Raw genomic sequence first — 144,179 nt, 5'->3', positions numbered from 1 at the left:
GATGGGAAGGTCCTGCCCACATTTGTGCCATTTTACTTGCCTCAGTCCCTGCAGTTGCTATCATACCATCAACACCAGAGGGCTTTTCCCAATATTTAAAAAAATCAGTAAATGAGATGTCTCTCTAGTGTTATAATACTATAACAATCTATCCATGTATTCTATAAATTTCTAGCTTTCCGTTTTTTAAACGTTTCTAGCACTTTTTGTTGCTGAGACATACATTTTCTCTTATCTCTCTCCACTGAAAAGGGCTTTCCGCTTTATAAAAAATGAAAGCTGGCCAGGGAAACTAGTAGATAGACGCTGGGGTGTGTGGAAAGGTAAATGTGGAGTGAAACTGCTGTGTGGAGGCGCCATTGCCACTGTGAATGCCTCTGCATTACTACATGATCATCACCATGTGGAAGCATCCTACCTTGCTAATGAAATGAAGTGTAGTGTATGTAAAGATTGCAGGGGACTCGAATGCATTTGAAAGTATTTTGATTTGTTCTAGAACAAAGCAGGAGAGAAGCAAAATTTGGGGCATAGGTCATTGGATGGGGAGAGAAAACTGGCTGTTTCCTGAAATGGGAGAGTTTACTGATTTGTAACTATCTCTTCACCATGTTTTCTATTTGCTATGGTTCCATCTGCTGTTGGCAGATGGTGCGACTTATAGTAGCCCAGCAGCTACAAAATTAAGGATGCAAAGAGGGAAAACAATAGAGTTATCAGTGAATGTGAAACAGATTTGGTTTCAGGAAACCTGAGATCTGACTAGATGTCACACTAGGAAAACACAACATCTGCACAGAACAATTTAGATATGCTTTATACAGTACTTCAATCTTAGGTTGCAGAGAAGGGAAAATAGAAGGAAAGAAGATTTAAGAATATGTTAGTTATAAGTTATTTCTTGCCCTAACCTGGATGGCCTGGACTAGCCTGATCTTGTTAGATCTCAGAAGCTAAGCAGGGTCAGCCCTGGTTAGTACTTGGTTGGGAGACCACCAAGGAATACCAGGTAGGGTTGCCAACTGCCAGGTAGTAGCAGGAGATCTCCTGCTAATTCCACTGATCTCCAGCTGATACAGATCAGATCACCTGGAGAAAAATGGCCGCTTTGGCAATTGAACTCTATGGCATGAAGTCCCTCCCCTCCCCAAACCCCGCCCTCCTCAGGCGCCGCCCAAAAAACCCCCCGCCAGTGGCGAAGAGGGACCTGGCAAGCCTAATACCAGGGTTGCTATGCAGAGCAAGGCAATGGCAAACCACCTCTGTTATTCTATTGCCTTGAAAACCCTGCTGGGTTGCCATAAGTTGGTTGTGACTTAACAGAAGTATACACACAGTTATTCCTTTCTTTAGCAAACACATTTAAGAAAAAATAACTATAGCTACCACATTCTTAAGTCTTCTTTCCTTCTACTGTTCCTTCTTTGCAACCTAAGACTGAAGTACTGTATAAAGCATATTTATCCATTTGTTTTTAATTTGTGGATGTGTTGTTTGCTCTGTATACTGATTCTAATTATGTCATGTTGCATTATAATAAATAAATTTTAAAAGAATGTTTGCATTGTACCTTTTACTGACTGCAGTTTATTTAAAAAACACTTACCAGCCATGACAACAGTAGTTGAATCTATGGCTTTAAAAAATCTTTGGTCTTATGCTAATTCACCATTTCACATACGTGTAATTGGGTCTGTGCTGCTGCTGCTATCAGGAGCCCCGTGGTGAAGAGTGGTAAGCTGCAGTACTGCAGTCCAAAGCTCTGCTCACGACCTGAGTTCAGTCCCGACGGAAGTTGGTTTCAGGTAGCCGGCTCAAGGCTGACTCAGCCTTCCATCCTTCCGAGGTCGGTAAAATGAGTACCCAGCTTGCTGGGGGTAAAGGGAAGATAACTGGGGAAGGCACTGGCAAACCACCCCATAAACAAAGTCTGCCTAGTAAACATTGGGATGTGATGTCACCCCATGGGTCAGGAATGACCCAGTGCTTGCAAAGGGGACCTTTACCTTTTACCTTTACTGCTGCTATACATGAGAGGAGAAAATGATGGGTATGTATCTGGTCATGGGAGAAGGCCATCACCATATGGTGGCATCTGTGTAAAAGAAGGATCCATATGATGGAATCCTATGCCATTTTTTTTCAGCCATGTATCTATCCACTGGATCCAACCAGACAATTCATGGATTCAGCTGGACTGGAATTACTGTATCCAGTGGGAGAGAAAGTATAAAAACAGTAGTCAGTATAGAACACTGAGACATGTGTGTAGAAGTAAAGCAACTATATGCTTGATGCAGTTCACAGCTGAGCGCTCCTTGTGTGTATTATTTCAGTTAAACAACTCAGCTATCTGTACCATTTAATGCATGAGTGGCTAATTAATGAAGAATTAATGTTTTCCCCATCATCGGGGGGGGTCCTATTCATAGTTTAGCAGACTAATGAAATCTCTTTCACAGAATAATGCTTAATAAATAAATAAATAAAGGATTTATTCATGATTAAGCCCTTTGACTCAATATTTCGGTTGAGAAGTCAAATATGCTACCTAATTTGAAAGAAAGGTTCATATAGGTTAAATGCAAAATTTAAGATGCAAAGTTAAAAATGCAATTAATAATCAAGGGATTTTTTTCCTGGCATAGGTAAGGAGAAGAATGATTGTATTAGCCTTCAAATGCAACATTACTTTAGCATAACATCGTTCTGTTGAACAAGAAACACTAAAACTGAATTTCACCATGATGCTTGACTCATAAAAGCATCAAGATCACATTTCAAAGTTCACGATCTCTCATCCCGTTAAATATTCAATCAAAAGCAGGTGGTTCTTTTTAGTTCTACCATTGCCATGGTAACAGATAGCTATACTTACTCTTAAGGAGAAATCAGTAGGAATTGGAAATGTCAATCAGCAGACTGATTGTTACTCAAATTGACTTGTGTGGCTAACTGAACGTATGACACTTTTCTACGCTAGGACTATCTTGACACAGCAAGCTACTGATGCTACTTGAAAAGTAAGTGATAGTGGAAACTGTAATACACAAAGACAGCAATCCCAAGCAGATCTGCTCAGAATTCTATGTAAGGCTATTCAATGGGGCTGACTCCCAGGAAAGTGTTGATAGAATTACACTGTTATTCTTCTGCAACAGTTTTTCTCCAGATATGTAAGACTGCTGTATGGCTTTGGATGTGATAAAAAAAAAAAAACATGTTTAACTTTTGTATAAATGTTGCGTTCTATTATAATTCAATTTGGATTGTTGTAGAGGAGATGTTTGCTATAAACCAGCACACAGTAATATCTGTGCAGCCAGTTTCCATGCTGCTGGGTCAGTACTTATGTTTAAAGCCAAAATCACATGACAGTACAGTGATTCCCCAACATGGCACACATGGGCAGCATGGTGTCCACTAAGGCGAGTCCTGGTGCCCGTTTGATTCTTTCCCAAAGCAAATAATTAATCCTGGGTTTTCTTCACCTCATTGGAACAAGAAGCAGGTCAGAAAATCCTAGGAAGAATCAGGTTTGGGTCTGCAGGGTGTCCCCATCTGAAAACCGCATGCCTGTTGAGGGACTTTCCAATCTTTTGCAGTTGTTCTAGGGTTGCCAACCTCCAGGTGCTAGAGGGAGATCTCCTGCTATTACAACTGATCTCCAGCCGATAGAGATCAGTTCACCTGGAGAAAATGGCTGCTTTGGCAATTGGGCTCTATGGTATTGAGGTCCCTCCCCTCCCCAAACCGCGCCCTCCTCAGGCTCCAACCCAAACACCTCCTGCCAGGGCGAAGAGGGACCTGGCAACCCTAAATTGCCCCATGCCAGTCATTTTGTGGTGGTGCTCACTGCCCTTTCTGAAAACCCTGAAAGTGCTCCCAGGTTCAACACGTTTGTGAACCCTTGCATGTGGATTCTTTGAAAAAGGGAAGTAACATTTTTGTGATCCATAAGAATACCTTCTACTGTGCAGACTACATAGTTTGCATTAGTTCTGCAATTGCTGCCATGTGAAGCATGGATTGACGGGGTGAGGCTTTCAAAAAATAGTAGTGACTTAAATACAAACTGCCCTGTTTGAGACTAAACATGTTTTAAATAGAAGGCTGAAATAGATTTCTTGAATACATCCACAACACCTAAGCTGGTTTTCCTAGTTTTCCAGGATGAATGACTCTGCTGTTCATGTGGCAGAGGTCAAGTTTAAAAGGATCATTCAACACTGCTCGGAACCTCCCTTCGTGACTACCGTCTGATTCATATACGTGGATGAACAATAATCTTCCTGAAATGCTTCCCTAAGTACTTCCTGCCCTTCTCTATAAAAGGATGATAAATATAGGATGCACCTGTGGTGCATATTTGCCCTTACTAGGCACACAGAGTACACCCCTGGGTGGAACGATGTTCCAAACTGTACACATGGGAATCTACATCTAGTTTCAGTTACAGCATATTAACCAATTTTAAGCCCCACTCATTTCAGTGGGAGAGTTATGCCAATGCTTAGGTCTCTCCCAACTAAATCAATGAAATTTGGTAAGACTTTTACGAGATTACACCCTAGTTTGTTTATTTATATTGTAAAATTCATTTACCTATCCAACGAGACTTTAACAAGTTTATGAGATACACCTAACATTCTGGTTGGCACTTTTTGCAGTACATAAAATGCTCTTATTATTACTAAAGCTACTAATAAATTTGTTATTGTAAAGCAGTCTCTGGGGTTCTGGAATGCTTAGGTAAAACTCCAACTGAACTAATGGCATGTCTACGTTAATTACTCCATTAACAAGTTGCCCAAGAAGCAAAAATAACTCAAAAAAGAAATGTTAATTTATACAGCATCGTGTACTACAAAAATAGCCTGATAATCCAAAACACATGCAGAATTATGCTAATGGCATATGACCATCAAAATTTCAGCCAAACATACTGGAAATAGAGATTCTGTGTCTTCAGCCACTGCAGATTCACTGTTCAAAACAACTGTGACAGAGATCTGATCTAACATGTTGTTCTGGATTCTGAGTAATACCATTTACTAATCCAGTACAATGAAGAATGATCTGATAACCTTCTGTTCATAATTAGTCTCTAGTTATCATTCTTGTATCATCTCTTTGCATTCTATTTAGTAAATGTGAATAAATATGCATATGAATAACCCAATACCGCTAAAGAAAACAGGATTCGGGTTTTTAGGTGATACGCATGAAGTTTTGCTGCTGCCTCAGAAGACACATTCTTTCTTGTGTGAAAGTTGGAATAACTCTTCTGAGTTGGTGCCTGTTCCCTACAATAATTGTAAGTTCTTGTATGCAAATAATTGTCTTTAATTAAAAAAACCCTGCTACCTAATTAATCAGGAGCACCTTTTATCAATGAAAAGTTTTAAAATCAATTTAAATAACTAATCAAGGTTGCAGCCCTTCTTATTTACTAAGATTTCTCTTTACTAGCAATCAAGAGCTGATTTCTTGAAAAATGTCCTGATAGACTGACCCCCCCCCCTTCTTTTTGGTTCTTTTTACTTGCTGGGTGCTTCAGTCCCTAACGGGGATCCAAGGTGACTTACCTCTTCCTTATTTTATCCTCACAACAGCCCTGTGAGGTAATGTAACTTGCCCAGGTCACCCAGCAAGTTTCCATGGCAGAGTGGGGATTCAAACCTTTGTATCCCAGATCCTAGCCCAACGCTCTCAGCACTACACCACACTTTTTCCTAGCAGTGCCGTTTTCAGTGTAGAGCCTGTTGAAGTGATTTCTCACGTACACCCAAGACTAGGGGAAGTTGCAGATGTCTCCCCCCCCCACACACACCCGGGACCTACTCAGTGAGCTTTGTGGCCCGTGGAGGTTTGGACCTAGGTCTCCCTAGGTGACCCTCCTTCATGTGTATGTGTTTGGTGTATGAACTGTGTAGACATTTTAATTGTTGTTTTTAAAGCTTTATTTTAACGGTTTTGATTGTTCACCATCTCAGAGACCCTAAGCTGGTTGGAAAGGGGGCATAGACATGTTTGAAATGAATAACTAGTCCAACACTGTAATCACTATGCTTGCTCTCAGAAATAATCTTTAATGTGCTGTAAGATTCCTGTTTATTTCTGCTGACCACCCCTCTGAAATTATCCCTGCCTGATGTTTTGGATTGTACATACTTTCCAGAAATTGGCAGCTTCCTCCTCTCCACCTGACACGTGTTTGCGTTGTATGTGCATACCTACATGCTAGGGTTGCCAGGTCCCTTTTTGCCACTGGTGGGAGGGGGTGGAGCCTGAGGAGGGTTGGGTTTGATGAGGGGAGGGACTTCAATGCCATAGAGTCCAATTGACAAAGTGGCCATTTTCTCCAGGTGAACTGATTTCTGTTGGCTGGAGATCAGTTGTAATAGCAGATCTCCAGCTAGTACCTGGAGGTTAGGAGATAAGGAATTCAGTACAGAGGCAACATATTATGCAAAAGTGAAAATAGTATTTATATAGTGATAACTTATACAATTGAAATACAAAATGACTATACAAAGAGGATGGTATTCCAATGATTACAAAGTTCATAAATTAGTTGAAAATCTCATAAGAGTAAAGCCAGTCTTGTCACAATTGAAGACTGGCTTTACTCTTATGAGATTTTCAACTAATTTATGTAATCATTGGAATACCATCCTCTTTGTATAGTCATTTTGTATTTCAATTGTATAAGTTATCACTATATAAATACTATTTTCACTTTTGCATAATATGTTGCCTCTGTACTGAATTCCTTATCTCCTTGATAGTAGTACAGTGGTGCCTTTTTCTCCCCCCAGGACCTGGAGGTTGGCAACCCTACTAGACGCAACTTCAACTAATTCTATTCTGCAATGCTTTCTGTCAAAAAGCAAGATAAAAAGTAGCTTATGTGTCTTGTCAATACCTGAAATGCGAGTCCTACTTCTTCAAATCATCTTTCAAGGGCCCAAATCAGAGGATGGTTTCTAATGTATAATTATGCTTACACGTTTCCCGTCATTGTTCTCTTTGGCTTTCAGCGCGTGGGGTGAAATTCCTATGGCCACAGTGTTGATCTGGTGTTAGCATGATATATTGTGATATCATATGCTCGTGTTGCTATGGTGATACTGTGAACTGTGAGATGCTTCTGTGGCAATTTGATCCCATGGCATGTGAAAATGGCTTATTGGGCTGCAGCTCTGGCAGCGTGATGTCATTGCTATGGCATTGCAGCAGTGGTTCTATGGCACTTTGAGGGGGCAGATGTTACTATGCCAACCAACAGAGACGAAGCTGTGGCAATGTGAGGGGGTGGTTGCTGTAGTGAAGAGAGAAGTTACAATTGTAGACTGTAGTCAATTTGCAGCATCTTATTGGGATGAAGATGCCCGATAGGGACACCACAACAGGATCATAGGGGCCAACTCCGTACGGATGTTTCCAGGTTTACAGTGTTTGAACATAATTAGCATGAGCGAAGATCAGCATGATAACAGGATGTCAATGTAATATCTGCGTCTGATTCCCTGTTTTGGAGGATGCCCTTCGGCAGCTCAGCAGTGTTTCCTGGAGTTAGAATGACAAACAGCAACAGGGACAGAAGTGATAGAATAGCAGGGGAAGCTCCAGGATAAGGAAGGGCTAAGGCGATAAACGATATTATAAACGGTGTGAGCCAGCAACAAGAAATTACAAAAATATGATGCAGTGGAGAGGAAAGTCTGCCTCAGTCAGTTTTCTCACCATCCTTCCCCCAACCATATACCCTAAATAGCTATAAATATTCTACAACAATTTACTGTAGTAACAAAGGGTTTACTGGAAAGTATCGCATCTTCTTAGCCAATAATTTTAATCATGCCTTCACAGTTCAAATTCGATTTAACTCCATTTTAAGTTTAGCTTTATACATCTCCTTAGCCTGACTCCCACAGTAAACACATACCACAGTCCTATTTTTTAAATTTATCATTATGATATTTACAATTTACTGCTGATTGTGTCAACAGCCTCTGCCATTCCGCTGCTGTGTCCGTCTCATGCTTCTGCATCATCACAAAATGCTGCAAGATTGCTCATGGTGCTACTTATATGTACTTTTAAAACAAGAGCAAATTAAAAGTTGCTTCCAAATCTCAACTTTTATAATGCTAAGAAGGCTAAACATACCAGCTAAAGTACTTAACATGTAGCGAGATGTGGACAAACCTGTACTTACCTTTGTTATTCAGCTGAAGTAGTCAGTTGCTGAATAATTAAGGTGATGCTGAAAAGTCATGTTATTTCTTAGAACACTTTGTTCATAAGCTATTCAGTCTAACCAATGGGCAGAAAGTACAGAGCTAGAAGCTGGATAGCTGGTTTCACTAACATTCATATACACTGTACCAGTTTGAAGTCAACTCTTCTATATTATAAAGATAATAGTTGAAATATCTATTTTCCCTTTATTTTAAACAAGAACTACGTCATTTAACATAATGTAGGCCACATTTCTCCCATAAAGGACTCAAACTAGATTACAATTATTTTTGAAATACACCAGAACAAAACATACAATTAAATCGCAGAGCAAAACAACTTCAGATAACTGGAAAAAATTCAATTTATTGGAAGGTCCACCTAAATAATTTGCTGTCAAAATGCTGATAATCTGGGTGCTTTGCGGGGGGGGGGGGGGTACCTGATCTGCACAGGAAGGTCGTTGTACCATGTAGGAGCCATTGCTAAAAAAGCTCTGGAGCTGGCAGATGCTAATCTAATCTTCTTGCATGATGGCACTCTACACAGGTCTTGCTCTGATGAGTGAACCCGTTGCCCAGGGATATGGAGAGAGAGGTGGGTCCTGAAGATATGGTGGCCGTAGGCCATGAGGTCAGAAAGACCTCTTTGAGTTAGAACTGGAAACAAATAGGCAGCCAAGGCTGGTGTAGTATATGAATTTTGGCTAACTGCAGATAGTACATTAGTAGCAGCATTTTACACAAGCTGAAGTTTCCAGATCATCTTTAAGGGCAGCCCCATATAAAGTGTGTTATAGTAGGCCATCTTGGAACAGCATGTTGGGTACTCATTTTACCGCAAGGGAAGGTAGAAGGCTGAGTAAACCTTGAGCAGGCTAACTGAAACCGACTTCCGTCGGGATTGCACTCAGGTCATGAATAGAGCTTTTGACTGCAGTACTGCTGTTTGCCACTCTGTGCCATGGGGCTGTCTATTCTTATCTCTAACATAGATCAATTTGGCCACTTTTTTACACTGATCTACAGAAAAAGAGAAAAGGTCCTCCACCTTCAGATTTACAAGTGATAACTTCAGTTCAAAAAGCTGGAGCCAGGGAGCCTTAGAAGAGTCCCTGAGGGTTAAGCTTACCATGCTACCCTCAGGGGCCTAAAAAAATAGATGATTCAGAAATTATAGGTACATACCCAAGAACAAGCTTCTATTGAGCTAAGACCAAACTCATAATGAAGTGCCAATGATGAAATGCACCTCCAACTGCTTGAAGGAATGAGGACTGCACTCCATTTATAGAATTGTCCACATCAGAAATCCATTAAGGGGCACCATACAAAAGTTGTGAAATCACCATTGAGTTAATTGCTGCTGGAATATAATCTGCCCCATTAGAAGAAAACCCCCACAAAATTGCCTTCGTAGTAGCCGTAGACTTCTAAGTGGCCAATTCTTTATGACATCTCCAAGACAAGGTGGAATGAAATAAGAAACCCTAAACAAAGAAACCTGGGAAGCAAGTGCAATCAACAATTCACTATAGGTTCCCCCAAATAAAAGACTCAAATGAAATGTTACTGCCATAGTTCATGCTCCAAACTCCAGAGAAAACGAGGTGGCCTCCAGCCTCAACAGAGCTGCTGGCTCACATCTAAGAACACTAAAAACGGACCTTAAAAAAATATTGCAAATTCTCTGTGTGACTGTGCTTCAAACCTATGGATGCTCTCCCCCAAAAGTTTCACATAGATACTAAAAAGCGTTGGGAGTTGATATAGAACACTGAGGAGTAACACTGTCTATTACTCCTAAAATATTCTTATCCCATACCTACCCAGGGTTTCTGCTTGGGGAACCAAAATCCCATACAATATTTTGGAATTCAACAGGATCTTTGGGACAGATAATCTCAATAAGCCTATAGTTCCCTGCACGGAGGAGGCCTCACAATTGCTTATGCCAGGGGTCCCCAGCCTTTTAGACCCTGTGGGCACCTTTGAAATTCTGACACAGGGTTGTGGGTAGTTATAACATGTCTGCCATAGGAGGTGGAGCCAACCACACAATTGCTGCCATGGGAGGTAGAGCCAATCACCACATGTCAGACTAGGGTTGCCAGCCTCCAGGTACTAGCTGGAGATCTCCTGCTATTACAACTGACCTCCAGCCGATAGAGATCAGTTCCCCTGGAGAAAATGGCCTCTTTGGCAATTGGACTCTATGGCATTGAAGTCCCTCCCCTCTCCATACCCCGCCCTCCTCAGGCTCCGCCCCAAAAACCTCCCGCCGGTGGCAAAGAGGGACCTGGCAATCCTATATCAGACAGTGAGGTTATGCATAACTCGAACAGTAACTTCAACATGAGTCTGGTTAACAAGATGCCTTTTAAATGAACATACTGTTTAAAATATTTTCTTGCATACACACAGCTTACCTTCAGTGGTGCAGTGCTGTGGTGGCGGCTACTGCAAAGCAATGTTTTAAAAAATCTGCACAGCCAATCAGATCTCCAATGGCCAATCAGAGGCCTTTCTGGCAGGGCCGGATTTCGGCTTGATGAGGCCCTAAGCTATTGAAGGTAATGGGGCCCTTTATATGTCCAGCTGTCCTTTGTCAACAACAAATTGTCGCTGTTTTTTGTGTTGAATATATGCTATATGGTAATTTATGGACCTAATAGGTATCTAAAGCCATTTGCACATAACAAAATATGTATTTTATCAAAGTAATTGTTGAACTGAAATACAATTAAGTATATTAATAGTGAAATAATTATTATTTTCTTTAAATTTTTTGGGGGGGCCAAGAGAGTGGGCCCCTAAGCTATAGCTTGCTTAGCTTATACGTAAATCCGGCACTGCTTTCTGGCCAAAAGCTCCACCTGCTTCCTAAAAAACACCTGACAGGCAACAGGAAAGGTGTCAGCAGGCGCCATGGCACCCATGGGCACCAAGCTGGGGACCCCCCAGCCTATGCCCTCAACAGTTTCTGGCCATGGCACATGTTGGATAGCCAACCCCTTCCCCATGCCACCAGTTTCCTGCAAGGTGTTAAGAACATTCCTTAAGGGGCAAATATTTTAATCAGAGACCATCCTATAATGAGCAATTAAAAAGGAATTTGTCATCAGTAAGGGAAAGGTTCAGCAACAGATTGAATAGATAGAAGTAAATGAATAGAAAACATGCCAGCTGACAGTTTTTTCCAGTAGAGAATAACAGTTTTGATTTGGCAACATGCATCTGGTGGAAATATCAGCTGGATACTTGATGCACATGTCAATAGAGTATGACATTCAGAGGAACATTAGAACAGGAAAATGTAAATGCCGTGTTCAGTGATTCATAAACAGCAGCACTAAATCATAAGCAGTATTTTGTATAAGCATTTTGCCAACAAAGTGACATTAATTGAAAGTACACTTAAAGCGCATTCCTGAGGGGGGGGACTCCATAGGAGCCAGTGTGACCCCACGTTAAAGCATCTGTTTAACCCAACATAATGGGCACTTATGCCATCCCAGGTGGTACACACCCTGGTGCCTGGGCGCCCTGGTGTGCAGCAGGCTTCTGCAGCCGCCATGCCAGGACCTAAATCCTGGAAGCAGCAGGCCGCTCCAGCGTCAGGGAGGCATTCCCAGGGGTTTTCAAGGGGCGTTCCTAGCCCCTTTCATCCCAGGAAACCCCCTTGAGCAACGGCGGGGCTGCGCCACCTTTTCTGGTGGTGCACCCTTACTGCTCACTATGAATTTTTCCCTTTTTTCATACTTTACTTTTTAAAAGGGCTTTTTTTTCCTCCACGGCGTCCAAGAAGCCTCTGAGGAGACGGGCGTGGCTGTGCTACTCCTGGCTGCTGCGGATCCACCCCTCTTCAGGAATGGGCTGCCCATTGGGACATTCTATGCAATTAACATGGGAGTGAGAGGCCAAAGAAAGGAGTCTATTTCATAAAATATTCTTTGCAAACTTTATCAAACTTAGTCAAATTAATAGGGTTGCCAGGTCCCTGTTTGTCACCGATGGGAGGTTTTTAGGGCAGAGCCCAAGGAGGGCAGGGTTGGGGAGGGAGTTCAATCCCATAAAGTCCAATTGCCAAAGCAGCCATTTTCTCCAGGTGAACTGATCTCCATCAACTGGAGATCAGTTGTAATAGCACCACAAAAATCCTGCACCCACTGGTTCATGGCACCATGAGGGCGCAAACACAAACTCCAAACCATGAATCCCCAGGATTTTTGCATCGGACCACCCCAAGTTCACCATCAAATCACATATTGTAGCCATAGCCACAGACTGCACCACAAAAATCACAGATCCACTACTTTGTGCTGTAGCACATTGTATGTAAACTGATTTAAAGTGTGTTTTTGTAAGTCTCTTCGGAGCACACTTGGGTAGAAAAGTGGGATAAAAATATATTAAATAAATAATGCAATCTATCCCCCCCTTAAATGAAGTAACTGCTGGTATTTAGCCCACTTGCCCTTTTAGAGAGCCAGTGGGGTGGTTCCCTGCTCTGCCATGGAAGCTTGCTGGGTGATCTTAGGCCAGTCACACACCCTCTGCCTGACCTACCTCACAGAGTTGTTGTGAGGATAAAATGGAGAGGCATTCAATGTAAGCTGCTTTGGAGAATGGCAAACCCAAGACAAAACCTCCCGTGCATAAATGGCCTTAGACTCACTGGAAAACATTATCCTACAGCTCCAAAGGTTTTGCATTGGATTTGCCGCTCTCAGTCTAGATGCACATTGTCCCCATCCAAATTCTCAAAACTCTGCATGGGGGGGGGGCGCTTATTGTTGAGTTCTGAGAATACAGATGGGAAAAAATGTGCATCTGGAGAGTGGCAAACCCAAGGCAAAACCTCCCGTGCATAAACGGCCTAATCCTGTAACACCTCCCCCACTCCACCTCGAACACGGAAGGGATTAATGCACAATCTGAAACAGGATGGTCCTGTATGAGCCTGTTTGGAGCAGAAGAGGACACGCCAGGCTTCTCTCCCAGGCAGGAAGTAAAAGGCTGCCCTCCGTTTGGCCCCCCTACAGCCTGCAACGGCTGCGCCCCACGCTTGTCAGCGGCTAATCCTCCGCCCCGAGAGGCAGCAAAGCAGGGACGGGCGGCGAACGCCCGGCCGCGCGAGCCGAGTGAAAAAAAACAGACGCCGGCGTTCCCAAGCAGCCATTGGCTGCCTCGTTCTGACGTCGGCACAGCGCGCGGGGAGAGGCTCCGCGCAGCAGCCAAGGCCGTATCCGGGTCCCACCCGGCCTCAACGAGCCGCTTACGCAACCGTCAACAGGAGCAACAACAGCCGGCCGCGCGCGAGAGAGAGAGCGAGAGAGAGAGAGAGAGCGCGCGCAATTCTCCACGCTCCGGCCCCTCCCCCAAGTTACAGCCTTTAAGCGGGAGAGAGCGAGCGCGCGACGGCAACCCCATCCCCGACTCGTTCAGGCTTTAGCCGGGCCGGGATTGGCTCGCGCGGGGGAAGGAGGGCCGCGGCGGGTGCGATTGGCCCGCCGCCGCGCGGGGCTGTCCTGCGATTGGCCGGGAGGCGGGCCGGGCCTTGGCGCGGGGGGAGAAGCCATTGGCTGGAAAGTAGGTTAGTGGTGCGACGTTCAGTGGCAAGCCAGGCGGAAAGTAGGTCAGGTACAGGGGCTGCTTGCGCCGGGCGTTGCTGCCGTCGTTATACGGCGTGCCGCTGTGGGGGCCGCCAACCGTCAGCCCACCCCCCCCGCCTGCCCTTCCGGACACGGTGAGGAATTGGGGGGTGGCGGAAGGATCCCTGCCAGGATTCGAAAGGGAAAGAAGGGCGGCGGCGAGGGGGAGGGAGGGATGGTGGAGGAGATTCCTGTTTAATGACCAAGTGCGGGGAAGGGGGGGGGATCCCTGATGGGAAGTGGATGCTCCCGGGGAGGATGAGGGAAGGAGACACAGTTGGTCCCTGCCTGGTTTTCAAAGGGGGCTTATTCCCCCCCAGGGCTTCACATGGGCTGTCATTTGCTCATGCACAAGTGGGTGGAGAGAGCTCAGGGGTTTGCATGACAGATCTAGACATTGTGTCTTTGCACACGTGATTAGTAACCCACGCACACAAACCTGAGAGACGTTTCCTCTCTTGGGTCTGCAGGTCGTGTCGTTGGGGGCATTTCACTCAGGAGAGGTAAGGAGACCGAAGGGGCAGGCGTGTGTGTGTAGTAGAAAAGGGCAAGAGTCCAGTAGCACCTTAAAGACTAACAAAAATATTTTCTCAGTGGGTAGCCGTGTTAGTCTGTTTGCAGTAGTCAAAAAGGGCAAGAGTCCAGTAGCACCTTAAAGACTAACAAAAATATTTTCTGGCAGGGTGTGAGCTTTCGTGAGCCTTTAGTCTGTCTGCAGTAGTAGAAAATAGCAAGAGTCCAGTTGCACCCTAAAGACTAACAAAAATATTTTCTGGCAGGGTGTGAGCTTTCGTGAGCCACAGCTCACTTCTTCACATACAGCTAGAATGTGAACCCGTCTGTCTTTAAGTAGAGGAAGTGTGTGTGTTGTTATGTGCATATGGTATGACATGGAGGAGAGTGTTACGGATGCCTTGGACTGCCAAAAAAAAAAAAAAAACCCCACAAACTAGTGGGTTGTAGATCAAATCAAGCCTGAACTGACCCTAGAAGCTAAAATGACTAAACGGAGGCTGTCGTATTTTTGTCCCATTGTGAGAAGACAATAATAAATACAGCTGAACATCAAGAAAACAAAAGTAATGACTACAGGAGAATTACACAACTTTAAGGTTGACAATGAGGAAACTGAAATTGTTCAAGACTTTCTATTCCTTGGCTCCACCATCAACCAAAAGGGAGACTGCAGCCAAGAAATTAGAAGGAGATTGAAACTGGGAAGGGCAGCCATGAAGGAGCTAGAAAAGATTTTGAAGTGTAAGGATGTGTCTCTGGCCACCAAGACTAGATTAATTCATGCCATCGTATTCCCTATTACTATGTATGGGTGTGAAAGCTGGACAGTGAAGAAAGCTGATAGGAAGAAAATAGATTCCTTTGAAATGTGGTGTTGGAGGAGAGTGTTACGGATACCGTGGACTGCCAAAAAAACAAATCAGTGGGTTATAGATCAAATCAAACCTGAACTGACCCTAGAAGCTAAAATGACTAAACGGAGGCTGTCGTATTTTTGTCCCATTGTGAGAAGACAAGAGTCACTGGAGAAGACGATCATGCTAGGAAAAGTTGAGGGCAGCAGGAAAAGAGGAAGACCCAACAAGAGATGGATTGACTCCATAAAGGAAGCCACAGCCCTTAGTTTGTAAGATCTGAGCAAGGCTGTCAAAGATAGGACGTTTTGGAGGACTTTGATTCATAGGGTTGCCATGAGTCAGAAGCAACTTGACAGCACTGAACACACACACATAACATGCATACACAGTCCCTTCGTTTGTTTCCAGGTTATATTGCAGGAGCATTTGCTTATGAAAGATAAGGAAATCGAATGAGATTTTTGCTCAGGAAAGATAAGGGAATCAAATACGACTCTCTCCCTCATGACCAGAGAGCAAAGAGTCTAGTATATTTGCTCAAGGTTGTCCTTAAAATAAAATAAAACTGTGGATTTAACATTGTCATTTCTGTGGCGTTTGGTCAGGATTCGTTTCAACCAAGATTCTGTCCAAAATGCTATGGAATTTACAAACCCATAGTTCTTTCTCTAGCTTGATAGCAATTCATAATTTAGGAAGCAAACAATAGTATGAACAGTAGTTGACCTTTTTTTTTTTTTTTTAAGCGTCTTCATTTATGGGTACAGGAACACTTGTGGTACATACAATATAATTGTGAATTGTGGGAACCTAATAATTCATAAAATCAAAAGATGAATGAGTGGTGGTGCCTTTTGAAAAAGAATACTTAAACTTGGTTCCTTGGTTCCAGGGGTTTGTCTTCTTGAGGATGGAAAATGATGTGGACTTTTTGAATGTGTTCTTCTCTGAATTCATTGGCCAAAATCATTTTGCCTTGCTCATAAATCTGCAGTAGATGTTGTGATTGTTTATTGAAGGAAGCATTTATGAATGCATTTTCTAGTACATCATTGAGGGATTATCCATCAAGTGTATTTAAAAGGCTTGTCATGCTTTGGCCCATTTTAACCAATGTCAATTTTATCTTTGCTACCCCTCTTAATGCCTAGCATATTTTATGGCAGTCCTGAGTACTGGAGGATTATCCAGCCTCATACATAAATAAAATAATGTTTTTTAAAAAAGTTGGAAGAACTCGATTGTTTGAAAGAGGTCATTAAGATATATGGTTTGGAAGAATGTCAGGTAAATAGTTGTGTTGCTGATAGGTTATGTAGTTGTTATGCAGCTTATATTGCAATGTCTGAATATTCATACATGTTAACCTATTGACTGCAAATCAAACTGTATATGCTACTGTTTGTGTGTAGTCAGCATCCTATATTATCCACCAAACAGGATATAGTCCTATGACTTCAGCATGATGTTTCTGGGCTTACCTAGTAATTTAGTATACAGGTGGTAAATTAGGAGTTAAATGTTAGGCAAAGACTGGTGTTCATTCTGGATTTTCAGTCTGGTGGTTTGCTTTAGATTTTTCTGTGCAAAGTGACATACTTTAACCAGGGATTTACTTATATAATAAAAGTGAACAGCTGTATAGAATTTCACAAGCTATGGCATACATATTAAGCAGATAGCCTTTTAAATATTTTAGAATGTTATTTGCCATGCCTTAATTTCTGCTGTTTTTTCTGAATTGTTTTTTTCAGGGACTGAGAAAGTAATGCCAGATATAATTTTTTTTATTTAAATAGTAATTCCCTGTTTTTCTGTGCAGTGGGGATCCAAAGAAGCTTTTAGCATCATTCTCCCCTGTGCTAGTTTATCCTCACAACAACAACCATGTGAGTTAGGCTATGTTGAGAGAGAGTGACTGGCCCAGGTTTACCAAGTTATCTTCCATGGCAGAGGGATGGGTTCAAAACTGGGTCTCCCACTAACCACTACACCACACTAGCTATCTGTTATTCATATAACGTTTCAGGGTTCAGAGCACTTGACAGACATAAATCCATAAGGAAAATGTTTATGGAAGATCAGTGTTATTTCCATACTGTCGGGGGAGGGGGGCTGAGGCTGCAAGACACCAATGGCCAATTCATGGTCAATTTTGATGCTCCCTCACAGCTCTTTTTTAAAATATGACTTTAAAAATGCCTAAATGATGCAAAAGGAGAAATTCCACACACACCCTCACCTGCTCCTTCGTTCCTGTTTGCATAGTCATTAGCATGTGCATAGCTAAAGCACCGCTATTGTTTTGCATGGTTCCTTCAGGGGATTCTTCTCTGCTGCAGCGGAGCAAAACACAAAAGGTTGCATTGTAAGGGCTCTTATGTAATGCGAAGCAGGTATGCACAGGCTTCGCAGTGACTTCACTTCCGGAATGACGATCCAGCGTGAAAAATTCAAAAAAAAAAATATGTGGGGCAATTCAGCCTGGAACGCACTGCTGATTTCCATGCAAAAATGGCCAAAGAGTTTATCACAGAAAGAGGACTTTATGGTTCATAGGACTTGACCACTATGTTGCACCTCGTCCCATCTTTTTAGATTGGGGCAGGGGAGATTTGCATATGTTTTGATCTTTTTAAAATATGTTTATGGTGCCCTAACTCTAGGGTATATGCATATACATGAAAATGTCAGTGTTGTATCAAACATTATTCTTGATTTTAAACTAGATTGTTGATGACCTGTCATGTTGTCTATAAACACAGCTGGCTGAGCTGTAACTGCTCTTCCATTTTGCGTTCCTTATGTTTTCTTTCACAAACTGTGTCTTCTTGAAAGCAGCTGTTGAAGGTCAATAAAAGGAAGGGCAAATTGCTTGTACTGGAAGAAGCAGGAACACAATTTTTACATTCCCAGTACATTTTGATGTGTGTTCCCTTCTTAGTGTGGTTTCATTCCTGTGGATGTTAAGGGCCAGGAAGTTCTTCTGATTGGTTATTGTGTGAATGGAGGGTATTGATCAGTGGGTACATCTGAAGTCCCTTAGCTTACAGAATAGACTTGAGATGAAGGACCAGCAAAAAATATAGGGAATTATGTATATGGTCAAATGTTTTTGTCTCTCTTGGTCCCTGACATTTTATTTGTCCATAGACACAAAAAGTGGTTGCCAATTGAGGCCACACAAGAGGCCAAAAAATAATTTCATTTTCTTGAATGATACAATTGATTTACGTATTTGTCCTAGGTGTAGTGTGACTACTGAGTAGATGTAGTTGTGTTTGACTAATTGTAGTTTATTCAGGCTGCACTGCTATCCATAATTTCTTGGATGCACATCCTGTTGAACTCGGTGGCTTATATCAGAACAAATATGTTTAGAAGTATAGACTTACTTGGTAGTTAAGGGCTTTTCTAAGTAATTTAAAAAATATATCTTTAGCAGGGTACTCCTACTAGCTCCAGTCTAGTGCCATTACTATGATTTGCAGTCTTTATATGAGCGTCTGCTTTCCCAAGGTTGCATTTTTAATGTTTTCATTCACATACATATGAGTTCATAAAGCAAGCTCAGTTCCTAAGTATAGGGGGAGCACAAGGCATATAACCATGCTTCTGGGGAATAGGTTGTAAATAAGGCTGGTTTAAATTATGGGGTGCGCTTTGGGGGGGAGAAAAACATGCTCCTAGCAGGATGTTACAGCTGTGTGTCTAAGCACTCTTGATTGTCCCAGTGAACTCAGTGGGACTTACTTCTGAGTAAACATGCATAAGGTTGTGTTAGGAAAGAAGTTTAGATTTTTAGGGCAGTGTGAGGAGAAGGGGGATATTGGGTTGCTGCTTTTTGAACTTGAAACAATTTTTTTTTTGAAAAAGTGCTAGATCCGCCATCTTTGGTAGCATAGAGGGAAATACAAATCTACCAGGGAACCTTCTTGTTTTTAAACAAACACACACACAGCACCATTGTCACATTCCAAAAATAGCATGGGAGGGGATATTATGTGAGAGGCATCTCCATTTGTAGTCTGCCACACTCATGCAACTACATCCCATACAGCAGTTGCAATAACAGTGGATATGCCTGTGGGGAAGAAGAAGAGCACATAGCCCTACATCACATTGAGGTCTGAGTGCTCAGAAATTAACAGTATTCCTGCGATATTACCTTGAGGGAAGTGCCTGGATCTGATATGACAAATGAGCTGCAGGTGTATTGTGCTGAATTCACTGAAATAAGTGGCAAAGGGTTTCAGGGAAACATGGCTAGGACTGCAGTTCAAATGCAAGAGGGCATTTCTGAAAGGGACAGCCCATTCCTGAAGGGGGGGGGGCAGTTAGGCAGCAGCCGGGAGTGGCTCAGCCATGCTGCCTCCACAGAGACTTCCCGGCCAGAAAAAAGAAACTCCCTGAAAATAACAAAGGCGAAAAAATGCCCCATAGACTTCAGTGAGGCTACGCCAGCCATTTTGCTGGCATAGCCCCACTGCAGTTTGGAGGGGCATTCCCAGGACAAAAGGGGTTAGGAAGCTGCCTAATGGCAGCTCCACCCCCAGGAACGCCTCCCAGAATGCCAGTGTGGGGAGATACGCCAGGGAAATGCTGGCGTCCGAGAGCCGCACTCCCACCACAGTCCAAGGAGGCCAGCATAAGTTGCCCTCTGCCAGCGTCCATGCCAGTTTGCACAGTGGAAGTGGCATGGATGCTGGCATAGGGGTCAGGCCAGCTCCTATGGGCATTCGGTTCCCCCTTTCAGGTTTGCACGATAAGTCTACAGAATGCTAGTTAATGTTGCTGTATGGGTCCTAAAACGTGCATTGATTTGATTTCTGAGCCTGCTCCAGCTCAGTAATTCTGACATGATAACCATAAATTAAACTGAAAAATGTATGTCATTGAAATAAAATCCAGTAAAGCAAGTAAAAATATTATATTTGCAAAATTGCCAGGATCTCTCTTCAAAGGACTTGAGTTCCTAAGGGCTAGCTCAAATGGGAGAAATTTCAGTGGCTCAAGTTGATGGTCACGCTTTTGGAGAATTTTGTTGTGTATCCTGTTGTGTGATAAAAAAGAGCAAGAGTCCAGGAGCACCTTTAAAGACTTAACACAATTTCTGGCAGGGTATGAGCTTTCGTGAGTCACATCTCACTTCTGTTGTATGATTTTTGAAGAAGATAAGATGTTATGATGATGCTGTGGACAGCTTTAGCAATTGCACTGGGATATGAGCAGCAGACAGTTTCTTTGCATATTGGTCCTTTTTGTTTCTGCTCAAGGTGCAGCCTGAACACGTGATGCCACAGAGGCAGACACTTGATGCTCTGTTTTGCAAAGGGTTGTTAAAAACTACTCCTGTGGAGTATAAACTGTATTTAATTTCCACAGACATTAAGGCACAACCCCATTTACTTTATAAAAATGCTCTCCTGAAAATTCCGTTTTATAAACTGCAGAATGATAGGAGCCCCGGGGGCTTTCCTGATCTCGTTGGTCAGGCCATTTCACCAAGCAGGAGCCAGAATAGAGAATGTTCAGGTATGGGCATCTTGTTGATCCTTAGCCATTTGCAGAGTAGTACCTTCAAAAATCAAGATAAAGAGTAGTACCTTCAAAAATCAAGATAAAGCTTAAGAAAAACACCAAAACATTCATAGAAACAAAATACAATCTAAGCAATATTCCGGAAGAGTTTAAAGACCATGTAAGGAACAGATTTGCATTACTGAGTTCAAGTGAATGTAAACCTAAAGAACTATGGGTGGAAACTAGAGATATTATCAAGGAAGAATGTGCAAAGACTATTCCTGTAGCCAAAAGAAAAGAAAAACCTTGATGGATTTCTGAGGAGACTCTTAAAATTGCCAGAGATAGACGAGAAGCAAAAGTAGAAGATGACAGAAATAGAATCAAAAGTCTAAGTGCAACGTTCCAGCGACTCGCACGTAGTGTAAAGAAATAGAGAACAACAAAAAAGGAAGAACAAGAGCTCTGTTCCACAAGATCCAAGAAATCAAAGGGAAATTTTAAGCACGGTTAGGCATGCTGAAAGATCAGCATGGAAATACATTAACTGGACAGGACAGAATAAAGAAAAGAAGAACTATACAGAAGAGATGAAAGGATAAAAGATTCTTTCCAAGAAGAATCTTTTGAAGAAGAACCTACAGTTTTAGAAAGTGAAGTGAAAGCTGCATTGAGAGCAATCGGGAGAAACAAGTCACCAGGAGCAGATGGGATATCAATAGAGCTATTCCAAGCCACAGAAATGGAGTCCATCAAAACCTTGACAAGAATATGCCAACAGATACGGAAAACAAAACAATGGCCCACAGACTGGAAACGATCCATTTACATTCCAATTCCCAAGAAAGGAGACATCAAAGATTGCAGCAACTATCGGACCATCGCATTAATTTCTCATGCAAGTAAAGTGATGCTCAAAATCTTACAGCAAAGGCTGTTACCATATATGGAACGAGAAATGCCTGATGTTCAAGCTGGTTTCAGAAAAGGAAGAGGCACTAGAGATCATATTGCCAATACATGCTGGTTACTGGAGCATACGAGAGAATTTCAGAAGAAAACAAGCTTGTGTTTCATAGATTACAGCAAAGCTTTTGACTGTGGATCATGAAAAGTTATGGCTGGTTTTAAAGGAAATGGGTGTGCCACTACATCTGATCGTTTTGATGCGCAACCTGTACTCTGGACAAGAGGCCACAGTTAGAACAGAATATGGAGAAATGGAATGGTTTCCAATTGGCAAAGGTGTCAGACAAGGATGTTTTTTATCTCTTCAATCTATATGCAGAACATATAATTAGGAAAGCTGGATTAGATTTAGATGAAGGTGGAGTGAAAATTGGAGGGAGGAACATTAATAATTTGAGATATGCTGATGACACTACATTATTGACAGAAAATAGTGAAGATTTGAAACAACTACTGCTGAAAGTTAAAAGAGAAAGTGCCAAAGCAGGACTACAGCTGAACATCAAGAAAACAAAAGTAATGACTACAAGAGAATTACACAACTTTAAGGTTGACAATGAGGAAACTGAAATTGTTCAAGACTTTCTATTCCTTGGCTCCACCATCAACCAAAAGGGAGACTGCAGCCAAGAAATCAGAAGGCGATTGAAACTGGGAAGGGCAGCCATGAAGGAGCTAGAAAAGATTTTGAAGTGTAAGGATGTGTCACTGGCCACCAAGACTAGATTAATTCATGCCATCATATTCCCTATTACTACGTATGGGTGTGAAAGCTGGACAGTGAAGAAAGCTGATAGGAAGAAAATAGATTCCTTTGAAATGTGGTGTTGGAGGAGAGTGTTACAGATGCCGTGGACTGCCAAAAAAACAAATTAGTGGGTTATAGATCAAATCAAGCCTGAACTGACCCTAGAAGCTAAAATGTCTAAACGGAGGCTGTCGTATTTTTGTCCCATTGTGAGAAGACAAGAGTCACTGGAGAAGACGATCATGCTAGGAAAGGTTGAGGGCAGCAGGAAAAGAGGAAGACCCAACAAGAGATGGATTGACTCCATAAAGGAAGCCACAGCACTTAGTTTGCAAGATCTGAGCAAGGCTGTCAAAGATAGGACATTTGGAGGACTTTCATTCATAGGGTCGCCATGAGTCGGAAGCGACTTGACGGCACTTAACACACACACACACACACACACACACCTTCAAAGGACATTGCTCAGATGATGTGTGCAGATGTTCCATACCATTCTATTATTCTAAGACAAACATACTGTATAGTAATGCACTTTTAAGTTTGAGGGTCTGCATGCATACCTCTTAGAGACCCTCACTTTCTGTATTTACATCTGTCACACTCTCCTATCATAGATTATGTCATGAGCTGGTGTATAGAGACAGCAGGAAGAAGTCTCTTACTTCCCCCTGTGAATGCTCTAGTGAACTCTTCCTGTTGCATAAAGGTTAATTGTTCTAGAGGGAGCAGTTTAAAGCAGCCTCTAGCATAGGTTGAGGACCTGATGTTCCACAAGAGATGCATAAATAGCATGCTTCAAGGTTTTGGTTTTTTTTACATAAAATGGTACAAAAAGCTCACACAGATGTGGAAAAAATTAGCATTATTCTCATTCTCAGCCATTGATTGTATATGGGTGTACTCTTGACATGGTTATATTGCTACTGATATCTATTCCTGCTTCATGTATAGACTTCCCAAAAATAGGTTTGTTTTTGTTTTTCAATTCCAACTCTTCTGCAGCTCTTGCTGTGAGATTATACGATGTGTTTCCTGGTTCTGTGCTTTGTCCCTCCTTGCTGCAATGTGTATCTTGGTTAGATAGCCTAAGCTGGAGGACCATCAATGATGGTAGCACAGTGTAGTGCACACAAACCTACTAAGAAAGGCAGAATTATAGCAAGTTCGTTTCTGTCTGACACAGTGATTATTAGGCAATTCTACAAAGATAATTGTAGTTGAAGAACAACTGTTGGATTAATTGTTGAGGTATATTGGGCGGGTTGACTTTATAGAGCGACTTGAGCTAACAAGCCTCAGGGAGCTAAATTGGGACCTTTTCACATCATATGGCATTTATGCAGGCTCTGATCTATAGCTCAGTGGCTGAGCACACACTTTGCATGCAAAAGGTCTTGAGTTTAGTTCATAGTATATCCCATAAAAAAATAAAATAAGGATGTTAGATAAAAGAAGTGGAAAAGGTCTCTACCCTGATAACTGCTTCTAGTTAGAGCAGAACAAACTGACTCTGAAGTCTGGCTCACAGCTTCTCATGTGACGGATTCATCGTGCCATCTCAGCTGCATTCTTCTAAAAAAGTTAATTGCACTTGCAGGAGAAATGGGAAATGCATGTGATGATGTTTTCTCTTCGGAAACGGATCAGTTCATAAGAAAAAAAGGAAAGAACTTTGTATAATTATCATCAGAACTCAATAACTTGATACCCGCGATTGACGAATGCATGAAGCTGCCTTATACTGAATCAGACCCTTGGTCCATCTAAGTCACTATTGTCTACCCAGACCGGCAGCGGCACTCCAGGGTCTCAGGCAGGGGTCTTTCACATCACCTACTTGTCTGGTCCCTTTAACTGGAGATGCCGGGGATTGAACCTGGGACCTTCTGCATGCCAAGCAGATGCTCTACCACTGAGCCACAGCCCCTCCCAAGAGGAGAGCCAAGCATTTGCAACCTTTGCTGTAAGTCTAAAGGAGAGGCTCGTCCCCCTTTCCACTGCTTTGGGCAATAAGTAATACCTAAAACTAGCTTTGAACTCTATTAACACTGTCAAACTCTTGGCAGCCCTTCAACAATGGAGACTAAACTGCAGGACAGTAGCAAGAACAGTTGTTAAATTCTCTCTCACTCATTTCTATAAATGAGATGAAGGCTGTGTCTGAGTCAATTACACCAGAAAGGTCATTTTTTAAAAAATCATCTACTTCCAGACTATCTTTTCTCACATACAACTGCAATGAGTGTTAGTTGGCGCGCACAGACTCGGTAACCTTTTGAGCCTCGTGTTATTTGAGAAGCTTGGTATTAAGCTTCTTAACATCAGAGATGTTTCCAAGTCAGCTGAGGAAGCTGGAACAACTTGTAAAATTGGACTGATGCCACACTGTAGGATACTAGGTTAAATTCGAATAGGAATGATGCCAGTGAGCTGCTCTGAGAGTGAACACTGTCATTCATAGACATTTTAGTGGTGAATGTCATACCCTGTTTTGAAGCTCTCGTCACCCCATTCATGGTGCCTTCAAAACTATTTGCACCTTAGCCTTAAAAACATGTTAACTGCTGAATCTTGTTAGTCCTACTAGGGTTAATATTATATAGTCTCAGATTTGTGTGAATAGGATGCTAGCCTCAAAGAATGAGTATTCACTGGACTACTTTCTAATGGTTGCTAGGGCTGCAGCCTATGCATTATTGGCTTTTTTCTTATTTGTGCTTCATTATGGTGGTAGCAGTAATAGACTGATTAACGTACATATGAAGATAGATCACGATGGGTAGCCGTGTTAGTCTGTCAATAGCAGTAGAATAGAGCAGGAGTCCAGTAGCACCTTAAAGACTAACAAAATTTCTGTCAGGGTATCAGTTTTTGTGAGCCACAGCTCACTTCTTCAGATACTGTAGCTCACGAAAGCTCATACCCTGCCAGAAATTTTGTCAGTCTTTAAGGTGCTACTGAACTCTTGCTCTTTTCTACAACGTACACGTGCAAATTGTTGCTTGCTGAGCTTGCAATTCTATGCACATGGAGAACAAACTAGATATGACATGTAGACAGACATGTAGATCTGTGTGGTCTTTCTTTTCTACCTTCTACCGAAAGCAATCCTGGACGGTTGCAAATGTGATTGGAAGAAAGGGGTGGTGGGGTGTGCACTTAACCTTTTCCTCGCTAGCGGCTTTTTGCATTCATAATTTCCCCCTTCCTGTTGCTTTTTCTGCCCTGAGGCAAAGTCATGGGAATTTATTTTTTATTCTGTCAGGAGAAAGATGCAGTTTGGGTGTGCTTGATGGATCTCAGAAGGAAAAACTAGTGGGGAAAGGATTTTGCACCTTCTCCCCACTCCCCTTTCCTTGCTTAAGACTGTAGCCTCTTGAGGCTGTCTTGGTGAATTATTTTTAACTGGAAAAAAGTTGCACACAGCTGTAGTTAACATCTAGTTTTGTTCTGGAATTAAATCCCACTGACATACTTAGTACTTCTTTCTGAGTAAAATGTGCTACTAAATTCCAGGCCAGTGACACATCTCTTAAGGGCCTGAGTTACTGTGGTTCACTGTTCATTCTCTGTAGCAAACCTATCAAGCTCCTGATTTTCACATTTTGGTACACACACAAGATGGTGGGCATTTAACTTGGTTACAGCACTCCCCTCTTCAACTATGACTTCCTTCTCTTCCATCTCCTTCCCCATGAAGCAAATCAATGCAGCTTGTATTCTCTGGGTTGGATCCTGTAATCCATCAGTAAAAGACACCAATGGTGATGGATCTTTCCCACATTCCTCTCCTCCTAGCAGTCCTTTCTGGCCCCAGGAAAGTTTATTCCCAGGGACATGGGAGCCACATGAGCTTAAGGCTGCAGTGGGGAAGAGGAAGAGGACAAACTGCCCTTTCTGCCTCTTCCATCAGTGCAGCTCTGCAGATGGTCGAGGAAGAAGGCCTTCTCCCGACTTGGGTGGCCATTAGTCTATGTGTGTCCCATAACCATGGTTTGTTCAGCACATGTTGATGGTTCATGCTGTCATTTGTAGGCTATTGGATGTGCTGAAATCTCGACTTGTACTTCGGGGAACATCTTTTTAAATGCCATATTGAAACTTAGCTGATATTGCTCTAGATTTCTAGTTAAGCACCATGTGTTTTAATGTATTGACTTTTTTGTGTGATCCAGCAGACACTATTAAATCAAACTATGTGCTAGTGTGGTTACTGCTGTTGCTGTTCTCATCAACACCATATTTGAGTACAGTGTGCTGTTGTAGAAGCTGTTGAAAAAATCACAATTTCAGGAACAATAGTGGCAAGTATGCTGGAACTTCCTGATTCTGCAGTCTTTGAAGAAAATGAAAGGGCTAAATTTGAATACATGTCGCCGCCTTTTGCGTGAGACTAGTAGAAAGAGGGTTGTATGGTCTTATGACGAGATCGGGGCTTTTATTGACATTTGGAGAACTCACGAAGTAAGTGTTCAGCCAACAATACTGTAATATAAGGCTTTTAAAAAATCTCTGAACACTTTTGTGAGAGGGGTAATTACAGGGATTCAGAATAATGTCTTGCTTTGTCCAAAGACCTTAGAAGGTCAACGATTAACAGTACTCGATATATCCACAAAAGTTATGGAATTCCTGAAAAATGCATGATGGAAAAATAAGCCCACAATGGCAGCAGTGATATGAAAGGAGTGGTCTTTCTGCCATGTGCTAAAAACTGATCACATAGTTATCGCTAACACAAATGGAAACAGTTAAGATGCATTGGCATTTTCAACACAGAATAGTAAATCATTGAGACTATGAGGATCAAGAATCTATATTGTGGGATCCTGCATGGCGGGGGGAGGGTTGGGGTCACTGGGGATGTGGGGGGAGGTAGTTGTTAATTTCCTGCATTGTACAGGGGGTTGGACTAGATGACCCTGGTGGTCCCTTCCAACTCTATGATTCTATTCTATGATTCTAAATGTACCAAGTGGTAAGACAGGTGAGTAGAGCAATTTAGAAATGTTTGTTCCTTCTCTGTTTCAGCAACGTGGAATTTATTCCTCAAAAGTGTACTTATCTACCCAGCTCCCTAGCTTTAAAGATTGAGAAATTATTATATGCTGGTGCTTTTAAAACTGTGGGTCACAACCAAAAGTTAGCTATGATTCTTTTGCTGGGGGTGGTGGTGGTGAGAGGCAAGAACTGAGGAAGAAGAACAGGGTGAGCTGGGTAAGGAGGAAGAACAGGGTGAGCTGGGTAAGGAGGATCTAAGAGGCTCGACAAACTGGGGTTTGCCTTTGCATATGTGCAAAATAGCCATGAATACAGCCTATTGCTCAGTAATGCTGTAAATTTATGAACACTAAGCTTGAGAAATAGAACATAAACTTGCTCAGTGTTAATTGATACAAGGTTCCCGCGCCTTATGTTGGGGTGGGAGGTAAGTAGTATGTAGTTACTTTACCAGTGGGTCCCAAACAGTGCAGTAAGCTTAGAAGTGGGTCCTACTTCAAAAGGTTTCTGAACTACTGTTGCAAAGAGTAAAGTGGGCCTACGTACTAGGTGTCTGCGCCTAAGGTGCAAGTCCCTTTGTCGAAATAAGGCAACTGACTTATGATCACAAAGGTAGTTATTAATATAAGGAATTAAAAAGTAACCACAACAAATGTATTTACAATATATTGCCCTTTTTGAAGTTCAGTCTGGAATATGATCATAAGGGGCCTTCAGACTTTTTTGTCCATCTTACTTCTGTCCAACAGAATTTGGGGGGGGGTTGCCTCATCAGTCAGAACTGAACATATCATCCCTGCCTGCGGGGGGTGGGGGGAATCGCAGAATCCACAGAGGGAAGAGAACAAACTACAGGCACTCCAAGACAGAACTTCAGAGTGGCTGGTAGGAGAAAATCCATGATTTTACGTTGATGTTAAAAAGTATGGGACAGTCCCCACAGGGAAGAGCAGTAGTCTTCTAGCGCCACCCACCAGAAAGGAACAAAACAGTATACCTCGTTCAGAAAGAGGTTCAGAAAGATTCCATGGTGTTGAAAACCACCAGAGGACCAGGATATTTCTGTATATATTGACATAATATGGTACTTAATACATGAATTACAATAACAGTCTATATTTCTAAAGTAATTATGATTTGATGTACAATATCAATCACAGCTGTTAAGTTATTGTAGACAAACTTGTATGCTTCAATCTAAAATGTGAAGATTAGCTAGGATCTGAGATGGCTTCTCGTACATTAAGAAAGTAAAATTTACTGATCCATCCATTTAGTTGGCAAGGGAGAGATGAAATAGAAATGATCTTCTGTGTGGAACGGACTGCACCCCAAATGTTCCTTACTGTATTATTTATTCAGGGAGGATTGACAGAAATAGGATCAGGTGTGCCCTTTAGATAGGGCAGGGAGAGGCAATCATCCCCCACACACATTGTATTTCAGCCATGATCAAACTCCCACAGTGCCTATATCTCAGGGCTACACATTTGCTCAACATGCTGTGTGGATGATGAGCATCCTTTCCTGTGTGTTTGTGTTATTGGAAAAGGCTGAGAGACAATGCCTTGCCTAAGATAATTGGACCTATTGAGTCTGTGGGTCTCTCAAATCACAGCTTGACTTCTTAGTCACTGCACTACACCAGAACCCATTATCTCACTATCCTGAAACATCGTAGAAAAAGTACTGTATAAATCTTTTAAATAAATCAGAGACAAATGTATGAGTTTGTTACACTTTTTGATGGAGAAATGCATTCCTCATTGCATTTCATATGCGATATGAAATCATATTCTCATTTATTGCTAAGAATTCCATTTATTGGTTAGAGTTCTGAAACTATGCTCCACTGCAGCATGTCAGTCTGATATTCCAGTTTTCCTAGTCCAGACCTCCCTTCAGTAGTTTTGCTCAGTAGAGAGGATGGAAATCTTTTCCCCCTCATTCAGTATGTATTGCTGGAGGTTTGCATTTGGAGAAAGGGGTTTATTATAATATTTCATTGCAATAAGTTCTTTGTGATGTTCCCTGAAATAAAATTGAATGTGTGATGTATCCCTTATTCTCTCCCCCTCTCTTTGCTATCCTGACAGTAGTATAAATATTTATCCTGGTGCAGATGGTCTGTATGTTCAGAAGCAGTATATATCAGATTATCTAGGGGATGGCTACCTCTGCCGTGCACTGCTTGTGAGTTTCTGAGGGGTATCTGGAAGTCTGCCATTAGAGAAAAGTGTTGGGATAGGTGGACCTATGGTCTGATCCAGCAAGATAGTGCTTTTGGCATTAGTAATGGGCTCTTGTCCCTTGTTTTGATGCTGTTGTTTCCTTCTATAATTATGTAGTTGGGTAGAGTGCAACTTTTTTTGGAACACTAGAATTAGAGGATGTGGCCATAAGCAAACAAGGGCAAATGGCAACTTTTAAAGTACCGTACAGATTGTGCTTGCCTCTTTGAAGAGGTATAGAAAGGTACCTCCTGGCATTTTGAAAGGATTGTGAAACATTGGTAAGTAGTCGCTGATGGCTATCTTACTTTATAGACACTGCACATTCACTACTTTTCTTAGCATGTTTCTTATGTACGTTCACTGGTTTTTAACTGAGATTTTATGGAGCTTTTGTAAATGGATATGAGCTTGGGGAAAGTGGTATATATGTGTTAATTCACATGACGACCGTATGACATTCTTGCCAATAGGCACTGCTGGTAGTTCCTTCTACCTACCAAGTGTCATATATTGCTGCCTGGTTTAGGGTATTTATGAAGATGGCTTTGGAATTGGCTTCCAGATGAAGGAAGAACAGCCATTACTTACTGAATTTTGCAAACGCTGAAAGGCCTTTCTTTTCCATGTTGCTTTTGATTGATAACAGTGATAACACTGGGCTAAATTTAATTGTGCTTTTAGTGTAGTCTTACTGTAGTTTATTGTAGTTTGGATACTGTTTTAATAATGATTTTGTGGCTCTTATAATGAGATGTGTTATCAGTGGTTTTGCTAGCCATTTTTGTAAACCATCTTGATTAAAGGAACATATGTGTTATATCTTATTTAAATAAAAAAACATTTACACGTTGTCACCTGTGGAATATGTCCTTCAGCTAAATGATTTGTTTTTAATTATTCTTATGATAAGTAATAGATTACCATTTATCACATAGTCACTTGCAATTGGAAAACAGGAAACTTGAAGCAGTAGGAAAAGAGAAAGAGCCCACATGAGATGGCCTTCAGTTTGCAAGACCTGAGCAAAGCTGTTAATTAGATGTTCTGGAGGTCTTTAATACATAGGGTTACCATAAGGCAGAAGCGACTTGATTGTGCATGACACATACAACTTGCACCACCGGGAATGTGAAGTCCTTTACAGACTGGGACCCGAATATCTGCAGGACCACCTCTTCCAATATGTTCCTTTGCAACAGCTTTGTTCATTTGAGCAAATGTTCTTGAAGATGGCACCCTGCAAACCAGTAAAATCAGAAGATGGCTGTACCCAAACATTCTCTGTCATTGTCCACACTTGACCTACGTAGTCCCCGCTTGGCCTGCCTGAGGAGTTCAGGAAGGCTCCCACATGACTATAGGTTTTTAAGGCAAGAGACGTTCGGAGGTGGTTTGCCATTGCCGGCCTCTGTGTGGGCTGAGAGAGTTCTGAGAGAACTGTGACTGTCCCAAGGTCAACCAGAAAGCTTCATGTGGAGGAGTCCAACCCCTTGCACAATGCAGAAAATTCATAGCTACCCCCTGCTCCCAAGTGACCCCTGCTCTATGCCCAGAAGAAATAAAAAACCCTCCAGGTTCCCTGGCCAATCTAGCCTGGAGGGAAATTCCTTCCTGACTCCAAAGGGGTGATTGGCATTACTCTGGGCATGATTGGAATTACCCTGGGCATGTAAGAAAGGGCCACGGAAACTGAGCTCTGACTCGTCCCTTCCTACCCTTCCTCTCATAATCTGCCTAAATTCACAGAATCAGCATTGCTGTCAGATGACCATCTATCCTCTGCTTAAAAAAAAAAAAAAGGAGAGCCCACCACCTCCCGAGAAAACCTGTTCCACTGAGGAACCGCTCTGTCAGGAAGTTCTTCTTAATGTTTAGCCGCAGACTCTTTTGATTTAATTTCAACCCGCTGGTTCTGGCCTGACCTTCTGGGACAACAGAAAACAACTCCACACCATCCTTCATATGAAAGCATTCAAATACCTGAAGATAGCTGTCATATCACTTCTCAGTCATCTCCTCTCCAGTCTAAGCATACCCAGCTCCTTCAGCCTTTCCTCATAGGACTTGGTCTCTAGACCCCTCGCTATCTTCGTTGCTCTCCTCAGCTTAATCTGAGGTTGTTCAACTAGCCCAAAGTTACCCAGCAGCCTTCCATGACTGAGCAAGGATTTGAACCTGGGTCTACCAGATCGTAGTCTGACATTCTAACCACTACACCATGCATAGAGCCCTTCTGTGCTTCTGATCTGAACCACCTCCCTTTCCATATTTGCACTTAGCATAGTTTTGTAAATAAGTTCATTGGTGAAAAATAGCACTGCTTGCTACATGCTGCACTAAACCCAGTGTGGTGTGTAGTGGTTTAAGTCTTGGACCTGGCAGAAATTTTTCAGATCGCCACTAAGCCATCAAACTAATTGTGTGACCTTGGGCCAGGTTTTCTCTCAGCCTAACCTAACCTCACGGGTTTGTTATTGGGGCAAAATGGAAGGAGGGAAAGCCATGTACATCACCGGGAGCCTACATGGATAAAAAATATGGTAAGAGAGAGATGTTGCACCCAGCCAGAAACAAAATAAACCCATCCTTCCAATTTAGAAGAACTTTCTCCTTAGTTACCAGGAGGAGATTCTTTCTTATATTTTTATGCTGCCGTTTTGCCTGACAACAGGCATCCCAAACAGATCACAATGACAGAGTAAAATACAAAATAGCATAAGGTTTTTGAAGGCAGTAGTGACCAACAAAAGCATAGGAGAATGATGTGAAATGTCTTCTCCCTTGACCTTACGTCTTCTGCCGCTTCAACTGCTGCTCTTCAGAGTTCCACATAAGAACACAGAAGAGCCTTGCTGGATCAAACCAGTGGTCCATCTAGTCCAGCGCTTTACCTCACACAGTGGCCAAAAGGTTACTCTGGAAGTCCAACAACAGGGCACAGAGACCTTCCCCTGATGTTGCCTCCTTGCACTGGTATTCAGAGGTTCACTGCCTCTGAATGTGGAGGTTTCCTTCAGTCACCATGGATTCATTCATGAATCTGTCTGATCCTTTTTTAAAGCTATGGTGCCTGTGGCCGTCACTACATCCTCTGGCAATGAATTCCACATTTTAATCACTTGTTGAGTAAAGACGTGGTTTCATTTTTCCCTTCCTGAATCTACTGCCCATCAACTCATCCCCCCTTCCAAGTCATTTATGAACAAATTAAATAGCACCAGCCCTGATAACTATCCTTGTAGGATTCCACTGCTCACTTCCCTCCATTGTGAGAACTATCAATTTATTCCTACATTCTACTTCCTGCCATTTAACCAATTTTCAGTCCATAAAAGGACCAGTCCTCTTATCCCACAAGTGTTAACCTTTCTCGGGAGTCTTTGGTGAGGTATCTTATCAAAAGCCTTTTGAAAGTCCAGGTTTATAATGTCTTCCGGGTCACTGTTACTTACATGTTTGTTCACCTTCTCAAAGAACGCCAAAAGGTTAATGAGGCAGGACTTCTTTTTGCAGAAGCCATGCTGATTTTCCCTCAGCTGGCTTTGTTCCTCTATGTGCCAAGTAATTATATCTTTGATTTTAATTACTACTAATTTGGCCAGGACAGGTTTATTCTAACTGGCCTGTAATTTCCTGGTTCCACTTTGAACCCCTTTTTAAAAATCAGTGTAACACTTCCTAATTTGCAGTCCTCTGGTGCAATGGCTGATTTTAGTTATTAGATCAACAATTTTATATTTGTGCCACAAGGGTTGTAAGGGAAATAGCCCTACCCCAAGCAATCAGGGCCAGGAAGGCTTTAATGTTTTTGACCTTATGGGCTTTTCTGTCAGTACCATCTTACGGTACTCTGTTAAATGTGCATAGTATTGCAGTCTGAGTGACCTGGTTATTCCTGACAGTATTAAGACTCTGACCTTAAAATTCGTTTCGATTATGATGGTTCTCTGAAATTCTCCATGCTCCAATTTGGTGTGATTAATAGAAGAATTTGCTGCCTCTTTTGATGTAGCATAAACATGGAGGAGTGGAAGGTAATGCCGTTGGGCTAATGGCAACTTGATAAACTATGTTATTTGGGAATTGTAATACTAAAAGATTTAACATATCAAGTTTAATTAAAAATGAATGTCGGTTGGGGACATCTCAACTGATCTGGAATGATGGCAGTCACAAATCCCAGGGCTTTGGATTTACACTGACATGATTAAAATTTATGCTTATTCATGTCTGATTTATGTCTGATTTATGTCTGACAGTTCCAGTTATTTACTTTAAAACGTTAAATGAATGTTTCATTTAAGATTCAAGCGGGCCACGTTTTAGGGTGAGTAAAATTTGACTACCTACAAAGAAAATGTGGCTTTAAACGTGACATTTATTATAGAGGCTTTTTCATGGCATAGGTGTGCCGGTGATGAATGTTCATAATGATTTGAGTCTGGACTGGACAGTCCTAAAATCCATTATTTTGTGCTGTCTTTTTTCAGTAGGAAAAAAGTATACATATGCTCATGTACATTATTCAATAAGGAAATGGAATAAAGTAAAATAGCTGCAGATTGAGTCATTTGTGATGGTTTTTAAATCTTCAAATCAGTAAGTAAACATAATTGTGTTGTATTTTTGTGTTGTATATGTAACCTCTACAAAAATGTTTACGAAACTTCCACTCTCTGACAGTCTATCTAGGAGAACAGTTGCTACCGTTCCACTATATTACTATTTTGTTTCCACCATTTTGAGCCCTGGTATAGGTGGGCAAGCGTTAGGAGGCAAGTATATGTCCTGTGCTAAAATGGTCACCCCTTTAGTAGCTACTAGGTTATACTGGCTCAGACTGGAACCTTTTAATGATTCATTTAATCATACTAAATGTGCCCTCTGGGCCAATACAGACCTAGATATGGAAGGTAAATCCATTATATGGAAAGCATGGGCCTCTAGTAGAATTGCTACTGTGAACCAATTATTTGGGCCAGATGAACAATTCTTAGAATTTACAGAACTACAACAACAATATGGCCTTCTGTTGACAGGTCACAAATAGTACATTCAGGTCACATATTTGCTTTCTTTCTGGTTTGTATATGATGCCTAACAAACCCAGCATGACGTAGTGGTTAAGAATGACAGATTCTAGTCTGGAGAACCGGGTTTGAACCCGCTCCTCCACATGAGTGGTGGACTCTAATCTGGAGAACCAGACTGGATTCCCCACTCCTCCACATGAAGCCTGCTGGGTGACCTTGGGCCAGTCACAGTCTCATAAGGTTGTTGTGAGGATAAAATGGAGGAGAAGCAAATGATGTAAGCTGCACACATTCCCCATTGGGGACAAAGGTGGGGAGAGTAAGTGAAGCAAATAAGCAAATTTATAAGACATAAAAATGGAGTAGTGGCAGGTTCCTCCAGTATTGCAGAAAGCTGTTTTGTTGGTGGAAGGTTCTTTGTTCTGGAGAAACATTATGCTGCCAGTGGAATGGAGTGGTAGGATCTACATCAATGGAAGAAAGAGCTGGCGGTAGCATGGTCTAAGTCCCAGGGAATGCTTAGAGGGCTTATGGTACAGCAACTTTGCTGAAGCTAAGTCAGAGCCAGAATGTGAGACCTGATGGAAACATATATTTTGGGTTGAGTTCAGTGCAGGAAGAAAGGTGGGTGTGAGCTTTTCAGAAAGTGAGCAGGCTGTTGGGGTGGCACTTACTACTCAGTCTGATAATTCTGAAGGTACCCACAGGCTCAAAAAGATTGGGGACCCCTGCTGTAGATAATTTATTGGCTCTTATTCAGATTAAATAAAAAGGATATGAGAATGAGTCACATCTGTTGGAAGTTTGGCAAATTCATAATAGGTAGGCATTTTCACTGATATGTTCTGACTGTGTCTGGTAATACAACCATTATAGTTAGAGGCCTACTGAAATTTAAACATGATATTGAACACCTTTTTTCCCCTCTACAACATCTTATTTGATTTTGAGATTTGTTTCCAAACTGTGAAAACGAAATGATAGCGATATTAACCTCATCAAGTATACCTCAGCGGTTAACTAGAGACAAACACTGGAAGACACATCTGCTCCCAAATGTAAGTTATGGACTCAGGAGATGTCTATTCTTTTTTTGTTCACTTAAAATGGTAGAATGAAGCCAAATACTTATCTTTCCACTGGGTCAAGACATGGAGAAACCTTCCCACAATAATTAACTTGGATTGTATCTGGTGCAGATTCCTGATGGAAAGAATTTCCATCAGCTGAGTGGCATTTCTTGTGTCCCCCATTACTGCATCCCAAAAGCATCCAAGAAATGCTGCTCCTGGGGTGCAGGAAACCCAAATGAACACCATGAGGGGGAATAGTAGGTCTGACGCAGGAAGGGGGAAATCAGTGAAAATCAGTACAAGTTTTCCTCTGAATCCAACCACATATATAATATTGTATGCTGCCTACAAAGAAAGGTATCTTAGAACAGAGACTGACAGAAGGATGATTCCTTACACTTGGTTTCCTTGCCCCCCCCCATTCTCCTCCTGTGCCCTTTTAATTTTTCTCTCACTTCACCACTATTCACGCCACACCACACAAGCCTTTATTGGCATATAAAAAGGAAGAACATACATTAGGATAAATCCGAGTACAAATAAATAAAATTGGATGAAACCATCCCAAATCAGCCATTAAAGAAAGCTACACACCATTCATGGTACCTGGTTGCTAACTGTAAGAACCCTGCAACTGATTCAATTATTTTTGATTTCGTGTGGTCATAAGATTAAAAAAAGGTAAAGGTCCCCTGTGCAAGCACCGGGTCATTCCTGACCCATGGGGTGACATCTCATCCCGACGTTTCCTAGGCAGACTTTGTTTACGGGGTGGTTTGCCAGTGCCTTCCCCAGTCACCTTCCCTTTACCCCCAGCAAGCTGGGTACTCATTTTACCGACCTCGGAAGGATGGAAGGCTGAGTCAAGCTTGAGCCGGCTACCTTAAACTGACTTCCGTTGGGATCAAACTCAGGTTGTGAGCAGAGCTTGGACAACAGTACTGCAGCTTACCACTCTGCGCCACGGGGCTCTTATTATCCAACGAATAAGTGCCAATTACAGAATAATTTACTTTAGTAGAAGCAATTTCTGTTTTACCTCTTTCATCAACTGTAGTAACATTAGTAAAGGCTGGTTCCCACATACCTTTCTGTAAGAGTATGGGTGTAAGGCCTTAAACTGACTTCCGTTGTGATCGAACTCAGGTCGTGAGCAGAGCTTGGACTGCAGATTACCACTCTGCGCCACGGGGCTCCGTCCATAAGACAGGATGTCCTTATTTCATCAGAGAGCCATTCCCTGTTTACAAACAGTGGGTCAATGAATTGGGATCGGCGGCAAGCACAAAAATTCACCACTATTCTCTCTCCCTGATTTTCTTCTTCCTTCATTCATATGAAAAAAAACCTTCCAATGTTTTCTCAGTTTTTTTAAGTGTACCTGTACATTAAAGAAGCTGTAACGAAATAACTTATTTCATGAGACTTTAGGAAGCAAAATTCCCTGTTGTATAGGTTCAGTTATGTTCATTTGCACGTAATGCAAATATAAGCATCTCTCATTGCCATCACGAAAAGCCCTACCGCTTTGCTGGCAATAACAGAGAGGTAATACCTTTATGTGTGATGTGCTTGTGATTCACCCAGTGAAGAGGGATGCTTCGTTGGAAAGAAGCAGGCGTTGTTTGATGGTGACACTGAATTGTCCTGCAGGCTGTGTGGGAGCTGGCAGCTCTTCTTTGCATGTCGAGGCCTCGCCTCCCAGATGGGTGCCTCAGCGAGGCGTCTAAAGTTGACCTACTTTTGAAATGTGTGCGCTGACCTTGATTTGCTCGCTGAGGTGTTTATGTGCCCGATCCGATTGGCTTAATCACGCTGCGGATCATGCAACGACCGGCAGCCCGAAAAGCGAAGCCCCAAATCAAAATGCAGGGGGTTGCTTTTTTTAAAGTCTCTCTCTCTCCTTCTCGCTTGCTCGTTCCTGGTTTTCCCCCCTTATATTTATAACTCAAACAAAACAACTTACTGCTTAAGAAGAAATACCGAAAGGAGAGTGGCAGAAACAGTGTGACAGCATCTACACACTTCAGTTCTTTTGTACCAGGGCTCTAATCAGGAAGTGGCCTAGATACCATTCTTTCAGAGAAGTCCTTGAAGTCACTTGGCAACAGGCTTTGGGGGGGGGGGTGTCACAGTATGAAGAACTCGAATGTGTTTGTGGCTGTGTGGATGTTCAGAGTGCGGTGTAGCAGGGCAGGATTGCTTTATTTATAGAATACTTTGCGCGGTGCAGAGGGAAAAATTATTGCCGGTGTTCCCTTTCATGGCATTATAATGAAATGAATTGCTGTCTCCTGACAGTTAAAAAAAAAAAAAAGCTTGTTCCTGAAGAGCTTACAAATAACACCCTTACCTTTCAATGCAATTTCAGCGTGAGGGACTTCATAAGGTGGCTATTGTTTTCAGCCGCGGGCGAATGAATGTGCACATTGTGTTCTGTTGAACTTTTTTTTTTATAAGCCAAACTAGAGTCTGCACCATAAATGACGCGTGAATTGAATGTTGATATTACAGTATGTTCAGCTACTCTTGCCTTAAGGAATAAACAGGAGTCCAATGGCAATTTGAAGACCCAAAGTTTTTTCCTGCATAACTTTTCACAAGTCAGAGTTCGCTTATCAGATGCATGAGGTATATGTCATGCAGGCAGCCAATTTATATACATAACAGAAGGAGGGGATACTACAAGTTCAAAACAAGATCCAACCCCAAGACGTATCGGTTCACTCAGAGTGGGTGTTGGATACTCCCAACTGATAGGCAAAACTGTTGTTTAGGTAGGCGCTAGGTTTTAGATTTTGCCTATCAAATAACAGCTGGGAGCACCTTTCACACTCTCCGAGTGAACTGATTGCTGCTTGGATTGGATCTTGTTTTGAACTGGCCTCTCTTTGTAAAATCTACTTTCCCAGCTCTTTCTTTTGTATAAATCATCCTCGTGCATCTGATGAAATAAGCTCTAACATGTAAAAGCTTATGATAGAATAAATAAGTGCCACTTATCTCATCTTTTCTGCAGCAACGGACGAAAACAGTAGCCTATCCGGAATTATCTTCATGGAATGCTTTAGGGAAGGATTTAGTTCTTTGACCTTGTCTGCTGCATATGTCTTAGGTTCTCATATGGTGGACAGGACCCTTAGGGTGATCACGAGACACTGTGGAGTTGGGACTTGGGAAATAATGTTCTGCATGCACACCGGGAGTGGTGGAAGGAGAAGTTCTTGGGCTCTAAGACTCTAAGCAAGAATTCCGCAACTAGCAGCTAGAGAAGGGAGCTTTTCCATTTCTGAAGTTAGGGCAATGCCTAGAACTGTCCTTATGGTGGAGATTGAGGTGGGTGCATTCCAATTCTGCTAAAATGACCTTTAAAATGCATCTACTTTTTACGCGTGTGTTCGACAGTAGGGTGTGTGCTGTGGCACTTAAAGATCTTATGGTGTCCAAATTCAAGAAGTTTGAAAGCAGTTATGTATGTCCACTGTTCTGTGATTAAGTCTTTTTGTTTGAGATGAGGAAGACATCCTCTTCCCATCAGCCTAGGAGCAGGGTTGCCACCCTCCAGGTAGTACCTTGAGATCTCCCACTATTACAACTGATCTCCAGCCGATAGAGATCAGTTCACCTGGAGAAAAAGGCTGCTTTGGAATTGGACTCGATGGCATTGAAGTCCCTCCTTTCCCCAAACCCTGCCCCCTCTGGCTCCGCCCCAAAAATTTCCAGGTACTTTTCAACCTGGAGCTGGCAACCCTACCTAGGAGGCAGGAACTAGATTGCTCTTTCCACCACCACCCCATGGAGAGGGGAGTGACTGCCCTTTTCAGTTCTTTTCCTGCCTCCTCAGAGAGTACACCGATACTTTGGTCTCTGTGGGACATCAGTTCTCTCAGAGTGGCTAGACTGCAAAATTCCCTGACTTGAACAAGAAGATCTAACCTACCTTCATAGGCTGGAGAGAGCAGCCGCCTTCATGGCTGATGCCAGCCAGGACTTACTTCATGAAATTCTCAGGAAGTCTACGGCATCCAGTGTGGCGCTGTGTAGGCGCCTCTGGCTGAAGTCCTGGGCAGTGGATACTCTCCCTAATTTAAGTGTGGCCACATGGCCATTCCTCAGAGCCAAGCTCTTTGGGGACAGCTCAGATGACATCGTCATAGAAACAAAAGGCAAGCAAAATGCTATGCCTTTCTCCTACAAATGAGATGACAAATGCTCCAAAGGGTACGGACCTCATCCCTTTCAGTCCAATGGAACTCTTCCTAGGTTCAGAGGAAACTTCAGAAGAAATTCCTGGACCAAGTCAAGACAACCTAATCACTCCAGTCGCCAGTCCAGATCTGCTGGACAGTCAGCTGGAATCAACAAGAATGCAAAGCAACAAAACCAATGATCCTGGTGCCAGGACAGTTCTGGAGGGGGGAAGATTCCAGCAATTTCAGGTAACTTGGCTGAGATCTACCTTCGACATGAGGATGAAAGAAACAAACCCAAACGGCTACCTCATAGATTTTTTTCTGCTCCACTCAATTGCTTCCTGAACTCCCCAAACTGCCCACTAAAATGACAGCATACCCTCAATGCAATAAATTACCCTCTGGGCATAGACGCAATAGAGCTAGTACAATTGTCACAAAGGTTCTCCGGAATTTACTCAGTTTTTTTTCACAATTCCAAAGAAAAATGGAGGCTGGGGAGCTGTTTTGTATCAAAACCTCTTGAACAAATTTGTGAGGTACCGATGCTTCAAGATGGAAACATTGAGGACTATCGCAGAGTCTCTACAGAAAGGAGAGTTTATGACATTAATAGACTTGACAGAGGCATATCTCCATGTACTGATTTTTCCAGCACACCGTTGCTTCCTCAGGTTCACCTTTGGAAAGTGTCATTTCCAATCCACCAGTGATTCCAAGATTCCCAACATAGAGACCTCACGTAGTGCTGCAGGCTCTGACTAACCACCATTTGAGTCAGTGCAAGAGGTGTCTCTCAGATTTCTGACACTTAAAGTACTGTTCCTAGTGGCATTTACTGTTCCTAGTGGCATTTACTTCAGCAAGAAGAATATCCGAATTGGGAGCACAGTCTATCGCCAGTGGACTGTGCATCTTCCACAAAGACATGGTGGTCCTATGTCCAGATGCTATATTTGTGCCTGAAGTGAATTCAGTCTTCTACAGGGCACAGGATCTATTCTTACCATCCTTACCATCCTAGTCCATTGCATCCAAAAGAAGAAGAAAACTGGCATTCACTGGATCTGAGCAGGGCCTTGCATATGTACACTAGAAAAACTAAACCAACCGGAAAGGCATAGGCCTTGTCTGTAGCATATTGCCCAGAAGTGTGGGGCAAAAAGGTTTCTAGAGCTACTGTTAGCAGGTGGCTGAAAGAGTGCATATCAATAGCCTACTCATCACAAGGCCTCGTCCTGCCTGAAGGAATCGTGGTGCATTCTACCATAAGTACATCTACCACAGCAGCCTTCCATACAAACACCTCTGTGGAAGAAAGCAAAGCAACAACTTGGGCATCCAAGTCAATGTTTGTCAGGCATTACAAAATGGACACCACGGCGGCGGCAGATGCATCCTTCGGCTGAAGGATGCTTCAACAGGTGGTATAGAGAGGCCTGTGTCTGTGGTTGGCAGTTTGGGACCCTCCCATTGGACTTTGTAACATCCCAAACGTGCCAGGATGTCCTCCTTGTCTCAAACGATAATGGAGCATTGGTCTTACCGTGAAGGTTCCTTTAGTTTGAGAACGAGGAGGACATCCTGGACCCAACCAAGCTTTTTGGGATTTTTTTTTTTGTCTGCAGTGGTGGGGGAACCATCTGCCAACAGGGAAGCTAGTTTGTGAAACTATTAGCGTTTGTACCTCTCTGTTTCCTACAGTATTCCTTGTTCCTGTTAAGGTTTAAGTTTTGCTTTCCTAACCAAGCTGTTTCAGAAGGTTGGGATGGAGGAAGGCTCAAGGAACACAGAGTAGTCTTTCTAGGAGCAGTGGAAGCCCCAGTTTGAAGAGGGTGGGCTCTCCCTTCACCATCAGGGGTGGAACGAACTGTCTAGTTCCTGCCTCCTATGATGATGGAAAGAAGTGTATCCAAACGTGCCAGGATGTCCACCTCATACTTAAACTTCACAGCAAGTCCAATGTTCCATTGCCATGAATTTCATTGAAAAGCAGATTTCTTGGGATTCTTCCCTATATTTAAATAGTAGGTTCATCCCGTTTGGTCATGATAACCAAGTCATTTTCCCGCTGCTTTCACTGCATAGTGGGATGGCCAGATTAAAATGGGAAGAGTACGGTGACTATCGAATGTTTTTGTTCTACGAAGTTATTAGGAGCTGTGGAATACTTTCATTCAGTGCACACCCAGCCTCTTAACAGGTGGAATATGACACACCTGGGGACGTTTTGGCTTGGGAAAGCCGCGCAGGAGGGAGAAGGCGGGAACTTTTGCAGCCTTGAGCTAAATTGGCTCCCTGTGGTGCTTTAAAAAAAAAAAACGAGTTCTCCGCAGCTGCTGTGGGGGACGCGAGTTGTGTCTGGGAAACATAAGGCTCTGCTTATCTAAAAAACATTATGTCTAGTTTGGCCTTTACTGTGGGCAATATTATTTTACTGGTTTAATGTTTTTATGTGATGCAGTTTCTGTTTTTGTAAGCCACTCGGTGTATTTTTCAATTAGAAAGGCAAGATATAAATTTTCTGAATAAAATTTTGAAGTATCCGCTCTGGCTATTTTGCTCACAACTTCCTGTTACTCATGCAGTTGGTGATCCCTCCCTTTTTGAAAACGGTAGTGATTTCAAACCTTTGTTTTCCTATCTAAAGAAAGCAGTGGGCGGAAACCTTTTTGCTCCTAGAGAGGAGCCTTACTTGTTCTTAATCAAACAAGATTATATTTTTATATTATTTTTTTGCTTCGTTTATACTCTGCTTTTCTCCCAAATGGGAACCCAACGTGATTTACATCCTTCTCCTCTCCTCCATTTTATCTTCACAACAACCCTGGGAGGTAGGTTAGGCTGAGAGTGTGTGACTGGCCCAGGGTCACCCATCACGTTTCCATGGCAGAGTGGGGACTCAAATCTGGGTCTCTGAGATACTAGTCCAACACTAACCACTAGGCCCCACTGGCTCTCAATAGGCATACTTTATAATACTGCATAACTCGAAAGATTTCTTGGCTACAAACCTACAGCCTGGTCTTCAGGCTGTGTTAGATACTTATTTTTGAGGTGATCAGAAAGTAGGCATCTTGCCAGACCATTCCATTTCAAGAGGTGTGCCTCCATGCCTTAAATAACCAGCACTGGGCATCTGTAAGCAAGCATGGTTGCAAGAAATTTTGCAGACTTGCACAAGGCCATTTTCACATTCATAGAAGATCCCTCTATCATTCCGCTTCGTTTAAATTAATGGAAAGGCTTATGCAGGCTAGGGAGCTATAGGTGCACATCTGATCTCCTGTGTTTGTATAGTGTTTCAGGCTGGGCCAGTCAGCTTCGGTCTGATTTTAATTCTTTATTTGAGCTTGAATCACTGATAGCCATCTTCAGGATGACATTGTTGAAGTCGTGAGGGACTCGTTTGGGTAAGAAGCTATAAACAGGTAGCTCTCTGCTATAGCACTGATTTAATTATTCCTTATTTTCTCGGAGAGAAGTGGTATTGGGGATTCAGGATAGGCAGAAAGGCATGAATATTTTAGACTACATTCTAAACTAATAGAAATAGTATGAGTCCAAATAGATAAAGATTAAATTTTAGATTGGGCTGTACAGTCTGTTACTCTGTTATCCTTGATCACATGCATTGTGCTAATTCAGGTATGTCAAAGTTCTACTAAAAAATAATAAAGGTCAACTAGTTTGTAGTGGTTTGGTAGAATACAACTGACAATTGGACATTTCCCTCCCCCCTCAGACTTTTGAAGGCGTTTCAATGACGAGGCTGGAGGACATGAAAAGAGGGTTAAGGTGACTGGCTGCTCTGGTGTTAGCGGCAGGTACCAGCTGTTCTTTTCAGAGTGGATCTAGAATTCCAGAGATCAAGCTTTCAGGTAAGGACAGGTATTGTGGCTTAGAAGCTTTTCTGCTGCGTTTCTTTATGATTTAACTGTTTTGCAAAGGGGGAAACTTAAGTCAGCAGCTTTTGTTTGTAGACCTTTAAAATTCATGTTACTTAAAACCTTAATTAACCCTAAATGGTCTGGGACCATCATGTCTAAAGGACCCCTTCTCCCGTTATAATCCCCGCTCTGTCTTCATTCTCCTGCACGTGGGCCTTTGGTGGAGCCTGGCCCTCTGTTTGCCCATTTGAGTGTGATGGGGCGAGGGCCTTTTCCATCGTGGCCACGACCTGGTGGAATGCTTTGTCTGCAGAGACTTGTGCCCTGCGGGACTTGTCTGCGCTCCACAGGGTATTTAAGTCACAGTTATTCCATCAGGCATTCCACTAATGTAATTTTGGTGGACTCGACCATCAATGCTGTTGATTCCCCCTCCCCAAAAAAGTGTGCTGAGTTTTAATTCAATTATATTGAAATCTAATAAAATATTAAGCAAAATAATAATTAAGCTTAATTACATTATGCCCACTTCTTTTTCTCCTTTAAGCTATTTGGATGTTTTGCAGCTCATTTTTTGTAAAAAATAGAATTTGTATTTGTTTCCTATTCATCTGTGGAGCCACCTATTTTCCTGTTTTCTCTACTTTTGTATATTTTTTCTTGTATTTGCTCATTTTTTACCTCATCCTCAAATGAGATCCCCCTCCCATCCACTTTGAGGCACCAGGTAGCTTGAAACACTGTCCAGCATGTCGTACACCTTGCATGACCAACAATTTATTATTTGACAGCGTTCACATTTAACAGTTAAAATCTTTATTTTGATTGACCTTTCTTTTTTGTAATAATCAATGATTGACCTTTCTTTTTTGTAATAATTTTGTGATTTGCAATTACAGCAGTAAGATAGACTTGGGAGACAGGGTCATAAGTTCATCAGCGGAGTCATTAGGTTCCTTTGGGCAAGTTCTCTTGGCATCATGGTTTTAAAAACAGAGTTGGAAAAATTCATGAAGGAGTTTTGGTAACCATAATGGAACTCTGGTATTGAGAGTCCATATTATGCCAGGTTGCCCATCTGCTGGTTGGGGGGGGACAGCAAATGGCCCTTTGCATTTTACATTGCTTCTGAGCTTCCTATAAGCACCTGGTTGGACCTCAGCTCTAATATAGCGTGGCATTTCTTTTCCATTCCTTTAGGTAGAATAAGAACCAAATTGCTTCCTGAGCAAAATCCTGTTGTGAGGATGAGGCAAGGAATAGATGTAACTCGTGTTGAGCCTTTGGAATAGAAGGGGCAATACATCTAAATGAACAAATAATTTTTTTTGTGTGTTGTTGTTTTTTGTAATGTTATCTAGTAAATCTATTAACAGCTATTTTTTTTCTCCTCATAATTACAGACAATCCAATGGCTGACCAAAGGATGGATATTTCTTCTACAATCAGTGATTTTATGTCACCAGGTCCTACTGACTTAATCTCTAGTTCTCTTAGCACTTCAGGAATGGATTGTAATAGGAAAAGGAAAGGAAGTTCTACTGATTATCAGTAAGTGGATTGCCCATTAATATTACCCTTCAGATATTTCTTTCCTTCATATTACATCTTCACTTACTTGTTCTGTGGGTTGGATGCTATGTCATTGCAATTGAAGACAGAGGTGGATTTTTCCTGCCTTTCGCCAGTAGCCAGCTGTGAGACCTGAAGAACTGATGCCAAAGAGTGAGGAGCTGATGAACTAAAAGTAGGGTTGCCAGCTCCGGGTTGGGAAATACCTGGAGATTTTGGGGGTGGAGTATGAGGAGAGCGGGGTTTAGAGAGGGGAGGGACTTCAATGCCATAGTGTCCAATTGCCTAAGCAATTTTCTACAGGGGAACTGATTTCTATCACCTGGAGATCAGTTGCAAAAGTGGGAGATCTCCAGCCACCACCTGGAGGTTGGCAACCTAACTAAAAGCCATGCAAAATGCATGCTGCAGTGAGGAGGAAGAAATAGTTGAAATTGCCCCCGCTATCTCTGGTTTCATTAACATCTCCACTTCTGGTGGAAGGCTTCTTTCACTAGCAGAAAAGAGGCATGGGATCCAACCCTATGTTTTTAGTGGAAGCAAAAAGTCTTGCTTAACCTGTAAAAAGCGGCATGATGGACTATAAACCCATGGCAATCACAAATATTACATCCTTCGTTGGAGAGAGTTGGGTCTCAGGTAATAATGAACACACTTTTTGCACATACCTTGTTTGTTTTGTGAAAATTGTTGCAACCCTCCCTCCTTCCTCCACCTTTGCCTTTATTAGGAGAAAAAGTAGGAAAATACAATACTAAATATTTGGTAAGTCATTGTTTATTCATATGTTGAAATGAAAATAAAATGCACTTCTTTATTCTCTATTCTAGCCGTGTTTCGAAATCAGAATTGGCTCTTCAGGTTTACACGTTTTAAATGTCATTACATTTGAAAATGTAGAATGCAAATGCAAACACCAGCATCCCAGAGGAACATGAGCGGGGGTTGGATGCTGCTGCTTGTCTGTTGTCTGCTTGGTGGTAAACCTGGGCCCGTTACCTTATAGTGTGTGAGAAAGCCTTGCTTCCTCTTAACAAGTATGGGTGTCAAGCCAGATAAATTGAATCATGCTTTAGCTATCATTAGGGCAAGTTAGGTGATTTCAATGGGATATGTGGTGCAATTCTAAGAAAACTTTCTTGGAAGTAAGACCATTGAATTGACCTGAGTAAGAGTCTGAGTTTAGGATTATTTTCTTAAATGCAACTCTATTTTAAGGCCAAAATCTCTTAACTAATTTTGTAATGTCATTACTTCTCTCCAACACATGTATTAGATGCTGTTTTTGAGGGGGAGTGATTACTCTTGTAAGAAAAATATCATTTTAAGTTAATAAATCTGTAATCCTACAAACTCACATGGAAGAAGGGCTCACTGAGAATCCATCTGATCATAGAATCCTGTCTCAGAATTGTACTTAATGTGACCGTAGAGCTACCTGAGATATTTGGAGGAAGGACAGTGCAACAGTGTACTAGATCATTAGAATTCAAAATGTATAATGAGCCATTGCCTTTCCTTAGTATACTGTATAATATTTTCTTTCTTTTCAGACTTGATGGCTTTTCTTTTGAGTAAGTACAAAAATTGGGATAGAAAATTCTATTACAGCACTTGACTATATACAAACAAAAGAGCTCATGTTGCAGTTTATTAAATGCTGTTTTAGTTAATGGACTAAAGGGCATAAACAGATTAAATACCTTTTAAAAGTACTTGGGAAAATACACTTAAAAGATATGCAATTACTTTTTTAAAAAAAAAAGACTGTAAAATATTGGAATGAAAACGATCTGGGTAACTGGCTCACAGAAATTCTAAAATGGAGTCTGTTCCCTGCAGTTCTTTCTCTCCGACACTAAGGATTCAGGGAGGAAAAAGTTAATTGGCTGTGGAATCTATTGCCCCGATTTTATATAAGACATATCTGACGGTGTAGCTCGGTTGGAGTGTACTGACAAAAAGAAAGCACTTAGGAAGTCCTGTATATCTAAAGCAGTAGGAAAGATGCTGGAGGCTGGTAACTTAGGGTTGGATCCTATGCACTGTGAGTGCTACAGAATTTTCCCACTTCTCCCTTCCCACTGCAGCCTGCTGTACTCTTGAAATCCTGTTCTGGGGTGGGGGTCATTGAACCGATGAAAACAGCATGAGAGGGGGGAGAGTAACCAAAGTCTCACACAAGTGCATGTCCATCAGCAAAGCAACACAGATTCCAATTTACGGTTGAGGATTGGGACTTGAGGTAGCACATGCAGTAATTCAAATTAAAGAAGAGAGATGGTCACTGCTCCCTTCTGTTGCAATTTTTATGCAGTTCATGCGCTTTATGACCGTAACAGCTGGATTAGACATTATGGAAAAGGAATTGATGTGCAGATGTTGCCATGCATTGGTTATTCTATGTACTTTGACCTTTAATGAATTTTCCTTCTGATCCATTTTCTTTAATAAAGGATGTATCTGTGGATTAAAAAAAAGGCCAGGTTCAAAGATAGTTTCTTATATTTCTATGCATACAAGAGTGTTTTAGTGAAGATAGCTGTACTTAAGAAGTCAGTCCTGTTTATTTCCAGAAGTAATTGATTTTATCCTTGTATGACTGTCGGATTAAGTGAATATGGCTTTGGAAGGTGATAAGTAATGTCACTTTCTGATGCATGTTGATTGATAGTTGCTATTATTATTTTTTGTTTCTAGAGAAGGTATGGATACAGACAAAGATGATCAACATGGAAGGTATTTGTTGCTGAACTGACTGTGCATTTTAGAAATAAAAGTATATTATGATAGCTCTGCGTGCACTTTGTGCAACTGAAGTCTGTGAGAATCCAGAAAGTATATAAGAGCCAGGATAATCCCAGGAAAGGATCAAGTCCTTACATAGTACATAGATGTGAGAACAATGCTAATCTTGGTGGGAAAATACTCAGTTGCGATCCTTCTGAAATTTAAGTGTTCAATGGCTGGAACCCAAAGAACATCATATTCAGTTCTGAATGCCCAAGGGGTTTTTAATTTAAGTTTCTTGAACAATGATCCCCTGTGCTTTTGAAACTAAAGGGACCTTTCAAAAGCAGATTGTGGCATGTCATTGGGGAGTGCTGTTCAAAGAATAAAAATTAAAAATCCCACTGGGCATGCGCAAGTTTTTGAACTCTTTGGAACCCCTCTCAATGCATGTAAGAAACTTAATGCTCTAGCCATTGCTATTGCATTAGATCTATATAGATAAATGGAGATATTCCAGAATTGTTATGAAGTGTATTGTTGTGAAGACTTGACTGATGTCATTTTGCTCTCCACTAGGTTGGAGTATACAGACCAACAAGGCAGAATTAAAAATGCAAGGTAAAATCATTATGATTTTTTAGAAATTAACTCAATTAACACTGACTGACTGGGCTGGAGATGAGAGATGTTCACCCTTTTTGAATGTGCGCCCAGAATGGAATGTTTTCAGTTTATTTTCATTGGGAATCTATAGGTTGGATTCAACACTTGTTTTCTGCCAGTGGAATTCTAGAGTCAACCCAATGACGTATTAAATCATGAGACATATTTGTGTTTTAAATTGAATGCAAGTGTTTCGCAGCATTTGGTTCTTGCACCTGTATGAATCTAGATATTACAACATACCTGACAGCCTTTTGCTAGCAGAACCTCTGTTCACTTCTGGCAGCTTCTACTTAAAGGGTGTTGAGCAACCCTGGCTACTTGTCTATTCTTGCTGTTTCCAGCTTTACATGTAGCTGATCAAAGAGACTCAACGCGTCAGAGAAGGCATTGAATTTTGGGGTAGATATGAAGTGTAAAACTAAATTGAGAGCCAAATTACAGAAGTTTATTGAAGGACTGTGCCTCAACTATAGAGTGAGTTAACACACAGGGTTAATGTTATAATAACGACAGCTTTTGCTCGATGACTATGACAACTGTTATTCAGGAAGCAGGAAACAAGATGGCAATTCAGGTTTAGGAAGGGAGTTCAGATGCGTTCAGGCTCACCATTCACTGATCCATCAGTCAACATCCATATGGTCAAGGCCTCTTTCATAGTTTGTAAAAGTGCAGTTCAGAAGCTGTCAGATAACTTCAGCATTCCTTCAATATAAGATGTAGCAGAAAATGAGGAATGGGCTCTTAACTCACTAGGAAGGAAGGAAGGCGGTGTGTTTCTTTTTCTTCTGCACCCGACTCACAAAAGCTTATGCTGAAATAAACATGGTTAGTCTTAACAATGCCGCTTGATTTCCAGTTTTGTTTGCAGCCAGTGAAGTTCTTTCAGAGGCTAACGGTCTAGGGTTGCTGTCTGAACTAATACATTAACAGAAATAGGGAATTCTAGACTATATTACTCACACTCTGTGCTCTCCGTAGTTCCTCTGAAAGTTCTTGCAGAGGCACCATGGCTTGTATAGTCAGTTACCCCCCCCCCCAAATAGCTGGACACAGTCAAGATCTTCAGATCAGAGTTCTCTCCTTCCCATTTAATTTCAGATCACCCAACCCAAGCAAGTTAAACGAATGGCTGTCTCACGTTAATCAACCTTTATGCGTGCAATCGAGGACTGCAGTGAGTCTCTGGACAGCTAGATGTTCATCATTTATCTCTTTCTTGCTTTCATTATCACTTAGGGAGGCTCATAGTCAGATTGAAAAAAGACGTCGTGATAAGATGAACAGTTTTATTGATGAACTGGCCTCTTTAGTGCCAACGTGCAACGCTATGTCCAGAAAGTTAGATAAGCTTACAGTACTGAGAATGGCTGTTCAGCATATGAAGACATTACGTGGTAAGTATTTTTAAAAAAGTAATTACTACTACTAGGGCGAATACTTAATGCTCAAAGCCCTTTATGTGAATTACTGAGATAATGGGTTGTATCCTACGACGCCTCCCCTCCCAAGGCTCCTTGCACCAAAGGAATGCCCCATTCTTAGCTGAGTGGTTACCACCCAGTATTTTCAAGAGCTGGGTAAGGTAGGACAATATTGTCATTTTTTCATTTCGGAGAAATGTGTGTGGGGACTTCGCCCAAGGCCACCCAATGAATTTGATTGAGGGACGATGTGAACGAGCGACTTTCCAGTTTATGCCATTAGCCACTACCCTATATGATCTTATAATGAGTTAGCAATATTTTAATACTACTAAGAGGTGTGTAATAGGCCTGTTTCTCCATTACTCAGAAAAATGTATCTGAGCTTTTGAGCTACCCAGATATTTTCAGCAGGTAGAAGTAAAACGTAGTTGTCTCAGAGAAGCTTTTGAAAACATCTAATTGGTTTTAGAATTTCTTAAATTGGGACCTGTGAGGAACTGAAGGGGAGGCATAAAATAATAGATGAAAGAATGGCCACAACAGTCACCAGGCTTTGTTTTAAAAATGATCCCCCCTTTTAAACCAGATAATCTTCTGCATACCTAGGAAGTCCATGACTATGCAAATACCCCTACTGTGTCTGTGCAGGGTCTTGTTTCATTGCTTTCTTAATGGGCACTTGATGGTTTGCTTTTAGAGGGAACAAGCTGGGGCTAAATATTTTGGAATAATTCCCCTACAGGAGAATATCTCAGGTATTTGAGCAGGCCAATGCCACCTCCCATTTTTTCCCTTTAAGAGAGTCAGTGTGGTATAGTGGTCAGAGTGCTGGACTAGGCCAGGGGACACCCAGCTTCCAATCCCTGCTCATCATTAAATTTACTGGGCAAACCTGGGCCAGTCATTCTTTCTCAGCCTAACATACCTTCAAGTGTGGTTGTGAGGACAGAACAGAGAGAAGAGACCATATTGTGCAACCTTGAGCTCCTTAGGGAAATGATGTGATAAAAATATATTGGGTAGAATAAAAGGAAATACATTTGAATGACTCTCAGTTATGTTAACATTTCATGCCTCTGGAACATGTTCCATCCTCATCAGGCCATGGGAGGGACCTTTTTTTTTTTTAAGTGACGTAGAAGGTCATATTTTTGGACTTCCTTCAGTATGTAGGTGACGAGTTTTGCTGCTTTTGTGATATGAATAAGCACCAGTTTTACTATTAGATATACTTCTGATAATGACGATACATTATTCTGAGTATTAAAACACAATAGCCTAAGCAAACTGAAAATGACTGTACACATGAGAATGACATACATTGCATATAACACAACTGGATTATTTATTTTAACTTTCTCCCTCTGCTTAAGGTGCCACAAACCCGTATACTGAAGCAAACTACAAACCTGCTTTTCTATCAGATGATGAATTAAAACATCTTATTCTTAGGGTATGTGTTAATTTTAAACATTAGCCATAAAAAGTTTTAGAGCATGAATGAGCATGTAAATTTTAGTGTAAAGAAAGAAGATTCTTTTATGTATAGGACAACTTCCTTGTATGTGACATTGGCCAACATTTTCTTCAATTTAAGAGTTGGATATTACAAGCAAAAGCCTTGCCCTTTTCCCAGAAACAAATCTCTTCTGTATAACTTCTGTCGGTTATAAGCATATATATTATATTATGAAAACTGTACCAGTCCAAAAGTTGGATAGGCTTTCCAGTACCATGGAAATCATTGGCTTGAATCCTACGAAATTTAAGCACACCTGGACTTGCCGGCTCCAAAGGGAACACTGCTACAGGTGATGGAAGCAGTAACGTACAGGCTCCTTTTCCCCTTTTGTCGGTGGGGTGGGGGAGGCTGATCAGAGCATGCTGGAATTAATGCGTAGAGCCCTCAGAGAAGAGCTGGCTCATTTGGGTGACCCTTCTTGCAGAGACCCCATGAGTTCTAGGGCCTCTTCCCCCTCTAGGGGTTCCATTTACTCAGAGGCTATGGACAAGGCGTCCTGGAGTGGCACCCACAACCCCTGGCTGACCAAGGCAGCACGGAAGGCCCCTCCTATTAGCAACACTAAGGCACACCAGGCCAATCTCCCTACAGAAGGAGAAGAAAGAGGAGGGAGAGTTCTCTTCCAAAGATGAGGGGGAAGAAGGGGGAGAAGGGGATCTAGACCAAGACCACCAGTCTCGCCTTTTTTCCAGTGAAGACCATCAGCCCCTCTTGTGCAAAGCCTTAGCTGCCCTTGACCTCCACGAGGATGAGGATACTGAGGCCATTAAAAGTAAGACCAAGTTCAGGGGCACCAAGGAGTTCTTTTCCAGGGTTAAGTCTAGGTCACGTACCGTACCCTTCCCTGAGTACTTTGAGGACCTGCTACGCTCAGAATGGGAGAAACTCATGTCAAACAAGCAGGTGCCCGCTGCTATTAAAAAGATGTATACCCTGGAACCAAGGGCCATGTCCCTGTTGCAAGTCCCATTAGTGGAGGCTCTGTAGCGGCCCTTCAGTCGCCTAGTCTCATATCAGAGGACGGGGTAGGCAGCATTAAGGACTCTCTGGACAGGAAGGCGGACTATGCCACCAGAAGGGTGCATGAAGCATCCGCACTGTCGCGGATCGGGCTGTTAAGTGCCTACGCTCTTAGAAAGGACCCCTTCCTGAGAAGGAATATGTTATCTTATTCAGCGAGACACTACTAGACTGGAATCAACGGTTCCCAGGAACTTATTAAGGTCTCTAGGACATCTTTTGAACACGCCAATAAATTTATAATATTGTCCATTCAAGCATTCGCTTTTCAAAGGTCTCAGGGCTGGTGGGGGGTAGGGGATAAAAATCCCACAAGTACCTTCCACGCTCCAAGCCAATGTAAGTGGAAGGAACAAAGGGCCACTTAAGTTGGAGAAAGACTCCTTATGCTGGAGGGGGGCTTCCAGAATTTCTGAGCAGCGCAGTAGGATACATGCCAGTGACTTGAAAGCTGGATAATAAATGAACAGTAACCACTGAAAGTAGCTAGATGATTCATAATGGAATAATGTTTTGAGGTTTCTAAACGTGTTGCTCCAAATTGAAAGATTAATTCAGGAATCTTACTGGGGGTTTTTTTCTTTCAAAACTTACCATTGATTTGGCTGACTGTTCATCTCAGTCCAGCCATTGCTATGACATGCCATCCATGTTGAAGAGAACGGGGAGTTTCAGAATGCACTTGCATTGAAAAGGGAAGGGTTGGTATAGATTCAACCAGCATTTTTGCTCAATCTTACCCTATTCTCCTCCTCATTACATCTCCTGTCCCACATGGCTTTTGTCTATGATTCCCAGCATAGCCTTTTTTTATAATGAAAGGGAGCTACCTCCCATTCCCTTTTTTACAAGTGGAAACATTGGTTGGATCCAACCCATTGTCTTTATTTTACAGTTCCTTTTGCTTTCCAATTAAAGGATTTTAAAAAATCAAATTAAAAGAGTCAAGGTTTTGTAGACTTTTTTTGACATAACTGATTGTAAAATATCCATGTTACTGAAGAAAGTGGCAATAACGAATCTTTTACATTTAGCAGTAAAATATAGTTTTCTGTCTGGGATCCACCAAAGAATTTCTGCGGATAGATTTCCGTCTGCAAAGTGGCCTTCCTTTTTAAAGTTGTATTTTAGAACTCCATGCCATAAGAGATCCCTTTATTTCAGTAGCCACAGCACTAAAATCTCCTTTAACTTTTGATAACATTATCATAAAACTCTCAGTGTATTGCATCAGTTAACAAAATGCAGCTGAGGTTCTGTCATACCCAGGCAGTTTTAAACTATATGAGAAATCAGTATTTGGACTTAAACCTGTATACATCTATATATACTAGCAGATCTGTTGAATTCAGGTAGCATTAATAATGGCTTGGATCCACTGGAAGATTTCCATGTGTGCTAGGTTCTATGTGCAAGTGGGGAAAAGCTCATCCTTGCCCCTTGCACTAAAGTAAATCTAGCATATCCCCCAAATACTTTCGCACTTGCACAAGGCATTGTGCATTCAATTGCCGGGCTCTAAGATAATAGTGAGGAAAGTGCTAGGTATGGCACAAAATCTTGTGCAAGTGGAACTCTGCCAAGTCTGTTTGTCTGACTGCCAGCCATGGTGACTTAAGGGACCCTCCATGTTCAGAGGCAGTAAACCTCTGAATACTAGTGCTAGGAGGCAACATCAGTAGGAGGCCTTGGCTTCTATTCTCTGTCGTTGGCCATCCAGAATAACTGGATGTTGTTGGCCAACCAGAATAACTGGTTGGTCCCTGTGTGAGACAGGATGCTGGACTAGATGGACAATCCAGCAAGACGCTTCTTAATTTCTTGTGTTCTTTATGTTTCTGCTCCCACATCTGCCCAGATGGTTTACCTATGCTTTTAACTTCTTCTGAGAAATTTTTAGAGAAGGGCATCAACATAGAGACCCCATACCTCCCACCCAAGATGAGTTTCATCAGGGCCAGAGAAGAATTAGCCTAGTAAGTGAGGGGCTGCCACCTTGTGGTGGCCCTGAATGGCCTGATGATGCCTTTGTGATCCCTTTGAATGGCCTGCTCTTAAGTACTGGGTAAGGTGTCCCACAAAAACCGTTATTGGATCTGACTTGAATAAGTCTGCCCAGCTTCCAGGAAACACTTTTCTCCTGGCTTCCTAGTAGCTCCTGTGCAAAGATTAATGGCAGTAGTCCAATGAAAGTGAGGTATTTCTGCTTCAGCTTGCTTGGATGGCCTTTTCTACTCTGACGCGGGAACTGCTTCTGGTAGAATGTAGAATTCTGTAAAGATTTTATTAGAACAAGAAGAGGATTGACCTCCATTTCTCCTCCCCACCCCATATCTCCCATGGCTTTTGAATGCTTTTGTGAGGGTTTTTTTTTTTTTTTGAATTGACTATAAAGCACAGCATAACTGCTCACTTTAAATAAACATATTATAGGTGTCCAAATGTAATCCTATCAGATTATAAATTTAATGAAGACACAGTGAATTCAGCTTTACACTTTTTGTACTGTCATGGTAATCAGGACTCTATCAGAATAATTTTTGTTTACTGTATCACATGCTACTCCATTTATGTTTAAACGCCTATTATACTGTCTCACAAATTTTAAATATATGTAAATAAACAATTACCTTGTGTCTCCCAATTAGGCAGCAGATGGCTTTCTCTTTGTTGTGGGTTGTGACAGAGGAAAGATACTGTTTGTTTCAGAATCAGTCTTCAAAATCCTCAACTACAGTCAGGTATTTTTTTCCTGGCTATGTGATTTATAAAAGATAAGATCCTTGTAAAAAGAGGATTAAATGGTGAATGTAGAAGCTGAATTTATTCTTTCCTGTCAGTTTTTTTTTGGGGGGGGGGAGTAAAAGGAAGGTTTTTTGTTGGGTAAAGAGCGATCTTATTCTGTGGTCAGTTCATTATTTAAAGCACCATTTAAACTGAAGGAAAAAGCTATTAAGACTTCTCCTCAGTACATACATCGCGCACTGTAATAATTTAACTTGTGTTTTATAACTTTGTCTGAACAGAATGATCTGATTGGTCAAAGTTTGTTTGACTACCTTCACCCTAAAGATATCGCCAAAGTTAAGGAGCAGCTTTCTTCTTCTGATACTGCGCCACGGGAAAGGCTCATAGATGCAAAAAGTGAGCATGTGAAACGCGTGTGCAATTTATGCCTTTGTGTGTATGCATGTGTGTGTGAGAACTCATTCACCAGTTTGGATCTGTATTTTTCCCCCATGCAGCTGGGCTTCCAGTTAAAACTGATATAACGCCTGGGCCATCACGGCTATGCTCTGGAGCAAGACGCTCCTTCTTTTGTAGGATGAAATGCAACAGGCCATCCGTGAAAGTAGAAGACAAGGACTTTCCTTCCACCTGTTCTAAGAAGAAAGGTACCAATAGAATTTCTGTCAATAAGATGTTTATTTGATCTTTAATGAGATGTTGGAAAGATACAGCTACCCATGGGGCAAAAGTCTGACTGCTATTTTGTACCTTATGATTTCTGCCATATTGAAGCAAATGGCAGGTTCTGCCACTGAATTCAGTAGGATCAGAAATGTATTTTCTGCATACATATGTTGTTTGATGAATGCATTTTGGCTTCCAACCCCAGAATGGTTCTTATGAGTCTGTAGACGTTTAAAGAAAAAATGTGTAATTGTTTAAATTAGTTCTGCTTCTTTGACTCCTTTAAAAAGTCTGGCTTAACTGGCTTAAGCCATTTCTTAGATTGTTAAAGAAATAATATATAAGAGGAGGAAGGGAGGATTGCACCCCTTCCCTACTGCAACCTTCCGACATAGATGATTGTAAGTAAACAAGGTGCTGTGAACCTGGGTATTAATTTTCCCAGTGTCAGAAGGGACTGCTGGGGGAGGGAAACAAGGGGAAAATTTGCGATCCTTGTGTCCATGGATTGCTGGATCCAACCCAATATGGTTGCATTGGATGCTTGCAGTGTTCCTTGGGGTGTTTTGTGTAATGAGCCTCTTGAACTGCCCCTTTTTCCAGTGCAGTACTGATGACCAAAACCTTTTTTTCCCCCTTTTGTAGCAGACCGAAAAAGCTTTTGCACTATCCATAGCACAGGATATTTAAAAAGCTGGCCGCCAACAAAAATGGGACTAGACGAAGACAATGAGCCTGATAATGAAGGCTGTAACTTAAGCTGTCTTGTTGCAATTGGACGGTTGCATCCTCACGTAGTTCCTCAGCCAGTAAATGGAGAGATAAGGGTTAAGCCGACAGAGTATGTTTCTCGACATGCAATTGATGGGAAATTTGTATTTGTAGATCAGAGGTAAGAATTGACATCTTTAATTTACGGTACCAAGGGCAATAGTTTGGTGCTGATGTTTATTCTGTAGCCTACAAGATGGTTTGTTCAAAGCAGAAATTATGTCTGTATGAAACTAAATATGTATACTAGAAGAATTGTGTATTTATGTGCTGTTCATGTTTGTATTTATTACACTCTAAATTTTAATACTATAATATAAAATTTAATGGCTGCTTCACAATATTGACCCACAGTTAGTTGTATAATTATCTTATTCTTTTGTTCATAACAATTCGTTACCACAGCCCAGCTCCACACGACTTATCCCCCAGCCAACATAACATAGGCTGACTTGGTCGTAAGAGGTCTCTGCCAGGAGCTTCAAACCCATAGTACCCTATTAAGTTGTAAAAAAATATATGCCCACAGTGTTCCAGAACCAAATGTATCATCTCCCATAGGGTTGTGGGTTTTTTTTAAGTGCTAACCAAAATTTCCAAAGAGCCCCATGGCGCAGAGTGGTAAGCTGCAGTACTGCAGTCCAAGCTCTGCTCACAACCTGAGTTCGATCCCAATGGAAGTTGGTTTCATGTAGCCGGCTCAATGTTGACTCAGCCTTCCATCCTTCCAAGATCGGTAAAATGAGTCCCCAGCTTGCTGGGGGGTAAAGGGAAGATGACTGGGGAAGGCACTGGCAAACCACCCCGTAAACAAAGTCTGCCTTGGAAACGTCGGGATGTGACATCACCCTATGGGTCAGGAATGACAGGGAACCTTTACCTTTTTTTAACCAAAATTTCCCCCCCGAATTTTTCCACACTTTCTCTACTCATCCTGCTTCCTCAGCACAGTCTCCCAGCCTATATGGTTATTAGTGTCATGACTTCAGCAGTCTACTTTCCCAGGGGCAAAAAGGACTGCTGGGGGAAAGAGATCAGGGGAAAGATCCACTTCAGTGCTTTTTGCCGATGGGCTGCTGAATCCAACCCATGAAAATGTCACTTTGAGACTTCAAGTTTTGATGCTTTAACACTGCAGTCAGTGTTTTTAGCTGGTCGGATGCTGCTCCCTCCAACGAAGTGAGTGGGTGTATTCTTGTGAACTCATAATAAAATCACCCACCATCTCAAGAGAGAGCTCTGTGTAAAGAAAAAGGTTCATTGTAGCGCTTTGTGTCCATAAATATCGAAATACTGGAGAATTGCTATACTTGCTGTTGCTTGGTAGCATCTACCATTTGACCTTTGCCAGTGCTCTATGGGAATCAATTAGTCAGTGCTAAAGACTAGCCCATGTTAAAAGTGCTTATATACTTTGCACTGCTTATCTTGTAGTCCTTGGGATGCTGTATCCTTTACAGTAACACTGAGAATAAACCTTCCGTTTTCTGGCCTACAGTGAATTCAGCTGGACATCCTGTTCTTGAACAATTTCATAAATGAGTCGCTGTATTACGCCAGTAGCTAAATGAAAAATACTTAGCAAAGCCTCTCCAGAATTATCTGAAATACAGCAGCTAAAGCAGATGGTACCTAAAAACCTATTGATAGAAGCATAGTCACCTGCAAGACATTTCCATGCCAACACATAGTACTGGCAGTGGGGAAAGGAGATAAAATTACTGGCAGCAAATTAGAGGGCAAAGAAGGGGAGGCAACACATGCATACATAACATTAATTTCGTGAATGTTTAAATGGGCTAAATACAAACAATGTCCAAAATCCAGCACACTGTGAATTGCATTTAAGCCCACTGAAATGAGTGGTCATGTACTGTATGTTACTTCATATCTATACTGGGCATACATTTTTATTCCACCTGCCTGCCCCCTCCTCTGAAAATGTTTCTTCCCATATGATCATCAAATGATCACATCATTGGAGTTGATGATGACTTTTGGCAGGGCTGGGGGGTGTTGAAGAAGAGGCTTAGAGAGGAGGATAACATATGAGTGACCAGCCCTTCTTGATTACTTACTTACTAGAAAGACAAAGAATCTCAGTATTGATTTTTGACAGGAAGATTTAAAAATAAGTACTTAACGCCACTTTGCTAGGTTTACTGGTATTGCCAGCTAATATCTGGCAAGAAAAGAGGGAAAAATACAAAAAGTCTTCCCCAAAGCTAAAATAAATAGCATATTATCCAACATAAAAGGTAAAGGTCCCCTGTGCAAGCACCGGGTCATTCCTGACCCATGGGGTGACATCACATCCCGACTTTTACTAGGCAGAGTTTGTTTACGGGGTGGTTTGCCAGTGCCTTCCCCAGTCATCTTCCCTTTACTCCCAGCAAGCTGGGTACTCATTTTACCGACCTCAGAAGGATGGAAGGCTGAGTCAAACTTGAGCCGGCTACCTTAAACTGACTTCCTTTGGGATCAAACTCAGGTTGTGAGCAGAGCTTGGACTACAGTACTGCAGCTTACCACTCTGCGCCACGGGGCTCTTATTATCCAACGAATAAGTGCCAATTACAGAATAATTTACTTTAGTAGAAGCAATGTCTGTTTTACCTCTTTCATCAACTGTAGTAACATTAGTAAAGGCTGGTTCCCACATACCTTTCAGTAAGAGTATGGGTGTAAGGCTTTAGTCCTATGGCTGTATTTAGACCACTTAATGAGTGTTTATGCGTACAAATGTGTACGTGAGCGGGCACCTCTTGTGCGTCACAAAAATTTAAGTAGGTGAAGCCTATTTGCATAGATATCCTATGTACAGGTGGATCAGGAACATGAGCTGAAAACCTCGTTGCTGCCTTTCACTGTTTGTAAAATATACATTCTGTCATTCATATTAGCTGGGTCAATCAATCCTACCACAAGAATTGGCAATGAAAATTAACAGGACCGTGCATCACACAATATAATTGAGGCTGTGCTGAACATGGGTGGGGTTATCAAAAAACATACTGGGAAGCGTTACAGGTAGCCCTGCTGTGGTTGTAACCCATCTTTCCTGCCACAATTACAATCCCAGTTTATGCTCATTAATTGTCGTTTTAGGCCTGCTGTATTTTAAAATTGATTTTTAGAATGAAATATGGAATGTGTAACTTTTATGTATACTGTAAAAGCTTAGTGTATACAGTAAAAGCTTTGTAATCCGGCACTTATGGGGCTTGCCGGTTAATCAAATGTGCCAGGTTCTCAAGTATATTGCTTTGATGTGGCCTCTACCAAGAGGAATCCACAGCAACCAAACCCCATCCCGTGGGGAATACCATGGCAGCAGTCCCCATGCCTGGCAGGACCCTCTCCACAGACCAGAAGGCCAGCTACCCCGCACGTCCTCCAGCACAGCTGACTCCCAGAAGCTCGAAGGAGGCACCTGAAAATCATGTCAGCTGGCAGTACCGGCTGTCAGAAGCCCAGCAATTGCTGGAGGCATCAAGCTAGCTGGAGATTGGGGAGTAGGACATGCATGTGCCTGAAGACACAGGGGTATGTACGTAGCTATGGGAGAGGAGATTGCCCTCTGGGTGAGGCGGGTAATCTGGCCATTCTGGATAACAAAGCTTTTACTTCGTTTTATAAATATAAGTAGGGATGCTGACCCTGCTTCTTTAACAGCAGCTTGAGCTGCAGAATCTGGCAGCTGGTAATACATGAAAAGCTTTGCCTGCTGTGCACTTAAAGCCGCAGGGGCAGGCCATACTTATTTCTTTCTCTTATAGTTGAATAATTTTATAGTTTTGAATTATCGGAAAGCTCAACAGCTTTTTCATATTTTAGGGCAACTGCCATTTTGGCATACTTACCACAGGAACTTCTAGGTACTTCATGTTACGAATACTTTCATCAAGATGATATAGGACATCTGGCAGAATGTCATCGACAAGGTGAGAAGTTTTGTGGAAAACAATTACTCTGAATAAAGCAGTATTAAATCTCTCTTTTTTCCCCTTAAGGTATTTTTGATTAGGTTAAAATTCCATATATAGACTGCATGTGGGAAAACCCTACATTAACATTTTAATTGTAACAGTAGACAATATTATAAAAAATTTGACATACTGTGACGGTGCAGAAGCGAATTAACATGCATTCCTAGACAGCAGTTCTCGTGGCTATAAGGCCAACACGTGGATGTACTGACTTTTTTTCTTTTCCTTTTTCAGTTTTACAGTCAAGAGAAAAAATTAATACTAATTGTTACAAGTTTAAAGTCAAAGATGGATCTTTTATTACACTGAGGAGCTGCTGGTTCAGTTTCATGAACCCGTGGACCAAAGAAGTAGAATACATCGTCTCAACTAACACAGTGGTTTCGTAAGTGTTGTTGTTTAACAAGTGGAGTTAAACCTTAAATCATTTACCAGTTTTCTGGGGTGAAATTCTTTCCATGTTAAGCAGCAGAATGCATAAAAAGTGGCTCGACACCTTTTCCTTTTAGGACATTGTTATGATACACTAGCAAACAACATCTCCAAAGTACAACCACTTACCTCTTACAGTAAAGAAAAAGTAACTGGGCTATCAAAAAAAATTCCCCCAAGTCTATTGATTTTGCTACCCCAGTGTCATTTCATATTGGGGTAAAGAATAGTGGTCTGGAAAGGAAAACTGGCCCAGAGAAGAAATGGAAGTGATTATAGTTGTTATTAGGGTGGCACAGAGAGCTAGAGAACGTTTGCCTCACCCTAGGGATATTATGCTCTGAGTAGGCTGCATGTGCCTATCCTGGGGCTCATTTTGCTTGTGATGCTCTGCCAATTTATAATGTTAGATGTTTTCCTTAAAAGTTAACAGTTTATGTTGACTTTCTAATGGCTTTGGCTCTCAAAATAGTTATTGTTTCAAATTAAAAAAATAGATTAACAGCTTTATGAAAGAACAGAATAGATAGGAGGTATTAAGTTTATGGAGACTGGAAAGGATCTACTCAAAATAAACACTTTGCTTTAAGGCTTTTGGTGTTGTGAAAGACACTGATTTCTGCCACCCCAAACAGGATGCAGGGGGCATTGACTACCCTGTAATATATTGGAATGTGGCTTCGAGTAGTAAATAAACCCCAAATACCTTTGTATATGTTATTTCACAGGGTTGACATAGAGCACTGCTGTCTAAGCAACAAAACAAGGAATACTGTCCAAGTTTGTAATAATAAAATTAATAAAAGTAGTTTTTATTAAGATGGTAAGGCAGTGTGGCATAGTGGTTAAGAGCGGCAGACTCTGATCTGGAGAACCGGGCTCGATTCCCCACTCTTCCACAGGAAGCCTTCTGGGTGACCTTGGGCCAGTCACAGTTCTCTCAGCCCACACAGAGGCAGGCAATGGCAAGCCACCTCTGAATGTCTCTTGCCTTGAAAACCCTACGAGGCACTTTCCACCACTGCCAAGCATTCTTGCAAAAGCATAAAAACCCTTCTATCAGGAAAATCCTCTAGTTGTACTGTATTCAGCAATGAAGAACAAGAGTCTAGTCTTACAGTTTGTGTCTACTCTCATACTTAGCAGTTATTCCATCTGCTGAAGTGTGTTTCTATAGATGCGGAGGTATGACTTGGTTTACTGAACTGAGCTCTAAGTACAGTGGTGCCTGAAATATTAAAATGTTGACAAGATTTTGGTGTTTTTCCCCCCCAAAAGAGTTCATTCAGCTCAAGTAATGCACTTTTTGAGATCCATTTCTTCAAATAATGATAAGAGTTGAGCCAGAAAGCCATCTCGTCCTAATTTTTGCATTCAACTGGACCCTCTGTAACTAAAAACCCTAAACAAATTAACTGGTTTAATCCAGGCTACGTGTACCACCATTGGAGAGCAGGATTCAAGAAGAATTATTCAACTTGGTGATAGATAACGATCTTTTCCTTCATGGTTACCCTAGGGCTAGGGATGGGAACTACTTTGGTTGGCATGCCCTGCTTTGATAGTACTCCAATTAAATTAGATTTGGCCAGGGGGACATATCCAGTAGCTGACCAGGTGTTAATCTAGAATCTTTGAGTCTGTTCAAGTCATAAGTAGAAGTGGGAAACTAGAAGAATGGCTGAATAGCATTTGTACTTTTCCTGTTTGCACTGTAATTTGTGAGGTAGGGCCCATGGTCAGTGAACCTTGCCAAGGATGAGATCTGAGAGTTCCCCTATACATTTTATAACAGAAGTGGCACATGCTGCGTTACTCATGCATGACTTCTACTTCCCTGCATTTCTGTAATATTTGTCCTGGTTCTAAAGGTTTTAATCCAAAATACATAATTTCTTTGTATCTTATTCATTGTAATCACTTCCTTGATGGTGGATCCAACCAACTTTTTCACTCAATCTTGTCCAATTTCCCTCCTTACTACAGCCCCTGTCCCACATGGCTTTTGTCTGTGCAGGTCCCATGATCTTTTTGGGTGGTCAGAAGGAACCCTTATTCCCTTTTTCATTTGCAGAAAAGATGGCTGGATCCACCCCAGTGATATGAAAAGGGGAAGCGTGCCTTTAATAAGTTTGTTTAACTAGGCACATTCAGGTGGATGCTTCATTTGTTCTTCTGTTTCGTTGAACCCCCCAGTACCAATGTACTTGATGGTGGAGATGCAACTTTTCCACAGCTTGCAGCTTCGCCGCACAGCATGGACAGCGTACTCCAGGCTGGAGAAGGTAAGGAGAACATTTTAATAAAGTGATTTGCTTTGTACTATCTTCTTCTGCCAGGCTGGTGTTCCGCTTCAGTCAGTGAAGTCTTGGTACTTACTTGAAGCCGGTGGTTTTTAAGGGCATCTTCTAGATGAGAGAAAAGAAACATCCAACGCACACTCTGAATAATAAGTATGCGTACATTCCCAAATAAGTATACACTGCCTGCAGTACAGGGACTTATTAACAAAATGAATTAAGATTGTCTCTGTTTTACCCCTGCAAATCACAAGACGTGATCCTCTCGTCTAGCCTAGCCATTATATTTGCCTGGGGAAGGATCCTGAAAATGTCCTCAGACAATTTAAAGGAAGAAGCCTGTATAAGAGAAGAAAGGGATATGCAGTGGCTATAAGCTTATGCATAAGGTGCATGTCTTTTCCCCTCCATCTGTCATATGAAGTCCCATGCTGATGCTTTATTTTAGATGATGATGCAAACATAGTTGCCCAAGGGGTCTTCACAGCCTATCAGACATCTGCAAGGGAATGGGTTGCGGTCTGCCCCTTTCCCTCTCCATCCTCAAATCACTTCCCCTGTCTTCTGTTTCTTTGACATGTTCTTAATATGATAACTCCGATTATGATAGGCCAAGACTCAGAGCTGACATACACTGCGACTTTGAGTAAGAGCCATGGTCCATCTACACATTGAACACATGAAGCTGCCTTATATTGAATCAGACCCTTGGTCCATCAAAGTCAGTATTGTGTACTCTCCAGGGTCTCAGGCAGAGGGTTTTCACATCACCTACTTGCCTAGCCCCTTTAACTGGAAATGCCAGGGATTGGACCTGGGACCTTCTGCATGCCAAGCAGATGCTCTACCACTGAGCCACCGCCCCTCCCCATCTAGCCTAGAATGATCTGCTCTGACTGGTGGAACCTTGTCCAGCCATGACCCTTCAACTTTATGATGCAGGGTATGGAATCTTGGACTGCTGTATATACAGAGGAGATTCAGTGCCACTGAGCCAAAGGTGTTCTTGTAGAAATCCAACATGGGCAAAGGCTGTGGTCGTCATAATTCACAACCAAAACCTTGAAAGGAAGGTGGGGGGGAGAACTGCTAACTAGTCTAACGTACCGATTACTAAGCAGTTGGTTTGCTGGGTGAAAAATATACCGTGTATCGTGGCTTTTTTTGGTCGCTTTTCAAAAAGCGCCATCTTTTAAGTATCAGCTGGATTGTATAGCAACAAAGAGCAATGTAGAATCAAAAACATGAAGAGCTGTTCAGAGTTTAATTACATTTAGCTTACCTTACCAGGTATTTACAGCAGACCAGATAGGCTATTTTTCGTTTGGTAACTATGGATTATCCCACTTGGGGCGTCCTACTTAGCATGTCATGAAATTGATCTCTCTCTTTTGTTTTTTGTTTTTTACTTTGGGCTGATTACAGATAATAAGCTGAAAGTACGTAGAAACCTTGGCTAGCCTACGCTCACTTACATAAAAGATCCTGATACGATGAAACAAGCCAATGTGCTTAGGCAGGCAAGGGCATGACCCCTGCATTTCCCGTACTGGGATTCATAGTAGCCTCTGTCAGTGCTCTCTCCCCTTACTTGGATGGAGATGCTGAGGAATAGGTTCACCTATTAGGGAGGCCATTTAATTTGAAGATGCAGAGAAAGACGGCTGGAGAATGTCTTTAGGCAAATTATTTATCCAGAACATTTCGGTCCTGCCTTTCTGCACAAGCGGAGGTTACAGCTTTAGTTAGGGTGTTCATAGAACAGGTACATTCAGAGTGTCTCCAGGAAATCTTTGGGTTTCTCAGTGACAAACTCAGTAAGACTAAGGTTCATCTGAATGAATTTTTTTCCATATTTGGTCCTACAAAGTTTTGAGTACATTCTCAGTTCATATAGAACAGTGGAGCAACATTTTTTTTTGAAGAACCTTGGGAGCTGTCAGTCACAAAATGGTAGCTTGTACACACACACACACACACGTATTTTAGAGCAGGTCTGCACTGTTTGGATGGGGAAACCTTTCCTCTGCCATTTTCCCAATGCAACACACACCCAATAGTAACTTGCCCTATGAGGGAAAAATATGGTTAACTCTATGTCTTTACTGGAAGAGGGAATAGCAGCTTTGATACAGAGGGAAAGAGTCAATAGCATGTTCCTTTCTTGTGCAGAGCAAAGGTGTGCGTGCCCGCACATGCATAAAGAAGGAGAGGCAGATGGGAAAGGGAGCTTGCGTGGTCCTTTTCCCTTCCAGAGAAAAGGTGCAACCATGCCTGCCCTCTTTCTCCTTGTCACAAAAGAGAAAAGAGGAGAGAAGGTGATGCAGTGGATTTAAAGGGAAGGATAAGGATGTGACTATGGCATCACTGGTGGCGTGATGAGAGCTACTTTTAATTGCTTGGAGAGTGACTAGCCATTCCCGAGGGACCTTCTGCCCAGCCCGGTACAGAACAGTGATGAAGCACAATAGGCCTGGTCAGCCGCCCAAGTGAACAGAGACTGAGAGCTAGAGCAGCAGTTCCATGGCAGCCAATGACATGTAGAAAGGGTTCCCTGAAGGTAAACATTTTTAAAGCCGTTGGTTACAGAAGCAACCGTACTGAGGATGCCAGTCTCCTAGCAACAGCTCTTGTAAACAGTGATCACATAATCTGTCTTCATACGCACAAGAAGAGGCTTCGTTCATAGAGAAACGATTAATATGGAAACCCCAGATAGCTAATATGTGTATAGCCTCTGGTGCAGGTATTTATTGGCAGTCATTTGGACATGTAGCCTCAGATTGAAAAGATACTCCCAAATTGGAAGCTGACTAGCTAACTGGCTTGCTTTTGTTATTGATGGAAATGAGAACCCAGTGATTTTTCTCCTTCCCTGGGTCTGGCAGCAGCTATCTTCAAATATATTTTTAAAGACATAGCTCTTAAGATTTCTGCAGATATCCTACAAATAATTGCTTCATTCAGCAAACCTCCTTCACTGTATGATTAATTACAATGTAAGCCTTGTTTATGAAGTTAGTTTGTATAATTATATATACACACAAAGTGGACCCTGTGTGTAATGAAGTGAACATACAATAACATAACAAGTTTGACGGGAACTTCCAATTTTCTCTTTTTCATACTGCAATAATTTATGTCAGTGATTATACTAAAGTCACATATGTCACATCACTAAATTGTGTAGGTGGACAAACGAAGGTGGGTTTAGGTGGGCTGGAAAACATGCAAAAATTTGTAGTCCATACAATTTAAAATCATTTTCATGCATTTCTGGCATCTAATGTTTTTCATCAAAGAAAACAAAAACTGTATTTGAATTGTGCACGGCTAAAGACTGTGTCTTACCTCCTGCTCAGTGTGAGCAGTGCTGCACTATGGAAATAGCAGTTTTCCCAACTCCCCCTATTGCTGCAGACTTCAGTGCCCCCTGAAGGTGTGCCTGTAGTTCAGTAGGACTGCTGGGAGCATTATGGAGGTAAAATGGTGAGGGGTGCAGTGGTAGGGTCTTCTTTGAGCAGTACTGAAACCTAGGAGCCAAGCCTTGTGATAGCTTGGAGAGAGCCCTCTTATTTATCTCCCTGGGCCTGTCAATGGTTGCTGCCTGGCTTAGCTCAGTAAGACTTCCCTCAAAGGCCCAAAGAGGCCTTGACAGGGCCCTGTACCCTCCCACTGCCTTTTTACTGACAGGAACCAAGGCTTGAAGGCTGGCAGTATTGCTGTGATTGACTAGCACCCCTCCCATGTGTGGGTTATTTTTGTGTGATGTTAGTTTTTTTTCCCTGGAAACCTGGGGATTTTCACATGTTTGTAGAAAGATATGTCATCTGTTCATGGGTCCAGTCTTCGAATTTAAGTAGTCACAAATGGTGCCATGTTGAAAATTAGATGCTTAGTTGTTTCAGTATTTGTAAATCTCTTAAATGTATAGAAAGGTACAGACATTTTTTAAAAATATTTTAATAGGTAACTATTATATAGCACTGCAGTGTTCAGTGCATATCACATACAATAAGGCAAATGAGTGTTATTGCCACCTTGCACATGGAAGGGAAGACCTGAAGCTGTGAGAATTGCCACTGATATTTATCATTATCCTTGCTATCATATTAGCTCTTTTTCACTGTCTTCCTTTGCCATATTCTTTCTCCCTCTTTTTTTTTTTTAAGGTGGCCCGAAGCGGGCCCTTCCAACTGTTCCTGGAATTCCAGGTGGAACAAGAGCTGGAGCTGGTAAAATTGGTAGGATGATTGCTGAAGAAATTATGGAGATTCACAGGTGAGGAAACTCCGGCTCTGTTGTGTATATATAACACCAAGAGTAAATGAATTCCCTGATAGTCACTGTATTAACAGTTTTGGAGATAAATGTGTGATGCATGAGGTGTAAAGTCAAAGCCAAATTGGGTCGTTTTACTTTGTGTGAGGAAATGCCCAAATTCACAATCTCTTGCTAGTTGGCTTTCCTCTGGTTGACATATTATTCTCAGCTGAATTCATGTATTTGCAAAGTAGGCAAAAGTTGTCTACTGGTCCAAAATCCAAGTCCAAAAAACTATCAAGTGACTGTTATGTGGTGTGGAGCCCGCACACTCAAGGATGGCTCTAAAACAAGGTATTTTAGGCCTTAACATAAAATGGATTTAAGTCTCAATGTAAAGTGGCTTTTTCCCATGCTGTCCTCAGTGGGAACTAAAAGACTCTTTCCTAACCCCATGTTGAGTCTTAAAGAGGCAGTATCATAATATACTGGAGTGAGGCATTAGGAGTTCTTCTGCTTTAGACAGTTTGTGTGTTGGGGGGGGGGGTTTGCCTTACAAGCAAAATGTGCCGCAGGACAAGGGGCTGCAGTACTGAGACTGAATAAACTCACCTCCCTTTCCCTCTTCTATTCACGTCTATGTCTGCAGAAGCGTGAAAGTGATGCAGTTTTATTTGGTTTCCCCTCATGGCTGCACACGCCTATCCTGTGGCTCATTTTGCTTGTGAAACTCTGCCAGTCCTCAGAGAAGAGTTCCAGGACGAAATGGTGGGCTCCTGGGGAAGAGGAAGGCAGGGCAAGATACCCTATGCCAACACCTTTTATAAACTCTTCTGATGGCTCCAACTCAATAGTTGTGTGTGTGTAAAGTACTGTCAAGTTGCAGCCGAATTATGGCAACCCCAAAGGGTTTTCAAGGCAAGAGACTAACAACAGGAGTGGTTTGCCATTGCCTTTGTCTGCATAGAGACCCTGGAGTTCCTTGGTGGTCTCCTATCCAATTACTAACCAGGGCTGACCCTGCTGAGCTCCTGAGATCTGAAGGTGAGGGCAGCCCAATAGTTAGTGTGAAATTCCTCATGTTACTTTTGCTGCTTCCAGCCCTGAAGGGACATCAGTGAAAACACTAGAGCTCCATAAACCAGAAAAGTTAAACACGCTTAGCTAAAAGCACAACAAAATCCAAAGTTCTAGTGTGGTGATTCTAACCCTGGCCATCATATGAAGAAGGATCTCCTACTGATGGCACCCTGTTAGGACTACAGGTAGAGTATCCCTTATCCAGACATCCCATAACTGGACTGGTCTGAAAACCGGACCCTTTGAGTAAGCATGCAGATAGATCCATGCTGCCTGCTTTCAATGTTTCCTCTCACCTAAAAAAATAAAATACGTTGTACATTGCATCATAGGTGGAGACTGAAAGCCTGCCGTTGTTAGTTTATTGTTTTTTGTTGCTCTTGTTTAACAGCTGATACAGGTATTCTGGTGAGATAGTTACCCCTTTGCTTTCTGATGGTTCAATGTACAGAAGATTATTTTTAAAATATTGTTTAAAATTATATTCAGGCTATGTGTATAAAGTGTATATAAAACGTAAATGAATTTGACTTTCATCCCCACGATAACTCATGATGTATATGCAAAACTTCCAAAAAATTTCCAGTATACAGAAAGATCCGAAATACGGACCACTTCTGGTCCCAAGCAGTCCAGTTAAGGGATACTCAACCTGCAGTGACTGAGTGAAAAATCTGATACGTGAACCCATGAGTTGTGACGCCCCAAGGCCAAGTGCATTGTTTTGTGTGACCTTTTTAATCTGGATGTTCTTTTTTCCTGTGCTAGGATAAGGGGCTCTTCGCCCTCCAGCTGCGGCTCTAGCCCACTGAACATGACCAGCACCCCTCCCCCTGACACTTCCTCCCCGGGAGGGAAAAAGGTAAGATGGCAGCTCTGTAAGCACCTTCGACCTTTCCTTGCTTTATCATCATGACTTACCGTTCAACAAAGTTTAAAAGATTATATCTGATTTGCAGAATGGTTTATTTATTTATGTTGTAGTTTGCCTCTCTCATTAAGACTAAAGGTGGATTAAACCACACAAGCCAGTGCAATCAGTAGAATCTGATAAGCAAAGTGATAGGCCTCAGATTACAGAAATCTGAAAACAAAGCATGAGTATTAGACATGATATGTTTATTTTTGCAATTTGTAGCCCGCCCTCCCCAGCCGAAGCCAGGCTCAGAGCCGGTGACATCATTTAAAATATATCACTATAATCAAAAATAAAATGAACAATATAAATTATAAATTTAAAACAATAAAATCCCTGTTCAAAGTTAAGAAATTCCAAATGGTGCCTAGATACCACTCTTCTTGCTGGAGACAGGCGGCAGGTTACCCCTCAGTTGGCATAAAATAATATAAAAGGAGGGGGGCAGGGAGTTAACACTGCCAAACAAGTGGAATTACATAGGTAGAAAACAAGGTAGTTAGAGCAAGATAATACACGCACCAAACAGATAGTATAAACTATACACAGTGATATAGGCCACAGTCATGTTCCTGTTATTAAAGCACCATCCTAAATCACACAAGGTTGGAAGAGACCTCAAGGGCCATCCAGTCAAACCCCCTGCCATGCAGGATCCCACAATCAAAGCGCTCCAGACAGATGGCCATCCAACCTCTGCTTAAAGACCTCCAAAGAATCACTGCTTTATAATATAGCCTTATTCTCTGAGAAAAAAATGTCCTCCTGAACAATTCTGTTTTACATAGTTTGTGGAATGCCAGAAGAATGGGGGCCTTTGGGACTTTCTCAGGCAGGCCATTCTACAAGGTGGGGGCTGATGATTCCTGGTATGGTCAGACTGCTGTGAGCCCACGTGCGCCATTTGGAAGGACCCAATGCTATGGCTTCATTGAAACTAAAAAGCTGAGCTAATTAGTAACTTCAGTTTGCTTATGGTCAACAACAGTTTATAGGGTTGGAGGCCCAGGGGCAGCAAGGGTTATGAACTGGTATCATATGAGCTGTAACATGGCCGACTTACAAATAACTCTGAAGCATTAATCCATTATATATTGTCTCATCCTGACATGCACACATGTTGCTTTAGGTGCTTTACTGGCTTTCTTGATGGAGGAGCTGGACTTTTCCAAAACCTTCTTTCAGGTAGTCAAGAATCAGATATAATTAGTAGTGGCCCAACTCCACTGGCTACTGAGCAATGAAATAAAAAAAATAGCTGAATATTTTCAGCATTGTAAGGCTGAGAACCAGTGCTGAATATCTTCATAAAGATGAGCCCACAAAGTGGCTGTAGCATGGCCAAGGTAAAAACCGCAAATTACAGTACAGGACACATACAAATACTGTGTACTGCCAAAAAGAAAAATAAGCGGCTTCTAGATCAAATCAAGCTTGAAATCTCCCTAAAAGCTAAAATGAGGCTATTGGACTTGGGTCGCATCATGGGGCTTTTCTGCATTCTCATTTCCCTTGCTTGTGTATTCTGGTTCCTATTCTTGGGGCGGGGTGGGGGATGTTTCTGTTCTGCATGTGTTTTGCTCCCTCTAGTGGTCGATTTGATATGACATTGCTTTTTGTCCACCATAAAAACCTGCAGTTTAAATCTGCAAAGATCTATGCCGGACATAAAGTGACATGATATCAAATCGATCACTAGAAGGAGCAAAACATGCGTGGGTTGCCATAAGTTAGAAGCAACTTGATGGCACATAGCACACAAAAGAGTTTTTCTAACAAGGCCATTGTTGCCAGGAGGCAGCGGGAGGGGTGAGATGGTGCAAGTTTTACATGTGCACCTCCTGACTCTGGCCAGGGATCTAAGATATGCATATACATGGCTGCAATTTTGGAGGTGATATTTCTAGTGAAAGTATTGCGGGGAGAAGGGAGGCAATATTGAATTGAGCTACACTTGATCTTTTAACATAGGTAAAGAAAAAGCAGGAAGGGAAGTCTGGGTCAGAGGCTATACAGTAGAATACACTGTGATTTGAGAAATATACTCAAAGCTAATAAATCACATTAACTGGGGAATAAGCAATAAGACAGTCCCAGTGGAAGCTGCCCTGGTGGGTGTGCATTTACTGTGTTCAAAAAGAAAAGCATGAGAAGAAAAGGGTGTTGTAGAAAGAGAGAGAGAGAGAGAGAGAGAGAAAAATGAATGGAGAAAAGGCAAAAAGGGTCGAGTGGGGTTTGGGTGCATTGCCGGAAGAGGACAGGAGGAGAGGGAGGGGAACGAAGCTGCTCTGGAGGGAGTGGCAGTTCAGAGTTTGTGTTGGGGGCAATGGGGGTAACACCATTCACACTGCATACACTACAGATTTTTGCATAAAATATGCATATTTTAAATCCTTCAGTAAGAGTTCTGTCAACCCCTCTGTTTTTTCACAGGTGGGATGACTGAGGTGGGTAAAGCAAAGGGAGAAATAACACTTTGAAAGCAGACAGTCTTTAACGGTAGATGAGTTCTAATGCAGGCCTGACATGCAGAAGTTACTTTTGCCAGAGCATAATTTTCAGGGTGTCTTTTTAAAGAACATTGTAATAGCAGCATAAATTTATGTTAACACCACAGATTAGGCCATAAAAATATCACAGGAAACAGAAAAATACCATGTGAAATAGGTAAATCTGTGTGTGGTAGGCTGAATTACAGTAAATCAAATTCTTACTGATGGGAGGTTATTTTTCGAGATCCTCTTGTGCCATCTGCTGGTGTACATTTATTACTACTATGGTTTTCAGTGGGGTTTTGTTTCAATTAATGTGTAATGCTCTGCAAGTAAAAAATACGTAGTCATGTATTATAATGTGGAGTGTATAACTGACATTGGACAGAGAGGATTATGCCCTTCATTAACCAAAAAGTAGCTAATATCATCCTATACGATTCTACAGTGGCTGATGAATTATGACCATATTGTGAATACAATAACGTGCAAACCAAGCCATTGACTCTTCCATACAATGGCTTGGAATCCACCAGAGATTTCCATTTGTGGAGCAGGAATTTCTTCCCTCTCCCTTCACATGGCAGCCTAAAATGATCCCACCCCCAGTTAAGAAATAAGCACATAGGGTTTCATCCATGCCTTATTTTCCACCAGTGGAAGAACACTTGTTATGGTGTGTGTGTGTGTTCCTACCTGCCATTGCAGGCACCAACACTGTACTCGGTGTTATTGCTGAGGAGCCCCTGAACCACGGGGCAGGGAGAGTAAGTCCCATCCCTCAAGCAGAAGTCTTACAGCTAACTGAAGATCACAACAAATATTCAGCGTACGCAGAGCATCTTAAAGAGTATAATTCGCCAACTGTTAAAACATGTCCAAGATGATAGTATAATAGATTACTGTAGTTTTAAGATAAGCATACTAATTTGAGGTTTCCCAATGGTGACTCATCCTCCCTTTCTTAAGATAGGCTGCCTTCATTGAGAGGAAAGCTCCCTTGTGATAACTTGATCAACCTGTGACTGGGCCTGAATCACTTGTAAAGAAAATTCTAGTTGAGTCACCTGGTTAATTTGAAATACATATGAGGCATTTCTTGTATTTTAACACCTTGTAGCTTGAGTAACTCTGTTGTACTATGTTTTCTGTATATTACTGTAAGCTGGGGTAAAGGGGATACAAATGTTTTCAATAATCACCAGCTAAGAGATGACAGAAACTTTCCCCCTTGCCTCTTAAAAAAAAAATCAGGCGACAAAAATCACAGAAAACTATCATTGAATTGCATGAAATTTACAGATCTCAGAAACAATTATGAAAAAGCAAAGACCTTGGCTGTAAACTATTAAAAGTTATTTAAAAATTCCAGGAAGTATTCATAGTGGTGTTATTTTATGAAGTATTTAGAAAGAGTTATATCCTGCTCTCTCCATCGCAAGATGTTTGTTTCCATTTATAGTTACAGAAGGTCCTCAATAACTGAAGGAAAAAAATGGGATAAGCAGATGGAAGATCTTTCTCACGTAGCAACATAGATAAAATGTCATAAAAGCAAAGGGAAAAAGTCAGTTAATATAACAAGGATATACACACAATCTATCCTTGATAGAAGTTTTCGTCTTGGACATTTTTCTACATTCTGCGGTGTCAGAATAGTGGTGTATTCCTAAATTCTTGCTGTTAAAGCATATTAAACTTCATTCTCCTTAATCATCCAGAGAAAAGAAGGGAAATTGAAAAGTTAGCACCTTTATTGTCCTTGGAATGAAAATGTGATGTGTGAAATGTCTGTTGGAAAGCAAAACATTGCTCAAATTAAGTGTTTGGCATCTAACTTTTGAAATTATTTCCCCTAACCATGTAAACGCAAACATTTCCTCTGAATTAACTGTCTATGCATTGTGTTCAAAAACAGACCTACAAAAATAAGGGAATGAAATTTCAGTCAGGTGAATGGACATATACAGACACCCACAGGAATTATCCAAAAAGCCATCCCCTGTATTACATCAGAACTGTTGGGCACTACAATATAGCGATTATTCTGGTAACTACTGTTTTCCTACATTTCTTCTTAGATTTTGAATGGTGGAACTCCAGACATTCCTCCGGCCAGTTTACTATCAGGACAGATTCAAGATAATCCAGGCTATCCATATTCTGATAACTCCTCCATTCTTGGTAAGTAGAACTGTGGAAAGTAGACAGAGACAAGACTACAAAGGATTAAGATAATGTACAGTGTGTGCCTGTCCGCTTCCACTGCTTAGGACTCGGGAACCCTGAAGTCTGGCTCATGCCTTGGGAAAAGTGGCTTTGGAGTTCTAAGAAGTCTCTTTCTGTAGGGAGGGTGTATTGAGAAAATCCTTGGGACTTCAGTGGTCACTAACCGCTGCTGTAGGATACATATTCCCTCTCTACATTGTTAATCTTCCAGCTGCTGCTGAACATCCAAAAGAGATGTTAATCTTCCAGCTGCTGCTGAATATCCAAAAGAGATTTCACAACTTTCCTAGAATAACTTGATTTTTCCATGAAACCCTCAAAATATCTGACAGTGTGAAATGTCTGTTGGAAAGCAAAACATTGCTCAAAATAAATGTTCGGCATCTACAGGAGAACTTTTGAAATTACTTCCCCAAACCATGTAAACGCAAACATTTCCTCTGAATTAACTGTCTATTCATCTTGTTTAAAAACAACCTACACAAACAAGGGAATGAAATTTCAGTCAGACAAATGGACAATAGGTATATTCTATACATAGATAAGTCACCCACAGGAATTGTCCCAAAAGCCATCTCCTGTATTACATTACATCAGAACTTAACTACTACACAACACTGGTTTTTGTGGAGGTGGCTGCTGTTGAACAGGAGCAAGCTGCTGGGCCTGAGTGAGTCATACAAGGTATGTGGTATCAAGTTTCCTGGTGGCTGCTACCAGGCCTTGTCCCATGAGTCCTTCAAAAGCCAAAACAGCCCAGGAAAGGACTCTGGCTTTTACTGACAAAAACCAAGGCTTGAAGGCTGGCAATACTGTTGTGGTTACCTAGCAACAGCCATTGAATAACTATATAGGTACTGCTTGTATTATTTTTTTTGGGGGGGGTTAATCCCTCAGTTTAATTTTTCCCCAAAGATTTCAGATGTTTCTGCAAGCCCTGGGCTTTTCTCAGGTTTTTAGGAAGATCTGTCTTTGTTCATGGCCCCAGTCTCTGGATTTAAATTGGGGCAATGTTGAGAATTAGATATACTGGTAAGAAACTATCACCTGTGACTTCATCTACCTCACTAGACAGCAATGACTGTGTCATAATTAGATTCTGGATTGGCCAGTACAACACTAAACTGTTAGCAGCCATAAAGATCAGCCACCTTTTGCCTTAGAAATAAATTGCAACATTTAGGTATTTGTGAGTTAAGATTATAGATAAGACACACAACACTGGCATTTTCTTGGAATGGAACATACCCAGCTGTCAGGACGGAATGGTTGCCAGTAACTCCTCCTTAGCTTGTGTGTTTCTCTTAGCCATCAATTTAAGCATATCCATGTTTTCAACGATCTGCAGACCTCATGCAGTGGGACTTGCCCCTCCTGCTTCAGCTCGCTGAAGTTGTATTCCTGGGGGATTAGTGGAATATGGGGGGGGAAGTGGAAGAGGGAAGACAATGGAAAATTGCTATCCCCTCTTCAGACTTAAAGTGTCTTTTAAGTCTGCTTTATTGAATACATGCAACTGTTCTCAAAAGTATACAAAATTCAGTTCTTTTTTAGCATTTCTGCTCTCTTTGCAGGGGAAAACTCTCATATAGGCATTGATATGATAGACAACGACCAAGGCTCCAGCAGCCCCAGCAATGACGAGGCAGCGATGGCAGTTATCATGAGTCTTCTGGAAGCTGATGCAGGTCTTGGGGGGCCTGTAGATTTTAGTGACTTACCATGGCCCTTGTAAATACTGCCCCCAATACCTTTGACATCTGGATATATCCATTTGCATTATTGGTGGAGTTCTCCAATCTGTGAAGCTTGTTGAATTGCTTTGATGTTTTAATTTCATAAAAGCCATATCAAGAGAACAGTCATTCTTCTATGCGTAATTTCAGACCAAGTGGAGATCAACCCGCTACAGTGTCCCCACATCATTGATTTGGTTAGCCTGTGTATAGCCTGCACTAACTGTATATTTTGAATTCTGTTCTTGTGTTGACTTTAAAAAAAAAATCACTGGGCATCATTGGTAGCTTTTTTTATGCAAATGGTCATTTCAGCTGTATGGTGTGTTTTTACACTACAGAAGAGGTCCCACGTGGATAATGGATATTCTTATACTAATGTATTATAAAGCTGTTTCTTGTAAGATCCTTTACTATAAATATTGTTGAAGTGTAATGTATTAGACAGTTGAATATTTTTAAAATAAAATATTTTCCCTTGTTCTAAATTGTGATTTACTTGTGAGTTAAAAGCAAGTTTCTGAATGTTCAAAAAAGCAGCAAATGCAAAAAAAATCTAAACAAAAATCCATTCTGGGCAGTCAGTCTAGTTGAAAGATTAGTAATTACCTGTCAGGCACAGCTGATATACAAAATTCATAGCTCCTGGCCCCCAACAGCCTACTGCATCTGAAGACTTCTGATAGTACCTCCATGCACACACACACACAAATTTCTTGCCTTGGGGCAACTATCATCTGTTTAAGTGTTGCCAGTTCCCACCTTTCCTGTCCCCCTGGTCCATCACACTTGGAAAAGGGGGATCACTGAGTTGAACTCGCCCAATCATCCTGTCTTACAGTTTCAAAGGAAAACTGCACTCTCATGTGATTGATTCTCTTCAAAAACAAGATACATTCCACTGAGGGGGAAAAAGTTATCACATTCTGGCAGGATGACATGATCCGTTCCTGCTTTACAGACACGTGTGGAAAGGATACCTTTGGACAGAACCAGTATTAAATGTTAAATTTTCCCATCAAAAAAACATTGTATAGATGAAGCAGGCCAATATGAGACAACCAGCATGCCTTTCCTAGACCACTAAGCAGATATCACAATAGCTGCAATATTCAGCATCAGCAGCCCCTGAAGTTAACCCAAGCTTACTTTGCAGATTCAGCAATACCCTGCCCGGATTTTTAAAAAAACTTTTGGTAATATGGAATTCACAAGGTTTTTCACACAGGGAGAGAATGTAGTAGGCTTGGAAACTCCATCCTCCCTTCCAGAATGCTCAAATGATTGATGTCTGTTACAAGCAAAACATAGGTGCATGGGATTTGGCAAAATATAGGTATTGAAGCATGTAGAAATATGAGTGTGTGAGGGAGAGTAAAAAGATCAGCAATCGGCCATGAGAAGCAGAAACAAAGATTGACAAAGCTGGAGGGAAATTATAGGTTTATGAAAAAGCATAGTGCAGCATTTCACATTACGTGACAGGATCTCACAGTATTTCTCCCGGCACTCTCTTCCGCCAATAGGTGGCACACATTTAGTTTGAGAAGCCAAGACTGGGGACTGCCTCACTCAACCTACATTCAGTTAATTACTTCCAGAGGTTTCAGATGCCCTATGTAAAAGGTCAGCATTTAAAGTTAACAAGAAGAGACAGAACAGTTAAAACTATTCCAAATTAATTCATGCTTTAAGAGTGCTTATAAATTCTGGATAGATGGTCAATACAAGCAGGAAGCAAGTTGAGAAGAACCCACTTGTCTTTCGTTGCTTACTACTGCACAGTAACTGATGTTGGTATGTCTCCACACTTAAATACCATTTCCCCACCCAATCTTGGATGCTTTCTTGCACCTACTACTGTCCTCAATAATTTACTCAAACTTTTTGAGTAATGGAGCACTTTTTAGGAGAGAAATTTGTGATGGACCACTAATTTTCACCTAGCACTTATATACTAAACCAAATGACAGTAGTATTTTTCTTTCCAATCGCTTCATGAAGCTCTATCTAGATGATGTTTCATGGAGCACCAAGTGCTCCTTGGAGCACAATTTGGGAACCTCTGGTTTAGCATCTTGGTAAAGCAGAAGCCCTGGGAATTGGCAACGTGCTGGATTTACCTATACAGATGCATTTGTATACCGATGTCTAAAATTTTTGATGTGTCAGCCTTTCAAATACAGCTACAGCAAATGGGAAGAATTGAGTATAGCAAATATAAATGTTTTGGAAGAGAAAATAGACTCCAAGAGTCTTATGCCTAAGGCAGTGGTTCTCAAACTGGTCTGTGGACCCAAAAATGAGTCATGTCTTCGGCATGTCTCAGTACTCAAACTTGTGAACTAGGAGCCTCCAAGCTCCCTCCTCTCAGCTGTGAAAAAGGACATGGACAAAGGAGCTGGACACATTCACTCTCTCCTCCTTCACCCTGTACTCATTCATTCCCAGGGGTTTGGCCTTGGAAAGATGGATATAATGGACTTACTCAGGTTCAAAATGTTGAGAGAACCAGAAAGAGAACAGAATTTGGAACAGTCAGTTTTAGGGGGAAAATGAATTAAATAAGTTTCCCACAGATAATATTAAAATAATGGAAATTTTTATTTGAATGAAAAACTTGAGTTTACAATCAGTTAATAAATGAAGAGTGAACAGTTTGCATTTTCCTATTCCATGACACTTAAGAAAAAAACCTCAGTAAATAAATACTGTGAACAGATTTAAGGTAAGGCAAATTTTTCAGATAAAGTCCCTATCGGTTGTTCTTGACCCTTGAACATGGTTCACATCATACATGAAAAAAGCCTTTCCTGGAGAAATGGGGGGGGGGGAGGTCATTGAATTGCAGCCTCACAATCCATAAACCCCAAGTGGCAAGAATTAATTTTGTGCTCATTCATAAGAGAACAAAGTTAAGTAGATTCATCACTTCTATTCAGAACAAACTATTTACATTTTAGCTGAATAGAAAGTCTGATAGAAGCACTTTGTTAGTCAACATTGTGCATGACTATAAAAATGGCTTTGAGAATTCTGTTTGTCCACCATTTATAAAGTGCCACTATCAATTTGAAATCTGCAGTTTGCCCACTGTGTAACAAAATACTGAATTAACAGTAGTAGCCTCTGACTCCTGCTATTTCTGAGGCAGCGCCTTGGGATGAGGACAGTCCACATACAAGTAACCAATACCACAAAACCTACTGGTGAACAAATGCAGGTATATAACCAAACCTCACGATGTTACTCCTGAACTCCTAAAAGCCATAATCTGATCCTGCTTTGGTCTTTTTTTTTTAAGTCCATACTGCAACATCCTAATACATTTTATGTTCATTACACAATGGAGAGAAGCTGGAATTGCAGTGCAGTATGAGCTCAAGACAGCATCTTCATTTTTTATAATAGCATGCTTTTGTTCAAACAAGCAGCTGGATCAGAGTGGCAGGTTCTGTCCCTCGGGATCCACATCAGTGTTGCTGGGCTGAGGATGAATGGGCAGAATATCCAGCTCATCCACCTGGGGGGTGGGGTGCATCACTACTAGCTGGTCCTGAGGAATGTCTGCTGCCGCCGCTGCCAGATTGGTAATAGATTTACTTTTTACACACTGGAAATCAACGTGCCGACTTTTCCCTTCCTCTTTCTCCCATGACATCCGTATGAAAGGCCTTTGGACATAATTGTAGATTACCTCTGGCCTCCCACCGGGCCGCTTCTTAACCTTTTCCTTATATGTAGGGTAACCTGAAAGAGTCAGAGAAAGAAGATTTCTTAAGGTGCTCTGAAATGCTTTGCTGGGTACCCAACGTTGGGTAGAAAGAAAATATATATATATAAATACTGAAAATATAATTTATTCGAAGCTCTATGTAAAGGTTAAAAATATTTTAAAAACATTAAAATAGCACAATGGCATTTCCTAGGGTTGATATCTCTAACCACATACCAAACGCGTTTTAGCCTATTGGGCTTTCATCAGTGGTATGTGGTATGTGGTTACAGATATCAACCCTAGGAAATGCCAAGTACTAGTCACAGAAAGCCCCTTGTGGAAAAAAGATCCACACAAAGGACCTTCTTCCTTGTTGCTCCCAAAGGAATGTATTTTAGTGAACTGGGCTTTTCATAATCATTGCTAACAAGGATAAAATTTCTCCATACCACTCCTTGTTTCAGTTGTGTAAAGGAAGAACACAGTTTACTAGAGGCTTGTCTCAAGAAGCAAACCTAAAGCCCTTACCTTCTATACCTAATCGAATCTTCTTAAGTCCCCTTTCCTTCAGGACTGATTTGGCCACGTCTCTGTTTTCGATGTACTTGAAAAATCTGTACAACTTTGTACTGTAAATAACTGGAAAAGAATACATTGAATAAGTATACTATAGTCTTTAATCCTGTTTCCACAATAAAAGTTAATATTTACAAAACTTTTTTCACAAGAAATAAAATGCTTGCAATGTTGCATACAAGCAAACTAGAAGAATCTCTCTTGAATCTATTCTCCTAAGTAGAAAAAAATGACTCAAATATAAATGATGGTTTGAATAGTGAAAAGCTTTGCTATCACACTTTCTTAAGAGCCCTCATACTTTGTGCTAAGTGGACAGAGCAAAACAAAGAGATTTTAATCTCTCAGAAATTATTAATTGCACAGAAACTGGTGTTCCCCCCCCTTCTTCAGTACTCAGACTGAAAGCTTTCCAACTTTTTCACTGTTGATTTTATTGAACCAACTGAAGTACTCTACAATTTAAATTAATCTTCTAAATTTGCTGACATAATTTAGATAAAGGTTGAATCAATGACTTAAATACAGAAGTTAGAGGGGATCAAAGAAATTATGAAAGCATGAAAGCTTTAGCCCAAGATTTTCTATACTGAACAAGATCTTTAAATATACAGCACCCACCCACAAAATTCATCTTGTTTTTCGTTATGGCGATACCCGCATATCAGCAACTTCGCAGTAGCCCTTTTTTTAAAATGAAAATGAACCCAGTTGGTAGTAAAGGTTGAATATCCCTTAACCAGACATCCAAAAACCAGAATGACCCAAAAACTGGAGGTTTTGAGCCGACGTGCAGGCATTATTCACAGGCCCTCAGAAATGCACCAAGCCTCTCTCACCTTTGGTTTCTGATGGTTCAATGTACACTAAATTATTAAAAATATTGTATAAAATTACATTCAGGCTATGTGTATGAAGTGTATATAAAACAGACATAAGACATAAAACATAAATGAATTTCTTGTTTAGACTTGGGTCCCATTCCCCAAGGTATCTCATTATGTACATGCCAGTATTCCAAAATATTCCAAAATACAGAAAAACGGCACTTCTGGCCCCAAGCATTACAGATAAGGGAAACTCAACATGTAGTATCCATGGAAGGTACCCTAAATTCATTTTCAAGAGTATTAGTTGACTTACTTTGTGAATACTCCTCTCCCATCTGAGGAGGGTACTCTTCATCCCAATCAACCACATCATCATCTGTGAGCACCACAATATGACATTCTCTTTCTCCGCTTTGAGCGCTGGCTACCATCAAAGGGAGTATCATTTCTTCAAGATAAAACTCAAACTGCTTCCGAGCACCATCATTTGATAATTCATGCATAAGAGCACCTGAAACCAAAGGCATCATTATTATAGAAAGCTTGGGAAAGGAGGGCACACGCTTGGAAGCATTTTGTGTGGAAGCCTAAGGAACCGACCGCTCAGAAAATCATCCATTTCTTCCAATGAGTATAGGGAAGCAAGAACCAAGCCAAGTGTCAAGACAGAAACAAAAAATCATTTTGAAAGGTTTTACTATTCTTTTAAGGGTTTGTCTGTATTGCAGCATAGATGTTGCTCTAGGGAAAAAGGAGTTATACAATTGCTGACATTTTTATTATTTAAAAATCAAATGTGCATACGTGGGCCTGTTAAAATTAACAAGGCACTTTACACAATGTAAAAATTAAAGCTAAATGAGCCCATCATTGAAATAAGTACTGTTTTTAAAGCCTTACAATTACTTTTGGCAGGCAGAAACACATATTACAACCGCTGCATGCAACATTTTAAACCCCAATCTAAAAAGTATTGTATGTGTATGTATTTTAGCCAAAGCAAAATATTTTAAATGTTTCAACACATAAAATCAATTCATGCATTATTATACTTACTGAGATCTCTACATTTGATAGTACTATAATCAAAAGAAATACAGAGATAGTCGCAAGCTTCTCTTAGTTCAGGAATTGATATTCCATCAGGACAACGTATCACCCCAGTTTTGTAGTAGTCCTAAAAAAAATAAAAAAATAAAGTTTTTAGTTTTCCAAATCCTAATATTTGTCTGCTGCTTTAAGACAAAACTAAAGGTCGAATCCTATGAACCATTTCTACTACAGTAAACCCTTCCTGCACTACAATAAGCATCTTCCACCAGAGCCAAGCTCCCTGTACCAGCAGAAGGCATCACTGCTAGCAAGATGTATTCATTTCATCCAACCCCATGTTACTATTACACCATCATATGCCACTGTCTTTAAAAATCATCCAGTCATCTAAACAAATTCAGGTTGTAGCAGCCCTCTCCTGTCTGATGTGGGTTAAAACAATCACACGGGATCACTGGCTGTGATTACACTGGATACTTATTAGCTTCCAGGAACAATGCAAAGAATTGTTGTTAGCTTGCAAGGCCTAAATTTTTTATGGCCTGTGTATCTTTGGGGCTGCCTCCTCCACATGAGTTGTTTTACCACCAACACGAGGATTTTAAGTAATTTTAAAACTTTGGGTGTGTTGCGTTAAGTGCCGTCAAGTTAATTCCGACTCATAGTGACCCTATGAATCAATGTCCTCCAAAATGTCCTATCTTTGACAGCCTTGCTCAGATCTTGCAAACTGAGGGCTGTGGCTTCCTTTATTGAGTCAATCCATCCAATTTAAATTGTTAACTGTGTTTAAATTTACTTGCACTATTAGTTAACTGCTTCAATATTTCTTGTTTCTCAGGCACATAAAATATCATACAATAGCAGTCAACTGTTTACACCCAGGAGGACCCACCATTAAATCCTAGACTCTAGCACAGGACTCAGTTTTAATGCCTCTCCCTTTAAAATGTGATTGCCCCTCTTTCTCAGATTCTCTGTGGCCAAACATACTACTCTGCACAACACAGTGCTAAATTGTGGAACTGCCACAGGGTGTGGTGATGGTCAAAATTTGGAATGCTTTAAAAGGTGAGTGGACAAATTCATGGAGGATGGGGCCATCAATGGCTCCTAGTCATGTTGGCTATTAGCCATGATGCATATATATTCCTTCCCGTCCCAGAGGCAGAATGCCTCTTTATATCAGTTGCTGGGGACTGCGAGAAGGAGGATGCTGTTGCAGTCATCCTGCTTGTGGGCTTCCTAAAGGCAGCTGGTCAGCCAGAATGCTGGACTTGATGGGCCTTGATCTAGCATGGCTCTTCTTATGTTTAGATATATTGATCTGGCAGGCATTTGTAATCAAGATGGGACTTCTTTGCTTAATCCTACCCACATTTACTGTTCTGTGTAGATACATTCTCACTCTTTCCCCTTCCTCTTCTCTCTCTCTCCTTCTCTCCCACCCCCCAAAAAACCCAGTAATATCACAACATTTACTCTGGCCCTCTCTAGGCTGGGCCACAACACATCTGTAGTTTTAGTAGCCTCACTGGAGGCCATTGATTTAGAGCAGTATTTATTATTATTAATTTTATTTCTATCTCACCCTTTCCCAACCAGGGCGGGGCTCAGGGTGACTAACAACAGTACAATAAAACATCAGCATAAAAACATATAATAATAACCTTATCTTACAATGGAAAATTAAAAATGGTGCCCTAGTAGTGATACCTTCACTATAATCTAGATCAAGCAGGTTAGAAAGGGAATCACTCTTCATCAGAGCGAGACTGGTCCTGGAAAAGAGATAACAGGGAAGCCTGAAAGAGGCAAGAGATCTAATTGGGCCCAGCAAATGAGACCAGCTGGTGTACACCATAGCTATTCTCAACCATAGGCCTGGTGGAACATCTCTGTATTACAGGCCCTGTGGAACTGTCCTGCAAGGTCCAGGTCTCACTTGACAGAGTTCCACCAGGCCAGGTGGAAAAAACCTTGGCCCTGTTTGAAGATAGCTGGATACTTCTTGGGCTAGTGACTGTTTCCAGATGAGTGCAATGCTCTTTGGAGGGTATAGTGGGAGAGGCAGTCCTGCAGGTATGACAGCCCCAAACTGTTTAGGGCTTTAAAGGTCAACAACACCTTGAATATTATTTGGTATTCAATCTAGAGCCAGTGCAGAGAGCAGAGCACTGGTGTTATGTGTGTTCTCCAAGGGGTCCTTGTAAGGACCCGCTGGCTGCATTCTGGACCAGTTGTAGTTTTTGGAGCAGTCCCAAAGGTAGCCCTGCATACAGCAAGTTACAGTAGTCTAATCTGGAGGTGCCCATTACACGGATCACTGTGGCTAGGTTAGGGAGGGATAGGTAGGGAGCCAGTTGCCGGACTCAGTGAAGGTGGTAGAATGCTGTCCTGGCAGTATTTGTGATGTGGATCTCCAAAGCAAGGGAGGTTTCCAGAGTCACCTCCAAACTCTTTGAGGACTGTCCCAGTATCAGCAAGGCAGTGGGTCAAGAGATCATGATCAACTATGTCAAACACTGCTGAGAGATCGAGTAACAACAGCAGCGCTGACCCACTCCAATCCAACTGTCTAAAGAGATCATTTGTGAGGGCGACCAGCACAGTCTCCATCTCATGGCCAGGCTGGAAGTTAGACTGAAATGGATCCAGAGCCAATGAGTTCTCCTGAAAAGTCTGGAGCTGGATCATTAGGATCCAAAGATGGCTTCTTCAAGAGTGGTTTCACCATTGCCTCCTTCAGCTTCCCTGGGAAGACCCCCAAACTCAGGGACAAATTAATGATGTCTACCAGTGGAGCTCATACTGCACCTATGTTGGCTTTCACCAGCCAGGGGGAGCATGGATCAAGGAGGCAAGTGGTTGGCTTTACAGCACACAGGATCATGACATTGGTCTGGGAGAGTCGACTGAATTTGTCTAATGCTAGACCAGAAGATGGCCAAGGGGTCTCCAGTTCACTCACAGTATCAAAATTGGTGGGGGAGGTTGCAGCGGAGCGACAAGACTTTATCCGCAAAATAGCTCGCAAAAGCCTCACAGCTAATAGCCAGATTGCTAGTATTTTGGGGGTCCCAGAAGGGACATGAGAGACCTAATCACCCTAAATAACTGAGCCTGGTGAGAACTAGTGGATACAATGCAGGCTGAGTAAAAGGTTTTCTTTGCAGCCTTCACCATACCACCTCCCACCACCATACCTCCTATACCCCCCATCACTGGGATCCCTGACCAAGTGCTAGCCTCCCATATAAGAGTTGGACCCATCTCCAATCTTCCCTGGTTATAATCGGCCTCCCAAAGGTATATCTCCAATAGGTTTCCAATTATTTTCAGGGAACCTGAATTAGAAAATCTGTAGTGGCGGACAAGCTTTCTATAGAAATGTTGCTGCTTTTCCTGTGCAAAGGACAGCCACAAGAGGACTGGGTACATTCTAGGACACTGACAATTCATGCACGGCACCAGTGAAACCCAACAGGCCTGACCATTACCACCCCCCTCACACCCATGAACCACTTCAGCATGCTTGCCAGGAGACTCTGCAATGGTGCTCCCTGGCATCCAAACTGTTGTAAAAAAAAGGGTTTCCTGAACACAAGAAGTTAGAAAACCACTGGCCTAGAGCCAGTACCCTCAGCACTGGGATATGGAGCAAAATACTTTGAAATACGTTATTTCAACTGCTACACTGTCTTACAAAAGGCACATAAAAATAAGCTCTTACATAGGACCAAGACATTTATTATTAGAATCGACCAAACAGATTTAAAAATAGATACAATATTTTATATCCCTTGTCTTTCAATATCTCAGCCCTCAGCATACACAGCTGGAAACACAACCGCGCTACAAAAGATTTTCCTATTCCAGAAAAAGTCATCCAATTTATGTAAGAATGAAACCAAGGGATGCCATCCACAACAAAGCAGTCCCCCGCAGGAAGCCTCGTTCAGACTCGATTGCGAACCTGCACAGACTCAGAAAATAATAGGAGTAATGTTCAGGCATTAAAGAGCCCCCAAAAAATTAAAAATCTCTCTTGTGTACTAAATTGTGAACACAGCTGGAACTGCATGCAATGTTATCTCACCAGAATAGCACGAAACACAGTGGAGCCAATTCCTTCAGCCACTTCATACTCTCCTTTCTCATTGGGCCGTGTGAAGTTATGCTCTCTTCCAGATCCAAACATCCTATATAAAAAAGGTGCATAAGTCTGTTAATATTCAAGTTAGATCACAAATGGGTAGCCATGTTAAGTCTGCCTGTAGCAGCAGAAAAGATCAAGAGTCTGGTAGCACCATAAAGACTAACAAAATTTAATATTCTAGATATTAAGCTGAAGATGTAAAGAAAATGGATCTCTCATAATCCTCTTGGATTTTAAATATGCCTATTTAGCAAGAATTTGTGCATCTCTACTAATACATGGAAATATTTGCAAGAAGACTGTGCAAGAGAGTTAACTGAATTTTCCTAGGACACAATCATGTTGATCTACAATAAATTCCATGGGTAGCTTCATGCCTTCATTTAAATGGTAGGCATCTTGTAAGCAAAACACAACAGTTTACTTCTTCCTTTCTTGGACTGATTTGAGTTTCCAACCTTGCTGAGTATTTCCATAAATATACCTTAAAAGCTATTTTGTAGTGCAGCAAGAACAAAATCATGCAATCCCTTTCAGTAGGACCTAGCTACAAGCTGTCGAGCTCACCAGAACTCTTCATCAGGCTGAGTGTTACAAAAAAAATTTTAAAATGAAAGGCAGAGAGCAGATATTTAAAGTTATGATTTTTAGACTTGGCCTTGCTATCATCCTGTGTAAAATGTTGAGAAGGCATGTAGATTTTAGAATATGCTGGTGTCAGGTTGCATCACTACCATTCCAGGTTGCAGCAGCAAACAATGTAGCCCTCTTATTGAAAACACAAAGGCCAGCAATAGTCCAAATGTCTCACAAACACCAGGCAAGACAGAGATCTCTTGAAGACTGAGAGCTGAAGGAAGCACTTAATAGCCTTTATATTAATGATGCCAGAGATAAACTGCCAAGGTACAAAAGGCAATTGAAGCCAAAGTGGGTAGTTTTACCTCGTCTTTTCCCAGGCTTTCTCTGGAGAAGCAGACAGCAGTAGGTACATGTGATACACTATCTTTACCCCCCACGAACAAACACTACCCAAGAGTAAATCTGGCAATTCAGTACAGTTCTGCCATGGGTAATTTTACTCAAATTGCCTCTAGCAGAAGCATATATTAAAATACAACTGGTGAGTTGAGGCAGTTCAAAGAAGCTATTTTTCCTTTGAATAAATTAAACCAAAAGGCAGGCTTATCTAGGATCTTAAAATCTGGCAACCAGTTGCCATTCATGAGAAACAACAACCATCTTAAAAGGCTAACAATACAATCTTAAATAAGAGTTACACTTTTGAAGTCCACTGACATCAATGAAACTCTGTTTAGGACCCTGGAAAACTGCGTTGAAATGTTTGACAGGATGCAAGGTTCACAATATTATTTACATAGCACAGGGATGCTTTTAAGTAGAACAGCAGAAAAACATATGAAACCGAAACACTGGTTCTTGGCAGTGAATCAGAGAAGCCCTCCAATTATGCAATTAAAGCCACGCTGACCTGCCCAACATCGTATTTGGCTGTGCAGTAAATACAGAAGGATCTACAACGAATCGAGTATTGTCCACTATCAGAGTTACTCGCTCCGAGGTCCTGATGTTCCGAGCTCCCTCTTTGGCATTTTCATACACAAAAACCATTTCTCCAGCATTCTTGCAACTCCCATCTGAGCTTGACTGGCTACTGTTTCTACTGCTGTTCCCGAGACTACAACTGGAACCATTTGGAGAGGTTTTCTGAGGACGAGGGCTGCTTGGCCGAGACGAACTGTGATCTTTCTCACGCTCTGCAATGAAAGAGACAACGTTTTACATGCGACCGTAGTATTAAGAACAGAATAAAGCGGGTGTCACTGTGCTATGCCTGATGGACCCAAGGATTTCTCCAGCCTAATGGGTTTGATAGGGTGGCAGCAAAGGCTCAGTATATGTCCTTGTGGGGAGCAGGAAATCATCCCTGTATTGGCAGTGACGGCTTGCAGTGGGATACTGCAGTCTGAACACTGGCAGATGTCTCTGTGCACCACCTCTACGGATTAGACACACAGACATCAGTAGACACTACTGTTGCCACAGCATGGAGATAAGGACCTTCCACTATTTGCTGGGTGATCTCTACTGTTGGCCCAAGCCCTCTGTTTCACTAGTGTCATCACCCCAGCAGAGAGAGCTCTTCTCCCTCTGGTGCTTGTGAATTGCTAAGTGGCATTCACTGTCCCAGTGAGAACCTCTTATTGCACAACTTTTTAAATAGCATGAAAACTGTAGCCAGTTCATTAGCAAACCACTGGAAAGCTGGTTCAAAAAACATCAGCTCTGAGGAATTTTTTTAAAAAAACTGTAGCTTAATCATCACATTTTCCAGAAGCAAGACAAGCATATTCATTTTCAAAAATGCTAAATAGCAACCCTCCTGCAAGAGGCATGTGCCACTTGAATTAATCTGTTACTATCGTCTGGTATCAAGTAACTGCCACAAGGGCATTCAATTCAACATCAGGCAAGATTGGCGTAGTACACAATTTATTTATTTATTTTTCATATTTCTACCCGCCCTTCCCCGGCCCGGTCGGGCTCAGGGCAGGTAACAACATTAAAATTTACAACTATGGCAACAAAACAATGAAACATAAACCATAAAACCATTACTTGGCTATTAAAAAGATAGGCGCCATACATATATAGTGCCTGCTGCAGCAAAAGATGCCAGACCCAAGACAGATCAGCTCAAAACCGGGTCGCCTATCTACCCCCAGTAAATTGATTGTAAAATAAAAAGGGTGGGGGAGTAGGGAAGCCAGTACTGATCTCACCTGCGGCAGTCCTCAGTTATAGGCCTGGTTGAATAGCTCTGTCTTACAGATAGGGGAAAGTGCTGAAAGAAAAGCACTGAATCCATTTGAATCATACTGTGTGTTATACTTTTACATATGTGATCTGTGAGCACACCTGCTCCTTCATACAGAAAGGTATATAAGTACAGGCATCATGTATCAGCCCACTAAAGTATTCTAGGGACTGGTTCATCATATACTTTACCAGCAAAAATCCCAGTGGGTTGCTGTCCTGGAAGGCTGCCTGCCCACAGTGAGGCCAGCCAGGAGAAGCATGCACTCAGCAGTGCCCAGCATCACTGTGTGCTAATTCAGGAACAATGTGGCCATCGAGGAGGAGCACAGAAGCATGCACTCAGCAGTGCCCAGCATCACTGTGTGCTAGTTCAGGCACAATGTGGCCATCGAGGAGGAGCACAGTGGTACCTCTTTTCCTTCCAGCCAGTTCTTCTACTCCCTATCAAGTGAGGGGAAATTGGGGTGGGGGGGAGCCTTTTCCAGGACTGTTTTGGTGTCCTGGTCCACCACTGGTAGATTCTGCCTCTCATGTTAAGGAAAACAATCAGCAGTTAATATTTTTCACTTCATGTGATTAGGTTGCAGAAAATTTTTAACAGGGAATGCTATAGTTTTGGTGAAGGAAACCAGGAGGGATTTAAAAGGCCCCAGTCCTAGAAAACACAAGTCCTGTTGCCATTCAGAGGCCCCCAAAAAGCAACCTAGAATACAGCACAAACACTGAAAGAAATAATGAGGTTTTCCACACAGGCCTTTAAGCTTCTCTGGAGGCATTTATGTTGAGTTCTGATGGTTCTTACAAAACAGGAAGGGAAGCAGCATTTGTAATGCCATTCTGGCCAGCAAAATATTGAAACCTAAGCCTAATCTATTAAAGACTTAACATTTCCTAAATACATAAGGAATGTTTGTCTTATCTGAGGTTAACAGATACTCATACACACAGGAAAACATCAGCAATGCTATTACTACTAAAAGGTACAAGACCATCTTTCTAAGGCAAAACTTCCTCATTACGTACCTCCCTGATGTTGTCTTGTTGGTGACGTAACATTTCTGATACACGGAGTGAGCTGAGACTCCAGTCTTTCATGTGATGAATCACGTGATCGGTCACTTGACCGACGTCGATCTCGTGACCTTTCGTGTCCACCACTAGCACCATGGAGACTCATCCTGTTGCAATCTCCTTTAGCAACGCGAGGAGAAGTACTAGAAAAACAGATGAAATTTAGGTCAACTTCTGATCAAGCAACAATCAAACTTATTCCAATATATGTTATATGAATTATTAATATTTTAGTCCAATTTTGCAGGTAAGCATCTTTCCCAAACACAGTAATATTCCAATATACTGCTGTGTCTGAATATCAGTTTAGAAAGAAACATACTGACTAAGGAAAAAGTTATCTTTAGTGGCAAAATTACTGTCTTGCTACTATTTTTAAAACTTACAATTCTGCAGAATGCCCTCATCTTATTGAGGCATACTAACAAAGAGTTAAATGTTTATAATGCATCAAGATACAAAATGTTTATTACTAAAATATGCCAGCTTTAGTTCAGTTGGCTAAAAAAAACAGAGAGAAATCTGCGATTGAAACTGTCCCCTTCCCCAACATTTTTCTCTGTAGTCTGGCACTAAAATGCTACAATGAAAACAGAAAAACACATCTAAACCAAAGTCAAAACTGAATCATTCGGTTTTTCAACCTATGTACAAGTAAGGAGCGCACCAGCTTTTTCCAAGTGAAAAAGATAGTAAAAACTGAAGTATTAAAACGCCTGTTACAACAGTGCAGATGCAACTTCAAATCGCATTTAGCCTACCAGAGTAAAACTAGAGTAGATAAAAGTCAGTGTGACTTTGTTCAGAAAGCAAAATGCACTAGGGGAAGTAACAGTAAAATGCCACTTTACCTTTCAAGTGCCTAAACCTCTTCCATATACAAGTGCGGAAGAGCTCCCACCACCTGCTAGCTCCATTCTCAGTTGCAGCAATTGTGACATCAGTAACAGACCCAACAATCCCTCCAAGCTTATTTACATGCCTGGACATTATATACTGGGACCATTTCAGGAAACTTCATAAGCAGGTGTCTTTCATACCTTAATATGCTGACCTGAAATTTGTTCCTTCCTCTTGCAAACATTTTTTTTTCTTCCCAAAGGAGTGATGGTCAGTAAACACGGTTCACAGTACTGATTTTCCAACCCACCACCCTCATTTCCAAACCATTTATGGTAGTTCTCCAGTTTTAAGGTGCATGAAGTTTCTGAAAAGGTCTCAATCAATATTAGTCAGCACAATTCAGGACCGATAAAAGAAAGCCCCTTCGTATTATGCTAATATCATTAACTCAACTTCCTGAATGTCAGTAAACTAGCTGGATACTCTGAACGGAATATACGCTGGTGGGGTCTGAACTGGACAAGACTGAACCTGAAGGAAACCTTGGCATTCTTATGGAAAGTTCAGTAAAAGTGTTGACCTACTTGCAAACACTGTGTGGCAACAGTTAAAAAGGCAAACTCTTTCAAGGCGGAGCCACCTCTGTATCCAGGGCAACCATCACTGCTTTCCCCGCCCTTCTGTTTTGCTAGCATCATCACATGACACGGTTTCATTCAGCATGCCTGCCAAAAATAGTTGCTTACACCTGCTTAGTACATCTAAAGTACATCTGGCTCTGCCTTTCTTCTCCTGGATTTTCCTCCTGCATCCAGTTCTCTAAGACCCCCTTCCCTTGGGAACCATGATCCCCAGAGCTTCCTTCATTGCCAAGGACCTATGCAGCCTGAGGTGAGTGGAAACTCTATCTTTTATCAAAACCAGTAGATCATGATAAGGATTACGCACAGTTAAGTGCATGTCCTGATGAGACAGCCAGGTTTCCTTGGGAAAGCTGTCAAATATCCCTCTTGGACTAACAATGGGCAAGACACAAATGGGCTATTAATCTGGAGCTGCTTGATTCAATTTTATAACCAATTCCCTTTTGAAAATGTTTTCCTTTCTTGCCTTTTCCCTATCGCAGTCAACAGTTTAAGAGCCTCTTTCGTTTCTTTTGGGAAGTATCACCACAATCTATATGCTTGTGCTAATTCTAAAAGCCAGGTCTTAGCAGTGCATCGGGGTGAGGGGCTGCATGTGCAATCCAGGGGTCTATGGGTAACACTATCTAATACATTTGTTTGGATGTCTTACTGACATGTCAAACTTAATATCCTCACTACCCAATGAATATCTGACCATTCTTCACTTTTACTCTCCCCACATCCATTGCCATCAAGTAGAAAAGGCACAAAGCCTTGATTTAACTCTCCTCTTTTACTCCACTGTTGATCACTAAGTCATATCACCGCTCCCTGTACAACACTGAAAAGCCATGGCCTTTCTTCTCTATTATTCAGCAAAAACAGTGGTAATCCCTTGGCCTGAACTATTGCAGTCTCCTCCTGCAGGGTCTTCTAATGTCAGATCTCCACCCCAACACATTTACCCAATACTCTGCTGCCAAACTAATTCACCTTCCATGAATCTCTTGGCACACCAACACACCCTTTCCCACTGAAAGATTAAACACATGAATGGAATGAATACATAATCTACCCCCATTTATCATTTCCCCTCCACACACTCACATCCCAACTATGCTGGCTCATGTTAATTTTTAAGCTCTTAAGAGCAGGGTCATATCTTCTTGTACTGTGAAGCACCATGCATAATGATTATACAAAATAACAATATCAACATTAACACCATGTGACTACACCTTTAATGTTCTATCCAATTTAATATACACTATTAGAAACCTTTCTCCCCCATTAAAAGGAAAATTGATTGGTTTAGAAAGATAACTGCTCAAATTTTCTCATATGTTTCCTCCCTACTCCATTTTCTACAAATGACTTAACTGCATGTTTGTTTGTTGTAATCAACATAATGACAGATGTGTATTTGTATACATAAACTTTGGATTTTAAACATGAAAAGCTGATTTACCACCACCCCTTTGGTTTTCAACTTACACTCCATTTCTCTTAACATGACATTTATTCTGGAAAACATTTCAGCTCTTTTGACAATCCTATATCAGAAGTAGATTATGGGCAGAGGAAAAATGCTGGCTCTCTATTCTACTCATTATTATTGCCCATCCCAGCACTGTCCATTAAGCTGCTTCTCTTAACGTTGTTTTCCAGATCTATAAGCTGCTTTTGGCGAAGAGTGAATGTTCATGAAGGAAGAATGCCCCCAACTACAGAATGCTGAACATGATGGAAACAGAAACACACCACTTCATCAAAGGGAAAATACAGCTCCACGAATATGTAAGCCAAGGCTCTTGCAACAACTTTCAGAATTAGTTTATAAAAGAAAGATAATTCCTGCTCATCAGCATTACACACACAACCCTCCAAATGCCAGTCTGTTCAGTAATGTTCAAAAACAAAAGCCACTCTCACACACATTAAAAACCAGGAATAATCAATAGTAAAAAAAAGTGTTAAAGGAAGCATGCCTTAGGTGGCTAAAATATCTAGAACAGAGATATACTACCAGAACTCCCTCCTGAACAAACAAAATAAAAAAGATATCACAACTAGAAACTAAGCCTTCAAACTAATTTATTCTCTGTCTAAATCTGACACATTCTTTCCTTCCTCTCCAAGGACTACATACAGCATATGTGCCAAGATGATCATCGTGGCAAACACTTGTTTCAGAAATAATCTTCGCACGCAAACAACACTGCAACAATAGTATTAACTGAAGCTGCTGTAAATGTGTCATTCAATTCCTTCTCCCTTGTTTGATCCTATCCTACAAGCCCAGTCCTCATTTTAGACTCTCTTCCTCTTGCCAAATTCCTACCTGGCCTCCAGGCAAGTGTGTATGATTTTGCCGTCAAGTCACAGCTGAGTTATGGTGACCCCCTAGGGTTTTCAAGGTAAGAGACGTTAGGAGGTGGTTTGCCATTGCCTGCCTCTGCGTGGGCTGAGAGAGTTCTGAGAGAACTGTAGCTGGCCTGAGGTCACCCAGCAGGCTTCATGTGGAGGAGTGGGAAATCGAACCAGATTCTCCAGATTAGAGTCCGCAGCTCTTAACCACTACACCATGCTGGCTCTTTTCATTTGCCTTTCCCAAGTGATGCTCAACTCTGGCATAGTTACTAACCCATTGCCCTCAGGATAAATGCTTGCAACCTAAGACAACTTTGGTTGAGAGGACAAATGCAAAGGTGCCTTCATCAATCCTTTCATTGTAAAAAAGGGCCTAGTATTAGGCTTTGCTCCTCAGTACCCTTTATGAAACAACCATGGATGCTACACTCACCTTGGAGGTCTACTAAACATTCACTATGTTTTGACAGTGTGCAACAGTGCATTCACTACATGCAGTTAAACATAAGTCAGGACCATAGAATATTGTCATATTACATTCCAACATCTGAATGAGGCTAGTCAAAGGTATAAAACCCTCAAGTATCTGTAGGAGTTGCTCAATTTAGTACATTAAAACATAGGAAGCATGTCGCAAAAACAAAACAATGCTGCTGCCTTTCAACAACTGACACAGAACTGCCGCGTTTTGTCACTCCAACCTTTGAGTCTCCTGTACAAAATAAGCACTCTGCCCTTGCACAATCTGTGAGGAGAGGTAAGATCACTAGAGTGCAAGACAAAAAGAAAGGAACTAAAAAGCAGGTCTAGACAGCACTCTTATCACACACACCTCTTACAAAGGACTGGAAGTAACACCCCACACATTTAATGAGCCGGTAATTGTTTTACTGACTGATTCTTGGGGCTGTACATTATTGCATGCGCCCTCCAGTCTTGACTGAACATTTGCTAGTAGTATAACTAGTACCTGTACACATCTAATGAGCACAAAGATGTAAGACAAGTGAACCGCTAAGTGCCCTTACAACTAGTTAGATGGCTGTCTGAGGCACAAATTTAAGACTTGCAAGACAGTTACAATACAAAAACTGCCCCCAAGTTTTTATTTCCATGACCAACAGCAGATGCAGCAGGGCCTCATGTCCAGGCATGGGTACTCATTTTACCGACCTCGGAAGGATGGAAGGCTGAGTCGACCTCGAGCCAGCTACCTGAAACCGACTTCCGTCGGGATAGAACTCAGGTCGTGAGCAGAGCTTGGCCTGCAGTGCTGCAGCTTACCACTTTGCGCCACGGGGCTCCTTCATGATAGCTAGATGATGCCAAACCAGTTTGTAATCATGGGTAGAAGTGGGCTTGCTATTTGTGGTTAAAATTAACAAGGATGAAGACATAGCTAGCCATAGTCAGCTTCAAGGAAGAGAAGTCTATGAAAACATGACCTGGTCAGCAAACACGGCTGCACAGCACAAGTCCCCCAACATCATCAGAAGAGGGCACTCCATAATGGAGGCAGTGCCACAGAAAAAGTTCATACATAGCCTGAATGAGGAAACTGAGGGCAAGCTCTGCTTGGATTTACATAATTGCCACATAGGTACACTGGGCAAGGTGGTCCTGCAAGTACCGTATTTTTCACTCCATTAGACACACCGGACCATAAGACGCCCCCCAGCTGGCCGTTGGGGCGGGGAACGCTGGCTCGCATCGTTCTGGCGCGCCCAGTCGCTCTGTGCACCCCCCCGCCTCCCAGCTGGCCGTCGGGGCAGGGAACGCCGGCTCACGCCGTTCTGACGCGCCCAGCCACTCGGTGCACCCCCCCGCCTCCCAGCTGGCCGTCGGGGCGGGAAACGCCGACTTGAGTCATTCTGGCGCGCGGGGCGCACAGAGCTGGGTGCGCCAGAACGACGCGAGCCGGCGTTCCCCACCCCGACGGCCAGCTGGGAGGCGGGGGGCGTACAGAGCGGGCCCGCCCGCCTCCCAGCTGGCCGTCGGGGTGGGGAACGCCGGCTCGCGTCGTTCTGGCGCGCCCCGCCGGCTCTTTGCGCCCCACCCGCCTTCCTTCCAAGCTAGAATGTGCGTCTTATGGACTGGGCTAGAGTCCACAAAACGCACATTCGCTCCATAAGACGCACCGACATTTCCCCTCACTTTTGAAGAGGAAAAAAGTGCGTCTTATGGAGCAAAAAATACGGTACGTTGGTTCTAGGCCATGAAGGACTTCTAAGGTAAAAACTAGCACCCTGAACTGAAACCGGAAATTTCTCAAGGCTACATTGTCAGTGGCAAGTTTTGTTTCAGTCCTTATATCCCTCAAACACTAGATATATGCTGCTCAAGATCAATGGATCAGGGAGCTTCTAAAGGATGAAAGGAAAGGAAACCGGAAATTACCAGGCAGATAATATAATGATTTAAAAATAGGTTAAATATGAGTATTGCCACTAGCACCCCACATTGAAGGAGCTGCCACATTCTGCATCAACTGACGTTTCTGGATTGTCTTCAGGAACAGTCCCATGTAGAGCACATGACAACAGTCTGACCTGGAGTTTACCATTATGTGGATCGGCATGGCCAGACTGACTGACCCTATGAAGGGGCGAGTTTAGATGCATGATAGAGCTGGAAGAATGCACTATGCCAACAACCAACAAACTTGACAAAATCTGATAATGGGGAACATAATATCCTGCAAGACATTACCTCATTTCCAAATCAGCATCTCCTCTGCCATGCCCATATTTAACTTCAGTCTGCTCAGCCTCTGCCACTTGGTCATGTAAGACGGGCTTTGGCCTACGGGAGAGATGGATGCTTCTGGAGGCTTAGATCAGGCCTAAACCATTTTTTCTTTGGATCTAGAAGCCAGCACAAAATTTTAGGGGCCAGAATCATCCATAACAATTACAATATTTTCATTGTCATGTGAGTAACCTTGAGCAGGTTACATGGCTTCTGAAATTTGCTTCATTACATACTTCCAAATATATCTTATACCACCTTTTGGGCTATGTACGACGAAAGTAATAAAGTTGAATACCTACTAATGCTCAATTTTGTAAATATTAGCTGTTATAAAGTGAAATTAGCTATTTTTTGTTGGAAAGATTGCACTCTTTTGTTTAAAGCTTATAAAAACATTTTTATTTATACTTCAATGTCACCTTTCTAAATGAACAGCAAACAAAAAACTTGTAAAGCTTTTAACCCCCCTCAAAAGTAAAACAAAAGAATTGCAATCCAAAAAATGGCAATAAAGCCAGCTCAAAACTTACTAGCTTGCAGTAAAAATTAAGCCAACAGGTTAAAGAAATTGAGATATATACCATTATCAATGACCAACTTTTTGAAGCTGTCTTGATTCTCATGTGATAGTGTAAGAGGTAATAAAAAAACATTTTTACTTTACCATCACTGATAATTTTGCGCATTTCTTCTCAGATGTTCTTTTAAGTCTAGCCTGATCTTGTCAGATTTCAGAAGCTAAGCAGAGTTGGCCCTGGTTAGTACTTGAATGGGAGATAACCAGGGAATGCAGAGGAAGGCAATGGCAAACCACCTCAGTCTCTCGCCTTGAAAACCCTACTGGGTTGCCATATGTCAGCTGTGACTTTACGGCACTTTATACACATCCATTTTTAAAAACAGGTTAAAAATCATCAGAAAGTCCCAAAGCAGGTTAGAAATCATAAAAAGTAAAATTCAAATTATTTTAAGCTAATAACCAATACTTGTTTTACTGTATACATTTTCTAATTAACTGTGGCAGAAGCAGCTTGTTTAAAATAGGACCACTAACATTTGTTACAAAGTAGGTCAAAAGATAAAGGGAAGTAAAGGAGAAGGTAGCAGGGAAGGCAGCATGCACCCAGCCTGGGATTGTGCTTTCTGGGCTGGGGAGGAAGGGCCTAGTGCCTAGAGAACAGATTGTGGGGCCTTCAAATCTGAGCCTCTCCCAAGGTTAGTGGAGGCATGGTGGGTGGCTGGAGTGCTCCTGGTGCCCTCAATTGCAGCAAAAGAGAAGAGACTGAGTAGAGAGGTGGGAAAGAAAGTTTGGAATGAGTTAGGAACCATGTAGCTATAGTTGGGAGCAGTAAAAAGAACCAAATCTGTGGTGCATCTCTCTTCTCTGCTCCAGGTTTTCTTTCCCTCCCACCCCTTCAATCCAAGCCAGGAAGCTTTGAGTGAGAGGTGGGCCTAGCAGCTCCAATGGCTTTTAGCATGTGGGAGCCAGCTTGCTCTTTGGCCTTGGCTTGCATATTTGGACCTGGGAAGAAAATGCAGGTGCAACACAGAATTATCAAATCGCCCTCGTGCCCTGCATTTCTTGACAACCACCTTAGATAAAGAGATGTATAGCTATGGGTTACTGACATATTGACAACACCCAGCTCCAAAAAAAGGAACAGATCTAGATTAAACGGGTGAAAACACAAATCTAAGCTGACAGATTCAAAAGCCAGTAACAACACTCTGAACAGGATCAGACAAAAAAAGAATAAAATCACTGCAGCACTCTCACCCTCAAAACCCACTGCCCTTTGCAAGTACTCTTTTAAAAAAGGTCCACTACATGTACCTAAAACAACTTGCAAAGGTAAGCCCTAATGCCATAAAATACCACCGTAGAGAATCCTTTCGAAATTATTTTCAAGTGGCAACTGTTCCAAGCAACAAGCCATTCATGTGTATTAACTTGCTACATTGAATGATGATTGCTCATCTGCATACTGTAGCACACTGACAGGCAGCAATGTAGTGTGTTAGAATGATGGTAAACAGCACAGTCATTATGGAACCAATTAGTGACCAACTACACACAAACAGCTCAATGTTCTTAAACAGCCAACACACAATCAACTTCAAGGTCTCTTCATGGCAGTGACCCAAGGTTAGCCTAAGTTTCAAACTAATCAGAACTTTGGAAGGCTTGGCTTCCTATCAGCTATTTTTGTACGGAAGTATATTTATTTTCCCTGTATGTAAAACTATTGCTACCATGCTTTTCACAATGAAATAACAACAAATGCGCCTATCACATGAGTGAAAACACTAAAAAATATATATACACAGTTCTACAAACCAACCATAACAATTTATATATACCTAATTCAGATATAAGGAGCAAAAAAACAGTCTCTGCCAAAATGGCAGATGTGAAGCAAAATACTTTTTTATTGACAGGAAAGACGTTTAGTGACTGAGAAGAACTGAAAATGCTCTATTAGTTTAAATGACAGGAACTTTGTGTTAATACACTTTTAAAAATATAAGATCACTTTGGAAAACTCAATATAGCCAATTTTCCCCGATAAAGTAATTATAATTTAATATTGCACCTATAAAAGCTTTATCTATAAACCTTTCAAATGATGAAAGAATATTCTGCTTTGTGCTAGTAGTTAACTAAAACAAGTCTCCTTCTGAGAAGCTGCATTCATGTTGATTTACAAGTTTCCATTCCTGTCAAATCAGTCTACAAAAATATACATTAAAGTCTAAACAATGGCTGTGCTTACATTACAGCCACTTATTTTAGACACAAAATTCCACATGCACACACATCTGCTCTTTGTCCGATATTCCAACTAATCAGGCTACACAAAGGACAGTTGTATTCTTGCCCCACTAAGCGGTGCCTAGATTAAAAGATTATTAACGGTTACGCACCTGCTTTTTGTGTACAGCAAGGTAGAAACGCAAAAACACGGGGAAAATATCGAGACCAAAGTACAAAGGAAATCTGCTCCTTTCCAGGCGGCAGGTTCAGAAGCCAGCTCAGCATCCTCTGGCATTACTTGCTAAGTTCAGCATATTTGCTATTTTCATCCTCCTCTCAGTACTCCATGGCACCGTTAGCCAGCTCCACTTTCTAGCATCGTTTCCCACAGCTATTCAGTCTATTAAATGCACAGAGACGCAAGCCCCCTGGATATTAATTCAATTCATTTTTTTACAGCCACTGACTCAGCCGAGCTGTACTGACGTCTGACCTCGCAGCCTCTTGTATGCTGAATTCAGGCTTTGCTATTTCCTCATCTCTCAGCAGCTATTGGCTGACGTGGTTGATGGACAGTGTAAGGAAGGCATAAGAGGAGAGCTACTTGGTACATTGCCAAGTGCCATCTGCGAAGCTATTTCTAGTCCTGCCAGCTTGTCATGTTTCAATAAACTAACACAACATCTGAAAACGGTTTCTTCTGTCACATATCTTTCTTGCCTGACTTTATGGCCATTCAAGGCAGTATACATTACCCAAGTCTTAATTTGGCATCCTGTGGATTGCCTTCCGGGTATTCATATCTAAACACCTTTAATAAATTACCCAGTCCTTACTATTTAAAACAAAAGAGAAATACAGTCAGCTCTAAAAACAGCACATGTGAACAAATAGGGGCAACTATATGTGTTCTAAGCAATTCCAGTGTTTCTGTTACACTACCACATACTAGGATCTAGGTCACTGATTATAGAAGAGGGGGAAAAAATGCAACACCTACATTGCATTATATGAAAGTTTGTCCTTACAATAAGATATTTTAGTTTGAGATGGCTACATGAGTCAGTACATTTTGTTTATATTTTGAACACATACCACTAAAAAAGATCCATACAGTGTACATCTTTTCAGCAAACTGCCTATACAGTCCCTTACCATTAAAGGATGGTTCACAAAGGCAAGAGTGCAAGACGGACAGTACAAGGCATATTTCCTACCTAGGATAGTGAAAGAAAGAAAAGGAACCATGGAAATAAGGTATCAAATCTAGGAAAAATTTTTCTAAACTTAAGGCATTTCTCTACTGTGTGCTCATTACCTAGATAAATAACAAATATTCTCCACCTACCATATTCAGCTTTTGTACTCTGTTGGTCTGCCTGCTTCATGCAGGACTTCTGATACATTTGCAAAAGTCTCACTTTAATAAAGAACCTTCTGTGCAAACCAATTTTTTTTTTAAAATGCCACAAAGACAAAACATGTTACAAGTACAGACATATCTTGCAATTGAGTTTGTTCATCTAATAAAAGCAGGAGCTTTTGTTATATATGCAAATTCAAAAGATCTGTGAAGCTAGTGGAAGAAAATACAAAAAAGTTTTAACATCTCCCTTCTACATCAAATATCACCTCATGCAAACTAAATCATGCACCAAGAAGACAGGAACATACAATAGTCTTATCTTCATGATCAATGATAATCTTCATGATCAATGATAATAATCAATAAACTACTATAATTGCTTATACATGTTCAGGATCCAAAGTCACATGGCAGCTGTCTTATACTGAATCAGACCATTGGTCCACCAAAGTCAGTACAGTCTATTGAGACTGGCAGTGGCTCTCCAGGGTCTCAGGCTGATTCTTTCACATCACCTACTACCCAATCCTGGGACTGAACCTGGAACCTTCTGCATGCCAAGGAGATGCTCTACCCCTGAGCGATGCCCCCTGCCTGAAGTCAATGCCAGTAACATTTCCAGCACTACCAAAATCTACAGAAATGTGCATAGATAGATACAGTCACACTTCTGTATACACCATGGTCTACAGCACAGAATAGGATATATATTGGAATCTGAAAAATATGTGCTCCAATTTGAATGAAAACATTCCATGTTTCTAGCGCTCATGGGTGCAAAAATAAACCAGAACACACGTGGCTCTGACAAGAGAGAGGCCTCCATGAAGAACATGAGACTCATTCAGCACAGCTGCATTTCCCCTTAGCATTCCTCCTCCTCACATTATGCACATCTATTGCTTATCCATGCACAAAAACTGCTGTCTTCCTCCAGATTTGTGAATTCAAGCAATTTTATCAACAACACACTAAAAGCTTTGTGACTTTCATACTTGTACTATTATTTTCCACATTTAAAAACTCATCAGTAGCTTTCTATGTTCTCTACCAAGGTATTTGAGCAACATCCTTCAAATTAAATGTTCACAGTAAACCGATTTTCTGTGTAAGAACTTATTAAAGTAATTCAACTTTACTCAGATTTATCTAACTTGTATGACTTGTTACAAAAGAATTTGCAAAATTAAATGATTACATAAAATCAGCGGATTTTATGTAATCATTTAATTTTGCAAATTCTTTTGTAACAAGTCATACAAGTTAGAACAGTTGAACCTTCTGGAATGAAAACCTCTTAATAAGTAAACAGACCCAATTGACACATTGTATTTTCAGACTCTTCAGATTGGCCCAGCACAGACATAAGGATAGCAATGTAACAACTAGCTTGCATTCTCTCTCCACCAACATCTCATGCAAATTCCCCTTTTCCATTTCTGAACCAGTACCAGGTATAGGACAGCACTGTATATAGGCTAATTTACAATTCAAAGTACACAATTCCAAACAGTACCTAATGGTCTCTAGGGAAAGGAGAGAAGAATTGGCATGGGAAAGGAAGAAGTACGCAAGCTTGCAGCAAACATTCTAACAGCTTAAGTTCAGTAAGACAATCACTAACCTAATGCCTGTATTCGGCCACTAGAGGAGGCTCTAAGTTTCCCACATAACTGTATATCAGGAGCCCACTGAGTTGTGTGACAACATACATGATGCATAGGTTGTAACTAGACATGGAGACTGGAGATCCTTCAGCATCCTTTAAGCTCAATCACAAACACACCATGAGAGAGAACTTAACACTTCAACTTGCTCAGTTTTGCAGATTCACATGGGGAAAGTGGAAGGGTTAAGCCCCTCTCCCCCTACTTGCATGTCCCTGATTCATACTAGGGTCCTGTGCAGCTGTAATACAGCTTAAAGATGTGACGAAGATCCAATCATGAACCTCCCAGCCTGTCATTTATTTTGAGCATAGATATCAAAAGTTCAGTTTTCTTTTTACACATTAAAGCATGCTTGAAGACGAATTCTGAAGGAAACCCAATGATTTTAAATCAAAGTTTAATACATGTCAATTTTGCATCTGACATAGTACAGTATGATTCAACAGTTCTAGCAATGACTAAAATATAATGGTGACTGACAAATGTCTAATGTTTTCTTTAAAACTTACAAGCACTGAAACCTTTAAAAAACTCTCATCTTCCCTATTTCTAAGGCTCAGGGCAAATAACAATTTGACTGTGTCTTAAATGCTAGTGCAACACCAAAACATGTGGGTGATCCCAGATAACCATATCTCCAGCAGCTTACAGCATGCTTAAATCAAGCTTTACATTACTTTTAGTCTCAGAAATCAGTGCACTTTTCCAGGAAGAGCAAATTCCCAACTTGGAGAACAGTCTCCATCATCATCATCATCTGTTTTTGATTAATTTTTACAGTGAGCATGATCAAAAGGCCATTCCCAGCTGGTAATGAAATGCAAACAAAGTGGTTTCTACAATATGCTTGGGCTCAAGCTGTTTAGTGGTTTTCTTGGAGTACTGAATAAGGTTACAGTGCTCATGATAAGTAGGACATTATAAATTCTATTCTCATACTTATCACTCAGGTGATACTTGATAAGTCAGTTACATCCTACCCTTCTTTTTCCATCTCTGCCACAGGTACATTAAGCAGGGAGGCTCACTTTGAAGCACAATGAAATTCTTGGTTGAAAGACATGACATACCAAGATGCTGGAGGCAGTCTAACTATGGGATTACTTTGCTTAGCAACTTTTACAAAGACAATGTGCTGTAAAGAGTTCATTGTTGTCATCAAATGCCTTCAAGTATGAATGTGTACAGTTTAATAACAGCAAAGTCATGTTAAAAGAAGAATTGTGTCCAAATAAATTTGTCAGACATCCAACGATCCAGAGTGAATGAAAAGTGTTGTGATCATATGTACAAGACAAGAGATTTAGACATGGTGAGAAATATATTCCATTTAAACTCATTCTATCAATCTAGGCCGAAGCTGTTATATTATATAGAAGTAATCAAACTCAACTAAATTTTAGGCTTTCTAGTGACTTGCACTGTAACCATATGCAAAATTAAACTCTTCTAAACCCACTGAAGTAAATGGGCTTAGAAGGGTTTCACTCTGTTTAGGATTGCACGCTGAACTTAGCAAACATGATCTGAATTTAACAAATCCAACAGTTCTTGTAGGTTATCCGGGCTGTGTAACCGTGGTCTTGGAATTTTCTTTCCTGACGTTTCGCCAGCAACTGTGGCAGGCATCTTCAGAGTAGTAACACTGAAGGACAGTGTCTCTCAGTGTCAAGGGTGTAGGAAGAGTAATATATAGTCAGAAAGGGGTTGGGTTTGAGCTGAGTATTGTCCTGCAAAAGTAATGTGCTAATCATTGTCCTGTAAGTATCAAGATAATGTGCTAATGAGGGTATGGTATGTTAATATGGAACCATTGTATCCTGAAGTGATCTGTTAATGTGTGTAATCCAAAGCTAATCTGCATGGCTATTGTTGAATGTTGTCTTTGTTAGTCTGGAGGTTTTTTAGAACAGGAAGCCAAGCCTTATTCATTCTTAAACTCTCCTCTTTTCTGTTAAAGTTGTGCTGATGTTTATGAATTTCAATGGCTTCTCTGTGCAATCTGACAAAATAGTTGGTAGAATTGTCCACAATGGTTCCATATTAACATACCATAACCCTCATTAGCACATTATCTTGATACTTACAGGACAATGATTAGCACATTACTTTTGCAGGACAATACTCAGCTCAAACCCAACCCCTTTCTGACTATATATTACTCTTCCTACACCCTTGACACTGAGAGACACTGTCCTTCAGTGTTACTACTCTGAAGATGCCTGCCACAGTTGCTGGCGAAACGTCAGGAAAGAAAATTCCAAGACCACGGTTACACAGCCCGGATAACCTACAAGAACCAATGAACTCTGACCGTGAAAGCCTTCGACAAAATCCAACAGTGTTATCTAAAGCAAGATATTTCCAATTACTTTGAGGATACCATCTCTTTTCAGAAAAGAACTATCCACAATACAGTACTTTCAGAATGCATTTTACTGAAAGCTTTGAGATGCTATACATCGTATGTGCTACCTACCTTGAATGCTTATAAAGTTTACGGGGTCTATTATGCAATTTTCGATCACAATTCTCTGGATCACTGGAGTTACTGTCATAAGGATGAGGCCGTCCTGCCATTCCACTTCAAGCTTCCTCACACTATTGCTCTGAAAAGCATACAGCCAGCACTCATAACCTACATCAAAAGAGCAGTGTTGACCTTTAAGCATGCCATGCAAAACAAACAGATGCAATATTAGAAGTGCTCTTTAATTTCTTCCCCGCAAAACACAGCTGACATCAGCAGTCCAGAAGCACAACAGATTTCATACCTGATGACGACGAAAACATTTCTTTTCACTGCTGGAAGTCCAAGATACATTAGGGGGAGGGGGACAGTGGAAATCAAAAAGATTTCTCCACATACGAAGTAGACAATGAGCCAATTCTAACACTCTGGTAAAAAGCAAATGGAACTCTGCATGTTAGATCTTGAAAGTCAAGGAATTCTTTCCAATAACCTAAATTCTATATGTACAGAAATAATGACAAGAGGTGGCTCTCAAGCACAGCTTCACTTCCCTGCATGTTACCACCCCAAGAGGGTTACCACATGCCTTTTTTTAATCAACACAGGAAGCTGGAATCATATTAGGCAATTAGCCTAAATCACTACAATGTATGAAATCTAACAGAACAGGTTGCTGAGGAAAAACACGCTGAAGCTGAATCAAGGAAAGAAGGAAGTAATGCTGGTCAGGACAGCTGATGTTTACTGGCCTGGGTGGAGTGGAGTTGGATTTTGCAGAGTAGGGCTAAATGCTTAGGGATGCTCATGGACCCAGCCTTGCAGTTTGAAAAGCAGGTTAGCACAGCGTCCAAGAGTTTCTTCTATCAGCTGCACCTGGTTCCCCAAGTCCCAATTTGGCCATGCTTTTGTAAACTGGTGGTTGAATCACTATAACTAGAAACTGTAGTTGGTCAGGAATACAGCAGCCGGATTACTAACCTATGGGAACATGCGTTGCCCATTTTCAAAAACTACTAACCTGAATAGCCCCGGCTAGCCTGATCTCGGAAGCTAAGCAGGGTCGACCCTGGCAAGTATTTGGATGGGAGACCTCCAAGGAATACTAGGGCTGTGATGTGGAGGCAGTAATGGCAAAACACCTCTAAATGTCTCTTGCCTTGAAAACCCTTCAAAGTCACCATAAGTCAGCTGTGACTTGACAGCAAAAAACTGACTTAGCTTAATTATGGCAATTATATCAAACCACCTCATTATGAAGGACATGACAACAGACCAAATGTAATTTCTGCATCCACCAAGTAGACGTGTGTTTGATCCACAGAGGAGTATACAATGTTACGCAAGATAAAGAAGTAAAAGTGCAACAGCCAAGGAGGGATCAAAAACTGAAGTGAAATAGGAAGTCCAAACACATTTCCAAAACCACGAATACTACCAAGTCTCCATATTTACAGTAGGGATGAGGGACCTTCTATGTGACCCAGTGCATTGCTCTGTGAAGTGTGTGGAAGGTAATGTCCAATTTTTGTTATTTAACATAATTCTCTCAATTCTTTGTGCTGTAAAGCATTAAGTACTGGACCATATTTTAATCAACGGAAGGAGGGACGTTGACCAGTCAAATAACCCTACATTGCACCTTACACAGAAGATACAAAGCTGCTCTGCAAAGGGTGGCAAATCTACTAGCAAATGCCCACACACCCAAAAAGGTAGGTCAGCCACATACTTTTAGAACTGTGGACTTATCCAAATGTATTTTGAGTTACCAATACAGCAAGTTTTGAATGTTGACTCCCACAGTATAGTTATGCTGGCAAACATGACATGCATGGCCTAGTATGGCTATCTCTACTCTTAGATATCGGGTTATAAAAAAGTACAGATAGAAGTAGATTTTTAACAGCATATCATAAAAATATCTTTGTTTCTATGCAGCACTGGTAGATCTTCCTCACCTCCCCTTTCCCCCAGCAGCTGCCTCTTCCAGTACAATCCAAAGTGGGGGTAGTTGAGGCACGCCCAGGGACAGCACAGCAATGGCACAACTGGGCCGCCTCCTGAGCGGTTTGCTGCACCGAGGACAGCAAGCTACCCAGGGAAATTCCCTGAAAGCCCATAAAACTGCTGTATGCAGTTCCATGGGCTGTGCCACCATATTGTTGGCAAAAATTTTGATGCCAGCAAAAATGGGCGCTCCCAAAGCAAAAATGCTTAGGGAGCTGACTAATAGCACCGCCCCTGGATATGCCCCCTTTGGCACCAATGCGAACCCCCTGTGCTGAAGGAGCACTGCTGTGCCACTCCCCGGCACGGCCGTTAGTGGCTCGGTGCTGGTGTTAGTGCCTACTTGGGCAGCACAAGTAGCACTTACACTAGTGCAGGGGTCACTTTGCCTCAAAAGGCCTCCCCCCCTTAGGATTGCAATGTTAGAGTAGAAAAGGTGATGACAGAGATGGGGGACAACCTAGATAACATTTCCAGGGAAATTTAACTTTCAGAAATTGTGAAGCTATAGAGAAATGGGTTTTCCCCAGAAACACAGACATTTGGGAAAAATTGAAATACATGCAATTACTATCAAACCTAAACTTACTTTGCTGCATCAATAATATAAAATACCAAATATATAACTCAGTATATAACACTGCATTACCTGGCATTTTTATGGATTTTAAATGCTTTAGCTTCCTAAAAGCAAAATTGCAGATATACCACATATTTGAGAGGGTGCCGCAATTTGCTATTTACCCCAAAGTTGTTTTCTAATTTCAACTCCCACCCCCCACTCACTGGTGAAAAAGGATGGAAGGAGGCCCACTGACCATGAAACCGGCTATGCTGGAGATTGTGGGACCTGAATGGACACAAGCCATGTATGATGGGGGCTGTACTAAAGAGGGGGATTAGGAGGGACTGAGTTAAAAAGTTGGCTTCTTCTAACCCCTTATCCTAACCATTCAATATGTGCATTCTGCAGTCACTACTAAAGAACGTGACATCAAGCTCACGGAAGCTATTAATCAATAAATCTGTGACTCTTGTGACTCTTTAAGGTGTCACAAGACTGTTATTAAAGATTAACAAAACTATGCTACCATTTAGATCACATCAGACAGATTAGGCAATAAAGTCTGGATGTTAACTTTCTGGCAAAGACTAAAGCATGTAGTCAGTGGCACCTATGCTAAGGTTACCTATATGATTTCATTTTACAACTTTACCAAACCTGCATTCAGATTAATTTGGATGTAAACAAAAAAATCTCAGGAGAGATAAAAGCCACAAAACTTAATTCTCTAACACTTGGAAAAAGTAGTGATCTGCCAGTAGCAGCCAGTCTGGGTATTTTATACAAGTGTTGTCAAGGTTGACCCTGCCTTGGTGCAGCAACGTAACCAAGCTTTACCTGGGTTTGTTCTCAGTAACTCCCCAAGTAACACAATATAAAGCAAAAGAAGGCTTTATAGAAGAAATTAAAGAAAAGATATAAAACAAGGCATATGGTCCAGTGGTGGTGAAATGCACGAAATATCAAAACTGACTAGCTATAAGAACATAAGAAAAGCCATACTGAATCAGACCAAGGCGCAGCAAATCCAGCAGTCTGTTCACACAGTGGCCAACCAGGTACCTCTAGGAAGCCCACAAACAAGACGACTGCAGCAGCATCCTGCCTGTGTTCCACAGAACCTCATATAATAGGCATGCTCCTGTGATACTGGAGAGAACTGGTATGCATCATGACTAGTATCCTTTATGCCAATAAAGGTGATTGATTGATTAGTATCCATTTTGACTAATAGCCATGGATAGCCCTATCCTCCATGAACATGTCCATTCCCCTCTTAAAGCCTTCCAGGTTGGCAGCCATCACCACATTCCTTTTATCTGTTTTGGATCTCTCGTCCTCCAGCTTCAGCAAATGACCCCCATTCTAGTATTATGAGAGAGGGAGAAAAGCTTCTCCCTGTCCACTCTCTAGATTCCATCATAATTTTATAGACCTCTATCATGTCTCCCCTTAACCACCTTCTTTCTAAGCTGAACAGCTGTAAGCGTTTTAACAGCTCCTCATAGGGCAGTTGCTCTAGCCCCCTGATCATTTTGGTTTTCTCTTTTCTGCACCTCCTCAAGCTCTGCAATATCCTTTTTTAGGTGTGATGACCAGAACTGTACACAGTATTCCAAGTGTGGTCTCACTGTAGATTTGTACAAGGGCAGTATGATATCAGCAGTTTTATTCTCTATTCCTTGTCTAATTATGGCCAGCATGGAATTTGCCTTTTTTCACAGCAGCCGCACACTGGGTTGACATCTTCATCGAGCTATCTGCTACCACCCCAAGATCCCTTTCTTGGTCTGTCGCTGCAGCACAGATCCCATCAGTGTATATGTGAAACTGGGATTTTTTGCCCCAATATTCATCACTTTACACTTGCCCACTATCTTACTTACTGGAGACCTAACCCAGCATAGTTGGTTCTTAAAGCAAAGAGTTCCTGAGTATAATACAAATATCTTCTTGGCAGCAAGAAGGGGTAGGAAGAAAAGGGTAAAGGGGATAAGGGTAGTTCCCTCTGCTATACATATAGAAAAATGCTGGACATTACCTCCTGACTTCCTCAACCAATCACTGGGCAATATTCATGGAACTTTCTAGGATGAGAATGAGTTCTCCCTCCCATATCAGATTCATAGCTGAATGGTGTGAGTTAATTAACTGGCCTGAGTAAATGGCCTTGATGAGTAACTGCCAGTGTGTGTGGGGTGGTGGTGGCGGCTAACACCTGCAGAAAATTAGAGAACAGTGAACTTAGCTAGAACTAACTATAAAATTCCTCTAAGATAGCTTCTCTCTTGACAAGTGTCTCACTTCCTTTGCTTCCAGATTCCTAGAACAGCCTTTTTACTGCTAGGGCCTTCAGCCGTTTTAAACATGATACTATGTATGATACACATATAAAATTTCCCCCCAAAAATTGAAGCCATCTTTAAAAACGGAGCTATTTCCAGGGTTTTCTCTTACAGGACCGCCCCCCTTGATATTTTGTGGTAAACTGAAAAATATATGTCAAGCCTAAATTTATTTTACTGTTTTATCAAGATAAAATCCATTATTCATAGCTATTGGGCACCCTTATGAAATGGACAATACAAATGCCTCACAAGTACACCCAACGCAAGCAATAAAGTTCTGTTCTACATCTATCAACTTTGGCACCTTATGCTACCTTAGCACACGTATCTCAGTTTTCGCCATCTAAGAGGCAGGAAAAAATAAAAGTGGAATACAGAAAACAAAGTTTGTAACAAACAAAAGAAATATATCATCCCAATAAAACTAGCAGTATATCTTGACACCAAATAAAATTAATTAACACTGGAAACAATGAACACTTCAGTAGTGTCTCATCACACACAATACAGCAAATTAACTGTGGAAATTAACCACAGTTTATTAACTACCATATACAAACATGCTGTACATGTCTACAGTATATAAACAATTAGTCTCTAATGCTGTTTTTTTACTATAAAATCCTTTACTACATATTTTAAGTAGAAGCAATTCAACTCAAAAATAGAAAATATTTCCCAGAGTTGTTTTTTTAGTGCTCCCTCCAAATTTCCAGTTTTTTCACAGGAACAACTGAAATAAGTCCTCAAAGGGGGGATGTTCTTCATGTATCTATCTCAGGCCTGCTAACACTGGATACGCAATTGTCAAATTCAAATTTTATTAATATGGTCAATGACCAGCTAGCGCAATGGTCAAGGACCCAGTTTAAACATGCAGTAAGTCACGTGATATACCACATGAGCAAGCATTTTTTTTCCACCTGGTATCGTATTTAAATCTGGTTCCTTTCTCTTCTAACTCTACTCTTGATCCCCTACAACCTGTGGGGCACCATAGCACCTACCAAAACTCCTTTGGCACCTGCCAAACCTTTCAGAAAGTGGGCAGAACCACTGTAAGGAAGGGCTTGTTTCAGGCTACCCTCATTGAAATGAAAGGGATTTATACTGGAGGAGGAAGACTGAGAAGCAGCTGGGCTTTCCTTAGTCAATGCATGGTTCCATTCCCCTTTCAGCGTTTTCTTCTCAGGTATAAGGAGGGAGAGGTATTTCATTTGGCTCCATCTCTTATAAGAGCCATTTGGAGGCACTCTCACCCACAGATCAAAATTCCACAGATGTTCATAAATTCAAAAAGTTTGGGGACCTCAACCTACAATCTGACTTTCCTCCACTGAAACCTGCCCTTTCTTAATTGCAGACACTCTTTTCTATACCAAATAGAAGAGCCTCTAATCCTCCTCAAGTTTTCTGCAGGTTTTCATGGCAATGACAATAGAACCATCCTCCAGCTCAGTTCTCTCCATGCCCGGGGTTTATGTAATTTTTTTCTCAGCCACTTCGCCCCTATTAGTCAGACTGCTTTTCAGCTTTGCCAATGGGACAAGCGCCTCTATTTTCCTAGGACATTTTAATCCCAGCTTTTCTCCACAGAGCTCAAAGCAGCATATGCAATTCCTCAGTTTATCCTCACAACAACCCTGTGAGGTCTATTAGGTTGAGAGTGACTGATCTAAAGTAGGGATGCTGTGAATTTCAAGGTGAACATATTTGACTGTCAAACTTATCATGTTCAAACGAAACTATCAGATGTGAGCTAGTCACCAGGTCTGATTAACTGGCAGAAAACTACTCAAATGCCAGCTAAAGAACTTTGCGTCAGGTTTTTTTTTCTTCAAAACTACGTATGTGCATAGTGCTGCAGATCCAAGTAGATTGGCAGCCATTAAACTAAGGACTGCTTACCCACAAAAAATAGGATTGTTTAAAAAATACACCTTTAATTTATGACTGATTTAACTATGCATGGCTACATCCATACACAGTGAGCTACCACTTTCGCACCATTTTCACCTGCCAATGCTATTAGAAGAATTTAGGAGTTTTTTTAAAAAAAACAACAGAAATTGGTATTGTGCTGTTAGATCTAACATTCTAACCATATATTACCTTGATCCCTGAAATTCTACCTTTATTTTTTAAATCTATATATGTCTCCTCTCACACAGCAGAAGGGATATTGTAATAATCAGCCGGATATAAAACAAAGGCGAGTTATACTACAAAGAGTAACAATGAAGCCAAGATGCCCCAAGTGCTTTTATTTCCATATCTACATATCACAACCCTGTCCCTGACCCTTACATAATTACAATAGTTTTCTTAAATATGTCCATTTTTGAATGACTTTAAGCCTCTAACTACCTAAAACCTAAAATATAGGTTATATATTTATATAAATATATGTTACCGTGATGAAAATGGTGTTACTGGAAGAAGTGCAGAAAACTGGTAGAGTGCTTCAATTAATTACTGTAAAGCAGCATCTCCCCAAACAAGATAATGAATCACAGGGAATGGACAGAGCATGACAGTTTACAGCAAATTCTAATGGGGTAGCTGTGTTTGCCTGTCTCAGCAAACACAAAAGAATCTTGTGGCATCTTAAATATTAATGTTTATTATAAACATTTGTGGCTTTGAGCCTTCTTTATCAGATACATGAAATAAATTCTCGGACAGCAAGATTTTTATACACAGGAAAAATGTGAACAGTTTGTGACATTTCCACAGTATACAGCCTATTTAATTATATCAATTTAACACCAACAGATTGAACAACAATGTCTGATAGTACTAACCAGGAGCTCAAAATATCAAAACTATTGAGGAATTCTAATTCAGCAGTTTCCCAGTGCATTCTCCCTTCCAGTGTTGAAGAATACCAAGATGCTCTTCCAGAGGTTTCTGAATATTGCCACTGTTTGTCAGATTTGTGTCCTTCTATTCTATTGCATACTAACAGACCTGTGTCCCCAATGCAAACTGCAGAAGGGCATTGTTGACAGATAACATAAGAGTGACATAACACCATTTTTGTCACTTCCACCTCCCAATTACTCTAAAATATCATTAATTATCTACAGACCATCGTAGACAGTGATACTTCTCTCAAACTGGTCTAGGGTAGTACAGCTTTAGCTACTTCCATACAGCTCTTAATCTCAGGTTATTCACCAGCAACATGCACTTCTCGGTATAAAGACATTATCACAAGGACAAGACCTGCAACAAGCCCACATACCAACTATGTCACACAACAGTGCAACACTATTACATGACCTAATAATGACAGCTATACTGTACCATTAGGGGCTCATTGATCTGCTCATTATCCAACATATGATAACAATCACGCTGAGAGCCAGCGTGGTGTAGTGGTTAAGAGAGCCACGCTGAGAGCCAGCGTGGTGTAGTGGTTAAGAGCGGTGGAGTCTGATCTGGAGAACTGGGTTTGATTCCCCTCTCTTCCACATGAGCGGAGGCTAATTTGGTGAACAGGATTTGTTTCCCCACTCCTACACACGAAGCCAGCTGGGTGACTTTGGGCAAGTTACAGTTCTGTTAGAGCTCTCTCAGCCCCACCTACCTCACAGGGTGTCTGTTGTGGGGAGGAGAAGGTGATTGTAAGCCGGTTTGAGTCTCCCTTAACTGGTAGAGAAAGTCGGCATATAAAAACTAACTCTTCTTCTATCGTTTACACAGGTCAAGCAGGTCAAACAGGTTCTTCAACAATTGTCTTGGTCCTCAATGAAATGTGATTATCTGTGCATTTTTAGTTTTGCATAGCGATGTCAAAACTAGGTCCTTTGCCCCACTGTTAATTTCTTTCCCTCTTTGTGAATAAAAATCTTAATGACTTAGAATCCGCTTCATATATCTGATGAAGCCTATGAAAGCTTATGGTACAATTTTTTAAGTATTTGAGGAGGAAAAGGGGGCCACACCAAGGCAAACAGAAGGCAAGGAAACACATGGTGCAGAGAGGTATTAATTATTTAGTAATTTTTACAACCCCTACAAGGTTTGCCTTAATGCATGGATGGGGGGGGCTACTAAAAAGAATCTGAGAGATTCCCCCTGATGAAGCTGCATGTCAAACACATAGGGGTTATAAAAATTATTAAAGAATTTGTTTCTCTCTGGACCATTTGTTTCCTTGCCCTAGTATTTAAGGAACCATAAGACACTATTGGCCATTCAACCCTGAAGCCCTCTAAAGAAGAGTAATATCACTGGTTTTGAGGAAGTAACACAATGATTAAACATGAAGGCTTCTTGTATAAAACTACTAGAAGAATACATGCTCTGTCTCTCTGTTTACAATGAGACTGGACTTTTGCAGCGGAGATGATACAATGGACTCTAATTTTGTCAGATTTCAGAAATCAGGCATCTGGCTTCGTATAAACTCTGAAGACAGACAGGAACTGACGTTACAATCTATTATCAGGCTGTATGAACATGAATATTTCTTTGAACATTACCAACCCAGACAAAATGCTAATGCCCCCAAATTTTATTTTGGTATTACTGGACAAGAGCATAGAAGAGTTCATAAATTGTTTATATACTTTTTAAATATTTATTGTTCAAAACCATTTTAGATTGCAAAATAGTGGCTTCAGATATATAGGGACTGGGTCAGTATAATCTGCTAGAGAAGTACTGTTCCATCTTTGGCAGAACAATTACAAAGTTAAGAGGTGACATCAGAAGTACCAGATAGAATCCTTCAAGAATAACCAAGTGCAAACAAAGGACAGTTAAAGAGAGTTGCAATAATTTCTCAGGCATTAAGAAATACAACATAAAACAGACAGAATAATGACAGATAGAAAATAGAAAGATGCCGCAACTACTGGATCTTTACTACTCTTTGGTTCTTGTAGGTTATCCGGGCTGTGTAACCGTGGTCTTGGAATTTTCTTTCCTGACGTTTCGCCAGCAACTGTGGCAGGCATCTTCAGAGTAGTAACACTGAAGGACAGTGTCTCTCAGTATCAAGGGTGTAGAAAGAGTAATATATAGTCAGAAAGGGGTTGGGTTTGAGCTGAGTATTGTCCTGCAAAAGTATTGTCCTGTAAGTATCAAGATAATGTGCTAATGAGGATATGGTATGTTAATATGGAACCATTGTATCCTGAAGTGATCTGTTAATGTGTGTAATCCAAAACTAATCTGTATGGCTATTGTTGAATGTTGTCTTTGTCTGGAGGTTTTTCAGGGCAGGAAGCCAAGCCTTATTCATTCTTAAACTCTCCTCTTTTCTGTTAAAGTTGTGCTGATGTTTGTGAATTTCAATGGCTTCTCTGTGCAATCTGACAAAATAGTTGGTAGAACTGTCCAGTCTTTCAGTGTCTTGGAATAAGACCCTGTGTCCTGTTTGTGTCAGTCCATTGTCAGCCACTGCTGATTTCTCAGGTTGGCCAAGTCTGCAGTATCTTTCATGTTCTTTTATCCTTGTTTGTATGCTGCGTTTTGTGGTCCCGATGTAAACTTCTCCACAGCTGCAAGGTATACGATATACTCCTGCAGAGGTGAGGGGTTTTTTCAAAAAACATAACCTACAAACAGTGTTTAAACCCACCAAGAAAATACAACAAATGCTACGATCAGCAAAAGACAAAAGAGACCCCCTCACCTCTGCAGGAGTATATCGTATACCTTGCAGCTGTGGAGAAGTTTACATCGGGACCACAAAACGCAGCATACAAACAAGGATAAAAGAACATGAAAGATACTGCAGACTTGGCCAACCTGAGAAATCAGCAGTGGCTGAACATGGACTGACACAAACAGGACACAGGGTCTTATTCCAAGACACTGAAAGACTGGACAGTTCTACCAACTATTTTGTCAGATTGCACAGAGAAGCCATTGAAATTCACAAACATCAGCACAACTTTAACAGAAAAGAGGAGAGTTTAAGAATGAATAAGGCTTGGCTTCCTGCCCTGAAAAACCTCCAGACAAAGACAACATTCAACAATAGCCATACAGATTAGTTTTGGATTACACACATTAACAGATCACTTCAGGATACAATGGTTCCATATTAACATACCATATCCTCATTAGCACATTATCTTGATACTTACAGGACAATACTTGTGCAGGACAATACTCAGCTCAAACCCAACCCCTTTCTGACTATATATTACTCTTTCTACACCCTTGACACTGAGAGACACTGTCCTTCAGTGTTACTACTCTGAAGATGCCTGCCACAGTTGCTGGCGAAACGTCAGGAAAGAAAATTCCAAGACCACGGTTACACAGCCCGGATAACCTACAAGAACCAATGAACTCTGACCGTGAAAGCCTTCGACAATACTTTACTACTCTGTTCAGGTTTGATGAAAATAGGACAGCAAGTTACACTGTAAATGATTCATAATGCAGGCATCACAGCCCATGTTTCCAATTAAACATCCAAAAGCGATAAAACCTGCTGTCATATTGATTTTCTGGTGACATTAATCATCAGGAGAAACTAGCACAATTTCAGCCATGGAACAGTCCATCCCTTTGACTAAACTCCAATATACTGCACTGTTCCTATGGCTAAATTGCACCTCCAGTAGAAGAAAAAAGAGGGGAATAGAACCCAACCTAGAAAACATATATCAACCTATTCGAATAGGTTGATACTTGCACACCACTTATGTGGGAGAAATACACAGCCCAGAATAAAAACCTAAGACAATCTTGCCAGATGTTGGTGTAATTGGTAATATATACAACCTATTACATGCCTGGTCTGTTTTATATTGCCTGTATGTGTAAATATATTTGTAATGTGTGTGCATGTTTTACAAGCGATTCAAAGAGACCACTGAGGAAGGCCATATAGGCCGAAACGCGTTTGGCTTGTGGTGACAGACATTAACCTTAGGAAATGCCACGGTGCTATTTTAATGGTTTTTAAATATTTTTAATCTTGATATGGTGCTTCTAATTAAGTTATATACTTTCATTATTTATATTTTTTTTCCATCCCACCCAACCTTGGGTACCCAACTTAATTGCACCTCCGCCACACTGACTGCAGGAGTGGGTAAACAGCTATAGGGTTTCAGGAGGCAGCACATGCATTCCCACCCCCCTCCCCCCTTCTGGAAAGAGAGCACGATGTCGCAAGGAGAGCGAGTTACTCATGGGAGGGCATCTACGCATCAACAGCCGGACACAACGACGCCTTTTAAGGCTGCCCATTCTTACCAGGTGTGCGAAGCGATAAGAGGAACCAGTCCTAACAAATGCCACAAAACGCTCTGACGTAGCAGAAAGCTTCCCCCACCCCCAGTCGACACCCCCTTAAGTCATTTTCGCCCGCCCTCCAATTGTCACCCTCAAACCCGCGGCCACTTAAGCCTTCTCTCTCTCTCCAAAACAGAGGGGAATATATATGTGTGTATGTATACACACACACACACACACATATATATATACACACACACATATATATAACACACATAAGCCTTCTCTCTCTCTCCAAAACAGAGGGGAATATATACACACACACATATATATATATACACACACATACACACACATATATATATATACACACATAAGCCTTCTCTCTCTCTCCAAAACAGAGGGGAATATATATGTGTGTATGTATACACACACACACACACACACACACATATATATACACACACACATATATATAACACACATAAGCCTTCTCTCTCTCTCCAAAACAGAGGGGAATATATACGTGTGTATGTATACACACACACACACATATATATATACACACACACATACACACACACACATACACACACACACATACATATATATACACACACACATATATATATACACACATAAGCCTTCTCTCTCTCTCCAAAACAGAGGGGAATATATATGTGTGTGTGAGTGTATACACACACACATATATATGTATACACACATATATACTCACACACATATATGTATACACACATATATGTATACACACACACATATATGTATACACACATATACACACACACACACACATATATATATATATATATGTATACACACACACCGCCAGCCAGCCAGCCAAGCTTAGCACCAGCCAAATACATACCATCCGCCGCCACACACCATCCTCTGCTTCCCAACGACCTCCGACCCAGCACAGTCGCGGCACCTTCTTACTTAACCGGCCCCCTCCTCTAACAGCACCGGCCACGGCCGCCACCAGCAACGGCCTCCCACCTCCTCCTCACGAGGGGACCCGCGGCCGCTTCGTGCCTCCCGCGCAGCCGCACTCGACGCTCCAGCCCCGTTCGGAGGGGCGCGGGAACAACCGCCGTCAACACACACCCCCCCGCGCGCGAGCCCCGGTCCTCTCTCTCGCGCGCGCGCGCCTCCAGATCCCGCGAGACGCCCTCCCTCCTCCTCCACACCCCTGCCGCCTCTCACCTGCTGCGCCCAACGCCGGGGGCTCGCGCTCCCCCCCACCCCTGCCTCCACCGCTCACCGCAACGGCTAGGCCCCGTCAACCGCCAGGTCCTGTTCTCGCGAGAGTGGTGGGAAGGAAGGAAGGAAAGGAAAGGTAGGGGAACTCTCGCGAGACCTCAGCCCGCGGCCCGGAGGGAAAGAGGAAGCGGGGCAGGGTAGCAGCTTACTGAGCGAGAGCGGATGTCGGGTGGACTCCCAAGACCACCCAGTCGGGCCGGGTCGAGCGGGAGGCGGGCGGAGACTTGTCCGGCGGCAGCGGCCTCTTCCGCCTGGCTCCCGCCGGGTTCAGAGCCAGGCCGGGGTGCTGCGGCGGTTGCGGCGGCATCCTCACGCTCGCCCCTTTCTGCCCGGGCGGCCGCGGCGGCGCTTCCCTCCGGCCCCTGCAAGAGTCTTTGGTTATCAATGGGAGGGGGCAGCGGACCGTTTATTCCTATTTATTTTTTCCCCTGGCCTTTCCTCGTGTGGTGTCTGAGCCTGTGCGGGGCGACGGGGAGGCCTTTGTGCACGTGAGAGGCTCAGGTTAGGGTGACGAGTTGCTTCTGTGGGCAGGTCCGGGATGTCTCATTCACAAGTCACACGCGGGCACGCCTTAAATCTCCGGCATCCGTTCATTCAGCATCACTATGACTGCCCTTTGGTCTGCAGTACACTGGTTTGTTTGCTTTTTTTATTATTATAATTTTTAATTTTTATAATATAAAACAAAACCAACAAATACAATCATAACAAAAAATAAAAAGAAATTACAAAAAAATACTAAAGAGTATCAATTATAATTATACAAAGTTATAAGGTTCAACAAAGCCAAAATACCCTTTTGACCCTCCACCCACCTTAAAAAGTGACCCTTCACCTGACTTCCGCAGAAGTGTCTAAACAGTTTTAAAAGTTAATAATAATAATAATATAAAAGTAAATAAATTTGTTTCTATAACTCACTAACTAAAATAGTAAAATCCATTTTTGCCAGTTTGTGTTTGTTTGCTTTTTATATATATAATTCTCTGGTTTACAACTCAAGCCTAGAAAAGAGTAGGAATCCAGTAGCACCTTAAAAGACTAACACAGTTTCTGGCAGGGTATGAGCTTCCGTGAGCCACAGCTCATAGAATCATAGAGTTGGAAGGGACCAGCAGGGTCATCTAGTCCAACCCCCTGCACAATGCAGGAAATTCCGAACTACCTCCCCCACTGTCAGACTCAGGGTTTTGTCCTCAGTGTCCCTCAAGCAAAACTCGCTCAGGCAAGACTCTGAAACAGGTTAGGCTTTATTTGGGGTCAAGATTGGACAAAGTCAGAAGTCGACTGCCACCCCAGCAGAAGAAGGCTACTACTGGAGAATAGGTTAGAATACAGGGTTAAAATACATTGCATAGTGTCAGGCAGGCCAGTAGAATCTATGATAAGCGTTCTCAGGGTAGAAAGTCATAACAAAGCATAACAAGAGTGCAGCTGTGGTAAACAGGATGGGCACACATACCACAGCAGTAGGCAGAGAGATATACTGTACAAAGCATGAGAACCCAAAGGCACGTGACCAGGGCCTCGTCAGACAGGCCTGGAGCAAAGTCAGGCCAAGATGAAGAAATGGGCCTGACACCCACACACCCCCAGTGACCCATACTTCATGCCCAGAAGATGGCCAAGGTGCCGTCCCTCTCATGATCTGCCTAAGGTTATAGAATCAGCATTGCTGACAGATCGCCGTCTAGCCTCTAGATAGCCATCTAACTCACTTCTTCAGAAATAAGAATAAAAGGTCCACTGCCCCCTCCCATCTGAAGAAATGAGCTGTGGCTCATACCCTGCCAGAAATTTTGTTAGTCTTTAAGGTGCTGCTGGACTCCTACTCTTTTCTACTGCTAGTGACAGACGAACACGGCTACTCATCGTGATCTAATTCAAGCCTAAGCATGGTTACCTGCGGATTTCAGTAGGGTTTCCTCCCACGTAAATGTGCATGGGATTTCATACTTACAAGAAGTTCGAGCCTGCTTCAGGCCAATAACGACAAATACGATCAAAATCCTACTTTTTAAAAAAAAGGCCCATGTAGAGAGCATGAAATACGGAGATGTGTAGCAGAATTAAAAATGGGAATTCTCCCGATCAAACTGAATCAAAGTTCACAGGAGTAAGTGGAGCGGTTTATTTACGAAGCCATGGACCTACCAAACCTCAAAACATACCTCACTTTTAATAAAGGGCTGTACCTTTTCTGAGTCTGGAACTGAATGCATTTGTTCTAGTTCGAGTTTAGAAGAAAAACGCCACAGAGGGTGTTGGGGATGAACTGTTGACAGGGAAAGAAAATAGCCCTTTTCCCTTCACAGATTTCTCCAATACTGAAGTAGCCAGCTACATCTTATGATAGTTTGAACACCTAGTGATCTAATACCAGGATGTTATCTTGGAGTTAAGGTTTTACAAACTCTAACAACTCCCTCTGGTGGCCTGATTGTTAATTTTTTGTGATTCTTGTACCTTGCTAAAATGTGATAGTAACAATCCAGATTATTCCAAATTAAGTCAAATTGTCACATTCATCACAAAAGCAAATCGCGTATAGCTAGGTAAGGGTGAAGTGAAGAAAGGCAGCACGGACATTGATGATGGGTATACTCCATCTGCCGGAGTATCTATAATTTCACAGATAGTTGGTCAAAATAAAATTATGATAGGATAATCCTTTTTTCATGCCTCCTTTCAGTAATATCCAGGGACATAGGGAGGGGCCATTGCTCAGTGTTAAAGCATCTGCTTGACATGCAGAAGGTCCCAGGTTCAATCACCCACATCTGCTGAAAGGATCAGGCAAAGCTGATGTGAAAGACCACTGCTTGAGATCCTGGAAAACTGCTGGCTCTAGACAATTTTGACTTTGATGGACCAATTGTCTGATTTAGGATAAGGCTTCTTCATGTATTCCCATGACATTCGTTATAGCTCACTAATATTGTTTGTAGAATCTACTTTCCAAAACTAGTAAGAACCACCGGCTGAAATACAGCACTTGTATTATATAATATTTAAGTCGCTTCACTGTATTTTCGGCAAACTGCAAATATCAGTAATTTAATATGCATCATTTCTATAAATATAGGCACCACAAGTTGTAGGGTAAATCATAGTGTGGTAGGCAACATGGTAAATTGCTGAATTCAAGCTGCCAGAAGATCACAATGAGCACCTCTATTATTCATTGATGGGACAGCCATCCATTTTCACTATTGCTATCCAAGAAGACTTTTAAAATAAAATCTAGACAACTACCCCATCATCTCCAAATCTGGTATCAAGGCACTAATTCCCAAATATGAACTATTTTCCATATGTGAAACAGGAATGTATGGAAATACTAAAGAACTAGGGAGATCCTTGGAACAAAAGCTGGCATCTCATGGAGGGGTATCCTCCATGAGTCATATGTTAGAAGTTAGTTTTCAGTCAGCCCTGAAGAAACATTTGCTGATCTCAACAGGCCTTGATAAATGATGTACAGTAGAGATCTGATAATACTTCAGAGCTCAGCTTATTCAACTATATTCCAGGAATGCGTGCGTAAAGAAAACTTTAAAAAAGTATTCCATACCTAGTCTAAGTGAGGCCTGTTGTGACAGAGAGATGCAGGATACCTCAAGTAATAGTCGGGGAAGTCCTAAACTCAGAGAAACATACTTTCTCCAGAAATTGACTTTCCTTTATGAAGACAAATACACAGGATGATATGACCATTTGCCCAGCTGCTAGGAAAGAGCAAGATAGATGGCTATCTGGATATAGCGAGTGGGGTCATAAGAGGTTTGGGATGCATACCTTGATTTGACTAGAGAAAAGGTACACATGGAGATCCAAGTTTCATGACAGGTTAAACTTTAACCCTCCCAGCTGGGACAATTAGGTTAACAGTTCTGGACGCCCTGTCAGAAGCATGCAAGCAAAGGTCCAGGGCACAAAGGCAGCAAATGGAGTGAAGTCTGTCTTGACCAGCCCCTATTTTCAAAGTTTCTATGGGCTTGCATCCATTCCAAGGAAGGGAATGCCAAGGTAACACCAATGACTATACAACTTCATTAACCTCATATGTTTTGTTTACTTTTATTAGTTTATTAATACCCTGTAGCATTTTGATCTAGTTTTCCAAATGCCCGTGTGCTCTAGTGATGTGAGAATGTATTTTGGTAGATACAGGTCTTTTCCTTTTAAAGATCTCATACTGTTAAATAACTCACCCAGGAACCTGACCACTCATTCCACGCATGGGATCAGAAACTTCTGACTGGATCCAGACAGTTAGCTGGCCAGGGGGAGGGGGGTGGGACAGTACACAGACACATAGAAGAAGAGTTGCTTTTTATATGCCAACTTGCTCCACCACTTAAGGAAGAATCAAACCGCCTTACAATCACCTTCCCCTCCCCAGACACTCTGGGAGGTAGGTGGGGCTGAGAGAGTGTGACTAGCCCAAGGTCACCCAGCTGGCTTCATGTGTAGGAGTGGGGAAACAAATCCAGTTCACCAGATTAACCTCCACCGCTCATGTGGAAGAGTGGGGAATCAAACTCCAGATAAGAGTCCACTGTCCCAAACTACCGCTCTCAACCACTACACCACGCTGGCTCTCACCCACAGCCCCTATCTCTGCCACAAGCCATGGATAGAAAAGGGAAGGGCACAACTTAAGTGATAGCATACAGCAGGAAGGGAGGGGAGGGTCACATAGGACAAGCCCACACTCCCCTCCAGTTTTCAGGCCAAAGCATCAGGCAGGAATGGGAGGAAGGGAATGACTGTTTTACCAGGTCTGCATTAGGCACAATTCTGGCAAACTTGATATTGGAGGCAAAAACAGATTGAACTGGGCATGAAGTTCTATATTTGTCACTGGGACTAGCAGAGTACCATTTTCACCATTAGTGGTTAGCCACAGTTGGAACTGAAGCTGATTGATTTAGAAGGATGTAACTCTGCTTAGGATGACACTGTTAGTACCTTCACACCTCTCCCAATACTCTCCCAATATTCTTCTAGTGTCATTGGCATTTCCGAGTCAACAGAAGTGGATTGTGTTGTGTTGTTGATATGTACTAAAAGGCAATGGTTTCATCATCCTGAACAAGGTGGAAAACACCCATGTAAATAATAACAGGGAGACCAGAATGTTTGCTTTTCAACAGCTACCATTTGAGAGCCATTTGGTCCATTTTATTTGGCAAGGCATATGCAAGACAAAAAAGAAAGAAAGCTGCATTTTTGTAAGTCGGACTTGAACATACAACAAAAGAATAAATAGAAAGTGCATTTTAAGGTTGTAATCCCCCAAACATACCCTATGTCATCTCCGAACCTTGTTTGCACATGAAACATCACTTAATACAATGCAGTTCTCTGTGGTTCCAAGGGTTTGCATCAGCGTAATGTCTGTCTGAGGGATCATGTCTGTTACATTAGTAAAGTTACAAGATATTCTGAACCCCAATGAAACTTACCGAGCCATAATTTCCCTTCGCGTTCACATGCAATGAATTTCAGCTTAGTACTTGCACATACTTTTCTAATTCACAACAAGGTGAATGCATTTTAATAGTTTTATTAATTATATTACTGTTCAAAATTAGTGGAGTGGCAGGAAAAAGTGACACAAGAACATAGAATTATCCAGACTGGATCAAATTAAGATCAAAAGTAGTAACGTGTTCTGACCTTTCCTAGACAATATTAAAAAATAATGTACATCATTCAGTTGGAAACATGTTTATGCCCCCAAACAAGGGTTTTTCTCCTTCACAGTCTCTTCACTTTAGTTTGGTTACCCTTTTTTCTATGCAATGATATTTTAAATCACCGACAAGTCCAGTTTGTGACACTAGTTATACCTGTGTCTTCTATGATATGCTAAGTGATCAACAGGATAAAAGGTTATGTCTCATATATTTTAACATCTGCCTCCTTAGTATTGAATAAATGTTGGCAATTGTCTATACCTGCCCTCATGGCTTAGCCTCAGCTGTGGTTATATTGTTCTCCATTATCAGCCTGATGTTATACATATTTACTTAGAACAGTGTCCTAGATAATGGTTTCGGGTTCTGATTCCAAGCACATTGAAATGAAATGTCTATTGAAACGAACAGTATTATTTAATAGGGTTTGGTATTGAGCCATTAGGCTATTTGTCACATTATTTACTTTTTAAAAATGTTCTCACAATTGCGTTGTGGATTTTTGACTTCGAAATGCAACGTTAAAATGTAGTAAATGTGTCGTCCTATATATTTAGCTTCCAGAGACTCTGTTACAGATCTTCTCCCTAGTTTCTCAACTTGAGTTCACAGTGATGGAAATGTTATATTTTGAATGTTTATATTTTCTATATGCTTGCTATGAATAATCACGTACATGTCTTATTGTTTTTCGTTCTTTTAGAAGATAGTGTTTTTGAAAAGGCTCCAAAGACTACATTTTTAGCAAATAGCAAAAACCTGCCCTGGCCTCACAGCAGCTGGTACCTTTGCCTTTAGCCCCAATTCATTGGCTTTAATGCACACACAGGTGTTTCAATGTACATTTGGAATTCTGTATAAGCAGAGGCTGTCCCATTCAGTTCAATGGTGAAGTTTCTATAAGTGCAGCAGAAAATGTGCATGGAGCTTTGCTCAACATTGAAATGAATAAGGCAGTGCATGCTTGCACTGAACTCCTGACTCATTTGGTGTTTCAATTCTTAGGCCTGATGTAACCTATCTAGCATATAACACTTTAACTGTCCCTCCCTTCCCAAAATCCAAGGAACTGTGGTCTTTAGATTGCTTTCCGTATCCATACAATTCCTAGAAATTCCCTCTGAAAATGACTGTCAAATCTGTTTAAGCATATAGTTTGCATAACCTCCTGTTTAAGTATGATCCCAGAGGTTCTATGAAAGAAAGTGCTGGAGATGGTATTTGAACCCATGACCTTTTATAACACTCTTTGGATATTAGAATATGTTATCCTTCCTACTTCATTTTGTTGGATACATTTATACAAGTTCTCTTTCTCTGAGAATCCTAGTTCTCTGAATCTCATGTCTCTCTCACCCCCCCTCCCTGCCCAAAGCCCTTCATTAACAGTATTTCTGATTTTCTGAATGTTAGCCTATGGCAGAGATCCAAAAGTTCCCCCAGTCAAAGGTTTGCAGTAGATGGTTTACATAGCAACAATCCATAAAACACTTATTTTAGAATAATTAGAATCATATCCTAAATTTTTACTTTATGGGTTACAGTTGTCAATTTAAAGGCATATTTAGGCTGCCATGGAGGAGCAATTCCAAAGGGATATTTTGACACCAATTATTGCTTCTTGTTCCTTATGGCTGATTCATGTCTTAAAGAAGGAACGAGTGGAATCAATCCTCCATGGCTGCTGCCACTCATTATCATGATTATCATGATTGTCGGCAGAGGGCTGCCATCTTTCAGCAGCCAAGATAGCTGGGAATCAGTCCTGGCATTCACATCTCCTTGTGAAGGGTGAGAATGCCCAGATCAATCTATGCCACCACTTTTCCTGGCTGCTAGGAGAAGTTTACCTGCTGTCTTCTTTCAGCAATCAAGACAAGAGACCAGTAAGGATTATTCTTGGCACCTCCTTACCTTGCCAGAAAAAGGGGTGTTGTTGCAAGACCAATCCTCTGCTGCTGTCTCTTGTTTTGTCCACTGGAAGGAAACAATTTGTATCATCAAGAAGTCAGGATGAATCTCATATTCAGCATCAGGACACTGGTTCTATCTATCCCATTATTGACAGTAACATAGGAAGTGGCTCTTGGTCAAGATCTATTTGGGCGTGTCATTCTAGCAGCTGCCCATGTTTCAAGTTCAGTAGCATCAAGCACAGCTCAAAGTGTCGGGAATACCTCAAGGAAATGGATATATCTTTCTTACCTGTCCATCCACCCCAACATCAGGAAGCCAATAATAAAGACTGCATGGTATCCATTGGCCTTACAATTCACCCTGTCAACCTTGTGGCCAAATCAGAAAGCAATGTGAGCAAAGCCCCCACCATATGTAGGCTATGAATATAAGATGTGCAATGTAAGCATACCCAATCCCCAATAAGTAGTGTTGTGTGAACATGCCCTTGGACATCATCTCAGCAATTATAAATAATAAAATGCCCTAAATTTGCTCACTACTATATACCCTTAATTGGCAACACAACATTATGGCTCTTTTCACTGGGGCTTTGTTTTGAATGTGACACCCCTATAAGCTTTGTTCCAATCCTTTTGCTTCTTCTGCGTCTTTGTCTGCAGGTGATCAGGCATCAGCCTCCAACTCCTGGCTTCACGAGGCTTAGCATCCACAGCTGCTGCTTCAGCAGGCTGGTCACCATGGTGTACAGTCTGTAGTTGGTCAAGGAGCCAGTTTTGTCTGTCAGCAGAATGAAGGTGTTCCCCCAAATTGTGCATAATCTGCATTTCACTCACAGACCTCTTCCTGCAATGAAAAAATTGTTGGGGTGGGGTTAAAGCTTTTAATACTCTTATCTTCGTGTAAGCCTAGACGAAGCAAAACTTGTTTTCACTGAATAGCGTGATAAAATCTGTTCAACCTGTCTTTTATGTTGTTAACAGACCATAGGGAGATTTTCACAATTATGTTCTGGACTTAGATTCAATGTACAGAGACTTTCATTTATCATTTGTGATGATAATAAGAGGATAATCTAATCCAGCAGTCCCCAGCATGACACCCCTGGGATTGTGGTGCCTACTAGTTAGTTTCCTGATGCTCACTTGCATCTTGGAAAGCCTCACATTTTCTCCCACCTGCTGACTTGACCAGCAAAGTGCTGAGCTCATCCTCATCAGGTACATCACAGCCATTTGCCTTGCCTTGGCTATAGAAACAGAATTTCTTACGTCTGTGCTCAGCAGCCTTTCCCTGTGTCTGCAGGAAGTAAACCCACCACTTTCTTTGGAAATTGAAACCAAATAGCATCTCTTCTCCAAAGCAAAGAGCTGGCCCTAGTTTTCCGCAATGCAGGAAGTGCTTCAGAACAGCTGAAAAGGTAGCATTGCCAACCTCCAGGCACTAACTGGAGATCTCCTATTACAACTGATCTCCAGCTGATAGAGATCAGTTCACCTGGAGAAAGTGGCTGCTTTGGCAATTGGACTCTGTGGCACTGAAGTCCCTCCCCTTCTCAAACCCCGCCCTCCTCAGGATCCACCCCAAAAACCTCCTGCCGGTGGCGAAGAGGGACCTGGCAACCCTATGCATTTGAGAGATTTTAGTTCAGTGCCAGAATCTAAGGTTACATCTCTGTGGCTTTATGTTTTCAGATATTGCAGAGAAGGAATGCACAAAAAGAAGCCTAAAGCCACAAAAGAGAAATCAACAACAACAACAACAAAAGCGTGTGTAAAGTGCCATCAAGGTGCATCCAATTTAGGCAATCCCAGCAAGGGGCTTTCAAGGTAAATGAAAAGCAGAGGTGGTTTGCCATTGCCGTCCTCTGCAGACTCTTCCTTAGCGGTCTTCCTTCCAAATACCGACCCTGCTTAGCTTCTGAGGTCTGATGAGACTGAGCTATACCATGCCGTCTTCCCTCTCAAAACAAAAATACCTGATGAGTATTATTTTAGACACAGCACACCCTTATTCCTGAACTTCTGGTTGTTTAAGTTATGCATGGTTACTCTGAAGAAAGTCTTACTGCATTTTAATGAGGCTTACTTCCAGATAAGTAAACATGAACTGTTCACTGGCTAATCTTGAAATGACATTTGAATAAGTTTTTCACCCATGATTCTTGTGCTTATGGTCAGAAATTAGAAAAGTAATCCAACAATAGAAATTCAGATACAGTTTTAATAACTTCAGATTTCTTAAAAAAAAATAGCAATGTTCTCCACTTACATCATGGTTTTTCCATCAGAACTGGCGAATGTGCAGACTGCCCATAAAATGATTGCAGTTTTGGCCATGTCACTGGTTGAAGTCATGCTAACTGTAAGGGTGGAAAGAAACAAATTATTCTGTGTATTCTTGTTTGTAATGGTTTAGACAAAGGAAAGCTTGTAATGATATACATATCAAAATAATAAAGAACAGGTTATTTAGGCAATATATTTTTGTGTTTGCCACTGAATTGGACAGGAAACCGGGAAGTCAATTTGATTTTTTGTTATACCATGACCAAGTCTTTTAACATCTGCCTGATCGTCCATGTTTTGAGGATAGTAGTACATAGCCTTGACGTGACAGAGTAAATGCACTTTATCTGATACAAGCAGCAAGTCTACAGACAGGTTTTATCCAGCATAAATGATTCCAGTCATGTTCTGTATACTGTGTATTTCCTTATCCCTCCGCAGGAAATGGTTCAGCAACCACATATAGTGATGTTCTTCCACAGCTCCAACTAATGTATTATTTTTATATTTCATAATCACGATTCTGTCACGTGTAAGTGTACATTAAGTTTATTTTAGCTCCCTTGTGATGGATCTTGAAAAGCAGCAAGTGTGACAACTGGGATGGTGTGTTGTAGCCCCACTGGCTTGTAATGAAGTCATTCATGAAGTGACATACATGGAGATGCTTAAGGATACAGCTGCCCTGCTGAACCAGAGCAACGATCCACTAAGTCCAGTGTTATGTGTCCAACGATGCCATGGCAGATGCCTCTGGAAAGTCCACAACCGGGCCATAGAGGCAGTAGCCCTCCCCTCTTGTTTTTCCCCAACATCTACTTCGAATGCAGACTTTCTGTCTAATTTTCACACTTCTTCTCCAGGAATCTGGCTAATCCTCTTTTAAAGCCATCTAAACTAGTGGCCGTCACCAGATCTTGTGGTTGTAAAGTCTAGAAGGTAATTATAGGCTTTTCTGCATGAGTTCAGGCCATATATTGTAATTATAGGCTTTTCTGCATGAGTTCAGGCCCCACATTGTATCCATTTGTCCCCTGATTTCTGCATACATTTTTATGCCTTTAGTTTTCACTTCGGGTTTTTGTTTTTCCCCTTAGGTTTTTCCAGTTCTTTTGAGATTACTTTTACCCCAATGTTTTTCTGAAAGCTAATTTTGAGCCAGCTTTTTCCTTTTACATAATGTTTCTGTTCATTTTCTTTGTCCTGGTCACTCCTACCCACCTCCAGCTCACTGTTCAATTATAATGATGTGTGAAGAAATACTTGTTTGTTGATTTTTTTTTTAATCTGTCCTGAACATTTTGCCAATAATTTTATGGATAAGCCTATGAAAGGTCTAATTGACACAAGAATAGTAATGTCTGATAATATGGGTTGAGTGAATCTGTGAAGAGTTCAATTAACAGTGAAACTTCATCACCTACACAGCTTGCAACCTAACCTATGTCTACTACACAACTGCTTAGCCCCCTTCAGCAGATTTGTGGGCATATGACATGTGTGGGTTGAAGGAGATAGTTCTAGGCATCCCATTCCAGTTATGAATGAAAGTCAGATAGGAAAGCCACCCTATACTGCATAGATCCACTCAGATGATGTTGTCTACCTACCAGTTTGGTCAGGTGTCTTTGAATCATAAAAGGTAAAGGTAGTCCCCTATGCAAGCACCAGATCATTACTGACCCATGGGATGACGTCACGTCCTTATGTTTATTAGGCAGACTATGTTTACGGGGTGGTTTGCCTTGCCTTCCCCAGTCATCTACACTTTACCCCCAGCAATTTACTCATTTTACCAACCTCGGAAGGATGGAAGGCTGAGTCAATTTTGAGCCGGCTACCTGAAACCGACTTCTGTTGGGACTGAACTCAGGTCATGAGCAGAGCTTTTGACCGCAGTACTGCAGTTTACCACTCTGCACCACGGGACTCTGGATCTTAGAATACTGTAAATGCAAAGTTTTAGAATTGGCTAACTGTTCATCTGTAAATTAGCTTTGAAATCATTGGCTGAAAGCATATGGTCACAATCCAGCCAAAGTTACATGCTCTAGAGTCACATTGATTTTACCAGAAGAGAATTTAATGTTTGCTTGACTCTTTCAGTGAAATCAATGGGACATAAAAGTTCTTAACTTTGGCTGGATTGTGCCTTGTGTTATTAGCTTATCCTTTTCTTGTATGGAAGGACAAACTAAAGGTCCTGTTCTAGTCTTAGTCCAGTTTGTTCACACATCCCTTAACACAGATATTCATTGTGGCATTAGTAAAGCCAGGTCCTTTCTTTCCTTCTCTCCCCCTCCAACCACTAACACCATAGCTGTAGGAGAAATTTATTTTGCTTTGCTCAGTAATAACATTAAAGTTATTGGCACAGAAAGTCCAGTCTTGAAATAACTCTGCCAACAGTATCCCATTGCTGTCATTGGACGTTTCACTGACAGAGCAGTTTGAGTATTTGCACAGTGATCGATGTTACTGCTAGAGATGCAGCAGAAAGCAAAACAATCTCAGTTTTGATCCCCAAGTCTAGTGTTTTGTATCATTAAACCAAAAACTGCCTACAGTCTTCAGTTAAAAGTGTTCAGCATATTTAAGTATGGAGCAGCACTGTTAAATAAAAACACTAGCATTTTAAATAAAACCTGTGCTATGTATTATTTTCACAGTTGCAGCCAGCATAAAATAACGACTGTTAAGATGCTTTACATTTTTATATGAACATCATCGAAATTCAGTTTCATATGCCCAATTTTTGTTCCATTAGACAATTGGGGTCATCACTTCAATCAAATGTTTAGTCGTTTTCCAGCTGGCTTTAAAGAGCTCACCAGCTTAATGAACAATTTAGACTCAGGCACACAATTGTTTTCAAGCAATTAGTTGACTACTGCAATCTAATATTGCATAAAACAAGCACTTACAAAAGTCACTTTCTGAAATAAAATAGAAGGTTCTTACCCAAAGAGTTTCTCAAGCAGGTTCTTGCTTCTGATTGTCCAGCAGCAGTTGACTGAAAGTCTGTTTAATTGGTCTAGAGGTCTCCTTAAATGTAACTTTAAAATAGAACTTCTAAGTAACTAAGGAGCCCTTTTATTGTCTCAGTTGATGTCACTCCCAAACACACCCCCTGACCCTCATGTACCACCCATCTTGTGCTTTTGTTAATGGGGCATTGAAAGGCAGAGAAAGAAAAGAAAGGTTTAGGTTCAAATACAGTATCCTGGGTAACTTCAAAGGAGTTTGACTTTTGAAGAATCTGAGCTGAGGGTCGAAGAAAAATGCACATAAAGAAACTGGTTTGCTGTTGCCTTCATTGGGTTAATTAATTAATGATGAGCTTTAAATGTTAATGAGTCCATAGATTACTAAAAAAAAAGTCACATTTACAACTTGATTACAATCAGCTAATAAAATAAATGTCAAGCTCTAACAATCTTTGCCCCTTGTGCTCAACTTTTATTTAATCCAGCCTACTTCAGATGGGTATCACAAATCAGGAAACGAGAAGTCCACCAAATATCTCATTGATCATTTTCATATATTTTTAAACAAATGCTGACTAGCAACCCAACTGGTGGCCCATAGTCAGCTGTGTGGAAGTGGAAGGCATAAAATCAAACAGTTGTTCCTGTATTAGAGGAAACAGACTGTTTAAACTTTATATTCCCTTCCTTTCAGAAAAAAATAAATGGCAGAATAGAGTTGTTACCAAGCATATCTTTGTTTCAAGCAGATGTTTATGTGTATTTTTCTGGAAATGAATGGAGTATTATAATAGAGCTAAAATTTAAAATTAGATGAAATCTCTATTTCCACTTTCATTTAGTTTCAATTAAATTTTATCAAAGGGATATGTTTTCTCAAGATGTAACTGGGGGCATTTTAGTTTTGGGAGAAAAAACTGTTTGCCTTCCCTCCGGCAGGTAGATTGACTCACTCAACTGAGTAATGTGTATTTCTTGTCTCCGCAGACAGCTTATTTGAGGCACTTTCTGCTTCTGGCAGTCTGTGGCTTGCGTTGTAGAGATGTAGTACAGCAAAATGTGAGAGCCAGTGTGGTGTAGTGGTTAAGGTGTCGGACTAGGATCTGGGAAACTCAGGTTTGAATCTCCACTCTGCCATGGAAACTTGCTGGGTGACCTTGGGCCAGTCCCACACTCTCAGCCTCTACCCTGGCAAGTATTTGGAAGGAAGATCTTCAAGGAATACCAGAGGTATGACGCGGAGTTAGGCAAGAATGGGCAAGAAGATGAAGTAAAGGGGACAGTGAGAAAGGAACTCTGGGAAGAATGTGCGGTTTGATACTGAAATTGTTATTGCTATTAATAATACAGCTATATATAATAAAATGGAGTGGAATTGATCTCAACAGGTTAGACTGTAGCAATGGTGATCAACATAACCTCTAGAGATGGATTGCATCTGACTTTCTGAGTCTTAAATGATTATATCATTGGTGGCTTCCGTCCATATGAACCTACCCACATGCTGAGAACTTCTTCAGAGGCCCTGGTCTGAGTTCCATCGTCTGAATTATGACAGCTGAATACAGTGGATAGGACTTCCTTGGCTGTTGCACTCAGCAGAACTCTACTTGGGTGATCAATTGGCTTTGACTGCTGTTCTACAATTACCATGGTCTCATCATAGGTTTGGTTTGTATGGCAATTTAATTGTTTTTGTTTGTGCTGCTGGCTAGCTTTTCTGATAATCTTTGATCTTTTGGTGGGAGAGGTTATGCTGCATTTATGGTTGGTCTGTGATTAATGATGGATTCTCGTTTTATTATGTGGCAGTCATCATGAGGGTCCTTCCTCCACGGATGGAAAGGTAGAATATAAATAGATTGCTGACCAGAGGGCATTTTTTGACATATCCATCAGCTGACAGAGCATATCTGGATGGTTCGTTTGCTCAGGAATGGTTTGGCTATATAGGTCGGAAGGGAAGCCACATCCATTATAAGAATCAATCATTTGACACCCCAAGTAGATTCAGCATGCAGTCCTTTATAACTGAGTACTTGCAGATTTAGGATTATGGTTAAAAAAAAACCTGTTAGATCAGAGGATGTCGTTTCCAAACAGATATGATCCCTGGCATTGCATTTTTTACAAATTAAGCTTTGGGTAGGAAATGTAAGAGCCCCATGGCGCAGAATGGTAAGCTGCAGTACTGCAGTCAAAAGCTCTGCCCACGACCTGGGTTCGATCCCGACGGAAGTAGCTTTCAGGTAGCTGGCTCAAGGTTGACTCAGCCTTCCATCCTTCCGAGGTTGGTAAAATGAGTACCCAGCTTGCTGGGGGTAAAGGGAAGATGACTGGGGAAGGCACTGGCAAACCACCCTGCAAACAAAGTCTGCCTAGAAAACGTTGGGATGTAACGTCACCCCATGGGTCAGGAATGACCCAGTGCTTGCACAGGGGACCTTTACCTTTAGGAAATGTTCAGGTGAGCTTCTATCTTAAATTCACTGGCTTTGCAATTGCAAGAAATAGCTTTAAAATAATATATTTAATAACTTAATAAATATCTCTTTAATCACTGAATCTCTTGAACCTGAGCCCACTGCTAATAATCTAAAATCTGTACTAGTACGTAAAGAAATATACCTCATTTATATTGATGACTGTCTGTGATATCAAATGTATTATCTTGGGTTATCAGTTTACAGTTTTGAAGGACAGGGATGTAGGCTGAAGATGCTGGTGAAGAAAAGCTGACCTCAAGTTTTCCCACTGGAAAATCTGGATCAGGCATACACCAACCTTTCACTGGCCTTCACGCATCCAACAGAGCAGGGCATGAAGGAATGTGGCTACCATTGCACTAGTAAGAAGAATGATGCATTGACATGCACTTGCACCATGGAATGTATTGACCTGTAAAAAAAATCATATTGATAATGTAGATTTCCCCCTAATATATCACATTTGGATACTCATGCCTCTTAATTTTTTCTGCTTCATATTCAGTTATACAAAGCCTGAACTGTCCAACAATATAGAAAAGGTATGTCTCGTTCCTAGTCTTTAGACATGTATGCACATCCATTTGTGTGTGTGTGTGTAAAGTGCCATCAAGTTGCAGCTGACTTACGGCAATCCGGCTTTCAAAGCAAGATAATAACAGAGGTGGTTTGCCATTGCCTTCCTCTGCATAGTGACACTGTTATTCCTTGGTAGTCTCCCATCCAAGTAGTAACCAGGGCCAACCCTGCTTAGTTTCTGAGATCTGACAAGATCAGGTTAGCCTGAGCCATCCATGTCAAGGTATCCATTATGACTACCCCATAAAATCTATAATAGTTAAGTACATGTAATACCGAGAACTGATGTTTTAGTTGATACCTACATCAATGAGAAGGCCACAATATAAAGTCCCCTAATAATGCCATAGCCAAGAGAAGTGGTAAGTGGTGACACACTGGATGATTGCAGTGAGGCAACCATTCTAAATACATCTAAGGAATATTTGTCTCCTGACACAATGGAGAACTGAAGAGACAGTCAGTAAGTCCTTTAGATCTTCATGTGATTGACAAGAGTTGTGGCTTCTTAAATACCTCAGCAGCATGCCTAGTCAATAGCATAACCAACATGACACAGCCTCAGGTGTCTCTTGGACTACTCTATTAACAGGGAAGGATGAAATCTGACAGCAAGGCTCTGATTGGACATCACATTTATATATTAAAAGTATTAAAAGCTATGGATGATTTTGAATTCCAAAATAATGTTTGCACCAATGATACACTGAGACATCAACTTTGTGCTTATGCATTAGAGCAGTAGGAAGCTAGCAAAATAGTCACTTGCAAGATACACGTTTCTTTCCTTGTACTATCAGATGCAGCTTCTGGTATATATTCTACATGGTTCATGTTAGTCCCATGCCCACTACTACCTACAACATGGACAGTGAAGTATGAGGTCATTGTTACATGCTGACTGAGTGCTTATCTAGCCTTCAAAAAAACTGCTGTTTAGAAGTATAGGTTAGCTCTCTGCTAATTTATAATATAACCATCTTCTGTTGCTTTTGTCTGAAGGCAGATATCTGTTTATGCAATGGCAGTCCATAGTTCAAAAAGATACAAAATGTGCAAAAAGGGCTTTCACGAGTCTGAACAAGAAGAAGAAGAAGGTTTTTATACCCTGATTTTCTCTACCTTTAAGGAGCCCCAAACTGGCTTACAATCACCTTCCTTTCCTCTCCCCACAACAGACACCTTGTGAGGTTGGTGGGGCTGAGAAAGTCCAGAAAGAACTGTGACTAGCCCAAAGTCACCCAGCAGGTTTCAGGTGTAAGAGTGGAGAAATGAACCCGGTTCACCAGATCACAGTCCGCCACTCATGTGAAGGAGTGGGGAATCAAACCCAGTTCTCCAGATTAGAGTCCACCGCTTTTAATCACTACACCATGCTGGCTCTCTTGTAGTTAAACAAGAAAGTGATTCTGTACAAGAACCCCATATGTAACCATCTTACCATCAAAGTCACAAAAATACACTGTTTCAGAGGACATATTTAACTAGATTGCATTTATTTCTGCAGGTTTCATAATGAAGCACATGCAGGTACACCAGACAGGTATTTTGAAATGTATCTGTGCTGGATATGCCGTGTGCTAGATATGCCGTGTCACAAGGCAGCCCTGTGAATGCATCAGTTTCTGCTCTCTGTATGCCACCCCCACACCTTGTCTGCACAGAGTCTCACATAGCATTACATCACTGTTTTGAAGCCTAAATGGGGAACCCTCGCTACCTCATCTCTCTTTCATGAGAAGAATCCCAGGCCTGTTGGAGCTAAGTGGAATGCTGTTAAGGAAATCCATAAGGTTGAGGGCTGCATCTTGTTCTTCCCAGGCACATACCTCACTGATCAATAACAGAAACACCATTGTACCAGGAAGGACAACCGCATTACTATCACCCAGGACAATCTGCTTGTTGGCTTCTATTCAAGTCAAAGAGTGAAGGAGATGTTCCAAGTATAGACACATATTCCTCTGCTTCACATGCTTAACATGTACCACTGGAGGGCATTTACAAGCTGATGAAGAGTTAGTTTACTTCCACATGAAGGTTTTGTTCTTCATTCCTCAACAAACTGCAGCTGGGTTTTTTTTTGGGGGGGGACTGCACAGTGGTGTTGGGCAGTTGTTCACTTTCTTTATTTTTCTCTTTTTCACTGCATATTTTCTTATACATGCTTTGATAGAATCTTTCTGGAAACGCTGTACTCAAAGCAGATATGAGATCCTGGTAGAGAGGAAGGTGTAGACTTCCGCACCTCCTTTCCCATATCTAGTACTTAGGGTTGCCAGGTCCCTCTTTGCAACAAGCGGGAGGTTTTGGGGGTGGATCCTGAGGAGGGTGGGGTTTGGGAAGGGGAGGGACTTCAATGCCATAGAGTCCAATTGCCAAAGGGGGCATTTTCTCCAGGTGAACTGATTTCTATCGGCTGGAGATCAGTTGTAATAATATGGCAGTTGCATGTACTGATGATATCAGCTTTATCATCTCCATCTTTTAAGCAATTTGGCTATAGATATGTGAATATGCATGAAGAAAATAATTAGAATTTATATATTTGAAGCTATAGGCAATTAGATCTTTATGGTATTTTTAAATCATTATGATTATATGTTGGGTACTGGTAGACCCAGCTTGCTGGGGGTAAAGGGAAGAGGACTGGGGAAGGCACTGGCAAACTACCCATAAACAAAGTCTGCCTAGTAAACGTCGGGATGTGACGTCACCCCATGTGTCAGGAATGACCCAGTGCTTGCACAGGGGACCTTTACCTTTTTACTGGTGGATAGTCAAGTTTAAGTCAAGTTTATTAGTACAGTTGTGGCAAGGACCATGCAGAATAAAACATTCTTGTTCAAAGAGAACCAATCTGACGTGGAGCAATGATGAACACTCCTGAAGCACGAGGTATAAATCTTCATTGTGTAGTGACAATATCAGATCGTTACAATGGCAGTGTTTGTTTTGAGACACTCGTGTCCCAAGATTGGAAGAGACAGCCTCTTTAAATCCAGCTCTTAAAGAATATAAACATTGCCCAGCGGGACTTTCATTCTTTGCATTACTCAGAGGCTTTGCACTGACAGCTGTTATTGTTGATGTGGATCCCGCCCCTTTTTGTCATGTAATAAAACACCATTCTGTATTATCTCACTAGCCCAGTATGATAACTACTTTGTCACTAGCATTCCCTAACATCATAGATCTTTTCTGTGACTGAAACACAGGTGCTAACAAGTCATGCAGCAACGTTTGTGCCTGACAATTTAAATAATCTTATACTTCAATTCTAAAAGCATTTGTCGGAAGCAAGTTTCTTTGAAATCTGTGGGCCTTGCTTCTTTGTAATCAGCATTTATATGCCGCATTAATTTAGTGTTCAAAGTGCTTCACACAATTAACTGGTAATCCTTAGGCAGCCCTGTAAGGTAGGCCTGTATCTCCCCACCCCATATTGTCAATGGGGAATAATGCTGAGAGAGAGCGCCTTGCTTAGGGCCGTAATGAGTTGCTGGCAGAGGTGAGATTTGAACCTCCCAATTTACAACTTATTTTACACATGATGCTATATATCAAGCAGTAGGCTTGAAAACTACCTATGGTTATTTCCTCATGGCTACTGTGGTTGAGTGTTGTTAGTACATAACTAGAAACATGGAGCATATCACTGGAAAGTAGGTCCTTTTCCCCCCTGGAGCTCACTTCTGTTCCATACAGGGAGACACAGCTGTACAAATTGGATGGTTAGGGTTGCCAGGTCCCCCTTCACCACCGGCGGGAGGTTTTTGGGGTGGAGATTGAGGAGGGCAGGGTTTGGGGATGGGAGGGACTTCAATGCCATAGAGTCCAATTGCCAAAGCGGCCATTTCCTCCAGGGGAACTGATCTCAATTGGCTGGAGATCAGTTGTAATAGCAGGACATCTCTAGCTAGTACCTGGAGGCTGCAACTACTATGGCTTAAAATAAGAAATATCACTTTGTGTGCATAATATTGCAGATTAGATATACTGGTGCAAAATATATTAAATTATAGCACTGTAAAAAGAAACTCTGACAATAAACTATTTCATTTGTATTAAACTCATACAAATAGTTTTACAAATTATTATAGGAGTATAGCCAATGTAATACTTCTTACAATCGGTCAATAGGACAAATAAATGAGCATCTTGTTACAAATCTGTTATACAACATATAACACAAAAACGTGGTAAGCATGAACCAGGACACAAAAAGGTGGGACAAGTCCCCGGTAAAAGATCTTGTTTCTTCCTTCTTCAGCCACTTGTGTCCAGTCTCGTTTCCTCTTCTTATGTTGCTTTGAATTGTATTAATTTCACAATTTCTTTTCAAAGCACAAGCTTTATGCAACGTAGTTGTAACAAGAGCCTAAGCTTCTTGTATGAAGACTGTTGAGAGCACTAGCTTCATATAGTTGAAATAACACACTTTGATGTAGTTTAAGGTCCCATAGGATCCTGGATGGTCTCTAACCTGTGATTCCTTATGGGGCTAACTCATAGCTAATTTGCCAGGTCCCCCTTCACCACCGGCGGGAGGTTTTTGGGGTGGAGCCTGAGGAGGGCAGGGTTTGGGGATGGGAGGGACTTCAATGCCATAGAGTTCAATTGCCAAAGCTGCCATTTCCTCCAGGGGAACTCAATCGGCTGGAGATCAGTTGTAATAGCAGGAGATCTCCAGCTAGTACCTGGAGGTTAGAAGAAAAAAAGTACCAAACAACGTAAATGCAAACTCAATTTAGTGCAGTGAACAAGGTGCACAATTAAACAAACAACAGACACAACCAATGAAGAAGATAATACGTAGCTCTCAAGGAGTCTTCAAGCAGTCTTCTTAGATATAGTTAAGCAAGTCCCAAAGGCTTCAGTAAACAAAGTTCATGAGGAAGACAGTGAAAATGAACGGATTGTGAAACGCAGTCCGGATTAACTTTAACGTTTTCACCGCCGCGTCAGCGGCTTCATCAGCACACCGTTCAATCAACGGGAGACAAAGCTCCTTGAACCAGGATTTACAAACTCTCAACACAATTCTAACAGCGCTGTAAAGCTGCTCCATTCGAGGTCAGATCTGCTGATGAAGCCGCTGATGCGTCGGTGAAAACGTTAAAGTTAATCCGGACTGCGTTTCACAATCCGTTCATTTTCACCGTCTTCCTCATGAACTTTGTTTACTGAAGCCTTTGGGACTTGCTTAACTATATCTAAGAAGACTGCTTGAAGACTCCTTGAGAGCTACGTATTATCTTCTTCATTGGTTGTGTCTGTTGTTTGTTTAATTGTGCACCTTGTTCACTGCACTAAATTGAGTTTGCATTTACGTTGTTTGGTACTTTTTTTCTTCTGACTTCCTGCTAGTACCAAGTGCCTTGTTTCTCCAGCCACTTTACTGTACAGTTGAATTTACTTTTTTGAGTACTTGGAGGTTGGCAACCCTATGGATGATCCATACTGGTGCCCTAATTATTCCTGTCAGCTTAAGGTTGCCAACCTCCAGGTACTCAAAAAAGTAAATTCAACTGTACAGTAAAGTGGCATTCAAAAAACACAGTTGTAGGCTACTATATAAGTACAATATTTCTCTCTCTATATACAAAAGTCTCTTTAACAAGTGGTATGAAAGAAAATTCCAGAAGCATTAATTTTTGCTGTATAGTCACCATTTTATATACATGATGCAAAATATCAACATAAACATGGCGTAAGTGATATCACAACTTAATATAGATTTTCTAGTGAATGTTGTACAAGTTCATATTTGAAAAGATCTATATCTACATTTTTGGAGGTCATTAATTCATAGGGTGCCATAAGTCGGAAGCAAACGTAAGCTAATTTTAGAAAGCTTATCCCCACATCCACACTAAATTTGTTTTGTTGCTCTCTGAAGCCCATTGTTTCTTGTTCTTTCTTCTGGGTAAAGACCTAACCTTCTTTTCTGGGTAAACACCTCACCTTGCTTTCTGGGTAAACACCTCACCTTCTTTTCTGTCTGCCCTAAGGGATTTTCATGCACAAGGCAAATGCTTCTTGCTTCAATCAAGGGTGTGGATGGCTGTACATGCATACCTGGCAGAGACAGAGCGTGCATGCTTTGCATGGAAAAGGTCCTAGGTTCAACCGCTAATGTATCCAGTTAAAGAGCTGCATGTTAGAACTTTTGTAACGTGTGTTAGAAAAGACCATTCTCTGCCTGAGATCCTAAGGATCAACTCTCAACCAGAGTACTTGATATTAAGCTTAGGGTTGCCAGGTCCCTCTTTTCCACTGGTGGGAGCTTTTTGGGGTGGAGCCTGAAGAAGGCAAGGTTTGGGGACGGACTTCAATGACATAGAGTCCAATTGCCAAAGCAGCCATTTTCTCCAGGTGAACTGATCTCTATTGGCTGGAGATCAGTTGTAATAGCAGGAGATCTCCAGCTAGTACCTGGAGGCTGGCATCCCTAACTAAGCTAGATGTACATTAGTGTTACTTGGTTCTCAGGTAGTTCCATATATTCCATTTCTCTTGGTGCTTAACCAACCACACCATGATTGTTGCTGTGTAGTCTGTTTTCTGAATAAAACTCGAGTCCAGTAGCACCTTCAAGACCAACAACATTTTTTAGAGAGACAAGATGGTGGAGTATGCAACCATGGCTAAGACGACTCACATGATGAATGTAATGGATGAGGAGACTGTTGAACAATTCAATGATAAATGGAAACTGTTTTATAAATACATGGAGGTTGTAGTGTAAGTTAGGTAATCATGAGTAATAAGAAGTAGAAAATCACATATTTAGTTGTAAGCACCTAGGAATAAATATACTAAAATTTTAGTAAAGTTAAATCACTAAGTGATAATACGTAATCTGCTTGACTAACTTCAAAGATTTGTCATGATGTTAATGTTCTTCTTTTTTGTTATTGATCTGTCGGCAGACGGACATACCCTTCTGTTTATTCCCGCCCTTTCCCCCCTTTCTGTGCCCTCTATTAAATTTGATGATAATAATAATTTTAAAAAAGACCAACAACATTTTCCAGGGTGATTTTGTATTTGACAAAGTGAGCATCGACTCACAAATACCCTTGGCTGGTGAGCCCAAAGACCCTCACAAATTATGTTGGTCTCTAAGGGGCTCCTGGACTTTAATTTGTTCTACTACTGCAGACTACACAGCTACAATCACCTGAAACTGTTTTCTGAACGTTTATCGTACCTGATCCTGATCCCCCTCCTTCAGTTTCGTGCCCCTGGTTTTTCCTTATTGTGTCTTTAAGTTTGTCTTTGTTGAAGTTTTATTACATGGGTATTTGGAAACAGGAACAGATCTCATATGTATTCACCATGAAGGGCACTTCCCTTTCTTTAGCCTGCATTATTAACTTACCAGTGTTATCAGGGTTGTTTGTTTTTTAATCAAATATTTGTAATACATACTAAAGCAGAAAGCCACAGGGTATTATATGCCTTGAAACATAGTTGCATACTAATAGGTTTCATTGAAATTGATCAGGGGTAATCGCCCATGGTTAGCCAAACTCAATATTCAGAGCTATTTGATGTTCAAAGCTACTGGAAATTATTTACTAGAAACTCTTACAAGAAGCTTCATTACATCCTCGGCAGTTCTGCAGTATAATCTACATATCACTGAAATCAGTAACAACATTTACATTTATATAATGATTCATTATGTATATATTTGAATTTTTATCTAGTCTGATCCTTTTGGGCAAGTCACAAATGTTTAAAAGACAAAAAATAAAAATGTGGTATTAAGTCTAAACAATAAATGATTCTAATCCCAACAGTGCAAAACTAATGCCATTACACCAGCGGTGTCAAACTCATTTGTTACGAGGGCCGAGTATGACATAAATGTCACTTGGTCAGGCTGGGCCATGCCTCGCTAGGCCAGATCGAGAGCCGGGGGGGGGGGCTGCCTTGGCTGGTGAGCCCACAACGGGCAGTTTTGGACTTGGGGGTGGCTGCCTTGACTGGCTCGCTGGCCTGATAAGAGCTCTCAAGGGGCTGGATCTGGCCCGCGGGCCATGTGTTTGATAGCCCTGCAATACACAGTATGGGCTCACCCTATTTTGAAAAACTCTGTCCAAAGAAAACAGCTCTGCAGCTTTCCACAGCCACAGATCCACTACTGTCAAAGCCTTGCTTGTGATGGAAGAACATCATACTTCCTGCAAAGAAGGAATATCAAGTGGGACACAATTTGCACAACTGGTGTTGAAGATGATACAAGAAAAGGCTAGCTGTAGAAGGCTATACAGTTTGACATGGATAGCTTGGGCCCAGAAAAAAACAGGAAACCTATGTGCAAAATGGGAGAGAAGGCAGCATGGTATAGCCTGATCTTGTCCAATCTTGGAAAGCTAAGCAGGGTCAGCCCTGGTTAATATTTGGATGGGAGACCACCAAGGAATACTAGGGTTGCTATGCAGAGGAAGGCAATGGCAAACCACCTCTGTTAGTCAGCTGCAACTTGATGGCACTTTACACACACACATGTGCAAAACAGGCTCAACATACTCAAGCTTTTCCAGACTCACAAAGCAGCATGCAACAGCACTCTACACCAGAGATGTTCGATCAGCCCTCTGTTTGGATCAGGTTTGTTTGCAAATTGCAAGCAAAACACTGAAGTCTTGACTGTTTTTTGAACATTCAGTGTTGGATCAAAATGTTCTGCATACATGTATTCTCACCCTGCTTTCCACATCTTTGTTATCTAATAAAAATTAAAGACATTTTTTAAAAAGTTGTTCTAGACTTGCATTGACTGGTCTGGGTCCAAGTTCCCAATCCCTGTTTGTGCTGGTCCTGAATCCCACTTCAGTGGCTCTGGGACACGGAAGGCTGGTGGAGTTGGGAGGGCAGGGTGGGGGGTCCATATTGGGAGAAAGTGGTGATCCTAGATTCATTTCTGCTTGTTGAGAAGCAGTTGTCAAAAGTGTCTGGGAGTACATCTATCTATCTATCTATCTATCTATCTATCTATCTATCTATCTATCTAATACTCCACCTTTCTCCCCCACTGGGGACCCAAAGCATCTTACATCATTCTCCTCTCCTCCGTTTAATCCTCACAACAACCCCGTGAGGTAGGTTAGGCCGAGAGGGTATTACTAGCCCAAGATCACCCAGCAAGCTTCCATGGTACCAGTGGAGCTTTGAACTTGGGTCTTCCAGAT

General features: G+C 41.5%; 3 protein-coding genes across 6 annotated transcripts; 1 reads left to right on the top strand and 2 right to left on the bottom strand.

Annotated features, from left to right (window-relative positions):
* Positions 1-43,795: 43,795 nt before the first annotated feature.
* On the top strand, positions 43,796-76,758 carry BMAL1 (basic helix-loop-helix ARNT like 1). Its single transcript, XM_056851015.1, has 18 exons — positions 43,796-43,931; positions 45,344-45,491; positions 47,066-47,086; positions 48,213-48,251; positions 48,822-48,863; positions 50,151-50,308; positions 51,712-51,791; positions 55,529-55,621; positions 55,907-56,024; positions 56,126-56,275; positions 56,940-57,186; positions 60,903-61,009; positions 61,289-61,439; positions 63,683-63,771; positions 67,959-68,067; positions 69,898-69,991; positions 74,619-74,721; positions 76,341-76,758. Exons 2-18 carry the CDS (start codon positions 45,352-45,354, stop codon positions 76,499-76,501), a joined length of 1,902 nt encoding a protein of 633 aa, XP_056706993.1. The 5' UTR covers positions 43,796-43,931; positions 45,344-45,351; the 3' UTR covers positions 76,502-76,758.
* Positions 76,759-79,342: 2,584 nt separating this feature from the next.
* Positions 79,343-118,979, bottom strand: BTBD10 (BTB domain containing 10). 4 transcript variants are annotated; one of them, XM_056851515.1, is made up of 9 exons: positions 118,955-118,979; positions 105,611-105,769; positions 90,703-90,893; positions 88,331-88,616; positions 86,779-86,881; positions 82,683-82,803; positions 81,940-82,137; positions 80,749-80,859; positions 79,343-80,252 (listed from the first exon to the last, which is right to left on the bottom strand). In XM_056851515.1, exons 2-9 carry the CDS (start codon positions 105,709-105,711, stop codon positions 79,942-79,944), a joined length of 1,422 nt encoding a protein of 473 aa, XP_056707493.1. In that variant the 5' UTR covers positions 105,712-105,769; positions 118,955-118,979; the 3' UTR covers positions 79,343-79,941. The 4 variants fall into 4 exon arrangements, with proteins under 4 accessions (XP_056707493.1, XP_056707494.1, XP_056707491.1 ...); XM_056851516.1 differs by lacking the exon at positions 118,955-118,979 and adding an exon at positions 118,617-118,639; XM_056851513.1 differs by lacking the exons at positions 105,611-105,769; positions 118,955-118,979 and adding an exon at positions 100,266-100,579.
* A 7,977-nt stretch (positions 118,980-126,956) lies between these two features.
* Positions 126,957-128,990, bottom strand: PTH (parathyroid hormone). The gene is made up of 2 exons (XM_056851825.1): positions 128,905-128,990; positions 126,957-127,479 (listed from the first exon to the last, which is right to left on the bottom strand). The coding sequence occupies exons 1-2, from the start codon at positions 128,988-128,990 to the stop codon at positions 127,215-127,217; spliced, it is 351 nt and encodes a 116-aa protein (XP_056707803.1). The 3' UTR covers positions 126,957-127,214.
* Between the last annotated feature and the right edge of the window lie 15,189 nt (positions 128,991-144,179).

This window comes from Euleptes europaea, chromosome 6 (assembly GCF_029931775.1).
Source record: "Euleptes europaea isolate rEulEur1 chromosome 6, rEulEur1.hap1, whole genome shotgun sequence".
NCBI classification, from domain to species: domain Eukaryota; kingdom Metazoa; phylum Chordata; class Lepidosauria; order Squamata; family Sphaerodactylidae; genus Euleptes; species Euleptes europaea.
Note: the sequence above shows the minus strand (reverse complement) of the source record. Positions and strands in the feature narration are given on the sequence as shown.

What these genes read in the sequence shown, in the direction of transcription:
- BMAL1 (XM_056851015.1), top strand. Translation starts at nt 45,352, where the DNA reads ATGGCTGACCAAAGGATGGATATTTCTTCTACAATCAGTGATTTTATG. An exon ending in GGAAGTTCTACTGATTATCA is followed by an intron (nt 45,492 to 47,065) that starts GTAAGTGGATTG and finishes CTTTCTTTTCAG; the next exon opens with ACTTGATGGCTTTTCTTTTG. An exon ending in TAAAACATCTTATTCTTAGG is followed by an intron (nt 51,792 to 55,528) that starts GTATGTGTTAAT and finishes TCTCCCAATTAG; the next exon opens with GCAGCAGATGGCTTTCTCTT.
- BTBD10 (XM_056851513.1), bottom strand. Translation starts at nt 100,390, where the DNA reads ATGCCAGAGGATGCTGAGCTGGCTTCTGAACCTGCCGCCTGGAAAGGA. An exon ending in CCAAATACGATGTTGGGCAG is followed by an intron (nt 86,882 to 88,330) that starts GTCAGCGTGGCT and finishes TTTTTTATATAG; the next exon opens with GATGTTTGGATCTGGAAGAG. An exon ending in CTGTGTTTCGTGCTATTCTG is followed by an intron (nt 82,804 to 86,778) that starts GTGAGATAACAT and finishes TATTTTTTTTAG; the next exon opens with GACTACTACAAAACTGGGGT.
- PTH (XM_056851825.1), bottom strand. Translation starts at nt 128,990, where the DNA reads ATGACTTCAACCAGTGACATGGCCAAAACTGCAATCATTTTATGGGCA. An exon ending in TCTGATGGAAAAACCATGAT is followed by an intron (nt 127,480 to 128,904) that starts GTAAGTGGAGAA and finishes TTTTCATTGCAG; the next exon opens with GAAGAGGTCTGTGAGTGAAA.